Here is a 141,337-nt window from a genome sequence, read left to right on the forward strand (position 1 = left end):
TTCCAAAATCCGCTATGTAAAAAAACACAACTTTTCAGGAGAAGGAAAAAACCAATTTACTCAGCTATGCCTCACATTTTTTACAAAGTAAATAAACTGAAAATTAGATCCTTACGCCGGATACAGTATAAATGATATTTTATAATAAAATATTGAATACTTTAGTCGTAATAATTTTTTTTTGTGGGTAAATGGCACATAGCTGGTTTTATGTGGGTCTTTAAATCCGCTTTGTGGTAGAGGCAGCACAAGGCGGATTTTAATTAACGTGTATTTTAGACATAGCGGATTTTGCACCGGGTTAGAAATGATAATTACATAATTAAATGATATTAACTTTATGCGTAAAACATCTTTAACCAAGCCAATTATATATTTCGAACAAATCTTTATCTTCCCAGCCAAAATTTTACACATAAATAAGTAATTATCGAGTGAAGGGGAAATAAAAATATGCGGAGTAGGATGGATAAATCATTTTAAACAAATTTAGTATACGTGACATTTTATTTATCGAAACAAGAAAAATATAGTAACTAGTAGTACAAGCCAAATATTATTCTTAAGCAACAGATACCTACTTAATAATACAATAATAATCATCTCATCAAATCAATATAATTTTTTATCGTGAATATTTTACAAAAATTATCTCGTAATAAATTATACTAATGGTTTTATAAATGCGTTTAAAAATTAATAAATGTAAAAAATCTTAACACCACTGCACAGTTATGTACCGAAATATGACCTTATTCTAAAACATTAGAGGGAGAGGTTTAAAAGAATACTATTTTATGTAACAAAAATACTTTATGCAGTCATAAAATGTTTAAAATAACTATAAAGGATAATTAGGCTTCAAAATTATATAAATAGATTATCTACAACGTTTAAGGAGTGTCCAGGATCATTGTGTGAAAATACAATAAAAACTCAATTTTGACCTTCGACGAGCATGTCCCCCCCCTTAAGTAAACATAAATAATTATGTAGAAATAACTATAAAGGATAATAAGGCTTCAAAATTATATAAATAGATTATCTACAACGTTTAAGGAGTGTCCAGGATCATGGTTTGAAAATACAATAAAAACTCAATTTTGATCTTCGACGAGCATGTCCCCCCCCTTAAGTAAACATAAATAATTATGTAGTGTAATGTCATTTCAGGCTGTTTTTAGAGCTTAAATATTATTTTTCGACCAGTAAAATGCACGTTCTGAAGCAGGACTCAGTGCAAACTCCTGTGTGTGTCGCAATAGTAAGTTTTTTCCTTAAATTCAAAATGCAATATGTGAACGGACCTTCACATAAAGTATTTTGCAAGCCATTTTTTTAATGAAAATACATACTTGTTTTGAATTTTTATAAACCAGCTTTGATATTAGAAAACGGGTTTTACAGGCCCATTCGCCATGTCTTATTCTACCACATAGCGTAAAATATCGATTTTCGCAAAAAAAGTTTAGCGGATTTTGCAGGCGCAAAGACGATATGGTTGTTTGTTGATACACTGAACACCATTTGAAAAACGCTACCTTAGAGTCAAACAGATTTTAACCTTAGTGATAGGTCGAGGGCCTGCCAAAGATCCTGGACCGGGGGCCGGTTTCAAGATGTGGCAGCCATGGAAATCACTATATACTTTTATTCAAATACATGTTTTTACAATTTTATTTTCTACTTCAGTTTATTTGCTTTGTTAAGGTTTTTTGTAAAACCTGATCGAGATATGGTATTTTCATTGTAAAAACTGTAAATATACTATTATTGAAGTGTAAAACACTTTTCACAGACGCAGTGTTTACACACTACCATATGCGCACGAAAACAAGACGTGTGCTTCTGCTCAGGTTTTCAAGTTGTTTAGCTAGTGTTTTTCTTGCCAGATCCATCATTTTTTATGGTATTGCTTACAACAGCTTTAAATGTGTTGAAAAAAGATCAAGATTATTTAGTTTATTTTCATGCGCATCAAATTTCCGACAATCAGATACTTGATGCTGGGTAGGTAGGTTTAGTGAGAAATAAAACACAAAGAAATAATTTCATGTATTGTTTTTGTATATTAGGTACTATGAATTTTTGCTACATAAAATATTTATTTAACAATTATTATTCACCTAAAAGTAAAAGGTAAGAATGTTCTTTAATTCTATTTGTCCTACAAGCTCTTTGTCTTCATACATGAAACGAAACTTGACTGCCACGACACAATTCAATTGAATATAGGTAAGTATTTGTTAATTTTGAAATATTATTGTCAAAATGTGGTAAATTTTTTTCGATGCAGGAAAGCAAAGGAGACTTCACTTTTCCACGCCAAATAGCTTGCTTTCATACCCCATCCGGCATATTTTTGTCAACCAGTTGGCAACTGTTCCCAGATCCAGATTGCGTTTTCTTCAAACTAGCCACGCCCATATGTCCGAAATAATATTTATTTTTATCACTAATGACATAAAATTATCTTTCCAATAATGCCAATATCATGGCTATTACGATTTGTTTAATTTCATTTTAAAGTTCTATACCTCTAATTTATTCATATTCTCTTATATTAGATTTTTACATGGGGATATAAAAATGACAATATTGAGAAATGACATCTTGCAGAATCTAGTGACATCAGCCAGGAGTAAGGATTACTTGATGAAAATATGGTTTTGCTTTGTGAATTTCATCCTTTTTCTATATGAATACCAACCATCAGTAAGCCTAGTAGGTTTACTTAAATAAAAAGAGTTTTTATACTTTTGTTATGTTTTATTTATTAGTTAATGTTAACTGAAAACTAATTTCCGAATGTTTGAATATTTTTTGTTGGCGTGAATTATTAATGTCCATCTTGGCCAGGACTGGACACCATAGACTATATTCTCAATGAGAACTTACAAAGAGATGTTTCGACTCGAGGCAGTTGTTTTAGCACAGGTGACAACTAATACAATAGTGTATTAATTGTAATTACTTAATTGAGGATGTATTATTGCAACCTGTGGTAACCCATATACCAAAGTCTCATCAGGCAGGTTAGATTACCTGCGACATCTGTCGCGACTAGACCCATTTCCCCCCAACAAGCAAAAGGGAATGCCAGAGACCGGACGACTGACGGCCACCACCCAAAACCGTAGTTTGCAAGGTGAACGGAGGTTTTTATAGCGAGCAATATCAAGCTATGAAAAAATCAACAACGTTTCGACTCTTACAAGTCTCATCAGGCGGGTTCGAGTACCAGCGACGTTGTTTGAATACAACCAAATTTTACCAGACAACAGTCAATTTTACTCTACAAATTCTGCAGAAATCTACTTCTTAATTTAGTTTCCTCAGAATTTAGTACAGGTGGGCAAACAAATGTAAAATTAAGCCACAAATTACTATCTTGACCCTTTGTGTAGTTTTTCTGTGAGGCTAAAAAATGCAATGCTGACATAACCTAATCATTGAAAAACGACTCAATTGGTCACCAAAATTTAAATCCAAATAAAACCATGTTGTAATAGAATCAAATGGATATTCAAAGAGAATGCATGGCAAGAGACACCCTCTTGATTTAGGATACAATTAGATCATGGGACCATAAGAAATGATGCATCCAATAATCATCAATTGAACAAATGTTACGCAATAATCCGCAGAATCAGAAGCAAGAAAACGCAAAAATTGTAAACGCAAGTTTAAAAAAAATTGAAGCCTCAGACCTATCATGTAATATCAGATATGTATCATAAAAACATTTTTTTGGCTCTAAATGTTATCATCACTGGCTCCATTTTTTTTTGAATGAGAAAAAAAAACTAGATTTTAAAAGTTTTGTTTATTGAATGAAAAATATACAAACCATGAAATACTTACACTGTCAAACCAACCTTTTATTTACTTACATTGGCCTACGCAACAATTAAATTTAAAAAATTCACGCAATAACTTACGCACAGCATATTACAAATAGATTCTAGTGAACATGTAAAATCTGGAAACTATTCATTGACATTTAAAATTAATATTGTTGTATTGTAGTTCTGCTGAGTGCAATTTTCAACTAGAAGCAAAGGAAAATTTTCAGATTTTAACGTTCAAACCTTAAATACTTCAAAGGGGAAAATAAAGTTAAAATAAATAACAGTATGTTGACATCTAATCGAACACCGTAAACGCAAAACATCTCATTGATAACAAACTGCGTACATTTTAGACACCAAATTGAAAGAATACGAAATTCTCAAAATTTGGCAATATTAATAAATGCAGATATTCAAAAAACGAGAGAGAATTTGCTAGGCATACAAAAATACATCAACATTTTCAAATGCACTGAAGGGTTACCATTATTTAGAGATAATTTTCAAGTCATCTTTAATTCTTCTTCGCCTGTATTATTTCAGCCACATTGCATTTTCGGGTGCGCCATTTTGAAATCATTCCCTGTAACAAATTAACACAATATTGAAGACAGAAAACTTAACTCGGGGCAGGAATGAAGAACTAGGAAACGTTCAGACCGCTGTAGTAATATTTTGTCTACATGGAGCTTCAGAGCTAACCATAAGAATACTTTTTCATCATTTTGCAACGTAAATAATAATCAATTTAAAAATGGCGTCTGAAAAAACGACGCGACGAGAAAATTTAATTTACACGAACTTCATCGATCGTTAGGAATCGAAATAGCTTTACGGCAAATAATTAAGAAAAAATAACGCGGCCATGAAAACAAGAGTCGTCCGATAAGCGGGGCGAGCCCATTTTGTCTGAAAAGAAAAAAAATGTCGAACGCAAATTAGTCACATAAGCTTGTAGAATTACAATGAGTGAATTCAACTTTAGTGCATAGTACAATAAACGGCAGTATTACAAAAAGATACTAGAAGGGATGTAGAAGTCCACAGCCTTGTAAATCAAAAGTGAACTTTGGACGAAGCCACTGCGGCAAGTGGAAGGCTGGTTTAAATCAAACTTCTTGTTAAAGCATTCAAGTGTTTAATCATGATCAAATATTACGTTTCGAAACGCCTACAATAATTAAAGACACCCGCGTACGCAGAATGGAAAAAATTGACCAAGCCCTCCATTGTCTAAAAATGAAATAGGCAAAACCATTAATACGTACTCATACAACAAAATACAACGATTTTGTAGAACATACCGGCAAAAGGAACTCAATAATAACACAGGATATTCATTAAACAATGCGATTGAAGAAATATGAACAGATTATAAATTTTAAAATGGCCTACCTTTCAGCTGCAGGAACATGACGGCGATATCGGAGAGAACGACGTGCAGCTCTGGAGACATCTTGAAATCGAATGAAATAAAACGGAAAAATATTCAGTGACGAAGATTTAACAAATTGCCAGTTATTTAAAATATGTTCCCTATAACCGTGATAAATAAATCAACGGTATAAAAAGTACGAAACGAAACGGTACGAAAAGATATAACTCTACTAACGAAGTTCTAATGTGTAAAATGATTTTTCAAATAAAAATATATCCTGCGTTATTATTAAACCAAAAAGAGAAAATTGTTTATTTTTATTTTTTACATGTGGATCACTTCAAACCCGCGTTACGGCAAAACTAATCTTGAAATTGGCTAGCTAAAATAATGCCATCCACAGACCAACGCGATTATTCGCAGCAATTTTCGGAATTATTATTCGCGACGCACAGATTTTGGAAGGGAATTAAGTTATTAACTTACAAAGTTCAATATGGAGCGCTGCGATTGTTTGACGTTTTGGTACCGAGCATTCAAATAGGTATATCAATAATTTTATATTATTATCATTGATGCAATTTGTCTCCAACACTGCCATCCATTCGCATTTACCCCGTCAAAATATCCCGAAAAAAGCACCCGCATCGGTATGGATGGTCCGGTCAAAAGAGTCTCAAAAATAGCCAAACATACAAATTGACGGCTTTTGATGTATCGTTAGATCTCCTGCGTGCATGAATGTTTCGTTTGTTCATTAACAACATGTAGGTAGGGAGCATTACAGCGGCGTTGGCTTTTTTTGAGACTCTTTTGACGGGACCTTCCATACCGTATATTTTTTCGGGATATTTGAACGGGGTACTTAGTGAAAATACAAAAATGCAAATTTTCACGTAATTTCAATGGAAAAACCATAAAAAATACATGAAAAAAATGCAATAAAATTACTCAATGGTATGCATTTAAAAAATGTTTTGTGTAAAAACTTGACGGCCGCTCAAAATCAAATTTCTGATGTATTTAGTCTATGCTACCATGCTATGCTACCACCTTATGTGCTCGGACGTGGTGGCTTGGCGGGCGCGGGGCGGCGGCGGTGCGAGCAACTGAAACTTATGAACACGTCTCGACATGTCCGTGGACAATGCGCGAGGACGGGTGTTCGCGCGTGTTGTTTTGGCGCCGTGTAGCTTGGCGCAAACAAGATCGTACATGCGGCGGGCTCTTCCAATACTGCGCGCATAGAGATGTCCGCAAAGAATGGACAGCGCCAATGCGGGAAACAAGCGAGCAGCGGGTGTCTCAAACCATCATGAGCTTACCGCGCGCGTCAGGTGCATTTGTGGTATTATCTTCGCAAAGCATAGATAGTGCGAAGTGGGCTCTATGTTACGACCGTACTCCCTGGATAAACGTCAGATTTCTATAATCAATACTTGAAAGCATCTAAGCGTCACTTTTTGAGCAAAGACAATCATCGGAAAAATTGCTATTATATGGCTTAGGCGCTATTATAAGCGTAGACAATAATAACAAATATAAAAATCTTTTACAACGAATAAAATTCAAAAAATTTCAATTACCTAATAAAATTCGCCGTTTTCAAAAATCAGTATAGTATATTAGAGTTCGCCAATGCATTTCATAAAATTTTAATAATTATAAAGTAATCTTTGACACAAAGCACTCGTGCTTAAACCTTCGTCTAAAAACGCTCTGAAAAGGTAGGTAAAGCCTCAATTACATTGAGCTTCTTTACGAGGTGTTTATTGGCGAATTTACAGGCAGATTATAAATTCGCCAACAAACAGCTCGTAAAGAAGCTCAATGTAATTGAGGCTTAAGTATGCGAAAATAAGGAACATTTTTCAAAATAACGTTATAGATAACAATATTTTTTGTATAAAAATTTTCCGTGTTACATAACTAAACGATATTGTTATTATTTCAGATAATTTAGACTCAAATTTAATCAATAAAATGAAAGGAGTTTTACCTACCAATAAAACTCTTATTATTCATGTTGACTTTGAAGTCCTTGAGATAGGGTTTGCTCTTTCTTCTTCGCGTGAGGTTATATTCTACTAATTTATTTTCCTTTTTCTTTTCGTTGGTCATTCTCCCCTTTTTATTTACTGGTCATACCCGCTTGCCTTTTTTATGTAGGGAGTTTGGCATTCCTTTGTTTTCACTATGATATGGCTCAAGGAACCAGGTAGAAGTTACCTGGACTTCAAAGTCAACATGAATAATAAGAGTTTTATTGGTAGGTAAAACTCCTTTCATTATTCGAATTTGACTTTGAAGTCCTTGAGATATCTGTTTGTTATCACCGTCCTGGTGTTGGGTATGCCAAATTCCTGTATGTGACAATGATTCATTGACGAGGTATAGACCATCGTGACTTTCAATGTATATAGTTTAATAGAGAAGTTAATGGGTTCTTTTCCCCTTCTGATAGTGGTGTGTCCATCGTTCTCTGGTAGTTGTCGTGAAATGTCGACACTACGCCAGTTACCTCTCTTTAAGATATCATCTATTGGGTATATTTACTGTTTAAGGAAGCCACCACTGAGCGGACACTGCCTGGTGGTTCTTGTACACCTGCTTCCAACAGTAATGACCTTATTCAATTCCCTATAACTGTCCTGGTGGCTAGTTTTGGTGGTTCTTTTGAAGATATAAATAATTCCGAAATATCCTTCCTCTCTCCTTGGGTTTGACATGCAGACGTGTTTCCGTAACCAGAATACTGGGTCGATGTTTTGACACGTGGGAGCGCTTAGCTTCCATTCCGATTGACGATGCTTGGCGGTATCTGTCTTTGCGCAAAACATTGGCCATACAATTATGTGATCACATAGTGTGAGGTCATGAACCCTTCGTCCCGATGCGAGAAGCAGCCGAGTAGGTAGCTGTCCTACGAGACATTTCGAAAAGGTTGTACTCCACCGGTGTTGTTTTCCTAAGATGATCTACCACTCGTCCTGGATCCCAAACCGGTGGTTTAACAGGTTTCGTTTTGTGTACCGAAATTGCTTGTAACATATTGTGTTGTACTAGGTACCTCGTTGATGGTGATATCTACAATGATAATCGGTTTGCAAAATGTGGCTATGGCTGACTTATGCACCAGGATGGTGTTGTACGACAAACCCTCCATGTTGTGCAAGTAGCCTAGGTATCTGGCCAATTCCATTGGTTGAGGGCTATTATGATCCATTAGGTTCATGTTAAACCATGTTATTGTCTTCCATTTGATCCAAGCTGGTTGTAAGTTGTTAGAGTCGAAGGCCGCCATTTGGAAGCAAGGAGTGCCCTTTCTTCCACCATTCAATTTGATGTTATTTCCCCCTACCCGAAATTTACCATAGTTAAAGGGACAGGTCCTGGGTCCTTGGAGGTGGACGGTTGGTCTCCATACCTACTAGTGTCGTATGTAGGTGAGGCATTGTATAAGGAGGTACTGTCACCCTTTTTCGTAAGTCCACTTCCCAAAAGCATTGTTTCCAGCTCGGTGCCTCTAGTAAGTACTTCCCTTTTGCTGAGTTCAGGTGCGCTAGGACTCGTGAAAGTAAGTTTGGTGGGGGGAATATCCACGCAAGTCCTATACTCGGCTGAAGGCGTCGTGAAACAGCGCACCACTGTCTGTAACGTCTCGTGACACATACGTTGCAACGACATGTGCTGTTTCGCTTGCGAATAAATCCACCTCGGAAACACCCCATCTTTGAAACAGGGGGATGGTTGCGGTGTTGATGAGGTGCCACTCGGGAATGAGTTGTCTGCGGGAGAGATGATCTGCCACACAGTTGTAATTTCTGCGGAAGTATTGTGCAGTAAACGTGATGTTAGCTCGACTGGTAAATACTAGTATCTGTCGGCATAGGTTTAGGAGGTGACAGATTTTGTGCCGGCCTCGTTGTTGATGTATGCCACCACTGTTTTGTTGTCTGTCTGCAGAAGCAGATCTGATCCTATGATTGATTGTACCCGAGATTGAATTGCAAACATTTCCTTCATGTTGGAATGCCATGCCATGCTAACTGGTCTTGTTCCCACGTACCTGATAGGTGGTGTTCTTTCAGTTGGGCTCCTTAGCCTGTGTCGGCTGCGTCTGTCGTCAGGAAGTGATTGAATGTCATTCTGTGTGTCAACTATGAGGAGCCTATCACCTGGAGCCACCACATGATGTCCTGTTAGGCCTGTGGTGGGATTGTCGCCTATTGGCGAGAATTTCACCTCGACAATATTGATGACTGGAGCTTTGTAGCCGTCGGCAATGCAACCTTCCTCGTGGAGGTAGGATGCGAAGTTAAGTCGCCCCCAGAAGGGATTGAACATGTGCTTGCCTGAGGGACCAACTGCCTTTTTGTACCTGCGTTGTGTCAAATCTGAGGATCCTATCGCCTAGGGCCACCACATGATGCCCTGTTGGGCCTGTGGTGGGATTGTCATCAATTGGCGAGGATGGGACTTCGGCCATATTGATGACTGGAGCGTTGTAGCCATCGGCAATACAACCTTCCTCGTGGAGGTAGGGTGTGAAGTTGAGTCGCCCCAGAAGGGATTGGATATGTGTCTGTCTGAGGGACCAACTGCCTTTTTGTACCTGCGTTGTCAACTCTGAGGATCCTATCGCCTAGAGCCACCACATGATGTCCTGTTGGGCCTGTGGTTGGATTGTCATCAATTGGCGAGGATGGGACCTCGGCCATATTTATGACTGGAGCGTTGTAGCCGTCGGCAATGCAACCTTCCTCGTGGAGGTAGGATGTGAAGTTGAGTCGCCTCAGAAGGGATTGGATATGTGCCTGTCTGAGGGACCAACTGCCTTTTTGTACCTGCATTAGCAGATGGTGACGGAGTGCTACACACTTCTCCGGCGACAGAAACCTCCGCTTGTGTGTGTCCCACGTGATGTCCAGGAACCCTCATTGGCTTGGCCTTAGACAGGGTCTTTTAATATTAATTAACCACCCTAAAGACTGTAGGAAGGTTATCCTGTATTCCACCTGAACCGAGACTGTTTCTCGGATTGGTTGGCCACTAAGAAGTCGTCTGGTAAGTGAATATTCTCAGCCATTCTTTCGTAGGAATTCGGCGACCCAATTGGTCAGGGATGCAAACATAATCGGAGTGGCTGACAGCACGAACGGGAGACACATGAATTGTAGGAGCTCCTCTTGGTAGGCTAGTCAAACGAATCGACGATGTTGAGAAGCCATGGGTACCTGGAGGTATGCCTGGCTTAGATCTATGATTACTAGCCAGTCTTCTGTTTGTAAGACGGCTGGAACCTCGTAATGGTGAATTAGTTTGAATGGCTTTGGCTGTAGGAACGCATTCAAACGCTTTTGGTTGAAAACAGGGCATAGGGTCCCGTTTTGTTTCTTGATCAGAAACAGGGTTGAGAGAAAACTGGGGGTTGGACCCGCTTCTTCTAGAACCCCTGAGTTCTTTAAGTCCTCAATCTCGAGAGTGACCTCTGCTGATTGTTGCGTTTGAAATTCTTTCCGTAAAAGTAAGGAAGGACTTACCAATGGTGGTGTCCGCACAAAAGGTGTCGGGCTACGGCTATTATTTTTTTTACCAATGTTGGGGGGGGGGGGGGTACACTACGCCATCCAGCTCCCCGAAAGTCTCCTAGGCGGCCCCCAATGTTGTTGGTCGTCCAGATGCGGTCACCTCCGCTTAGAGTACGAATCCCTGGTAGAGCCCGTACCTCCGATGGAGAACTCCCTTCCCACAGGACGTGCCTCCCGAGTGAAGGTATCCTTTCGGTAAGAATCTGAGTCATGTTCTCGCAAATTTTATTATTCTTTGTCCCCAAAACCCTCTTCGATTTTTTGGTACAGGCCCATCGCTGTTATGATGTTTTGAGGAATGGTTGCCCAATCCACTAACCCTTGCATACCCTTACAGAAGCTGTCCCGTTGGGAAAACATCGTATTCTGGAGGGCCGCGATGGTCCTCTCCGTCAGATGGTTTGCTGATGACGAGTGGTCGCACCGACGCAACTTGTCATATAGACCAACTCTACGACCGTAGGGGCCGCCAATAATTATTTTTTGGGCGTTGTGCCTCTCCTTGCCGGTCCCCCTGCTGAAATAAGGTACGTAACGAGGATACCTCAAACATCAGCATCTTAATCGACGCTCGTACGTTGAACTTTTCCTCCTGTAGCAGTCCTGCTTCGCCGTCTAATGTCCATTGCTTTTAGAATATCCTCCTCACTTCAGATGTTGCGCCACAATCACTGATCACTTAACGTTCACTTAACTATCACTTAACGTTCGTTCAAGATATTTTTTTTTAATAGTTAGAATGAACTGTTTGTTTTTTGGGCGTTGTGCCTCTCCTTGCCGGTCCCCCTGCTGAAATAAGGTACGTAACGAGGATACCTCAAACATCAGCATCTTAATCGACGCTCGTACGTTGAACTTTTCCTCCTGTAGCAGTCCTGCTTCGCCGTCTGATGTCCATTGCTTTTAGAATATCCTCCTCACTTCAGATGTTGCGCCACAATCACTGATCACTTAACGTTCACTTAACTATCACTTAACGTTCGTTCAAGATATTTTTTTTTAATAGTTAGAATGAACTGTCAGCGCAACATGTAAACTATAAGAAAGCCAAATCCATAATGAAAACAAAGGAATGCCAAACTCCCTACATAAAAAAGGCAAGCGGGTATGACCAGTAAATAAAAAGGGGAGAATGACCAACGAAAAGAAAAAGGAAAATAAATTAGTAGAATATAACCTCACGCGAAGAAGAAAGAGCAAACCCTATCTCAAGGACTTCAAAGTCAAATTCGAATAATAAGAAATACGAGTGAAAATGGCTTGAATTATTCTTATTTACACTTTGATTAGTGATTGTTTTTATAAGATAATAATATTTATCCATAGTCAGTATTCCGTATTTAATTTATATTCATTTAATTAAATGTGTAATAAATAAAACAGGCTCCAGTTTATGATATTTAATATTTCGCTTCCACAAACAAATGGCCCGGTCAAATAGCCTCGATAAAACGGCTCACACTGATTGAAATTAAGCGTCACTGGTTTTCATTAAAATGCCACTTTTCCTACTTAAAACTTACCTTTCGGCATAATATACATATCATAAATATGCATGAAGCGTGTTATCTTTCATATTAAATATTATACCAAACTAACCTCGTATTTTTTTTAATCTTAATTTTCTCGGTAATGCGTTAATACGGAATACTGATTATGGATATAAATATTACAATCTTATAAGAACAATCACTAATCAAAGAGTAAATAAAAGCCATTGAAGAAATTATAACAATGTCGTTTAGTTAACACGGCTCAATTTTATATATCAAATATTGTTTTCTATAACGTTATTTTGAAAAATGTTCCTTATTTTCGCATACCTACTTATCTATTTAGAGCGTTTTTATGTAAAGGTTAAGGCTCGCACAAACCAACGCGAATATTCACCAAGTACCCCGTCAAAATATCCCAAAAAAAGCACCCGCCATCGGTACGGAAGGTCCGGTCAAAAGAGTCTCAAAAAAAGCCTATGCCGCTGTAATGCTCTCTACTTACCTGTTGTTAATGAACACACGTGACATTTATTCACGCAGGGGATCAAAAGATATAATGAAAGCCATCAATTTGTCATATATTTGGCTATTTTTTGAGACTCTTTTGACCGGACCTTCCATATCGATGCGGGTGTTTTTTTCGGGTTATTTTGACGTGGTAAATGCGAATGGATGGCAGTGTCGGAGCAAATAATTGTATCAATGATAATATAAAATTATTGATATATTATTTGAATGCTCGATACCGAAACGTCAAACAATCGCAGCGCTCCATATTGAACTTTGTAAGATAATAACTTAATTCCCTTCCGAAATCTGAACGTCGCGTGCTCTTTCCCGTAAGCCAATACGAGCTTGATTGGCGAATAATTCGCTTTGGTGTGTGCACGAATGTTTTAGGTTACTTTATAATTATTTAAATTTTATGAAATGCATTGGCGAACTCTATTATGCTATACTGGTTTTGAAAACGGCGAATTTTGTTAATTTAAAATGTTTGAATTTTATACTTACATTGTAAATTATTTTTATATTTTTACTTATTGTCTACGCTTATAATAGCGTTTTCGCCATATAATAGCGACTTTTTCGATGATTGTCTATGCTCAAAAAATCTCGCTTAGATGCTTTCAAGTATTGACTATAAAAATTTGACGTTTATCCAGGGAGTACGGTCGTAACATAGAGCCCTTTTTCTAGTCTATTTTATACATTTTCATAATAAAAAAATATAAACATAATAAAAATGAAATATATTAAGTAGGTACGTCATTTCCATCCTAGAGCCGGGGTGCAAAGCTATGAAGCGTATACTTTACACCTACATTTACACCATATTAACCGAAAAGTCATTTTAAACTTAGTTTCCTTATATATTATCCAAAATATATTATCGACCAAGGGTACTTGATGGAATTTAAATTTAAATTAATAAATATAAATTTACCAAATAAACAGGAATTAACTGTATTAGATGACAGTGTGTATTCACCATTGGTGGTGTTTGAAGATGCCGAAAGGCTATACTCGGATCGCAAAAAATGACTCAAAAAGAATAGTAAAACCTTAAATCAATTAGAATATACTTAATCAAATATTTGCGCATGTTACTCTAATTCGAAAAATTTGTCTGGTTGTTCCCTCAGTTTCTTGTATAAGTTATAAAATTCTCCTGTTAAAGCGCTTTCCATATTGATTTCATGGTCCCCATATTTTTCTGCAAAGTTTTGCCATTTCAAATAGGAGTTTTCCAGCAAAAACTTTTCTGTGTTTATGGTTTCCTATCCCTGATTTGACGCTGGACACGACCGGACGCGCGCGGGCTACTACGGACACTCTGCCCGTGCCCATCCCCGCGCCTATTCCGCGTCGTACACGCACCATGACTACGGCCAAGCGCTAAGTGCTCGGCCATAGTGATTTGGCGGGCGCAGCGCGGCGCGGCGTCTTGCGAAACTCAAACGTATAACCGTGTGTATTATGTCCCAAAAAAGACGCTGTCCACAAACATTTCACACACGGTAATACGTTTGAGTTGCGCAAGACGCCGCCGCGCCGCCCCCGCGCGACCACTACGTCCTTGCACTAATACACTTTACGCGAATTGGGTAAAAGTTGTTGCAATTCTGAAAGCGCTATAGTGTACGTGTATTTTTCATATTTAATTCATAAAAATTATAGAATATTTGGCGTAAAATATTAATAGTATTTACAATTGTAAATCTGGCGCGGAAATAAAATTATTTATTCTATAGTATGTCTGCGTCGCTGTCGCATTGGCGTGATGCCAAACACGAAATTCGCATCAAATGTTAGCGGTAGCGATAGCGATAGCGAGTGCGTTGCGAATGTTCGCGTTGGTTTGTGCGATCCTTGATGCCAGCGCTCCTCCATTGGCGAGCCAAAAGTCCGAGGACAATAAATCTGTCTGATTTGTATATGCCCTGCTACTGACCAACGAACGAATAAAAAACTCGAGCTGTAAAGGGCTTGCGCAGACAGAGCGCGGTCAGGCGGTCTGCGTTCCGCGTTCGGAGTTCGGAGTTCGGCGTTCTTTGTACTAGAGCCATACAAAAATTATACCCGCTGATCAGCCTATAGTACCATGTACAGCTCATAGATGGCTGTATGACGGCCGTAAATTAACAAAAAATCGTTCGCCCATCTCTAATTTCGCCCATCCCTATGATTTGCTAGTACGATACTCAGATTAGTGAAAGCCAATCAAATTAACGGATTTGATTAGTATGAAGTCTTTGCAAATACCATACTCTAGCAACTGAAGTTATTTAAAAATAACTGTCAAACGTCAAACTGTCATTTCACTCAAAGATATACGTTTTCACTATTTCAGCTCTAAAAAATCTTATGATATCTACATATTACTTATCAATACAATCAATTAAATTGTGTTATTATAGTTATCTGTGATTATAGTATTCGACTGCCCTGAATTAATATTATATCGGTATGTATTTTGGCATTGTGTTTATTATACTTACATGACAAACCATTTGGCATACTGACTATTGTAATAATTTTACGAATATAAACCAATAGACTTCCAGACTGATATTCTATTCTTACAAATACGAAACATCGTCTTATATGCATTAATTTTATCCTGATATAAAAACGATAGCCAGTAACTGTTATCTTAATATTAAGAATTCAATCAAGCATTAGAGTCATTAGAGTTCACTAAACCAAAAAAATCCATTGAGTTATCACACGTAACTGTCGTTTAAAGCATGTTAATAAATTATGTAATCATTCTCTTTTATTCGTTATGTTATTTCATAAAAAAATAGTCCATGAAAAGTGTACTTCAAACCAATTATAGGTTACCTACATGATGATCCTATTGTCATTCCAAAAATTTCAGATGCCTCGAAGTTGTTGGGTGCCTGGCTGTGAGGTGAAGGGTGTGCCTTGTTACATCCTACCGAAGGCAGATCATGAACGAGGGCAATGGATCCGTTTAATCGCGAATAGAAAACTTAAACTCTTAGGCAAACCACCGTCAACGGTCAACACTAAGCTGTGGAATTTCAAAAACATTAAGATAAGTAAAGATGGCCTTTTTTATAATGTCTACGTTTTAGCGATAGAATTATTAATTTGTACATTTTATTTAATGTAACACCCACGGTGGCTGCGCGGCTTAACCGTTGGACTATAACGCCATGGGTCCCAGGTTCGAATCCTGGGTCTGGCAAGTACACATATTGTTTTTCAATTTGTGTGTGTGTCAGGGTATGGACCTAATAGGTTGAGCAAATGGCTGACATCCATTTCTCGTAATCTGTCAATACAAACATCCACTCTGTGGAGGCCAATATGATCCTATTAGGATCGGACGTGGTCGAAAAGAAAAGAAAAAAGAATTTAATGTAATACGTACGTACTGGCGATTAGTATTTACGTATTCTTTAATCGTTTAGTACTTGCGTTTTCAAGTCTCGCTTTTTCTTCTCTTAGTATTTACCATGATCAACTTTCTTACGAAGTGAGTTATTATTATTTGTTTACATATTTTTCTAGTAACAAGGAGTTCAAGAAAATGGTCCGGGCAGCCTTTAGTCAGATCCAATTCAGAGGGGCGGCATTGGCCGGTTTTGGCCACTAAGCTGTGGAATTTCAAAAACATTAAGATAGGTAAAGATGGCCTTTTTTATAATGTCTACGGTTTAGCGATTGCATCATTAATTTGTGCATTTTATTTTATGTAATACGTACGTACCGGCGAATAGTTTTTACGTATTCTTTTATCGTTTAGTACTTGCGTTTTCAAGTCTCGCTTTTTCTTCTCTTAGTATTTACCATGATCACCTTTCTTACGAAGTGAGTTATTATTATTTGTTTACATTTTTTTCTAGTAACAAGGAGTTCAAGAATGCGGCCGTTCATGCATCTTCTCATCACATCCAAATGGACCTGACTCGACTACGCGCCAGCTGATGCATCAAAAGAGTTACAAGCTGTTTGCCTGTTCAACCCGACATAAATACTATCCATATTATTTGTATAATACCTACATAATATTATGAATATGTTTTCAATAGGTTTGTGTCTGAGATGTTCCAATTTATGTATGTGAAGAATATAATATATGAAGTAATTTAAATAATCGTCTTTTATTATTTTCACTGCTATTATTTACTTGAAGACTTTGAATTATAAAATAACATACACTTAATTATTATGTAATTATATATTTTAATTTTTCTTACTTATTTCCACAATTATATTTAATATCGGGTTTGTCTTTATGACATACTCACTTTAAATATGACTGTAGAAATAAGTACGAAAAATAAAAATATATAACTTCGATAATAATTGAGTGTATGTTATTTTATAATCCAATTTTTAATTAAAATATATTTTCAAAATTGGCGGGCTTTTTCGATCGTAGTTCAGGTACAGCTCAGAGATGGCGCTGTTTAGCGGGAATAATTTTGTTCGACTCTTGCGAATCTATAAGTATCCTATCTATAAATGAATCTTAATTTTGAAATGTAATGGGCTAGTGTCTTGCCCTAGCGGTGAAAAATTGTATTACCTATACCATAGAAGTGAACTATGGTTCAAGTATTACTTAAAATCGCAAGTAAAAATTATTTATGGTGCCTCCACGTACGTTGATATCTGGACGCAAGAGGATACGTAAATTTGACAGTTAAATCGTGATGGCGTTTAATGATACCGACGTTTTGTGTTTTTTGGGTTATTGGGTGGCAGGTAATCTAATAACGAAGCAAAGGGTACACAAATACTGGGTGAAACATTGGATAAGGAAACGAACAACATTATCCCACACAAATTTAACAAGAGAATTGCGTTTGCAACCGAGCGATTTCCGCAATTATTTGCGAATGTCGGAGGATGTATAAACGGAACTCCATAATTTGGTCTCCCCATTCATTAAAAAAGTGCTTCTACGCCTGTAAGGGTCTAGTGAGTTCGAAAATCCTAAGCAAGAATAGCAAACTGCTTATCTACAAAACAGTTATTCGACCAGTAGCTACCTATGGCTGTGAGACATGGTGCCTCATTCAAAGGGAAGAACATAAACTGGCCATATTCGAAAGAAAGATCCTCAGGAGAATTTTTGGGCCCACATTGGAAAATGGAAGTTACAGGATAAAAATGAACCACGAGTTAGAAGAGTTAATAAAACATGAAACGGTGGTGAAATTCTGTCGATCTCAAAGACTAAGGTGAGCTGGACACGTTGAGAGAATGCCTGAGCACAGGACGCCAAAAATCATGACCAAGTGGATCCCACAGTGGAAACGGTCTAGGGGCAGACCAAAGAAGAGGTGGGCTGACTGTATCGAAGAGGACTGGAGAAAGATGGGGGGGTCTGGAGACTGGAGAGGAGCAGCCAGGGAAAGGAGCGTGTGGAGGACAATTGTAGAGGAGGCCATATCCCGCCCCGGGATGTAGTGCCGAGAAAGAAGAATTCATTAAAAAAAAAAAAACTATTATGAGGGAAGCTATTTCTCTTCACGATAGATTATGTGCAACCCTGCGATTTTTGGCTGCCGGCGGAACGTTCACTGACTTACAATATAGAACTGCGATTGGAAGACAAACTCTGGGTAAGATAATTCCTGAAACTTGCCAAGTCATCATTGACGTTTTGAAAGAAGAATATTTCAAGGTGTGTATTATATTATACGTCATCTAATAAAGTTGGGGAAATTTACAAATATATTATTAACAAGTAGACATCGGTTTGTCTTATAAAGTGAACGTTTAGTGGATTGTTTTACCTATATAAATCATGGACGGCAACGGCATAAGAATGACAGACAAGATGCATTTGAGATAGGTATATATATATTGAGTCACAAATAAGGCCATCGTTGACATGCTAAATATTCAATAGACCCTCAGAATTCTGTACTTAGCCAGGACTCTCCATATAGGCTGTAAGCAAGCTACTTAATTATTCCTGTTGGATGTATTGTAATACTAGTCATATTCTTCGAAAAGCAAGCATGGGATTTGATTTCTAGATGAGGCCACATAATAATATAGGTATGCTTACATAGCTCAAATACTTACCATTTGTTGTATTGCTTAAGCCTTAAGGTTTATAGGCATTAAAAACAAACAAAAAAACAAATATTTTTACAAGATATTTATTCACACAAAAAACATTAATTTATTATACCGGCTTTTGTACATGTTTGCTTAATATACGATAAACTGGTTGAGTATGAACAGTAGTTGCTGGCGTTATTTTGTCAATATGTCCCATAAAGGCAACTTAATGCATCAGCTTCTCGGCCAGCAATCTTTGTCCCTGTGACATCGTTCGTAGTTTCATGGCCATCATTGAACATCAAAAACATCAAATTCATCTTCAGTCTTGCTTAGTTTGTCGGTGATTAATTCTAACATTTTGTGGGCGCTATCATTCATTTTTTTTCGTTTGAACGATGGGGGTTCTGGTGCTCTATTGAGATTCGACCTTGGAGTAGTCGACAACGTGGATGTTGAAGGCGAATATTCTATCTGTAAATAAAATATTGATTATTTTTTGTTGCAGTTCCCTGATACGCACGAAGAAATGGAGACGATTGCAGAAGAATTTAATAATAAATGGCAATTTCCAAATTGCCTGGGCGCAGTTGATGGGAAACACATTGCAATCGTGCCACCTGCAGGCGCCGGCTCCCACTTTTATAATTACAAACATTTCCACAGCATTGTTTTGATGGCGATTGCAAATGCTAATTATGAATTTATTTATGTTGATGTTGGAACAAATGGACGTATTTCTGATGGAGGCGTACTGAGAAAATCTTATTTCTTCAAACGTTTAGACGAAGGCAGATTAAAAATACCTGCACCAAAAAAACCTACTGCTAATTCTGATGCACTGCCATTTGTTTATATTGGCGATGAAGCCTTTGCATTACAGTAAATCACAGTAAAAGAATATATAATTATCGGACGTGCAGAGCCAGGCGGATTATAGAAAATGTTTTTGGTATTTTAGCTGCTAGATTCCGCATTTTTCAAGCTCCAATAAACATGAAAATTGAAAATATCAATACAGTTGTATTAGCTTACTGTGTGCTGCACAACTTTCCTCGTCGCAAATCAACACATACTTCTACTCCTTCTCATGACCTTGATAGGGAAAATCCTGAGACAGGTTTAATAGAGCTCGGACTGAGGTCACAGGACACCTTAGCGCCTTTGTAAGCAACGACTAATCGGAACTCGACTGCCAACGCTAAGAAAGCGCGAGGAGATTTCGAAAAATATTTTAATACTACCGGTGCTGTCACAATATGGCAAGAAAGTATGACAAGCAATAGATAAATTAAACCAATGTAACAATTTAGTTAAAATGTTTTACTTCAATACAATCTTCGTTGTTTAACAAGTTGGAATAACTCTCATCAGGAGACATGTTTTCCAAATCGTCCGCCATGCTGGATATTGAGGTCGATTCTGTAAAACAAAATGTAAATTGTTAAAATACAACATAATACTCAAACTTGGTTTTTATTATTTCTCCCCTAAGTACCCATTCCTTCATAAGGTTAATATTGATGATTATTTATATTGGTATAATTGGTGTAATCCAGTATATCGGGTATTTTCAAAATGTGTTTTCCGCTGTATTCCTCATAACCAAACTGTACCATTAATTTTGATTGATAATTGACGATTTATTGATTGTCTCCGAGGGAACCTAACTCGAGCGATTTTTGATTTCATGATTATTTTTTTTCTTCTTCTTTCGACCATGTCCGATCCTAATAGGATCATAATATGGACCTCCACAGAGTGGAGGTTTGTATTGACAGATTTTTTTTTACGAGAAATGGATGTCAGCCACTTGCTCAACCTATTAGGTCCATACTCTGACTCATACACAAATTTAAATTCAATATGTGTACTTGTCAGACCCAGGATTCGAACCTGGGACCCGACCACGACTCAATAGGCAAACGCTTAAGCCGCGCTTCCATCGCCATGATCGTACCTATATATTAATATTTATTACCTACCTCAGCAAAGAATAAGTAATTTTATTGTGACTTGAAATGATTCATAGCTGCTAATCTAATGCGATGTCACTTTCGATTACGAAATTGTCGTAGCTCGGTGCTCCACGCGAAAAAAACGCGTAAATCGTCTGACTTGCGTGCCAATGGAGCGCCGGCATTACTCTGAGGAAAAATCGTCCGTTGATCAGTAGCAGAGTATCGACAAATCGGACGATTTTGCCGGCGCTCCATTGGCACGTAATGGCACGTAATGGCACGTAAAAAAAGTCGATATTTCAATTCAGATAGGTACACTTTATTGCAATGATAATCATATTGACAAATTATGAGTAACAATATAAATTTATGAGGACATAATTATGTAATAATAATAATAGTAATGCACTCTGACATATCCTCAGGGTCTTTCATGTGGTTTAGCTCAGTCGGCGACCCCCAGGTGTCAAAGATTTTATTAAGTAAGTATAACTATTTGTAGATTTTTATATATTTTTTTTTTTTTAGACTCGGGACTGTAATGTGATAAAGGGACACGGGGAAAACAACACAATTTTTCTTTTAAAGCTTCACTTTTTTTATGTTTATTTTTTTTTTACGAGTACATTATTTTAATTTAACTTCCCGACAGTCAGCCTTTATCGGTTGGCCCTTGGACGCTAACTGATTGCGACGGGGTTCACAATGCAATCTCAAGCTCAAAACATATCGGAAGCGCGATGGGGTTCTTCTTTACTAATAACGCGACACACAATAATTTCACAATGGATGGTGTTGCCATTTTAATATTATTGCGTATTTAGAATTTAGATTTTACTATTAAAAACGATTCTACTGAATTTAAATTACATTCACCCATCGCGCTGTACAATTTATGTTACCTTATTAAACATTATTAAACATTATTAAAACATTAATTTATAACTTAACTAGAATATATTGACGGGTTATCAAGGAGCTTGGTTGCATGTTTTGTTAAGCCGACGATTTTTGAGATTAGGTAACATGTTTCAGCCTTTTCTGAAGTTACAGTGTAGGCACTAGCAATAGGCTAATGTGAGAGTGTATCAACTCCCACCATGGAAATTATTTGTCAGCACTTCCTGTCAGATTGATGACTTCATTAATTATTTCATATATTGTATTTCTTTATAAATTTTCATCGCTTGACGATCAACAACATATTGATGTAGATTCTGATATAATATTAAAAATAATTTTAAAATCTACTTAATCTCAAAATATAAAATGACAATGGTCGCCATTTACACTTTTGTAAGAATGCGCAAATATAATATAGACATTTTATATAGGTAGGTACGTAATTTACTCAAACATAATCTTCTTTATATACCTACCTATTTTTTATGTTTGCCTTGGTAGATTTGCAAACGTGAAAATTACAATAGGAAGGTACTATCATTATTTCTATACCACGACTGCAAAGAAATTTCAAGGGGCATAGAATTGTATATACCTATAAACATAATATAATAAAAGTAGACTTACCCATTAACTTATTTTATCAGCTATCGGATTGCAAAACCTTTTATCAATATGGTTTAAAAACGCCGAACAGCAATATTATTCTGACACTTGACACTTGGACGACTGCTTTTGTTTTGAAAATATCATGTAGAATTGACATGATATTTGAAAAGACTGATCGAAAGCTCGAATGTTGATTGGCTGGACCATGGGTGAGCTCTGATTGGTCATTGAAATGGCCTTGTATCATGCGACTTCGTGTGTGACCGTGCTACTATCTATTCTGAAAACTGAGTATTAGGTGGTCACGTTCGCTGTATGGAACTTTCATCCCCCTGCTTGAGAGCCCGCGCATGACACGTCGTAGTCGGCCGAGAGTGCACTCACACAAGCATGCACAAGTGACACGGTCGTATGGAGCGCACGCATACATCGAACCGTTACGAGATCCACATTTTTTGACAGTTCATCGAAGGGTACCTATTGGCTTTGCATGCGCGTACTAGTCCCATGTTTTCAGTTTTTTTCTTTATAAATTAATAATATATACACCCACGTTTTAAAACAGTTTGATAATCTATACAAAATCTCTATATATAATATCAGCTCTACAAAATCCATTTTGACGTTTCTTATCATATCGCGCCATTTTTCGGTGCGGACGCATATCTTCAGTGCGCGCGCATTGCCTCCGATGTATATCACGCCTTGCGCGCTCAAACATACTGGCCGGTAATAAATTGGATCATGCGCGAGCAAACCAACGATTGTCCGAATGCTACGAATGATAAGTAATCGTCCATGCGCGGTAGGCCTTACAGTTTTGGACTTTTTTTTCGCGTGGAGCACCCCAGATCTGCGGACTTTTTGGATTTTCCAGGCTTGTTGGATTTCAAACATGTTTGATATTTTACTCTCCGAGTTGCCAGACTTCGTCCGTCGATCAATTCTATTTGACATTAATCATTCGGACCGAAAAAAATATGTAGGTAATTGTTTTAAACATTTTCATTAATTTGTTAATTTACACATTAGAAAATTAGAGATTTATTATTTATTTTTTTATTTGTATTGATGAAATTCATAAAATAAAACGTAAAACTTGTGTTGTTTTCAATGCTATATTATTTTATGCAAGTCTACATAATATAAATAACACAAAATTACAGGATTATCGGAATACATTACGATAATCGCAACTTTTGATAAATACAAACATGGTTTTTAATACAAAATTGAAAGTCTCTTTTCTTACAAATCATAGTCCATAAATAGGTACATACTTACAGCAGAATACCTTCCAATTTAGTAGCCGCCCTGTCTGTTACGCGGTGCATGCGTACTTACATTGAATAGAAATCGATATCAAAAATATAAAAGTAAGTACCTAGATAAGGGGCACATTTTTTTTGCTTAGTTTACTATTCGTATCCTACTTAATTAACCTATTTTTGATTCTAATCCAGATCCATTAGAGCCCTTATGCAAGGATTTTGTTATGCTCTGGGCAATACCTATTTTCCATGTCTCAGTTTGTACGAAATATGCATCTTTTTTCAAATTTCAATTTAATTTATGAGAGTTGTAGGTTTTAACTTACTCTTCGGAGGCCCACGTTTAAATTTTCTCACGAATCGGTTGGGTTCGGGAGACGAGCCTGTGGTCAGTGAACACGAAATACATGGGAACTGGGTTACTGGGTGTGGTAGTTTTTAAAAACTAACAGGCTATGGATCTACGGAGTGTGGAAATATATGGGATATATTATTATTATTAAATAATTATTAAACATTTTTTGCTAAAGACTGCCTAGGTATTATGTTTTTTTTCAATAGTTGCGTTTGTATCATAATAATTGAAATGCACGAAAGTTTGTCCCCTTAAGGGGACGCTCTACAGAATTGCCCTTGAGAATTGAAAATATGATTTTTTACATGTGGTCCGGAATTATTGCTCTACTGGTAATATTCAAAGGTCGCCGATAATGCTTTGGTCTAAAGTAAATAATGATCTCTTAATTATATTTAAATCATAACACTGCCAAAGTGTATAAAATATGGGGTGACCAAAAAATGATATCTTCTAATATACGTAAATGTTACTAAATTCAATTTGTTAATTAGCTGTTTGGTGGGAAATATTGCAACCAATATGATGGATAGCCACGATATAAACTTAATAATAATATATTAATAACGTTTTAACCTGAAATTGTCCAAGAGCTAAACATACGAAGGATGTTGAAATACATATCTACCAAATTTTTATTTCATGTGCTATCCAAAAAACATTATTAATGAATAGTATTTATTTTGAATGTGTAAGACCTATTACATAATTATTAAAAAAAATAGGTACATATTGTTTAATTCTAATGCATATTTAAAAAAAAAGTGGAATATAGTGATGTCTGTTTATTATAAAAAGAAAGTGACTTTTTATTAAAAGAAATGAAAATATAATTAAATATATTTTCATTTCTTTTAAAATGGAATTCTACCAAGTAAATGCTAACTCAATTAATGACTTTTTATTACTTACCCGATTAGTTTAATAAATTTAGTCTGACACTTTTACAAACAAGTAACGCAATTTTACTTTTAGTTGGTAGGTACAATAATTATTGTATTTTGTTGGTTAGTAAAGCCAATGCAAGAAATAATTTATACTTATAAAAACCGATTATTAACGTGGAGCCACCCACAGATTTTTTTTATTCAAAGCTAGCGGATCGCTGAGAACAAGACAAAAGGTGCCGACAGTATCGAATCACCCAGTGCTGTCGAAGACGTCTTACTTGTTTTTATGATAAATTGTTTTTAATTGTGTGCAATTTGGCGGAAAAATATAATATATACAGTTGCTTACCATTCGGTTATCCAATGAGCTGGGTTTTGTTTACTCTTCTGCCGACATCCTACAGTTTTATTTTTTTATCTTTATATATATTATAGAAGTCACACAGTACAACAGTGTTTAAATCTAATATGTAATTGCACAATTGCACAAATTAACATTTTAATGATTTACAGATTTTCCTATGTTATATCAACTTAATAGCAATTTTAATGATACAAGATACATATTACGATATACCCAAAATACACATCATCAGATAATATGTGAAATATTTTGATAAGCAAAAAAAAAGAACAATACAAAAATATCATAACATAATCAGCTAGTCTTTTCATACTTATTTTAAATGAATGTTGTATGCCGTTTGACGCTTGAAAATATGTAATTATTCTATCTGTACTACTGTACAGATGGAATAATAAGAAAATAGCTTACTAGCAATTTTTAACTTTAAATTTGTAACTCTTTAAAACGTTCCATTAGATTGATATTATTTTAACAGCCCTGTATTACTCCTGCTGGCATCAGGTTACGTCGCATACATGTTATGTTTGAAGATAATAATACTAATAATAATAATGATTATTCATTCGACTGAGAATTGTAATTAATAATTATTGCGTTTCTTAAAATAAATCCCCGATGGTTAGAGGTTTTTGAGGTTAGACTGAATTAAAATGACGCCCTTTCAAAGCTGAGGTTAATTTCTGACTGAACTATGAATGATCTTATCCTGTTCAGCTCAGTCTTAATGTAGCATACTGTACATACCCATATATTTGTATTTAGGTCCATTTACCTGGATCACCCACCATGTTAAAATTTTAACTTCTTTTGTAGTTTGTGCACGATTTTTTTCGTGTGTGCACCTATAATAACCGAAAAAATCCAATTACAAATTAGGTACCTATCTATTCCAGCTAACCGTTGGATCACCCAAACTTTATCTTCTCAAACTTTATTATCAACTTTTTTTGAGATCGTTTGTTTGTGTATCGTTAGTGAACGTTAGTGCACTATTTTATTTTTGCTTTTTCACCTACATTCAGCGCTCTATTTGATTTCAAGTGTGTATGCAAAACCTGACTGTGTGGTTGATTTTTTTTATTGAAGTCTCTTGTTGCATAGGTAGCTATATTGAGTGAGATATTTGACATAAATAATTATTTGATAAACGTAAAGGTGAACCACCCAACAAACTTTTTTTAACTTTTTATAAGGTCTTTGTGAATTGGACCTTTTTTTAAATTTTACTTGTCTATCATCATCAGCCGGGGTCAATCCACTGCTGGATGAAGGCCTCCCCAAGCTTTCTCCAACTCTCGGTCCTGTGTCGTTCGCTGCCACGTATTTCCGCTGAACTTTACCAGTTCGTCAATCCAGCGGCTTTTAGGGCGACCCTGTGGCCGTTTCGTACCCCTTGGGTACCATTGGATGACGGGATTTGTCCAGCGGCCGTACTTCCGGCGAGCAATGTGCAACGCCCATCTCCATTTCAGCTGTTTCGCAACGTCTATTACATCGCGTACTCTTGTCTGCTTCCTAACCCATTCGTTTCTCTTACGGTCCTTTCGCGTGATGCCCAACATGCACCTCTCCATGCCTCGCTGTGTGACTCTTAGCCTTTGGACATCTCTCGTGTTGAGGGTCCACGTCTCGCAGCCATACGTGAGCACGGGTAGCACACATTGGTTGAACACCCTACGCTTAAGACATAATGGTAGGTCACTCTTGAAGATACTATTTAGACTTGTCTAATTGTTTATAGTATATCATATATTGTCTATGCATTCTATATTTCAGTGTTGACTGTTGGCCAACTTGTTGAAAAATATCTGACATCTCGGACATCTCGAAGTTCATGTCAATCTGGCTAATAATATTTTTGACACTGCGGGACTTTTCACAATATTTATTTGCAAGCTATTTTAACTATATATTGCAAGTTAATACCAAATAAATAGGTTTCAAAATGCAAGATCCGTCAAGGACTGGTTTCGAAAGTTTCGCTCGTGCTGTTTACCGTATGATCGATTCGCCAGTAACATGGATTCGTGGTATGATTTTTTTGATTGTCAACTATTTTGAAATAATTGCTATAGAAGTAGTTATTTAAGCAATATATATTTACACCGAGATTTGTTAATTCGTTAATCGATTGCTTGCTGCTCTACATATCTTCATATTTTAAAGTTACATATAAATCAGTTATGTAATCTTTGTTTAGGTTATGTTATTATTTCGAGTTCTTACCTTTATTGGTCTCATTTTGATGGCCTGCTTCTAGCTTTTCGGGAATATTTGTACATTGAACGTGTGTTACTGCATTAAATACATATAAACAGATTAAGACATATTTTGCTCACTGTTTCCTGTCATACACACATTTCGGTTCTGTGATGGCAAACCGTTATAACTGCTGTTTACACAATTTTACAGGATAGCAAAAACAAAATTTCGAAATCAGTCTGACAAGAGTTAGTTTATAAGATATTTTGAAGTATTTTATATCAAAATAGGCATAATTAGCATCCCAACACAAACCTCAAATAAGAAGATATATGTACTATCTTTTTGCCGTATCAACTTTTTTTCACATTTGGTCAGATGCAGATATCTTTTAACGTTACTTTGTAACCAATAAAGTTGCAGCTCTAATATTTTGCCGCACCAAAGAATGTACAATTTGGAACATATTATGGAAGAAAATTAGAAAAGTGAAAAAACAGCAGTTATAACCGTCTGCCATCAAAGTACCGATTTTAACAGGTCATATTATATTGTAAACTTTTACCATTTTTTATAAAATTCAGTGACAATATTAAGAAAACAATAGAAATATATTAACAGTAAATTTACAGTGTATCTTTTCATTAAAAAACTTGAAAAACGGCCCCAAATTTTTAAATGTATAAATCAAAATGAACATAGGTATGTCAGACAAATCTAAACAGTGTAATACCTATTATTCAAAATTATTAATAGGTATGAATTGTATTTCATGAATAATAAAAATGATATGTAACAGATTTTATTTAATACCATATCCTTTTGATGACTGTCTTTTGAGAACTAAATGCCTTTCCATGCATTGTATTGGTGAGTTGTCAAATGTTTCCAACGTCTTATAAGCCTGATGCGAAGAAAACGTAGGAATATAAAAATGAAACATTCTCAAAATGCACTACAATCTACATCAGGGTTTGACAAACCGAAGAAGCCGAATCCGCCCCCTAGTTTTATTGTTAATTTGACACTTTAAATGGGATATTTCATCACAACAAAATTTCTTTACAAAAATAAATAGCTTGTTTGTTTGCCAAGGAAGGAAAGCAGTTTACTGATTAATTAGAGTTAATTAAGTGATGTCGAAGAAATGTGTCCAGAAAAATCTGTCAGCGAGAAAAGTTGAGGTCGTTGGAACCAAAATTAATAGCCAATTAAACAAAGTAAGTAAATAATTTCGATTGGTATCTTTGACTCTCGATGAGTCGACAGACATTACTACTTCCAGCAGGCCTATTTTAACATATCACTTATCATCCAAAAAGAGCCAAGTGTAATAAATATATCACATTTATCACTTTACGTATTTTGGCAGTTAATTATGTAAAAAAAGGTAAAAAAGTTAACCGTCCGAACTGTCAAAAGGTGATATCTTGTAACAGCCCCTCTAACTTCGAGAACGAGACAGAGTATGTCAATTTTACATATTGAGAATTGAGATGCAAGATTCGACTGTCATACTGCAATCGCAATGACATATAAAATTGTAGGTTATGTTGATATTATGTCTGACGTGTTACTAGATTGCGCTGGTTCGGCTTTATTCGCTTGGGTTCAGCAGCACGAACATATCCGAATTTGACCGACATGTCTACCAACCCAACCTAAATTTTCGCCGTATTATGAATTAGAGATAGCTGTTATGTTTATAGAATCCCTTCCGTGTTAATTATTTGGACCAATGAAAATAACGGAAACATGCTAAAGTGATAACTGTTAAGAATAGACCTGTAGTTGCTGCTGTTTATTCGAGTATTCAATGCTGAGTTTGAAGTGATGAATAATTAGCCGGCTATATTCAGGCCGTGACACTGAATTGCGAATTACGATGGTAGTGTTAGTTATTGATTATTTTCAAATGCAATGCGGTAACCTGTCACCTACCCACGGTGGCCGCGCGGCTAAAGCGTTGGACTATCACGCCGTGGGTCTCAGGTTCGAATCCTGGGTCTGGCAAGTACACATATTGTTTTTCAATTTGTGTGTGAGTCAGGGTATGGACCTAATAGGTTGAGCAAGTGGCTGACATCCATTTCTCGTAAAAAAACAAAATCTGTTAATACAAACCTCTACTCTGTGGAGGCCCATATTATCCTATTAGGATCGGACATGGTCGAAAAAAAAAAAAAAACCTGTCACTACAATAAATGAAAATTTTTGATTGCATGTTTCGTTCAGTTTTCCATATTACATTCGAAGTATGAGCAATAACTAGCACTACCATCAAAAGTTTACAGTTTCATGTCATGGCCTGATTATAATAGTGGGCCTTGTAATAAATATTCTGCGTGAAATAGCTACAGGCTAGCATTTAAAATAAATTTTGACGATTTTGGCGAAATGTGATATTAATAAAAAGCAGTTAGATTATTCTCATTAGTAGAGCTATATTTCAAACAATTTGTAGTTTATCTATTGTTATTATTAAATTAAATTTTGTTCAATAAGTTAGTGAAAGTTTAGTTTTTCTTGTTACTTAAGTAGGTCTACTACGTAAATATCCTCAAGTTTGCTTCTTGACCCGCAGAGCGTTAAACGTTTATTATTTGGCCCTTCACATGATTTACATGATTGTTTCCAGAAAAATATTCCAGAATTTTACCGAGATATAGATGTAATGATTGTTTTTCTGGAGTATTAAAATAACGATAATTCATTTTTTATGAATGTCTTTTTTTGTTTTTAGAAAAAGTTGTGGTGCCTAATCGCCAGCAGTACCCGTGGTATCATCAGCAATTTCGTCGTGTACCGACCATTGACGAATGCTACACTGATGATGCAGTGTGCGACTTCGAAGCCAACGTGCAGTTCAAACGTGACAGGTAAAAACATCAAGGAATCATTAATTTATTTATTAAGATATTTAAATAGGGATTATCCAAAGATGTTGAATCTTCTAGCAGATATGCCTAGTCTTCTGTGATTTCCGTATTAAAATCGAAGAAGGTAATTTCAGTTTGACGTGAGTGCCAATTTTGCATACAGAATTAATCAAACCTGTATTTCTTATGAGTTTGTATGAAAATAAGCTGTCCAGTGGAGACTATTCCAACATAAAATCACCTAACACCCAAAAAATGATAAATACCTATATCACATTTATCACTTTATGTATTCAGGCAGTTAATTATCATAAGAAGTTAACTGTCAAAAGTGCTATTTTTTAGCACCCCCTCTGTTGGCTGTATTAACTTTTAGAGTGAGATGGAGTACTTCAACTACATTAATTTTTTTTATGCCTCACGATTATACTATGGCAGTATCTGAGAGGCCGCAGATTTTTAACGACGCACGTCGAATGTAGAGCGAAGCTCTTACTAAAATTGCTGTAATATCGATAATTTGTGGCTTAGTATTTCATAATTATTCAAACAGATGTCACTTTGTATTTAATTTTTTAGATTATGCAAATCAATTGACAGTAGTTAGTAATTTGGGTTTAAAGTCAGACGAGATAACTCATGAAATTTGTATGTGCGGCCCTAGGGGCGGCAGGTTATATGAAAGTATGGTGAAGCAGGCTAGTATAGCAAAAAAGTATGGTGGAGCGGGCTGGTAATCAATTTTTGGTAAAATTTGAACGTTAACATTATATTATATGGGTACGATATAATAACCAAAGTAAATCCTCTGTGATGCCCTGAATTTTTTTTATCGTGTCGCTATTTCTTGTAAGTTATCGCCTATTGTTGGCCTGCTTCATTCAGCTGTAAGAGAAAGCTGATTCCTTGCCCCTCTTTTAATTTAATACCTCTATGGTGCGGCCTGTCGATCACGGCCTCATAGAACGAGAAAACTCTGTTGGTTATGTTATGTTGATATGTTCAGTTCTTGTTTTGGTGTTTCAATACAAAATTTCGGGATGCGGGCGGAAAGACTACAGATACTCCTTCACGATCATACCCGAATTTGACCGAGCTTCGCAAATAAGAGACATATTTCACACGACGGGCATACAACTTAAATTTTCGCCATGTTTCGCCAAATTACCATCTGTTGTAGATAACCGCCTTGTGCATGGAATTGCTTCTGTGTTAATTTGGACCAATAAAAATAACGGAATAGTGTTACAGTGTCAACAGTTAAGAATAGCTCTATACGTTCAGGCTTTATCTCTTAACATAGAGGTTTTCTCTTACATCTTCAATATTAGCCAATAAAATTATGAGGAAACAGCATTTTGTGTATGGGTATTCCTTGACTTGCGATATTTCGCGCTTGCGAATGATAAAAAAACAATATTTTTTGTCTAAGTGTATTGTTCTTGATTGCTTTTTGCATATAAATGTATGGACAAAAAGTTAATTTTAATATTTTGTATAACTTAAAACTGTGTCATGTATTGCTATATGATAATAGTCAGAAAATTATTATCATATTGTGTTCATCGAGCCCACTCACATGGGACACTAATGTAGAAAGCTAGCTAGCTTCTCAGCAATTAAAACTTTCCAAGTTCCATTCCATTTTCTTTCAAAATTTTTTGCACTTGGCCGAGGGGTGTAGGGTTACGACATGGGAGATTTTGATGCATCAGCTAGTTTTCTCTTCAGGGATGTGTCTTGACCAGCAATGCGGCTGTTATATCTCACAACGGCGCGAGGGTAAGCCAGGGGTTATGCTCCGAAGATTCGGAATTCATCACATGTTGTTCATACTGTGTGTTTGCTAGAGTGCGAAAATTATAAGTTGAAGTGTCATGGCCGCCGTCGTGGCCCTGCGATATATTATAAAAGTATTGTCATTATTATAGTTCTCGAAACAGCCACGTTTCACGTTAAGCTTGCCGCAGTCTACTTGGCTCCGTTGTTCACACGAGTTTATGGACTATCATAACGAGTGGTAGTACAAATTGGACTAACTGTTTATTTTTTGTTAAATAGGGCTGTGGATTCTGAAATCTTGACCATCTTGAGGCAACGCTTTGAGGACTGCATACATTATGAAGCTCCCGATGTATCTAGGTGCTCTACAATCTTTAAAACATACCAAGACGCTGAAGAAAACTGGTTTATTAAATGTAAGTAAGGTGTATTAATTAAACTGGTGTTTATTTGGTAGAACCGTCATTATAATGGTTTAGAAACAAAGTTATTTTTTGTTAATTCTACTTTGTCTTGAGTCATTTTCGTTGATAGCTGTTTTGGGTTATAAACCCAACAGCTGAATATTGTAAGTAAAGTGAAAAGCGTAAAAACTGTCACAAAAGTATTTTTTTTCATCGGAGATTAAAAACATGATAGCTCGGCTTGATTATCTTTGCATTAGAAAATGGGTATCGATTTCTTTTTATTATATCCAATAGGTACGAGATTTACTAGATCGTTTGCTATACATGTGAATGCTTCCATTTTGCTGGGGTCATTCCCACCCAGACAATGAAAGATATAAGTTTGAATCCGACCGTGTGTAATTTTTTTCCCTAAATTTTGCCATAGGTACATAATGTTTGAGGTTTTGATGATTGTGTAGTCACTAGTTCAGCACTATAAATGCATATTTTTGCTTTTATTTAAAATATGTATTTCCTACATATGAATTTAAAAAAGGGTTTGTGAGGGTGAATGTTGCATATAATATAATATGTACTGTTCAGCTTTTATATATTGAGATCTACGTCATGACACTGTTTGCTATTTAAGTATTACGGCTGGCGCTTTTTCCATACTGGCGGTATTGCAACGGTTTTAGTTCTAAAAACAGCCGCAGTGACGTGTACATCTCGGTACAGAAGTCGAAATCTATCTACTAACCTGTCAATATATTCTATGTACTGTGGTGGTTTATAAATAAATTTTTGATCTTCAGATGGTGATCTGGGAGGTTACGCGGACGTCCAGAAGGCGTACATGAAGCAGAAGCATCGCATGCTGTGGGAGCGTCGTCACGGGCCCGTCGGCGGCGGAATGAAAACCGAAGCAGCAAACTAATGCCTTTAATTATCACTGCATAGACCACTAAATCAATTTACATTTTTCTTTGCTGCAAACTGGTGTCATTTGTAAAACAAACATGTTATTTAATGTATATAAATAGATTATCATAAATGAATATTTCAAGTTTTTTTTATTGAATTTCAATTTTCCATATCTTGATGATATAACTCATAGCTACTGGAGTCATACAGGTTTGACCCCCTCTTTAAGATGATTTAATCTCTCAGTGAGGACAAGTTTGTTAAGTTCGATTGGTAGTCATTAATTTAGTCTTGGATTCATTAATAATAAGATTTCACGCCCGCTACGAAGGCCAGCCACTGCAACACGTCACAGAGGCTGGTAGGTACATAACCACACGCAGTTAGCGTACAGTATATCATCGATGGTTTGTAAAAAGGGCGAATCAACCATTTTGGCGAAATCGAGATTTTAATGAAAATACAATATGTACCCCACTAGCTTTGTTGTGTAAAAACTGCGAATTTGTATCTCCACAGGAAAGTACTTGAAAACGATAATCGACTAAAATTAAATTAATTAAAATTACGAAATAAAAAGCAAATGTGACATATTAGGCCTTTTAAAATATTATATAATAATACCTATTATAATGACTGTATTCTTTCTAAGCTTTATTATAAACTTGTTAGATATTTATAATCATGTACAGGTAATAAACAAATAAATATCAAAAGTTAAAAATCCTCCTGTAAAATAGCATTTTGGTTAATTCGCCCTTTTTATAAAACACCGACGATATTATACTGTATAGACCAGGGATGGCGAACCTATGGCACGCGAGATGATTTTACATGGCACGCCAAAACATTGGAAGATGTTGAAGAGAAAAAAAATATTAAAAAATTGTATCTATACAGTAATTTAGAAAATATTTTTTTTTCAAAAAAGTTTTACAAATTAATATTATATGATATTAAAAAATAATGATGACATAACCATTAATGATTTCTTCGGTTTTCAATAATATTTACCAATCGATGCACAAACGTAATCGACGAAATTCATGCATAAATGACAGAAGATAAGCATTATGTTTAATTTAAGCTGTGCCACAAACCTCTCATTTTGATCGATTTACAATCATTTTACAATGATTGAGACCACTGTAGTGAGAAAATGCCTCGTCTGATTGGAGCAATTCTGGAGTCAATTTGTGCGTAAAGAACCAACCTAAGTAATACAGAAATACTGAATTTCTCGATATTTATATTTTTTGAACATTTTAATAGAATTGTTACAACTATTTTTTCCCTATGAAAAACTGCTCAGCATGGTAGTCAAAAAATAATATTTGGGAAATTTTGGCACACGTACGTAAAAGGTTCGCCATCCCTGGTATAGACAATATATTATACTGTCTTGAGTATGAAGAGAGAGGAAGTGTAATAATGTGGGGGTACCGCTGCCGAAGTAGTATGGTCAGGTAAGATGTGTATGAGGTTGTACAGGATTAAGGGGAGATCACTGTGCATCAATAATATCTGATGGTGTTCACTGCAATGTCGTATTGAGCGCGAGTTATAAGTCGAAATTTGGTGCTTGTTTTATTATTCCGCCCAAGGAGATTGCATATATTTTTTTCATTAGGTGTGATTCATGTAGTATCATTGGTAGGTATAAGGAAGGTTTGAGGTTTATTGCCTCCAATTGCGAATGTCCAAAAACGCCATGGGTGTCTCACCAAGATATGGAAAACTACTAAAGATATATTCATCAAAACATTGATATTTTCAATCTTCCTGTATGGTGTGTGTTGAAACATTTAGTCTAAAAGAATTGAAGCTTTGCATTCCATGGACACCAGCAGATCGAAGAGCGCAGTATCATATCAATCTACCCGCAAGAGGTGTGTTCTTAAACTTATCGAGGGGTGTCCTGGGTAACAGGCGCAAATTTCAGTTGTACTGTCCCAGGATAGAGGGGGGAGGAGGCTAGAACCTGCCCTGTAGATATATTATTCCAATATAAATAACCCATTAGACCAAAATTATTAAAAATCAGGATAAATATGCTATGATGTATGTATTCCAAGTGTTATAAGTATTTCGAGATGTTAAGCATCAGAAACATCATTCATTAGTACCGTCTCTGGCGATCGCGAGCTGTCATTTTACACAAAATATTTTCAATGAATTAGAATGGCAATGTACCTCGCCGTGTACCTAAATACTGAATATTTTCATGACAAGTGTTAACTTTTGAATTAGATAACTCTCTTTCTATGTGAATACAATATAATATTATATACATTAACACAAAGTTGTTATGTAGGTGGAATAGATCTGCTGGAATGTTAACCCTTAGACTGCGTATGGCATGTAAACATGCCATAGACTTTATCTCGTATTTTTGACCAAACTAGAAGAGACACTTGTGGATAATATGCTTTAAAAATTAGTTCAAACCTTTAGGTAGACATATCAGGCAACAGATCATAAAAATGTCAAGTAAAACACAAGGAAATATATTTTTGAAAAGAACACTCGTTATTCAGTTGTTTGAATCGCGCGCCATTGCGAAGACGGGTGTACTAAATGCGTCACCAGGGTTATCAAAACAAAACATTGGTCATGCATCGATAATATTTTTATTTACCTTTTAATTAATTATTATGATTACGTTAGTGTTATGTATTTTTTCTTAGTGATTTGTGATCTCGAAAGAAACATATTGAAGATTTGTTTTTAGTATTTTTTGTCATTATAAATATATGTGAAATAATTATTTCACCCGCCAAAATGTCACTACCACATAATATTATCGAAGAAATAATGCTGGAAAATATTTTATCGATGCACAGCTCTCCAGTTGTTTGGCTTTGTTCATTGTTCCATGTTTGATATTTACATTATTATAATGGGTAATAATTTATATTTTTTATGTGCCACGAAACTGTGCTAGCTCTGTTCATATGCCTGGCGATTATTCGACAGGCCCTTTGTACAATTAAAAAGCCGATGGCGCCTCATAAATTATATTATAATAGTATTTTAGCAGTGTGGTAATTATTTTTAGTGTTTTATTCTCCAAAACATCCTAATGAATAAGTGGATGACAACATTATTTTATGGTGATGAAAATAAATATAGGTTCAGAATTTGAAACGGTAATAAAATTTGAGTTTACGACTTACTAAATGCGATAAGCGATAACCCACTGATTATTCCACAAGTGATTTAGTAATATATCTGTCATAGACCGTAACCAACTACATGGCAGCATGTATTCAACACAGCCCTGTGTATAACAAATACAAACGCGTCGAATTGCTCGGTAGTATGTGTAGAAACCATGTATGTGAAGACTGGACGGCCGCCATTTTGAACGCGCGGTCAAAGCTTGGATAATTTTTAGCGTCTTCACTTTCTTCGATTTATTTTAGTGAGAATGTAACGAATATAGTTTATTTCTTGGTGCATTTGGAATAACTGATATATAGTTCATCTAGTAATCTATTTTTTAATTTTGGAATCGATCTGTTTTAGCTGTAGTGACCGTTTTAACAGATCAGTTGACTGAAAATAAATTCCCGCGAAAATGGCTCGCAGCGAAAGGGTTAAACCACCGATGGTGGTGAGTTTGTTAATTTTTTGTACCTATTTGAGTAAAATATGGTTAAGGTATTTCAGGTGAGTAAATAAAAAAAAAACCATTTTATTAAAACCCATTTATTTTATTGACCAAAATAAAACTGCACAATGCATGCGAGTTTTACAAAAAACTGTAATATTCTTGTAGTTTGATAGATAAAACTTTCAATTAAATAAAATAAAACCATAAATAATCCGAAATTAAAACTTAAAAGGGGGGGACATGCAACACATAACATTCAAATATTTTCTTTTCACTTATCATTAAGAACATTTAGATAAAAATAATCAAAGTTGTAAAATGCATTAATTAATATTTAGGACCCCCTTCTATGATCCTCATACGCATACGCGCCTATCATGTCAATTAATTAGGCCAGCACACACTACTTTTGGCTGCAGATACATATCTCAATATTTAATTATTAATACTGATAAAAAAAACACTCTTTTAGTGAATTGTGTAAAATGACAACTATCGTAATTTATAAGAAACGACCTGAAAGAAAGGTAATTTGTTAATACCAATAGTGATATCACTGCCTCAACATTACAAGGTTTTATACCAATAACATTTTCATGTTTTTTTAGGGTGCCGATATTATATATTGTATAGATACTGAAGAATATTACCACTTTTCTACAAAACATTTCTGAAATTTTACTTTATATTTCCTTTGAAAGTTTTTGAACTTTCGTATTAATAATTCCTAAACACAGAACAGATTATTAAAATAGAAATGTGAAAGCCAATCGCCGCCAATGATTTCAATCCGGATTCAGTCTATTATTAACACATATTGACTGCTGGATTAGATAATTACTTTTTAATTACCACATAACATATATAACATAATATCAAATGGCCACCTAATTGTTACGCGCTAGGCGCGTCTTTAGCGTCCAATGTATTAATAATGGTCAGGCTGTATAATGCAAGAAATACAGCGTGCTGAATGTCCTCTAATATCACTAAATTGAATGCGTGTTTCATTTACGTCACAAACTTTAATTCATATCATGATTGAAACGTGACTATTGAAAATAACATTTTCTTAAACACATGTTCTTTAAATTTATCCCATATTTCTCCACACTCGAGATTTAAACCTTCTTATAGCTTATTATAAATTTAATATCAGTGATGAACATTTTATGTTAATCGATTATAAATAATGTTAATATGAGAATTTTAACTCAATGATTTGAACTGATTTATTGTTCCGCCTGTAAGTAATACAACGTGAAAAATCTATGAAATTATTGAGTCTGTAATCTCATCTAATATTTGTATGAAAATACCTAGCACTGCACTTTGGAGAAATATAGAAGATTCAAATGTTTTTTACACAAAGTTTTAAAATGAATTTAACATATTGCCACATTACTCGGCATTTACAATATTAATTTCTTCTCATTGGTTACAGTCATTTACATCCGTTCAGCAGGCAATCACCACTAAATAGAAACATACAACCTTGTAATATTGCAATTTCTTTGCAGTCGTTTCTTTAAAAAAAAAACGGTCCAGTTATTATTAATTTTAAAACATACAATAATCTATTTCACCAGGAATGTGATCATTTTTAAATACTGAAACTATCGACAATTAAAATGAGTCTTAAAATATAGACTCCATATGCGATTGGTGATGCTACTATAATACAATACAACAAATAAGTCATTGGTATAATCGCATCGACCCAAAATAGGTATTGCAAGTTTATTTTTGGCTTGGTTATAGTAAATTAAAAAAAAAAAACAATTGAACACTTTGCTTACGATTATTGCAACAAGACAGTATTCATTCAACACACAGTGTATGAAAGAGTAATGAAATGCCATAAATTCTGCTTCACTGAATTACTAATTCTTTATCATTTTATTTATCAAGGAAACATAATTTTATTTATATTATAACAGTTTGCTATTTGATTTAAAAAATAGTAACCCTTAAAAGTATAAGCCTTGGTCAGGTTTACAATTGTTTTAGTATTTTTATGCGTAAGTGACATTGTTTGTACAATTTTTACAAATCCCATCTTCGAATGACAGACTTTCAAGATTGCAGATACATTATCAAAAGAATATATTACAAAATATAATATTATCTTACGATATACAATATATGTCTTCAAAAATCTGTGTTAAAATTATTTATCGACAACCAACATTTTCATTATTATAATATTATGAATAAAAATATTTTTGTGAGACAATTGATTTTTAAAATTCAACGAATTTCTGTTATTTTTAATAATCAATAGCAATGTAAACAGAGCATTGTTCAAAAGATCCTTATTTTATTATTACACATAATGAACACGAAATTATGGTAGCTAAACCACGGAAATGCCATAAAATTATAATTGACTACTTATCATAAACTCTACAGGTACGTACATTTTTATTACAACATCAAAGACCGTAATAGTCTATTCCACACATCGAGAGTTCAGTGAAGTAATCTTAAAAACAATGTCTAAATTGAAATACGTAATGCGAAAAGTATAACACAACCGATAAATAGTTGTAAACTGTTTCCTAATTTTCGATTTCTTCATCGGGAGCCATGTTCGGTGTGTTCTGATGTGGCACTACAACAACATACTCGGGAAGACTTGTACACTTTAACTTCCATCAGAAGTTCCTTAAACACTAAATATCTACTTCTGTAGAGTAAAATAGATTTAACGTAATAATAATTGTCTCGAGAATTGATCAGTTGTATTGTTAAAAATTATATAAACAATAAATACATTTGAAAATGATTATTAAATTATTGATGCAAAATTGCTGTTAGGGTGTCAAATGCTGGCATTGTTTTATTCCATTAGTAACTGTAATTTAATTTGAATATGATTCAAAAACGTGCATTTGTCTTAAAAGTAATCGTTCCACGCGTTGTAATAATAGTAAAACTGATTATAACATGATGAAATCACAGAAAGGTATAGTGGAATATTTAATTAAGATGTAATTTGTAATTTGTAATTCGTTAAAAGGTGGCTCATAGCCTGGAATGGTTACAGAGTAATCCTTCCGAATTTTTCTTACAGCGAATGCTTACGGCGACTAAGGAGTGGGCTCCGAGGCCTCAATTACGACAATTCCACATTTTCATACACAGTAGGAATAGTAAAACCACATATCATTATATTTTAATATTATTGTTTATCATGCAGAAACATATTATAGCACGACAGATAGTTTTTTGTACATTATACGTATATAAATAATTTAATAACAATATATATGAGACGGTCGACAATACAATTATCTCTTCATCGTAAACAACTCTGAAGTCGTACAAAAAGCTATCTTTCATATCATCAGGTTACCTTTCAAACCGTCCAAGACACATTGTTTGACCAAAACTGTATTAGTAATCAAATTCTACCATTACGATTATATTTGGTCAGATTGAAGACTAACTATTTGGCAAAAATTATTTGACATTATCGCATCAAATCCAAAAACCGAGCATAACATCAAACAGCCTCCCAGGTGATAATAATATCTTTTAAGTACAAAGATATAAGTAAATTATGTACGATTTTTGCATATCTATAGATTATATTAACAGACATACATATTTAGAATAAGAATGGTTTTAACCATTCCACCGACAGATTGGTTCCTCACTCTGGATTAAGCACCCGCAACCGTGGCTTCAGAGACGGGCGCTCTACCGACCACTCCACCGTGGGACGTCAAAATATAATCAATATTATTATTATACCGTCCTGAAAGGCGGGGTAATTTGTAATTTGGACTTGGAAGGTTTGCAAAGTAAGCTGACCATATCATTATTTTATAATCTAACTTACACATATAAGGGGTTTTCGAACAACAGACACTTTTACATATTATAAACGTATGACAATTTTATAATTTAAACAAAATCGACTAGCTTAATGGTTTGTAGCATGTATCCAGTTGGTTCGAAATATACGTTCATATACCGTTTAAGGTTTTTTAAAAATATACTAAGTTATCATTAAATGTTACCGGATAATCTTAGTTTTATAATAGATCACAAAGACTATCTAATCAGACTTGTCTCTTTGTAAAGCTCAAAAAAATTGTGAATTTGAGATCATATTTTCTAAGTAAGATCAGGCCGGAGAGTTGAATTGTGCTGCCAAACGTATCTTTCCTGTAAAAAAATAAACATTATTTCATCATCAGACTGCACTCACTATATCATTGAGCGATATAATATTATCACACCTTTTAGGAATGAAGTGAAAATCTATGTCCATTCAAAGATTCATAAAAAAAGCCCATGTGGTTAATTTATATACACGCCAATATTGACCATGTTTTTTGAACAGGATCTATGCACAGAACTTCGATTATTCGGACCAAATGAGGATTAAGATGGGTAAAGCACTAATCCGCCCCTTAAGGTTCAAATACATTATGATCACGTTATTTGCTGTCACAGTAAGCTGCCGCTACGGAAAAAAGTGTGTAATGTCATTTTTCTTGGTATTTAAAATGTTTTCAGACTATTTAAATGCTCCCGTCCCGTATCAAATTTTGAACCTTTAATTATGAACATTGTCAGTTAGCAAAATCTGCCGAAATCACCAGAACAACAATGAGGTCACCTTATTTTCGACAAATGTCAAAATCGCATTTATGGAGATATTGATCATTCAAAATATTCTGCGGAATGACGAAACCATAGACTAAATTTGTCGCCGTACTTGCATGCGACATGATCATAATGTAATTGCAGCTTCAAGGTCAAGAAACAAATCTCTTTTTACTCCATTTTACAGGAGACCTCAAAACTCAAGTAAATTTACATTTCACTGACATTAACAAGAAAGCGTTTTCAGGAGATACGTATCACCTATCGTAATAATATGTTATTTTATGTTCAATACCATACGTAACTTAAAATCGTTAGAAATTAAGATAAGTTTTTTTGATCGTAAGGGGATTCTGTCAAAATTATCAATAATTGATGATTTTCAATAAAATTTTAGTTGCAACGTACTGTTAACTTGGTGGTACTTTTGCCTGAACATAATCATTATGCATGTGCAATGGAACTCTATGAGATGATGGCATGATCCGAGTAAAAGTTAGAAAACGGGAGGGGGGGAGAGATGAGGATTCTTGAGGCGTCCGCATTGTCTTTCATAAGATGCACTCGGGGGAAAATGAAAGAAGAAAACTACATTACTTACGTTTGGTATTGGAAAAGAGATGTGCAGCAGGCAGTGGCAGCATGCAGGGCGCGGGTGACGTGGGCGGAGTCTGCCAGGGACCACGCGGGATGGCCGGCGGGGTGTTCCACACACTGCTTGACTGAAAACAATAAAACACAGTTTAAGCCGGTGTACAACAACTCTTACCTGGAAATATAGTAAACTGATTAATGTTAGAATTTCCTATTCATTGATATTATTTCCCATTGTGATATATGTATTTTCTGTCTGAGATAGTATATCTTTAAAAAAAAATTAGAGAGTCCAATTAGTGTGCTCATCGTCATACTATGTCCACATTCATTGGGAAAGAAGAAATGAATGAAATTTTATTAACCAGATTTTCAATGCAACGATTATACTGTATTCGTTGAATAACCTCGTGTGCACTCAATAACAACCAAATAAATATGTAGAGAAACGACAGCATAAGTGCTTTTATTTGAGCATACACAATATGATGTAGGTAATTAGGGATTTTGTTAGTGTTTCCACGCAATCACTCCACGAAGAAATTCACCTATTCCTTCTTTGATCAGCTGAGCTTTGTCTATCTTTGTTTTCGTTGTCTGCCAGGACCTTAAATCCTTAAACATTTGGATGACATCAAGTAGCGAGCTCCCACATCCTCAACCCAATAAGCGGTCGTATTATTTCACGATTATTTAGTTCTTTTTTTTACCAATGGTAATATAAAATGTAAGATAAGATAACAATAATTGTTGAAATACTAATTTTTGTGGTTACCTTTTGACCAGGTGGTGTTGTAGGTAGTAGATCCACATGAGGTTTGGGTTCCGGCGAAAGCATTGCCATGAGCGTTGGCTTAACTCGCACGTGACCGTTTTGCCACTCCCATATCTCGCCGCAGTGGCTAATCAGAGAACTCACGGAGTCAAAACCTAAAAGAATAAATTAACATTCTGGTTTAATTTGTAATATTCACCTATTTTAAAAAAGAACATTTAACAATACAGGAGGACCTCGACTTTCGCACATAATTGGTTCCTGAAAAGGTGTGCGAATGTTGAATGTTCGAAAGTAGAGGGAAGTAAAAAAAAATTAAATTGTGGGTACCTATTTTGAAATATTTATTTATCAAGTAAATATAAGATGTTTAAGAGACATGTTTAAGTGGGGTTTGCGGGTGTTTCCATTAAAAAGTTATCAAGAGTTAACTCTTTGCCACTCTTCTTTTTCTTATTTTAAATAAAATATTTTAAATGGTAAATCATTAACTTTACAATATTGCTTAACTGCTGGCACGAAATGTAAAGTGAACCAATCTTTTAATATTAATGCAGTAAACCCAGGCTTTTTTTATTTGATTACTGGAAGCAATTCTTTATCCTTCCCTTTCAATGCTCGGGGATTTTCTGGTTGATAAATTAACATTGGCATCAATTTTAAATCACCAGCCAAGTTTCCACCAAGAAGCAATGTCAATCGGTTTTTAGAAGGTTTATGCCCAGGGGCAACTGATTCTTCTTTTGATAAGAATGTACGACTAGGCATTATTTCCAAAATAAACCTGTGTCATCTACATTAAATATTTGGCTAGAGGAATATTCTCCATCTTCAATAATTTTGGATAATGAGGAAATAAATTCTTTTGCAGCATCTTTATCCGCATCAGCCGATTTTCCAGTGAATTTAATATAAACCAACCGTTACTTGCTTGAAAAATCGTGTTAGAATCTTCTTTTTCTAGCCTTCCAATCTTTGTAGAAACTAAGAGCCTTCGCTTGAATAATTGAATTATTCAGAGGGACATCTTTTTGATGTTGGTCGTCGATCCATGATGACAAATATTTTTCCATTTCATCCATAACTATGCCGTGTCCTTTGGAAACAACCTTTAAAGATAATACCACAATTTTGAACGTAAATTAACAATCCTTAATTTTATTTTTATTTTTCAAAATTGAACATATCGTAGTAGACCTGTTTGTATCATACGAACGTCCGATTGAAGCAAAAGATTCACCGCAATCAGAACGTCATGTGAATTTTATAAGTCCTTGATTTCTTTTTGTTCGTATCAACACTGCAGTTTTTCCGTTTCTCACTCATGTTTATAAATTTTTAGGGTGAAATATTTCAAATGAAGAAAATTAGCAAAACGCACAACATCACACGCCCGCACGCGCTCCTGTGCAAGACTAAACCTATCCTAGCTAGCTCACAAGCAGTGACGGGTGCGAGCAGGATGCAAGTGACGCAACAAATGCACTTGCCTGTGAGCGACCGAGAAGGGGATATCTTAACCCCACGGCCAGCGCGACGTTTAAAACAAAACGATTTTTTTCGAAAATTGAAATGTGCGAAAGTCGAACGTTCGTAAGTCGAGGTCCGCCTGTATGGTTAACCCGTTAGAGATAATCGACGCAAATGTAGGACCACTGTGAAAGGTTTATAGTAAATGGCGAAAATCAAATAAGTATGTATTTCCTTAACCTGGCACTCGCGGGCTATTGTAGTATGACGAATTCACTCTCCGCGGTGACGGTTTTTGTTTAATTTAACTTCTGTGTTTCATAATAAAAATGGCAATAAAAAATGAGTTTTATGGCTCTTTAGGCGCCTAGACATGTTCAGATTATTTTACAACATTAAAAAACCGTAATAAATCAGTCATAATGTCAAAAATATCCGAAGAAATTAATTCTATACAAAGACTCACCATTTATAAGATTTCCGCCATTTTGTTTTATGTATATGGAGCACTGCAAGGCTTGCATTTTGTTATTCGTCACGCTCGTGCTTGACGCGAGTATAGAAACACTTCACAAATGGTAATAAAATCACACATAATGTTTTTTCCCTGAGTAGGGTCGTAAAAATAGCACAATAATTTTAGACTAAACAAACTTTTAGGCAGACACTTAAACAGCTATTAAATATTATTACTGAGTTACATATTTATTTTTACTTTACACATTTAAAATTGTTTTGAAGAGTGGTAGATTTTATAACACGGACTGAGACATAAAGCCACATTGCAAATACAACACATATATCTAGATAGAGATGTTTTTTTTTTATTAATTTTTGAATTTCCGCACACATGACAGCGTCTTCTGGGCTTTTTATTATTTGCCGTGGGCGGAATGTGTTGCGGCAAATGATCTGTTAAAGTTCTAGGCAACAACCTCAATGGATTTTCACTAGTCGATGGTCTGGGTTGTGGAGTTTTCGTGATTTTCACAGCGTACTTAGCAACTAATTGTTTTATCACGACTAACTGAAATTCTCCTAAAGTTTTTTTACTACCAGTAACAGATTTATACATATAGAACGCATTTAATAAATAGAGGTCAATCATGTGAAATGCTACTTTTTTGTACCATTTCACAGATTTCCTCATGCACGACAAGCTGCTGAGCATCATGTCGGCCTTGTCGACAGTCCCCATATTTTTATTATACTCTAAGATGCACTTTGGCTTCATAATGGGTTCTCCGGTTCTAAAATTAATTTTACCGGTTGGACCGAAGGAGTCATCGTGCATGGTTGTAAGCATGTGGACATCTCTTCTGTCACACCATTTGAGAGCCAACAATGGGCTGTTTGACTTTACCTCTGTCTCCCCCTTTTTCAGCTTTTTGAAGCATGGCATTTCTTTGCGATTCTTACGTACAGTCCCACAAGCATTGGTTTTATTTTCATGGAGGTGTTTGAATAACTGTGGACCGGTGTACCAGTTATCGCACCACAACGAATGCCCTTTGCCCAGATACTCGGTCAGCAGCGTTGTCACGACAGCTCCGGAAATTCCAAAGTTTTGGCTATCCACTATGTCTGTCCCGTCACCACAATAAATAATAAAATCTAAAATATAGCCCGTCATAACGTCACACAGCACGAACATTTTGATACCGAAACGATGACGCTTCGATGGAATGAATTGTTTAAAAATAAGTCTCCCTTTAAAAACAATAATGCTCTCATCGATACAGAGATTTTGATGCGGAATCATCGTGTCTTTGAAAATTTTGCGTGTATGCTCTAAAAGTAACCTAATTTTATTTAGTCTATCTGAGGTAACACTTGTTGGATCGGAAAAATGGAGCATTTGGAGCAATAACTCATATCGGTCTCTAGGCATCGTCTGACCGAAAATGGGTGCACTTAAAAAACAATCCGTACTCCAGTGTTCTTCTAGTGACAAATGTTTGTTTCGTGTCATGAGCATTGACACCGCAAAAAATGCATATAATTCTGATACAGTTGTATCGATCCAATTATGAGAACGTGATTTTGGTCCAAGTTCTAGAGTGTTATACTGGTAGTGGAAAAAAATGTTTGTTTGTTGGACTACCTTCAACATTATATCACGGTTTAAAAAATGTTCAAAAAAAAGACACTCAGGCGAAGTCTCAGTCAAATCGCTGTTTGCTATGCCGGATTGAAAATCATCAAACTCATATACGATCGGAACATGGGGTCCAGATGTCCATGTTCTCAAGTGTTCAATTGGCTCTTCTGATATATCTACATCACTGAGGTCAGATGGTTCCAATTCTTCTTCAGACATTTCGTAATCGGAGTCCAATTCCTCACTTAAACCAGCCATATTGAAGTTTGAAAAAAGTTCTCAACCAAACACTCACACGATAACAAAGGTAAAATAGTCCAAAAAAATATAGTCAAAACACTTTATAAGAGTTTAATACACATGAATGGTATAGTTAAAAACACATAAACAATAACACAGACAAAATATTATAATAAAATTCACACAATACAATAGATCGCGTAAAATACGTAATATTTTTTACGGAAAAACGACAAGAGCGATTCCTTGCACAGTCCTCTCACAACAGTGATATTACGCATACTGCGCAAACGCAGTAAAGTGGCACGATGTTTCAAACCAAAATTAAATGAGCGTAGATTGACGGCCTGTCGAAGGCATGTCAAACATCTTAGTTTTAGTATTGTAACACAATTTATTTGACAATATTACATATATGTCACCGTTGGTAATGAAATAAGGCAAATTATGGTAGAGATTTCAAAATCATGCGTCATGTATATTCTACATAATCGACCGGCGCATTTTTGCGTACAACATTGGCGACAGAAGCGCTGTAGCCCCGTAGTTTTGCGAAATTTCGCGTACTACACTCGTGACAGAAGCGGGCGCCGGGTTAAAGATATTTAAAAAAAATTCTCTTTATAAAACGATTCTAACTGTATTTTGTATTTTTTGTCACTCTTTACCACTGTTAAGAACATGATGATGAAACAAACACAAAAAAATCGCACATAATATAATGGCAGCTTCACACAAAAGGTTATAGATGCCAATGCACCAACATACAGAACAATAATGGCTACCAACTCAACCACGCCAAAAATATTGTGGCATTTCCATCAAGTGATGTAGTACCAAAAGTTCATATATTTAGTAATCTTCTTTGAATTGGTGGCATCTCGCTTGGTAAAAAAAAACTAATATATTATTAATGATGGTATGGTACCTAAACCCTCGACGGGGAGTTGGTGATGATACTGGCATTGGTAGGCGTGTGCCAGGGCAACCGGTGTGAGCAGCTGGTCTCCTTGTTGAGTCACCATTCGGCCAACGCATCGCCACAGAAGTGTCAACACCACTCGGTCGTTTGCAATCTGAAAATAACATTTATCATCAGCTGTACAAACACTTCTAAACTCTTAAATTAATTCCCCCATATGGCAGGTGGTAAGTACCCCTCTCGCCAATGTGGTGTACTGTAAGTAAGTTACAAACTATTACGAACCGCACGGGCCACAGTGTTGTTCATATTGCTTTAGATAGGATTGAAAAGACCAATAAAATTTTATTTCAGAAAACTGTGAAAGATTGTTTATTTATATTTCCTGTGGGTGTCAATGGATGATTTCCAGCTAAGAGCCAATTGCTGTAATGTTTTCATAAATGGTTTATTGATGATAAAGAAAAATTTAATAAAAAAATATTTTTTTACATTATATTCAGGACGATATGTACAAGTTAAAGAAACTGGTCGATGAGAAATTATACTGGGTCGATGTTAATCGATTTTGGATAATGCTGTTCTATATCATTCTCAAGATTATTGACAAATTGAAGTCTAAAACAGATTTTTAAGTCCATTGAAAAAGTCCTGATAGCTTTAGAATAAAATTGCTATTGAATGGACCTTCAACATTACCCGTATAACGTTGGATCCACATACCTTGATGCAATCATTCCTTGTGAGGACATTGAGGGGTGGATCTAGGCCGGACAACACCCTGAACTCCCTGCAGAAGTGTTCGATTCTGGAGCCGCCGTTGGACACGCACAGGTCAGACACCAGCACGCGGTACGCCACAAGCCCTGCTGCACCCCAACCACTGGACGTCTCCACACTGTTCACAGCTTCATTGGCTGTTTCTTTGGTTTGGAAGGATTGTTGTTGAGGGGGTGGTCGCGGGACGGATGTGTCAGCCGGAGCTATTATGGCGCCACCCTCGCCGAATCCTTCGATCAGCTGTTCATTAACAAGAAGAAAAATGGGATCAATAATTAATAAATGATTTCAATGTACAGATATAATATGGTTGTAGTTTTAAATTCAAACAGAGTATGTAATAGATTATGCATGTGCCAACCGCCATGAATATCTCAGTCACTATTATAATGAGTTCAGAATGAAAATAAACGTAATATACTAGAAAAATAATACTATCGATTAAAACTATTAATACTGGATGGAATTAGAATTTATAATACACTATTTGTTGGCGAAGAATTAAAGACCTTTATTCATTTTTGGCGACGGAGATGTTATTTTTCAAAATATGGCAGCACTGGGGTGTAGCGTAGACTTCCCTCTCCAGAACGAGTGGTGAGCCTGTTTTCTGAGCTTTCGAGCTGTTTCAGTATGACCTTTGCGTCCGTTTGCGATGGACGCTCCGCTGTCGAATCCCGCCGCCTGCAAGGTGTGTTCAATCATTTGGTTTCTCAACTAGGATGGAATCCACTCTGTTGATATCCATCGTCGTCTCACATCTAATTATGGTAATGTGATGAACCATCGGAATGTCAGAAAGTGGTGTGTACTGAGTTTTCAAGTGTTCATGATGAGGAGGTGGGACGAAGGAGGTCCTCAATTGGTGATGTTTTGTTGAAGAAAATCAATGATAAAGTTCGCGAAGTTCGCCATCTGATAGTACGTGAGTTCGTAATTTTGATCCCAGACGTCAGTAAGTCTACCATACAAACGATTTTAAGGGAAAAATTGTGGTATCCAAAGGTGTGCTCGTTGGGTGCCCAAAATGCTGACAGAAGCTCACAAACAAAATCGTGTGAAAAGCGCTTAGGTCTCTTTGAACCTTTCGTACTTATTAAAATGGGATGTCCTCCGTCATCCTTCTCATAGCCTTGACCTGGCGCCGAGATATTTCCATCTTTTTCTTCATATGAAGCAACATTTGGTTGGAAAACGCTTCGAGACTGACGAGGATGTGGAGGAAGAGGTGAGAACATTTTTGAGGACGCCAGCGGCAGACTTCTACGACAAGGGAATCAAGGACCCAGTGCAACGACTCACCAAGTGCATAGATCATAATGGGGACTATGTCGAAAAATAGTGAAGATATGTACCTAAAGTTTCATAAGCTTTTTTTATAAAAACCAAATTTTCCTAATTTTTTAAATAATAAAGGTCTTTAATTCTTGGACAACCCTCGTACTAAAATTTTAATGAGTTTTAATCTACCCATTCTCCAACATATATTTTTGAATACCAGATAAAGATATCCTAGCTGCTAAGGTTTGGAGAAACTCAAACATCTGACATAATCAACGATAAGGAATATTTCCATGTTACAGTAAATTGCAACAAATAATGCATCAGGTGGAGGGAGCTGTTGGAGGAGACCAAGACCCACACCGGGTTGTCGCGTCCCTGAAGATGATGATGAACGCGTCAGTTATTTAACTAACTGGATTTTACATGGTAGAACTCAATTATAATGGTTTGAAAACAAAGTTTTTCTCAATTTTATAACAATTGACATATATATTGACAGCTGTTTCAGGCAACAAACTCATTGTGACGATTCCATCGATCTGAATAAAACTAATCCTAAAAATTCAGTAAACATAGACGATCCGCAAATGATGTCAGAAAGAGAGGGTGTACTCAGTACTGTGATAAACTTATCTGATTCGCCCCATGCACACAACAGTGGCGTAGTTTTAATTTATTTAATTTTTATATTATTTATTACACTAGAAAGATTTGTTTCCACAGACTTAAAATATCTTAAAGTATTAAAGCAGTTTTTCAAGAGGATTATTAAACAGGTTGAAATCAACATTAATATTTCGGAGATCATCTCTGGAGTTTGTTGCATGTGTTGGATCTACAATATGGCAAAGTGAATCGAAACACGAAATAGTTTCACAGATGGTTCAATATTATTACAAAGTAGTGGGTATTAATAAAAGTATGATTTCTGCCTTCATTTCTTCGATATTTCATTAAACATTCTTGGTATTGTTATAATCCCAAAGTACATGTTTCCTACACAAAACCATCTCCTGACATACCCAATGACGAAGATGGATGAAGTCCAGCAATCAATACTCGAGTATCTCCATTACTGGTAAAATGATGATTACCGCATCGAATTGCAGTCAGCCACAGTTGCAGTTGTACTGTTCAACAAATGACAAGGGAAATAAAGGAATGACCACAGTTTGTAGAAATTATTGCTCTCACCTGTATATTGGGCAGACACCTGAGGAGCGTGATGAGATCCTGACACCCATAAGCCTCGGGCAATAGCTCGCCTCCGTGAACCGAGAAGTATGCATCGGGAAGGCTGGCGAGTGATACGGGAAGTGGCAAAGCGGCAATCTGAGGTCCAACAACCTTTCGAGCCGCTTCATAATGGAGACCAATCACTCTTTCTCCTTCTTCATTTGTCCACATCTGTAAATATTCAATATGACATACATGACCTTTTATGCACATAGCATTTATGTACATACATAGTTTTCTTTAGAATTTTGACATAACATGTGGCCTAATCAGTTTTTGCTATTAAGGTGATGTCTCTAGGTAAAGTTGTTATCGAAAAATAGCTAGAAAAGTTTATTAATCGGTAGATATCGTCACCGTTCAGGCAAAAGTCACCAACCCTAAAAACATAGTTTTGAGATATCGCAATTTGAAAGTTTGAAAATGCAGGAAAAATCAGATTTTAATGTTTTGAAGGTTTTATCTACATCAAATTATTTTCTCATGTCTTCTTAATAATTTATTTAAGGTACTTTTACTTTTTGATGCTAATTAAAACATCTGGAAGGTTTTAAAGGAGGCAAGGTAGCTCAAATTATGGTTTGGTGACTTTTGCTTGTTAATAATCTGAACAATGTTAGCCAAAAGAAGTATCAGTAAAACTCACCATCTATAGTATAGTGACTTTTGCTTGTATATTTATAACGAAGGATTTTTTTTTTATAGAGTCAATAATGTCTATTCACCTATAATGACTTTTGCTTGTTAAGATTTTATCGAAAGTCATTTAGTGAAAAACAAATAATTCGGATTTAAGCAAAATTTTACTAACTAATGTACCGAGTTGAGTTTTGCATCTTAAAGAACATAATTTTACGCTTCCGGTGACATACTCAACTCAAAACTGCCATTTTCAGGGTTGGTGACTTTTGCCTGAACGGTGACGATATATATTCAAAAGTAATGAGAAAAATAAAATAAAAAATTAAGATGTATCGTGGAGTTCTATATACCAAAAATACGTGTCAAATTCGGTACATTTCTATCGGGTGGTAAGAATGAATGACATAAGATTTATTATCAAAATTACGATAAAAATATACCTAAATCTATTACCTAGCGAAACGCTAAACGTAAATTGGAATTTATTATATCCTTATATCTTTTTTTTTAAATTTAAAAAACATCGATTTAGAGGTTAGAAAGCATGCAATTAAAATCGAAATATCTCGGTTTAGACGCAATTTATCGCAAAAAACGATTAGCGTTTCTATTAAAAATATTATTTATTAATTTTTACGGCAGTTATTTAAATTTAATCTTGTATTTTTGTATATTAACGAATCGATAGAAATCGAAACCATAATAATTGCTCGAATTGGCAACATGCTGACAACACTTAGCCGACGCTTGGCCGTATAGTGCTGCCGTCGTGGAATTATTTGGAAACAAAATATCTTCATACAAAATACACACACAACCATAACATGACGTTGAAAATGAAACTCACACATAGACAAGACAAAATAAAATTTCTCTGCATTTTGACAAAAATCAGTTTATCAGTTTGAGGCGAAATTGCCATATGAATAAAAATAACTTAATAATTGAAATTACAATATTAACTTAATTTACGTAGAAACCTGCCTATATTCAAAATTTGAAACTGCGAATTATTTGCAATTAGTATTTGCTTAAATTACAACTGTTTTTTATCATTATTTATGATAAAAATAATCAACAAAATAAACAAATCTCGCATTTTAACATATGGTAGCATTCGTGCTCTCGATCGAAGATCGAATATCGGGTTTATGACAATTCTTCTTTATTTGGCCATTATTAGGTATATTGTTTGAAAACAGGAAGGAATCGACTCATCAGTAACATTTTTGTCAAGTAAGTAAACTTTTCAGTGTATAATAAATAATATTATTATCGTACATCAAAATGACAAACTATGTCACGCAGTTTTGATTGTCAAACAAACATTCAAAAATTATTGAAAAGAGTTACATATACTGTATTTTCAATCACCATCATGCATTTATCATCAATATATATTATTTTAGGCGTAGACTCATCGTTTTCGTAGAATTATAAATACTTTACGTTAGTTTGAGGTTATGTTTATGACAAATGTCATCGAGCCCATCTTGTACGTTTTGTAAATTATCTAATAGATAGTGAATTTCTTTCATTCGCATAATATGATTGTAGAACCGAATTTAATAAAATAAAATTTTAATTTCATTCAAAATTACTGAAACTTGTCTCGAAAATGTATCTCATAATCATCATTATAATTATTCACAATGCTTATACAATGTAACCAATGATTGATTGTAATCAAATATTTTATGTGCTTTCAAACACGTGTCCGTGTTTTTAATACAACATAATCGTAAATTGAAAACGTTATCTACAGTGATAAACTGATAAGTTTGACACGAGTATATGAATGTAATTAGGTTATGTTTTTTTGTTTACATATGGATAAATCTTTTAATACTGATGAACTCGACGAAATATTGGACGACAGACTGCGAAGTCGGCGACGGTTACGAGTCCGACAACAGCGACGACATTTACAACCTTCGACATCACAATCCAGGGTTCTTCCCTGGCTCACAAAATGGTAGGTTTACAATTTTCTTAATAATATATTTATTGGTTTTATAGACCATCCGGTCATACACTAGATTCATTTTCATTACATGCTTTGGCATAAAAACAAGAATTCATTACATCTTGTACACATGATGTAGCGATTGTCTCGAATGAGGAGTTGACATATTATTGCCCATCATTATTTGTATTTTTACTGCTAAATACTTGAATTAATGAGGAAATATGGATAATGTAATAATATTTTTTTCCTATTGTTTCAGTATGCCGAATGCTGGTCCGGAATTGGAGGAAGATTTGTTGGTGAGAGGGCATGTTGCTGACAATGTCCTCAGCTCCTTTTTCGAATACTTCAACCTCACTCTCTTCGAAAAAATAGCTGAGCAGACAAATTTATATTCAGCACAAAAAAGGGACTTGTGGTCGGTGAATACGAATTCGAAATTCGTATTCACCGGCATCAAAATTATGATGGGTACATTAAGGTTTCCGCAGACTCGAATGTACTGGTGTTATGATCTAAGCATTCCAATCATTAATCAAGCAATGCCCAGAGACGGGTACTTCGAACTGCGGAATCACTTTCATTTTGCAGATAACACTGCTGACCGCACGGGCTGCACAGATAAACTTTGGAAGATTAGTCCCTTTTTAAGTGAGGTTCTAAAAAAATGCCATACTTTGCCCAGACCTGCTCATAACTCCATCGATGAGCAAATGATGCCGTTCACTGGCCGCTGTAGACACAGGCAATTTGTGCTTAACAAGCCAAATCCTGTAGGCCTTAAAAATTTTGTTCTCGCGGCCAGAGATGGATTAGTGATAGATTTTCACATATATGTAGGGAAGGGAACGGTATCAGATGGAGATATGAAGCAGTTCGGTCTGGGCGCAAGTGTGGTCAAGTTACTCTGCCGGACTCTCCCCAATCCTCCTGCATTGTCTATACTGATCGTTTTTTCACTAGTTTGAAGCTCGCCGATTCGTTACTTCACGACAAAATGTTCTTAACTGGAACTGTCAGAAGTAATAGACTCGGCGATGTGATTAAGAAATTAAAAAAACGATAAGGCAATGCAGAGGGGAGATTGGGATGAGAAGGTTCGGTAGGATGACAAAGTCTGTGTAGTCAAGTGGAAAGAAAATAAATCCGTGTTATTATTTTCCACTGCGGTCGGCAGTACTCCTGTTGGTACCTGCATGCGATGGTCGAAGGAAGTAAAGAGGAAGATCAGTGCCACTCAGCCGGCCATTGTAAAGCACTACAATATGTCGATGGGTGGCATTGATCTTTGCGATCGGATAATTACTTATTACAGGACTGCGATGAAGACATGCAAATGGCCTGTGAGGGTTTTTAACCACTTTGTGGACTTGGCGGTGGTAAACTGTTGGCTAATGTATATGCGGAATTGTAAACTAGAAAATGTACCCCGAAAGGATATTATGGGACTGTTGTCGTACTGAATCAGATTAGCGAAAGCTATTATTCGGTATGAAGATCGGGTAGCCAACATTTTAACACTGCCAGCACGAGGTCGGCCAAGAAACATGTCGACATCGCAGGTAGACACAGAGCCACCAGCTCGCAGGAGAACGGTTGTCCCCCAACCGATCGCTGAGGTATGTTTGGACAGCGTTGGCCACCATTCAGCATCCGTGTGCAGATACCCTGGATGCAAGTCCCGCACCAGGTATATTTGCATAAAATGCAATATATACGTGTGCACAAAATTTTGCTTTGAGCTGTATCACACAGTATAGGATGCAGCTCAAAGCAATTTTAAAGTACATATTTAGGGTTTTATTTCATAATTTTAACTAATTTTAAGTGTAAATATATTTAATTATCCTATTTATAAGGTTTTTGTATTATTTTTATTGTGTAATGTTCTATTAAAATAGACCACTCCTATGAACAAGTTGTTTTCTTTACCTTCCCTAAGTTTATAGAGTAGGTAATATTCATCTGCAGTGTGACCTGGTATGTGCATATAGTATATTTTACTTTATAAAATAAAAATAAAAAATTTGTCAATAGACTAATACTTCTCTTCCATATTTTCATTCCTTTGGCCCTATATTGGCCTTTTGTATTCTAAATTTCTATTCAAAATGAAAAAAGAAGTTGGCAAGTATAAATTGATTTAAAACTTTTCTTTTAAATCATAAAAATGTCAATACGATATAATAAAATATTGTACTTATTTAAAAAAAAATATAATTATTTGAATAGGTATATATATATAATAATATTATAGTAGAATATATTACTATATTCTTATAATATGTAAATGAATTTTTGTCTAGCGATTTTTTTCATCTGGCAATTTAATAATACTTGCAACTTATTATGGTAACTTACTGCCATCTGGTTAGAATTGACCAAAGTTTTTAGTAACAGATTTTTAGAAATTCATGGTAGATGCCTTTAAATATAAAAAGATGGCGTAAAAGTCACATTATATGTGTTATTTAGGCCAAAGACATCGCCTTAAATGCCTCATATATTCTATTAAAATTTGGGGGCGGTTTGGTACTCCAAACCTGAGAACCCCATAAAACATTCTTCCAAGAAAACCTTTATATTAATGATGCGATTGATCTGAAACCATTGAAAATAGCTTCCATATGGTAGGTTTCCAAAGAGGAATGTAAAAAAATACATGGGTGTTGTCAATTTAGTTTATGAAATAATTGCATTTAAATATGCCTTTGTTGGTCGCCGCTTTTGCGTTATCGTCAAACAACTATTTATCTAGAATCAGATATATTTTGAAGTAAACATAATACAAGGTACCTAAAGTTTTACCTACATACCCAAGTATTATATTTTAAGGGTAAGTTTATTATGATATAAAATGGACACGTAGAATATTAAATAAAAACAAATTATCAAAACACAAATCATATATTATGTAAGTGGACTGATATGTCAGAAAATAGGGAGATGTTGAACTAAGAGTAACCGTTGCTCATTGAATCAATAGGCAGGATTATGATCACAGTATATATTGAAGAGAGATTAGGATACATTTAGAATGATAACCCATCGCGCCGCATCCTTTTCAATGTGTGATTGAATCCAGAGCATGGACCTAATGGGTTGAGCAAGTGGCTAACATCCATTTCTCATAAAAAATAATATCCAGAAACCTCTTCGTGAGGCGGCCAAGATTGGATTGTAGAGCCAATTAATAATTTAATCCATCATAAATATGTCATCGTCATAGATGAGGGCAGTTCATCGTAATATTATGATAGTTTTAAGGTCATCGATTATTTCCTTACCTCAATAGTATCTGGTATGGCGTAGAATAGATCTTGAACTTTCGGCAGACCATAGTAGGCGACTCTCAACTGACGTCCAAAGTGCGTGTGGTATGCAGGTACAAACTTTGATAGTTCCAGCCGACAGTTAGGGGCATGTCGAAGCAACTCGATAGCCTGAAAATTCGAAACATCTCAATGGTACATTTAAACCATCAACAGATTTAGCCGCGGTACATGCTTTTGTCAAGTATAAGATTCTTTCAGTTCTTCGATCACATTATCTGTCAATACAAAAAGCTTCGTAAAGGAAATCGTCATTGATAAAATAGTATGTCGGTTAAAAGTACGGAGGTCCAACAGCTGTGGGTGGATACTTGGTATTTGGATGAAGGAAACTCGGAATTGGCAACAAATTCAGATCAATTGGGGAGGTGAATTCCAAAAAGACTATTCTGAGTCAGTGTCAAACATTGAGATAAGATGATTTTTACCAGCGTAACCCGATACCTTAAAAATAATAAATTGTACAGAGACGAAACCAGTTTAGCATATTATTGTAATGCTTATAATTCTAAATGTGATTTTGAAAAAAAAATGTTATTTAACACATCTTTAGTTTTGCACCTGTAATAGTAATGCAAGACCGTTTTGCAGCAGTGGGATGTTTGCTACAAATGAATCCGCAATACGAAATGACTTACAGTTAATTTATTATTAACCATAATAATCCATTTTCAGCTTCACTTTCCTACTCTCATGCTCTGTCTATATAGAAGAAGGTTTTCTTTAAGATGTTATGCATTTTCATGGTCCATTGCGTAAGGCATTGGAATCATATATGGGGACTACATGTTCGAGTCACAATACATATCTATGTAGTTTTCTCAAAGTCTGAGTGTTTTTGTGATTGTTTGACAGCTACTACTCCACTACTGTAATTGGGCCTCATGATCTGTTGTAGTATTAAATAAAAATCTTGGATGAACACAATATAATAATTATGGTGAGTGACTCGGTAATCAATTTATGTTTTATTAATGAAATATCTGTAAGCATATAATTAATAGAAGCAAATTAAATCAAACCTGTAAAGCAAATTGTCGTATACGAGACTCCTCCTTGGGTGTCTGCCTGTGCCTAGGCAAGCTGATGCGACCTTCCTCTGGACCTAAAGCCACGCAATTCTTGGCGACGCCTCCCACTAGATCCTCAGCTCGACACGCTCCGTATTCCACGGCATCAAATTCGCGGGCTGGAAACGGACCGATTATGAAACTATATTCACAGTGAGTAACATATCATGACCACACAGTGAAAGCTTTGATTGCCTATGAATTCATCCGTGTGAAATACAGAAGGGAAAAAAATGACAGATACACAATGAAGAAATAAGACTGATTAGACTGCAAAATCTTTAACGTGAGACCTGGCGGCGGCGCTCGTGTCGTATCCTGTCTATGGTTTTCGATTTCAAAGTATTGTAAGTACTGAAACGCGAGAGGAGGGGATCTAGTTCTCCAAGCCTATCACCGTAAAGATTTCACATTAAAGTTTTTGTAATTTACTGATTTCTAAGAGCACACTTTTCTGCCCACGCTACACCTCATTATTAAGTGTGTTAATTTTGAGAATCGCGATGAGTCTATTAACCTATTCCTCGCGCGCGTCATGTAGAGATGCCGGTGATCGCCGTATACGTGAGCCGCGAGCGTCGCCTAGAGGTGACAGTAAGTTTCTACTGCTGTATTTTCGTTATTTGGTAAGCAACAGAGACGAAATTTGTTTTACGAACATGCTTCATTATTATTCTACTGACATCTGTTGATTTCTGTCATCCAAACATTATGAAATAGTTCGTAATATAGCAAAGACTCGACCCATATCGACTTCCTTCAAAATACAAATAATCAGTTTTGTCGATTCAAATATCTCCGCTAGTTGGTTGCGTAATATGCGCAGGCGCGTGATATCATTTCCGACTCCGGCTTTGTTTGGAATAGTGCGGTGATACTATTTCAACAGTGTGTGTCTGGTTTCGTACGGTTATCGATACCATTCAGTTTCGGCTTTTATAAAATTACTTTGAATACGCGATTCTGTGATTAAGTGTAATTATTTTAATCATAATATTGGAGATTTCATGCATTTTACCCATTGAAATTAGTGTAAAATGTGATTAAGTAGTATTTTAAATTTCAATAATATAATTTCGAGTTCACAGATTCTTCATATATATTTTTATATACATTTGTAATAGTGACAATAAGTTCGTGTAGGTACATTGTGTAGTGAAATATTTAAAGTTAATTTTTGTACATTGCGATCAAAATGTCTGCGCGTGATAGTGTATCCGATGAGGAAGCCCAAGAATCCATTGAATACTTGGATTCCGATTATGAAATGGAAACTGATGATGAAGGAGAAACAGGGCTGGCAGAACCACACAATATTGACGACCCTTCTGATGTTGACCATAATGTGGGAGAGGCTTCCACTTCAACCTCTGGACATGAAGCACCAGAGGCTCCACGTCAACCGTGGACCGCGGGACCATTTGTGCCAATTGTGTATGACTTTGACAGTTTTAACACTGGTGTTAATCCAAGTGTCGGCTTGAATGGGAATTCAAGTGAAATGGAGTTTTTCACACACTTTTTAAATGAAGATATAATGGGTAAAATAGTGAACTTTACCAACGGCTATCACGATCATCTGACCAACACACAAGTCCACACACCTAACGCCCGAATTCATAACTGGTATGATACTTCCATAAGCGAATTGTACATATTTTACGCTGTTACCTTATTGATGACGAGAAACCGCCGTCTTACAATAGAGGAACACTGGAGTACCGACCCTTTGTTAAATGCAAAAATTTTTAGCCAAACGATGGTCAGAGATCGTTATGAGCTAATTTTGCAAATGCTTCACTACTCTGACAGTGAAACCCCTGCCGGTGATAGACTTTACAAAATTAGAACACTTCTCGACCACTGCAGAAATTTGTTCAAAGACTCGATGTTGCCGAATGAAAACCTCTGTATAGATGATGAAAGTATTATAGTATTTAAAGGACGATTTATATTTAAGCAGTTTATACCTTCAAAAAGACATAGGTTTGGGATTAAGTTATTTGTGATTTGTGATGTTGAAACTGGATATATTTTAGATTTTATAATTTATTGTGGCGACGGAACGGAAATTACCGATAGTGAAAAGTTGGGTGTGTCTGGGGCTGTTGTGACCACATTGATGAGGGACTATTTTGGCAAAGGCCATAAACTTTTTTGCGACAATTGGTACAGCAGCCCAGAATTATTTGAACATTTGTTTAAACAAAAAACAAATGCGTGCGGGACAGTTCGCAGCAATCGGAAGCAAATGCCGAAAATTCAAAAATTAAAAAAGGGTGAAATAAAATCTTTAAACCGACACCCTTTGCTTGTGTTGAAATGGCATGACAAAAGGGAGGTACATATGATAACTACCATGCACGACGACTCAATGGTGCCCACACATAAAACCAATAGAGCCACAGGACTACCCATTATAAAACCGAAGTGCGTTGTTGATTACAACAAAAACATGGGCTCTGTCGATAAAGTTGACATGATGTTGAGTAGTCTGTCGTGCATGCGAAAAACAATTAAGTGGTACAAAAAAGTTGGTTTCCACATCATTGATTTATTTTTATTAAATGCTAGTATTATTTACACAGTCATAACGGGTAAAAAAACTTCTTTGGCCGATTTTCAGATTAAAGTAATTCGTCAATTAATAGAAAAATATAGTAGTGCCTCAAAACCTTCAACATCATTAAATATACCTTCTTCCAGTAATAATCCAAAAAGAATGTTAAAAACCGAACTTTTAAAACATTTGCCACGTCAAGTTCCCCCAACTGAGAAAAAAGTCAAAGCATTTAGGCGGTGTCGGGTATGTTCCCAATCTACCATTAAAAATACAAAAAGAAAAATGACAAATATTATGTGTCGAGAATGTGATGTAGCTTTGTGCCCTCAGCCCTGTTTTTACGATTACCATGAAACTATTAAATTTTAAATTCTTGTCCGATAAAATTTTATGTTAAGTGTTTTGAAATAACCCCTCAATAATAAATAAAGTGATTTCGTAATATTTTTTATGTGCTCTGTAAAATATTAATGTGTTCTGTGTTTGAAGTGGGGTTCCCACGTATCGTGCCCTAATAAACTTGTCATCGGCGCAAGTGTCCATGCCACTTGAAGTACGACAGTGGCCGCCTGGTATGTACATATGCATGGTTTTTTTACTATGGGACATGTTTGTTCAAGCTCTATCGCCTCATTTAAGTCGTATTTGTTTATTTTTAGATGTCGTAAAATTATTAGGAATGTATATTTATCGGTTCTACTGCTTCTCGGATTTTTAATGACAGTTTTTAACGAGTTATGATATGATTTATGATTCGTAAAAATCACGCTGCCGACAAATGATATTCATTGGGGCGACCATTGGCGCGACGAAAAGGTTAAAAGTCTACTAATAAGGTAGGTACCTACTAACAATATCGTATTTTTATCGTGTCCGGAAATTTGTATGTATGCAGTTCGCCGTATCACACTTCATCGTGAAATGCTGTATCGGAAATATTAGGTCATATATTAAAGATCGTCCAACTTCTTTGGGTCGTACAGTATGTACTGAGATAAAATTCATGTCTAAAACATAGTTCTTGTTGGTTTACAGGAAGCCAGTGGCAAACAAATTTTGAAAATAGCCGATGAAATAGCTCGGGTTCTAGTGAGATTTTTTAAAATGCTAAATTACTTAGGTACAGCTAATTTAGTTATTAATCTTGGTAGACATTTGTCAGCATCACTTTCATATATTTAAATTTCATGTATTCCGTTAGAAGGTTTTAGTTTGGTTACAATATTCTCACAAAACATGGTTAATTAAGATGTAATAACAAAAGCATGGATATTTAAATGTAAAATTTTCGATTCATAGTTACTGTCAACTAAAGAAGTTATGAGTGAGTTTCATGGGACGAAATGGGTAATTGAATATGGACGCACCGAGAGTACGGCGATATAACTCGGGCAGTTGATGAAGCATGAGCGTCTTATCAGGTTGAGCGCGCAACACTTTCAGCAAGTCCAGAGTGAATCTCCGGATCTGAGCGGAACGACTCAATGTTATGACGCGGCCCAGGCCTTCGCCCATTACCTGCAACCAATACAATAAATTTATATCATTCATAGAGAAAGTTTCACTGAAATACGTAAAATCGCATTGATTTAAAGACACATTTTTGCATAGCAGACGTATAATGAATAAAATGATTCTTTTTTCAATGATCAAGCTTCAAAAAAACTGTCGTAACTAGTGGAGAGCTTTAAACTTGTTTAGTCAGTAAAATTGTAGAAGGCCATGTATTTATAAACATCTCTACAGCTCTACTTCTTTCACTGGTGAGGTTTGGCCTGCTCCACTGATTCTTACTCCTGCTTGTCTTTTTCTCAGACAATCTCACAATTAACAAAGCAAATGTTTTGGACTCTTGTCTTGCTGTCATGCATATCATCATCTGTCTTTTGCAGATTCATCATCGGCGTTGTCAGTTACTACAATGGCTTTTAATCAACATAACTGAAAATAAACTGATCCACGTGGTCGATAGAAAACGATCAGAGGTAAACAAGGCTTACTTGAATGGTGTGACTTAAAGAATCCAGAAGATCAGCCAATTTTGTGAATCCGTAATCGGCAACACGACACTGCTTTCCGAAATGTAAATGGTAACTTGGAATTAGCCTGAAAATAAATGAATGAACATAAACAATTACATAAAAAATTAAATCATAAAATGCGTAAAATCCTGATTTAAATACATGTTATAATGCATTAGTGAGGTACCTACAATTATGATCGTAAATTAATTTAACAAAAGACAATCATATATTTTGTTCAATTTGCATTTTGCACTGTTTTGTATTCGATAATAGTTTCATAAAATCCCCATAGATGTCTTGTCGAAAAAGTAAAGAGTCTTTTAACACAGGAACAACCCTGATAAATGAGTAATAATAAATTGTATTAGAAATATAATTTAGTATGTAAAATCTTTCCACCATTGTTTTGGGGGGTGAGGAGAGACTGGTTTACTCTGTACTTTAAATTAATGTGTCATATTTACTGTGTTATTGATTAAATAATCAAATCGCTGTGAAGATAAATATACTTGGCAGGGTACCTACCAACCATGTGTACTTTGTTATTTAAATTTATGAATTACAATCACGCATGGTAACTCTCTGCCCTGTGGAACGTAATCGGAAGGGAGGAGTCGCCATGTATAGTATCTTTTCAGATTTCATAATATAGCAAAGAGTTCTATTTCTTCCTGCACAGAGGTAGATTGTGAATGTGAGCATACCTGGTGAATGGCATTTGGCAGCGTGGCGCCTTACGCAGAAGATCGAGAAGTTCTCTTGCGAGGAGTGCTCGCAGAGACGCCAACGAACCGGGAACCTCCTCATCCGTACTCGCTGAACCAAAACCAGAACTTACACCTACAATAATAAAGGTCACTATTAAATCCTATGATTACTATGGAAACTGATATGAACAGACAAATAAGAAATGCAAGACCCAGTCGCCATAGACCAAGATTGATGGCAGGTTAATTTTATGACTTAATGAGAGGCTACCTATTAAACGGAAGAAATACAGAGGACCTTGAATGTCCTCAAATACTACCAATATTGAATGCGCATTGCATTTATGTGACAAATTTTAATGCATATTATGATACATCAATATTGAAAATAACATATTATTCTTTAACACGTGTTGAAGTTTAACCCTATTTCACCACACCCGAGAATTGTAATGTAAGTAGATTTCATTTTTCAACCACACAATATACTGTATATGTTGTATGTGGTATTATTTAAGAGGGCACGTCCAGACACGGTAGCAAAATAAAAAAAACAATATTGTAGAGATACAAACACGAATTTGAAATAAGCATCCTTATTGCACCCACGTTCATCTGTATAGGAAAGAATGAAATTTGTTCAAGCAGTCTCTAGATGTCTTATGGCTCACGAGGGTCCTTTTATTCTTCAAATGCTGCGTCCACTAATAAGTCGATGTTTATGACTAAAGCTAATAATGTGAATCTCACCATCGGTGGGCACAGGCGGGGGGGCGACGGTAGGCGGTGCCAGGACAACAAGCTTTCTCGAGTGAGGAGGCGGCTGAGCTCGCAGCGCCAAGCCGCTGACGCACGACACAACATGTTCCAGAGCCACTCCGCCGACTGGGTCTATCAGGAGAGGTTCACCAAACTGCGCTTGGTAACACTGCGGCAGACTGCAAGGTAAATGAACACAATTTCATGAAATGGAAGCTAACAGATGAGAAGCAATTAGTTTCAAAGTCAGTTTGTACTAAAAATTAAATGCTGTGGCAAACAATGTTTTTGTTTTTCAAACATAAATGATTAAAGTCAGTTTATTTTTTCAATGTCCAGTACACTCTGAGTAATCCGCCGTTTGATTATCCGACAACTACTATAATCTGCCGTTATTTTTACTATGCCGTTGAAAGCATAAAATCAAGCTCTATAATTCGCCGGTATTCGATTGTCAAATTTAGTAGTCCGCCGCGTACAAGTATACAGCGCAAATGAGATGGGTTTATTTTGGAAACTTCTCCTTCGTAAAACGTACGTTCATCGCAAAGAAAGTAATGTACCAGGGAGGAAAGTGCCCAAGGACCACATCACAATTATGCCGTGCTCCAATGCAACAGAGACACGCAAAATGAAGCTTTTGGTCATAGGGAAAGCCAGGAATCCTAAGCCATTCAAAAATATATGCCTTACTGAACAACTGGTTATGTCAAGTGATTTACTGTTTAATATTTAGTTAATAAACTTAGTTTATAAATATGTATAATTTAGTAAATACTTGTTTATAAATAAAACCGTAAATTTTGCTAGTACAAATTTCTCAAAAAAACTATTTTTACGAAATACCTGTTTTAATTTTTACCATATTTTGTATGTATGCACTATAATCCGCCGCTTTCACTAATTGGACACTTGTTTGGTTTTTGGGGTGGCGGATTACCGAGAGAGTACTTTAATATTAATGTTAACTCACCTATTAACGAGTAGAATACCCCCATGCTCAGACAGCATGGCGTGCAATCGCTGAGAGAATACAGTCAGATCAACGAAGATGGGAAGTATTCCCACACCGCCAGAGCTTCCCTCTGTGCTTTCTTCGCCTCCGTGTAGTGCACACACGCCAGTTTCACCCCACCACTGTAACAATTCGAAGATAGTATACATGTATTCTACAACCAACATGTCGTGGCGAGCTCTGTATGTAGTGTAAGGAACATAAGCAGGGGTTGGAGGAATAGATAAGTGATAGGCCGTTCGGCTGAAAGGGAGAGTTTAGTCATGTTATCTGTGATTTGAAATCCCAGTGCAATATCTGCAGTAAAGGAAAAGTAGTATGAGTTGAAACCTCTTAGAAAACAGCCACCAAAGCATATGATTCCCAGAGTACTTAGGTGAACACTTTCTAGGGATCAAAGGGTCCTCAAACAACTTTCTTTGTCTAACCATAGCGGCTGTTCTCTAATTGTGTAAGGTAAATAAATGGAAGTCATTGATATTCAATAAAGCCTGCATAAAGTGTTGTTTTTTTTTTTATCAAAGCGAAGCTAGCGGCACCTATGCAAATTCAAGAGAAATTTTTTCCATACTTGCGAAAAATATGAAATTTACAAAATCAAATAGGACATGTTTGTCACATTAAATTCTGAACATAATACTACATCTGTCACATGCTTAACCGATGCATTATTATGTTGGTAAGTGTATGCATACCTGATGATCGTGTGGGTTGGGTGGAGGAACCCTGAGTAGTCTGACGGAGCGTCCTCTGGGACTGTCCACAAGGGCGCAGGTGTCTCGGAGGCGTGACACTTCAGCAGTTGGCAGCGCGCGGCCATGGCGCAGGGCAAACATCTCTCGCAGACGGAACAGCGGCAGTTGCTGGTCCGGTGCACTCTGACAACAGATGATTTCACAAATATTACGTGGATTGTAAAAAAATCTTTGAATCAATTTTATAATATAAATATTACATACTCCTTCTATTACAATGACATACAACCTCTTTATCAAAAAGGTTAATCTATGCTTTTTTCTAAGTGTTGATGGGTTGGGCCTCATAGGATAGGTTACCAATAGTATGTGTGGTGACTCGTTTTTTTTAGACTCTCGTGATGTGATGACAATCTGGCATTAACGTCAGCGCTATTGAAATTGCTGACACTGTGTGCTAACATTAATACTTTCCTTTCATCATTAATTAAGGGACATTAAAATTAATAGCCCCACTAAACCACAACCGCCCCGTACCAAACCGACCTGTACCACACCCAGTCTTAATCGTGGTAGAGGGAGAACACGGAGAACAGACAAAAGATAAATAATAATAAAAATTGAGGAAGATTTTGACTTCTTTTTAAAATTTAGAAGTCAGATCTTTTCCAACGATTTCCTGATTAATAAGAGGCCATCCATGGACGGAATCCATATGTGGTTTTGTACAGTGTACCATACTTAACTTATGATTTCCGTTCATAGAAATATAAGTACATATATAAGCGTCTGACTGTTTCAGTTTATATATTGTATACATACTACAGTAAAACCTCGTTAGTAAGAACACTGATAATTCGAAATTCGCCGTAAAAAAAGTCCCTTGAACATTATTTTCATATAAAACCATACCTTTAATCCGAATTTCGTAATTCAAAATGATTTCAGTCCTGGCATATAAAAATATTCAATAAATCGTATTAAAGTACACTATTTCATGAGCCAGTCATTGAAAATTCTGACATTTTATGACCTATTGACACACACAGCGGTATGTCATCAGAGGCACAACTGCACTCCACTCAAAGGAAAAACAGTGACTCACATGTTTCAGGGCCATATGTATTTAATTGTTGATTGTTTATTGGATTTTCACATAGTTTTACTAGAGAACCAATGCCAAATAATTGTGTTGACAAATTGGAAAAATAAAATATATTTTTTATTTTTCTATAATTCTAGCTACTTGGTAACTTCAATTTATGGATTTTATTCAATTGATGGTATTTTCAGATTTTAATTTGAAAGAATTGTATCAGAAATTTGGTAGGCACATCTATGATCGGAAACGAAATTAATGAAAATCCAAAAATTTTTTTTTTCAAAATTTTAATATTTCCCCCCATACATTTCGTAATTCGTAATTCGATTTTCGGTCCCATGGAATTCGTATTAATGAGGTTCTACTGTAATATACTTAGTGAAAATATATTATTTCCATGAACATAAATCAAACATTTAGGATTGCCCACGGTTCAAACCCATATGCGGTTTCAATCCATGGATTGCCTCTAATCCAGTGATATGCAATAAGTGTGCTGTCGAAGTCAATGCCACGTCTGGCTAATTCCCATGTTTTCAATGTCTGTTTGAATCAGAGCATAGAGCTAATAGGTTGAGCAACTGACTGACATCTATTTTCAGTACAAAATAATGGAATTAAAGAGCCAATATTTGTGCAATAATACCTGTAACAGTGAAGCAACCTGTCTTCTTAAGAGCGGCAAAGGGGTCGCAGGTGGAGGAGGGGTGAGTGAGAGGACTAATCTGCGGCCAGCGACTCGGCGTCTGTGCAGGCTGGCCACCGCCAGTTGAGCGGCACCTACGCCTCGGACACGCACCCGTGCTGCCAAAGAATCTGCTGTACCTCGAACACTCACTTCTACTACCTGCAGATTGATACATAATTCAATCTCTCTAACTGTTGTATGCATAGCAAATGTTTGAATTGTAACATTTCTTTTAAGAGAGCTGATGCCTGTGGCCCAGGAGCCTGAAAAATCTAAATCCAGACCTAAGTGTGGCGGTCCTAAAATGCTACTATGTCGGAGGCCTCATATTTGACTGCATGATGTTGAGAAATGTAATTTATTATTATTATTATTGGATAATTTTCTCACCGGCACATGCACACTGAAGATTCGATGTAGCATATTTCTGACAGCTGTGGGATCAGCCGAATGTTCTAGGTTGGTCACGGTGATATCCACATACGGCGGAGATCCCGGAGGCGACCCCGATCGGCCGTCGCTGTTGAAAATAACATTTCATTTAAATTTAAATATTACAAAATGAAAATAGATTTACCAAAGATTTCGAACAACTACTCTGGATTCATATGAACTTTTTATACTGTTTTCAGTGTGGTAAAAATTAATATTCTGCATATCGGTGCATTGAAAAATGGCGGCCTTTTTGGTATTCGATCACTAAAATAAATACGATTCATTGGTGGATGAAGGTCTCCCCTAGCTCCCTCGATTATTCTCAGTCCCTAGTTTTTCACTGTCATATACATTCAGGGAACTATATGAATTTGTATATCCTGCGGGTTTTATGACGTCCCTGTGGTCGTTTACTGCCCCTTGGGTACCACTGTATGACAGCATTTGTCCAGCGGTATATAACATAAATGCAAGACATTTTTATCTCAGTACAGCCCTGACAAAGAAATCTCAAAAAACACTGTGATGTTTGCTACAAGTGATCTTAAATAAAAGAGGTTTTACACAAGATCTATAATTAACACTGTAGAGTAGTGGCGGATTGCCAGTCCCACATCATCCAGAGCATCGACCTAATTGGTTGGTGTTCGATAGGTGGATGATAGTATCACCCGAAATAAATACCTGTGATCACTGGAGCTGCGTTCGGAGGTATTCCAGAGGGCGGGGTCCATCATAGTGGGGCTAGGGGAGGGGGAAGGCGTGACAGAGTTGTGTGATTGAGGGGAGTGGGACGGTACAGGAGAGGGGGACTGGGAATGTGAGGGGGGAAACGAACATCCGATTTGGCTGTGGTGCATTGTGTTACCTGATGGATAAAATAAAAATAGTAAACCTTATTATGATAAAGATTATTACAACATTGGGAATCACTTGACTAACTGAATAGTATTATCTAAAGCGCCTTTAAATTAAAGTTACTTCATTATTTTTCATACAAACGCATACTTTAAAGAAAAAGTTATGGTTATCGATCCAACCCTGACTATATTTGGACATAGTTATGCAGAAAGTAGCCAGTCCACAAAAAAATAAAAAATGAGATATGATATAGATCAGATGCGAGAAAGTTTTCTCTATGTTCTGCTGAAAATAGCCAAGCCGCAAAAAAAATTATTCTTGAAATAAAATACTATTTACAATTTTACATTTTGCATTTTACATACATTTTTAATCATCATGTTGTTGATAAAGTGCCATTATCTCAGCTCGACATTATTGTGGACTGGCTACATTCTGCATAACTACGTTCATTTTAGGATGTGGCATTGAATTACGAAGGTAGTGCTGGTTATTGACTATCTTCGAATGAAAAGCGGTAACCTGTTCGGAATACATGAAGATTTTTGAATGCATGTTCAAATTAATTGTATTCCAAGTATGACCAATAACTAGCACTGCCATCGAAGCTTACAGCTTCGTGTCACTGCCTGACTATAGTGGGCCTTGTTACGAACCATTTGCCCAACCCAACTCTCGATCAAATATGCATTGAAAAGAAAAACAAAACGTATGGCCTCCACACGCAACAGAAAATAAAGAAGTAAACTATTATAGTCAGTTCAGCGCGCATGCATTGATATAGATTTCAAAATGGCCGATTTTATAAATGAAATATATAATAATGACCATTAAAGTGCAAATTAGCCATTTGTAAAGTGTTAAAATATAAAGATACCAATAAATCAATGACATTTGATTTTTTTTACTATGCTCATAGTGACGGTTTTATAAACGAAAATCGTACAGAGTCCATCTTCACCTACATCGTAGCAATATAAAATCACATTGGGTGAATGCCACCTAGTACAAATAGTTTAATCAATGAATGGCCCCCGTTGCCTTACGAATACGAATTGTCAGAAATTGTCTACACTTCAAACTTGTTCGAATCTTATATGGTAAATCAACGCAATAAACCAGATTAATTTCATACAAATCTTAAAACAATTCTTTTGTTTTCTATAGAATTAGGAAAGCGTCTTCTACACATTTATTCTTGATCTGACAGTGATATTCTTGACTCTACTCTTAAACTCTCCATAATAAAACTAAAAGTGATATCTTTTAAATTGTTCAGAAGATTTAGAAATTATTAAACACCAAGCTGCCTGAATAATTACAGGCTGTCAGAATATTCCCGCAGAATGTTCTAGCTTTGGCACTTTGTGATTTCAATCATTGAAGAGTAACACTGTGTGTAAAACATCAGTCACTGTCAAGTTTGTGACTTCAATCACCAACCGGTGACGTTTCTTTGAGTATGTTGTTGAGTAAATGAAAATGAATGATGACACAGTGACCCAACTACTCTGATACACACTGGAAGAAGGCGATTATAAAATGATAGCTACTTACGAGAATAATTGTGACGTTCTCCGTGTGTTCCCCTGATGCTACGGTAGCCCATAGGCGTCCGTTCGGATAGATTCCTGTGTGATGATCCTATATCGTCAGGAAAGCCGTGAACCCATCTGACACCACTGCCATTCTCCATTGGCTGGAATAGACATCCACAAACCACAAAGTAAACATTTATATTCCACTAACAAGATTATATTAAATAGTCGGTGTTTATGTATCAGAAGAATCGCTTAGGACTTATCTTCAGAGAGTCGGTGTGGGCACTTAAGCCGCGCCACTTCCCTACGTCTCGGCCTAATTTCATCATGTTACTTTAAATATCCTTATGAATAATTACTTTTTGGTTTTGGCGCTACATAGAATTACTTGTGAAAGAGTGTAATACATTAATTCTTGACCTTTTTTATATGGGGAAACACTTGGAAGTATTTTTTGTGACTGGTAATTATAGGGAATACCATAATTCTGTAATAAATAACATAAAAATTTGCCGTTTCAACAAAATCTATTCCCAAAAGTTGTATAATGGTCTGAATGCATTACCATCATGCCACGTGCTGCCCAGGGGCGGCTCTAGGTTAAGGGTTCGTAGGGACTACCTTACATCATTATAATATCAAAAATACACGTACGATATTTCTATCATTGTCATAAGATACCTACTTAATTACATGATTAAATGAACTATTCAATTTATTTTACCCATCTAAACCCGTCACAATTTTATGGAGATATTTATTATTACTAGCTGAGCCAGCTGGCGGTCGCCAGTCTGTCTCGCTAGGTCTTGCAGACGGCTTGGCGGTGTTGGATATTAATATAATTGTGAAGTATGCTATAGTTTTCCCTTCGGGATGGATTTTCATTCACCTCAGACAGTTTGACATTTTGCCGATTTGTCAGTTTTACGATTTGCAAGTCGTCACTGCCAATATAAATTTGGGGTCATATGCGTAGTCTATTCTGGAGTCTGGCCTTCACAATATAGTCTGACACCACTTCAGACTGATAGGCCTAGCAGAACAGCTGGCAATCGGCGACTGCTACCACTGACATTTTAATAGAATATATAATGTTTATATATTGCACTTTTTCATTCATTCTTATTTGTTTTCGTTGAACTAAGAACATACATTATACGTCATGTTATTGGTTAGTTTTTTATAATTCATTAAATCCTACCTAAACCAAACAATAGTAGTTAAAATATTATTCTATCTATTAAATATCCAACAACATGATGTATGATTTAATAGCATGATTTTAAATATTTTATGGACAGATATGTATTATGGCTTGGTTTTCCCAGGGTTAATTTGAATTTTAAAAACTAACCAACACCATCTGTAAATTGTAGTCTTAGTTCAATGTAAACAAATACGTATAGCTGACAAAGTTTAGTCTGTACTATCTATGGTGGATCCACCCTACCTCCACCCATCGCCACTACAGGATAGTCTAATTTTTCATACATTTAGATTATTGCGTTATAATACGTTTTATTTATTCAATGGGGGAAGATTCCATTAGATTGAAAAAATGTAAAAACTATTTCTCATAATGTCTTTTAAGATACTCGTAATTACCACCCTGAAGCGGTGTATCCATATGCTTTGTTTAGGAACAAAAATGGTATTTTATTTTAAAATTCTTTAAAGTACTTGATATACTAATGAATAAATTCCAACATGCTAAATTTATTATTTAACAAATTATCAAGGTGGGGAAATAAAAAAAGTATTATTTTTATCATGTACAAAAGTGGAAAAAGTAGCAGGTATCTACTTACATATTGTACCTAATTGTGTAATAAAAATGTCATAATTGACTATATTTCACTATAAGTATAATATATTTCACTTATAAGTGATGAATGATAAAATAGCAAACATGCATAATAAGAAGCATTATAAGAATGTTATTTTTATTGAGTAGGTATTAATAGTTACTAATGGTAGAAAAGAAGAAGAAAGGTTACTGCAATCTTATATACAATAATTATTATTATAACATATATAAAATTTTTAATTACCTACTTGTATTAAACGTCACATCAATTTCATTTACCTGTCTAAATGTAAAAATAATACAATTATTACTGAATCACGATAACTACCAACCTATTTTATATGAAAGTATGTGATACTTCGACGTTCATCTGACAATATTATCTATCTGATATTTATAGTCAATTTTCAGGGGGTTCAAAAAACTGTTTTTGTCGGTATCAGTATTATTTTTATTTTTCAAGTGAAATGATTTAATATTAGTACTAAAACAGTAATTTAAAGATGTATGGAAATTGCAATGTCATAATAAAATAAATCAAGCAGATAGATAATATTTCTTTTTAGTTTCTAGACACTTCGATGCAGATAGACACCATTTTCCACGTCAAATTTGAGCATTTTAGGATTTTTTCGTAGAACAATAATATTTCCATTCGATCCGTCACCATTTTGTTCAAAATACACCAATAACCTAGAATTCGCCAAAACTGCAGATAGATACTATTGTCAGATCACTGTCGACTTACTATAATATTGAGAAGAGCGTAATATGTTCCTATATAATGTAGTTTCTTATTTATTAAGTCTGAAATTATTCAATTTATTGATAGAAGTATTAAAATTATGTTCATCTTACAATAAATGTCTTGATTGAAATTGATTATTTATGGGTGCTAATAGAAATGTCACATTTTTTCGATTATTCCTGCAAATTCTAAATTTGAATTCTGACACGTCAAATGAACTTGTTTTAGGTGGCTCGCGAAAGAAAACAAAAGACAATTATTAGTCTATTAGTTTGACAGATAAAAAGCAGTGACATGGTTTTAGATTATATTTTCGTATTAATTAGTGAGGAAATATTCATTTATTTCTTGTCAAAACTGGTAGAACGCCAATGTCCCGCTTACAGATTTGAATAGTTTTGTGGAATATTAATTTAGATTTCTGAAATTTCGATTATATAGAAAGAATTAACCGACATTATAATCGATTTGCGGTAGACGAAAGGCAAGATGCGAAAATGTATGGTGACGGATATAAAACGCGATTTAAAAATGATATTATCTGTGATTGTGTCGAGTTTTATCAGATTGTGCCGGATTCAAATTGAAGTAGATTCGGGACTCCAAAAATTGAAGTGAATTCATTTAATAATCAACAAAATGGTATTTAAATAAAAAATATGGTGCGTTTTCCAAAATCTCTTAGGATAATAATATATAGGAGATTATATTAATAAATAAAGCAATGATTGTAAATTATGTAATAACATAATGATGATTACACGGTATTAAAATAACTAATTAAATTAAATACGCCCTATTTCGTGGTGACACCTATGTACAAATTAAGAAATCTATGGTGTCGATTTTTCCCTGACGGGGATGACTCAGTTCCATCCTGTTCAAATCTCGTTCTAAAAAAGATGCGAATGCAGTAGCGTTAGATTACGCATACTGGGGAGCGAATCAAATAACCCCTATGTGAGTAAAAACGCTCGCTGTACGTCGTTGTTCAAAACTAAAAAGTCTATAATAATTATTAATTATGTTAATATTTTTAAGCAGGCTTTTTAGACGTTATTAAGTAACGACTCAAATAATCATATTATTTATTCTGAAAAATTACTCATTTCCTCAATAATAAAATCATATTATTATAAGTATCTTGGTACATAATGTATATGAGAAAGTAGGTAGGTATGTATATTTAATAATTAATGGCTAAACCCCACCACCTAGAAAGTCATTATTATATATCATCTTATTCGGGAGATTGCAAGAAATGAAATCAATTTCGGATCGAAGTGATTCGGGCGCATTTAAATGATGGGTGACACGCCAAATGAATATACTTACGCCGTAACGTCAATATCAAGTCGGAAAAGTCAATATTCTTGGCATTTTAGTGAAAATCAGTGACGGAAATTTCAAAAAGGACACCATTCGCGCGACGCGAGGCCAAAAAAACTTCAAAAAACATTGTTTGTCATGAGACAATAACAGCGGTGACGTGCCTAATCGAATCGTCGATAATTAATGCCCCAATTCCTATCGATGAATACAATATTGCATAGGATACTCGTTATATTTATGTGGTTTCGTAAATTTTTGTATGCTTTACTATTACGAGGGTGGGTCAATAATTCCTTAGAAAAAAGCATTAAAACAGTTTTTATTTTTGTATTTTTTTTTTATTTCTCAACATAATCTCCTCGGAGCTCAATACACTTGGTTAGACGTTTCTCAATTTTTTTTAACCGTCAGAAAAATAAGTTTTCGGAAGGTCCTCAAAATAAGCATTTGTCCGATCGATGACTTCTTCATTTGAAAAAAAACGTTGTCCACTTAGCCATTTTTTTAAGTTTGGGAAAAGGAAAAAGTCACTGGGGGCTAAATCTGGCGAATACGGTGGGTGGTCGACCAATTCGAACTTCAATTCTTCAATTTTAGCCATTGATCGTAAACATGTGTGAACACGGGCATTGTCCTGATGAAAGAGGATTTTTTTCCTGTTTAAATGAGGCCGTTTTTCTTCAATTTTGTTTTTTAGCTGGTCCAATAAAGATGCATAATAATCCCCTGTTATTGTTTTTCCTTTTTCCAAATAGTCAACGAAAATAATTCCACGTGCATCCCAAAATACAGTAGCCATAACCTTACCAGCTGATTTTACGGTTTTCGCCTTCTTTGGACATGGTTCGCCTTTCGCAATCCACTGCTTTGACTGTTCTTTCGTCTCGGGAGTATAGTGATGTATCCATGTTTCATCTACAGTCACAAAGCGACGAAAAAATTCATCCGGATTGCGTTGCATGAGCGACAACAGGGCTTTAGAGGCCACCACCCTATTGCGTTTATTGTCGACTGTGAGCAAACGCGGCACCCATCTTGCAGAAATTTTTTTCATGCCCAATTTGTCATGTAAAATAGAAATGACGCTACCTTTTGAGATCCCTGTAACCTCAATTATCTCACTCAACTTTAATCTTCGGTCACTTAACACCATATCATGGATTTTATTGATCATTTCTGGTGTAGTCACCTCTACAGGACGTCCTGAGCGTGGTTCATCCTTTGTTGATGTACGACCACGTTTAAATTCATTTAACCAGTTATAAATAGTTGCAAGTGAAGGAGCAGATATGCCGTGAACTAAATCCAACTCATTTTTTATTTCCTTTGCTGTTAACCCTTTTATATTAAAATGTTTAACTCTTTTACTCCCAGCTGATTTAGCCTAGCATATGCGAAAACTTCCAAGCGTTTTTTGACAAAAAATCGTCGATTTAGTTTTTTTTAAATAACTAATTCTACACATGTTTTAAAAATTTTAAACTTTTTTTGTGTGTTTTCAATGGTGTATAAAGCAATAATAAGTAATAATATTGATAGTTTACATCAATAAAACAAAAGAAAAAAATAATGTATCAATATTTATTTAGAAATGAACGGATAAAACTATGTTTGAACAACAAAACAAGTGTGACAACATTTTTTTATTTATAATTGATTTATCAAATTTTATAATATAATCTATCCTTATGTAGTAACAGAAAAAAAAAAAACAAATTATTATTTATCTATGAAATAGAATTTTTATAAAGTAATCATAAAAAAAATCGTATAGTGTCCAAGGTATTCAAGAATATTATTCAATTCACGAAATCGCAAGAGAATTCGATACAGTATCGATGACTAACTGATATGAATGAAGTAATTTCAAAAAATAAGTCTCAAAGCACTAAATCATTTATAATAATATTTATATTCATGTATTTTTTCACCATCTTACCAAAAGTACAGTGGCATCCATTGTTAGTTCAAAAATTACAAACTTCATTTTGTAATGTGATATATGAATCATAAAACAACTAAAAGAAATATCAGAATTTAAAATGTCTCATAAAAATAATGTTTTATTATTTTTATGACCCTCTTTGGTCTCAAGTTTGACAGCAGAGCAATTATGACTTGTGAGTTAATAGGGTGTGACATAATTATAAATAAAGCCGACACTAAAATAAATGTTACTCACACTCAACACACAGTGAATATAATGATTCGTCTACACGAGACGAAATATGACAGGAAAAAATTTGGAATAAATCGTAAATTTGGTTCCAAACTTTCGGCCGATGGATCGGCCCAGATGGAGTTTTCGCATAGGTATGGTGGGCCGAAATATCGGCCCCGTGGGAGTAAAAGGGTTAATAACAGCTCTAAACTCAATTTTCTCCATTTTTGTAAACAAGCAAATTTTTTTTTTAAATGTACGAGAAACACACAACAACCCGACCAATCTGATTGAAACTTCGCAGCATACTGAATCGGTAGTGCCGCTGCATGAAAACAAACCGCTTACAGTACTAGTCGCGCCACCTGTCGGCTTTTCTAAGGACTTATTGACCCACCCTCGTATCTTAGCTGTTTAGGTAGGCACCTACCCGCCTAACCTATCTAGTAATAAAAATAAATACCTAGGTACTTTATGCTCCGTTCGCCTTATGTCCGTCTACGTATTCAATAAATTAATATAATTTATAGGTAATTATACTTATGACCGCTAGGATGATGTATAAATATTGCTATGTTTCAACGTATTTGATGGGTACCTACACAACATGACATAGGTAATATTATCATCCTTGTTACTGACTACAAAATAAACGGAATGATAAATAAATATACTTAACTACATTATGATAATTATTATAGTATAATGTCGTAAATGAGTACGGATACGAAATACTGACTATAGATATATCTTATAAAAACAATCACCAATCAAAGAGTAAATAAAAGCCATTCAAGCCATTTTCACTCGTATTTATTATTTTATTGATTAAATTTGAGTCGGAATATTATCTGAAATAATAACAATATCTAGTTAACACGGAAAATTTTTATATAAATATTGTTAACGTTATTTTGAACTATTTTCCTTATTTTCGCATGTTTGAGCGTTTTTATACGAAGGATTAAGCACGAGTGTCTTCGTGTCAAAGGTTACATTATATTTATTTTAATTTTATGAAATGCATTGACAAACTCTATTATGCTATACTGATTTTTGAAAACGGCGATTTTGTTAATTTAAAATGTTTGAATTTTATTCATTGTAAATGATTTTTATATTTGTACTTATTGTCTACGCTTATAATAGCGGTTTAGCCATGATTGTCTGTTCAAAAAGTGTCGTTTAGATGCTTTCAATTATTGAAAAAAGAAATCTGATGTTTATCCTGGGTAATATAGAGCCAACAAACCATGTAGCCTATGGTCAAATCCAAGGTCAAAATGTATTTCTGTGTACTCATACCTTTTGATGAAAACAATGTATCGACTGTCTGACCATGTAATATGAAAGAGCTGAGTTCCTTACCCCTTGATTGTAGTGATCTATGTGATGAGATTGCAGAGGGAAAGCAGGCATGGGCAGCGCGTGGGGGTTGCCGTGTTGGGGTGCCTGCTTGTGAGCGGAGGCTTGAGCGGGTGGGGGTGCAGGGGGGGCGCTCAGCGGTCTGCTCCCTCCACCTCCTGATTGGTAGGCGTCATTTCCTGATGATTGCACTACACCTGCACACGTCCAGAGTATATTAACTTTTTTTTCGAGTCATTGGTTTAACCACACTTGATTAGTTTTTTTATAATATTTGGAATTACAAAACGATTTTAGCATGACTGAATAGGTTGCTATAGGAAAAGTACAATTCCATGTGTTGGCAGTTGTTTTGCATTGTTTGAAAATAAACAAGATAGCGAACGGCCTATTTTTGAATTATGGTTTGCTTACTTGCTTTCGTATTATTTGCGATTTTTTGTGATTGTTCATCTAAATATTCAAAATAGCAAAAATTTTGAACAAGTAGTAAAAATAATTAATGCAATGCTAATTTTATATCAGTGCAGCCCTGTGTTGAGATCTTCCTACGAATGAAACTGCAATGTGAAATGACCTGAAGCTAGATATATGCATAGATAAGGGACTTTCAATTATCTCAGTTTCCCTAAAACATCCCATGCTGTAAATTTGTCAGTCATTTCATATTCGTCATAATAATTAAAATGTCTTACTATTATATTGTGTTTTGACGGACGGCAGAACTCTTATTTTGTGGCCAAAGACATCTTCGCCGTCCATACGCTTCAGGGCCCTGTAAATAATCAAACACATTCATAAGGTACCCGTACATAATCAGTATTACTGTCAGTACCATAAATTATTGACAGTAATATTGATCATGTAACGGGCGGGATGATGGAATGAACCGATAAATATTCAAATATTTAGTACTGGTACTTCACAATGGAAGTCAGACAAATATTGGCGCCCTTTGATACATGTTGAAATATCGAGACTGTGTCGATAGACAGCAAATGTTTGCTGGCCAATGTGTATGTCTTCACAATGGTGAATACCAAGTGACCACAAACATTTGCTTGACTTGGGCAGTTGTGAAGAGCCAGCATACGACATTTGATCATTAGTAGTGGCAGTATGCAAGGCCCACTTTTTTTTTTTTTTTGATTTCCATTAATTTTGTTTCTGATCACAGATGTGTTTACTGTGCGAATTGGGTCATAAAATGTCAGGATTATTTTTATTACCATCATAAAATAAGTCATTTTTGATGTTTTAAGGAAAGTCTGTCACAATTTTCAATGACTGGCTCATGAAATAGTGTACTTTATTACGATTTATTTTTATATGCCAGGGACTCTGAAATCATTTCGAATTAAAGGTATGGTTTTATATGAAAATTATGTTCAAGGGACTGTTTTTTCGGGAAAATTTCGAATTACGGCGAATTTCGAATTATCAGTGTTCTTACTAATGAGGTTTTACTGTATGCAACTGAAAATCTTCATTTACTGCAAATGGGTTACCACATTGCGTAACTGGTACTATCATCAGAACTCGCCATTTAGTACCCACGGCCTGACTATAGACCAGTGATTTCCGCGCGAAAAGTTTAACACAATAATTAATGTAGCCACAGGTTTGCAGTTTGAAAATGCGTAGTTTATAAAACTGCCGCTAGTTATAAACTACATAAAAAAAAAAATCCTATAAAAGGTTGTTTGCAAACCTGTCTGAAGATATGGAGACTAATTTTATAATACCTCACTTCTATACTATTGTGAAGTGCAATGGCTATCGTGTGAAAAAATTAAATAAAAGGGTCAATTCATAATATTGAAATTTGAGGCAAATTTGTTTAGAAACGATAATTTTTGTAGTTAAACTTGTCTATTTGGTTGAAATTTAAAAAAAATAGTGAATAAATCAATGCAAGGACCACTAATGCATTCACTGTTTTTAAAAGACAAGTGAAAGCATTCATAAAATGGAAAAAGTGGACTTTGGAAATCAAAATTACAAAAAAATAAGTTCGCCGTGTTTCCACTTTTAAATAATGATTTCTGCGCCAGATATATTGAATCAAACAAAAATCTATTTGTCTATCTATCTGGTCTTGGATAGTTTGCTAATGCACTTTTCACATTATTTTATTAATAGTAAAGAAAAGTTTCCTGCGGGCGCTACTTCATTTCAGGGCAATTAAATATTTTAAATATGTGGTTGTGCGTTGCAATTTGATGTGTTACCTATATGATGATTGCTATACTTAATATCGATCCCGTTTAGGAGAAAAAGAGTTCTTTGTGCTAATAAACAAGCACATTCATCGCATGAAAAACAAATTAATTTAAGAATGAATATAATAAAACAACTTGTTTATTTTTATATTTTTTTTTCATTTTTGTATTAATACATTTTTCACTATTTAAAAAGGTGTTTTTTCATCCAATTTTTATGATTGATTAGTCCGTGTGTGTACAGTTTGCTATAGACAACACTGTCACAAAGTCATGAATACTATAAGTATTAGAAGTATGCCCAACACTAAGTAACCTTAATTTGAAAATGACTTGCAGTCATGTTTTTATAATGTTTTGAAATTGGCAGATAAAAATAAATTCTAGGAAATAAATGCAGGTGACCTTTAGAAATTAATTACAATATAGATTCTCAATAAAATTAATGATTTGTTTATTGTTACAATTTATCTTTATAATAGATAAAAAAATTGGTAACTAACTAACTAACTATTGAAGTCATTCATTTAGAAGATGAAAATTATTATGACTTCAATATTGTAATAGATTTTTGGCTTGTCACTGAGTGTTTTTCCTCATTCTTTTTTCTACACTTCGGACTCGTTGCAGAGGCCATTCTCAAGATATAATATTGTATTAAAAGTACTGTTAGGTGTATAAATGCAAACGCTGTTTTAAGTGTGACCAAACAGGGTCTATTCAGTCGAGAGCAAACGTCCCTAAACGTAAAAACGGGGGTTATAGTGTACTGTGTCAATTGTGACTTACATAAATACTAGATCAAATATTGGATTTTGGTAAAAATGGCGGAAACCATGACATTTTCAAACGTAACCCACCATTCCCATTAATTCCTGTTCCTGTGAATTTTGCTAAGCAGGAAAAATATCCCTTATATCAGCTCAATATTTTGGTCTCAAAGTCAAATCTGTGGCCTGCGTCCACCGAGTAGACCCCTTTTCGACACACTTAGAGAGATCACATTCATACAGCCAGCAGTGCACTTCAATACATTATCTCTTGAGAATGGCATCAGTACAAATCCAAAATTTTAAGAAAAAAGGAGGAAGAACACGTGAACGAACGACCATAAACATTATATCGTCACCGTTCAGGCAAAAGTCACCAACCCTAAAAACATAGTTTTGAGATATCGCAATTTGAAAGTTTGAAAATGCAGGAAAAATCAGATTTTAATGTTTTTAAGGTTTTATCTACATTCAATTATTTTCTCACGTCTTCTTAATAATTTCTTTAAGGTACTTTTACTTTTTGATGCTAATTAAAACATCTGGAAGGTTTTAAAGGAGGCAAGGTAGCTCAAATTATGGTTTGGTGACTTTTGCTTGTTAATAATCTGAACAATGTTAGCCAAAAGAAGCATCAGTAAAACTCACCATCCATAGTATAGTGACTTTTGCTTGTATATTTATAACGAAGGATTTTTTTTTATAGAGTCAATAATGTCTATTCACCTATAATGACTTTTGCTTGTTAAGATTTTATCGAAAGTCATTTAGTGAAAAACAAATAATTCGGATTTAAGCAAAATTTTACTAACTAATGTACCGAGGTGAGTTTTGCATCTTAAAGAACATAATTTTACGCTTCGGGTGACATACTTAACTCAAAACTGCCATTTTCAGGGTTGGTGACTTTTGCCTGAACGGTGACGATATGACAAATAAGTTTATTGAATCATCCTACCAAATATATTGCTATAATAATAGGTATTCCCTGGTTAATGAGCATAAAGTTAGTTTTCAGTTTGATTATTCAGGTTTTCCTTTCCGGAGAGTAGAGGCGAACTGATAAAAATCACAATGTTTTACTAATCGACCGCAGAGGTCAACCAATCCAACGAATAATTTGCAAAAAGAAGAAAAGGAGAATGAATAGAGAATGATGTAATATGTACACTTTGTAGATATACGGATAGGGGTACCATGAAGAAAGTAAAAGACTCTCGAGTGCTGGATAAATACATATTTAGTGTGGCATTGATGATAGTGTACCGAAATAAATGGGAAAAAAACCAAAATATAACCTCTACATTTTGAATACCATGTTAATTTTAACTATGGAAATTAGCACTTGGTTTATAGAAATCTATATTTAACAGTCCAATCATATTTTATGAAACATTTGTGTGTATCTATTGTTATTTCGTAGAAGTGCAACACTTTGCCATTTATTTTACGATCAGCTGATTGTAATGTTTTCATTGGACTGTGATAAAATACCGCATGCTGCGCGGCAAACTGCAAATGTTACAATATATCGAAATATGGTGGGAAAAATACCTGTCCTTGAAGTAATTATATTGTAGCATTGTCTCGGATAATTATTCTCGTGCTGTGGCGTGTGTGAAAACGAACCTAGCTGTACGGGTCTTGTGTTAAAAATTATAATAAAGACAGTTTCAAATTTGTAAAAAAACCACATTACACAGATATTCTTCAAGGACTGTAAAAATAATTAAATTAATTTTGTCACACACTTGCTGCAATGCTGTTTGAAACTGGCCAGGGGGAAAAATAACACCGGAGGTTATTGACCTAAATAAATATTCTTTGATCTCTTTCATTGGGCGACACGCAAATGACAACCAATGACGCCAACTTGATGTCATTAATTATTCAATTTGCACCAATTGTATAATAGAAGGTAGAAATACTAATTATTCCTTCCAGCACCACTGCTCAGTGGATATAATTGGCTATTTAATTTGGTTATTTTTTTTATAAAATCAATCAAATATCAACTAATAATTTATTCTTTAGAAGATGGTTTGGTTTTGTGATAATGAAATTCATTTAAGACATAGTTTTGGCTCTCAAAATAAGCTACATCGTTTTTATCTAAAAGTTACATATTGTCAAAATGAATCCGATATTGTTACAGTGATTTGACAACTGGTGTTAAAAATTTGTATGTGTTTGAAAGGACTACCTACAATTATTATTGGAAATGAAGTTTGAATGATAATTACATTCTAATAAGAAATTCTATTGTGCTATCTTTTCTATTAATTCTTACAGTGAGATATGGGTATGTTATTATCGACAAGATCGGATTGAGTGAAATGAAAAAAGTTTAGAAAATATTTTTAATTTACTGTGGAAACTTCAGTTAATCCCAAAAGGTTGTTCTGAGACACTCTTTCGCATAACGAATGTCTAAGAATGAAACAAAATATTAATCTTATGGAAAATACATATTGAGGGTTAAGAAACACCACCTCGTAAGTGACATTTTGTTCAAAATATGTTTTTTGCATTAAGTAGTATTGGCTTCTACCAATGAAAGCTGAAAATTTTTAAAAAATATTTAGCTCCTAAAAACGATATTTCGTATCTACTATGTGAACTATTCAACTAATAATAACTTGTAACTGCTTCATTTTGTTTGCCGCCAGCTACCTGTCATGTGAATGTAAGTAATTCTCATACATACGAGGGTGGGTCAATAATTCCTTAGAAAAAAGCATTAAAACAGGTTTTATTTTTGTATTTTTTTTTTATTTCTCAACATAATTTCCTTGGAGCTCAATACACTTGGTTAGACGTTTCTCAATTTTTTTTAAACCGTCAGAAAAATAAGTTTTCGGAAGGTCCTCAAAATAAGCATTTGTCCGATCGATGACTTCTTCATTTGAAAAAAAACGTTGTCCACTTAGCCATTTTTTAAGTTTGGGAAAAGGAAAAAGTCACTGGGGGCTAAATCTGGCGAATACGGTGGGTGGTCGACCAATTCGAACTTCAATTCTTCAATTTTAGCCATTGATCGTAAACATGTGTGAACACGGGCATTGTCCTGATGAAAGAGGATTTTTTTCCTGTTTAAATGAGGCCGTTTTTCTTCAATTTTGTTTTTTAGCTGGTCCAATAAAGATGCATAATAATCCCCTGTTATTGTTTTTCCTTTTTCCAAATAGTCAACGAAAATAATTTCACGTGCATCCCAAAATACAGTAGCCATAACCTTACCAGCTGATTTTACGGTTTTCGCCTTCTTTGGACATGGTTTGCCTTCGTAATCCACTGCTTTGACTGTTCTTTCGTCTCGGGAGTATAGTGGTGTATCCATGTTTCATCTATAGTCACAAAGTGACGAAAAAATTCATCCGGATTGCGTTGCATGAGCGACAACAGGGCTTTAGAGGCCACCACCCTACTGCGTTTATTGTCGACTGTGAGCAAACGCGGCACCCATCTTGCAGAAATATTTTTCATGCCCAATTTGTCATGTAAAATAGAAATGACGCTACCTTTTGAGATCCCTGTAACCTCAATTATCTCACTCAACTTTAATCTTCGGTCACTTAACACCATATCGTGGATTTTATTGATCATTTCTGGTGTAGTCACCTCTACAGGACGTCCTGAGCGTGGTTCATCCTTTGTTGATGTACGACCACGTTTAAATTCATTTAACCAGTTATAAATAGTTGCAAGTGAAGGAGCAGATATGCCGTGAACTAAATCCAACTCATTTTTTATTTCCTTTGCTGTTAACCCTTTTATATTAAAATGTTTAATAACAACTCTAAACTCAATTTTCTCCATTTTCCATTTTTCCATTTTCCACATGTACGAGAAACACACAACAACCCGACCAATCTGATTGAAACTTCGCAGCATACTGAATCGGTAGTGCCGCTGCATGAAAACAAACCGCTTGCAGTACTAGTCGCGCCACCTGTCGGCTTTTCTAAGGACTTATTGACCCACCCTCGTACATTCACTATAGATGACAAAAACATTGATTTGTAATATCAAATATCAAACACACAGTGTGCAGGCGAATTTTTTCCCTCTCCTGTAATGTTGTTATTTTGTCACTTACGAGGTGTCGTTTCATAACCCTCGATATGTTCAATAAAGAATGTTACATTCTAAACCATTGTGAATTATTCAATGAACAAAAAAAAATTTACATGTTATATTAATATTATGTTTCTGTGATTAGTAACTAAATATATTTTCAATTCTTCATTTAGTTATCAAATGTTCAGAGATTTTTAAAAACCATGTCAAACAAAATACCAATAGTTTGAATCGAAATATTGATATTATTTGTCTACGCCATTTTCTCCTTCACGGGATTATTGTAAACAATTGGGTCATGCTTGCTAAAGTGGCAACGCATCTGTCTGTGACAAATGAGTTTATTTGTTATCAAAAACTTTATGTTTCCACAGTTGTCCATGTATGATAAAAAAAGGTAGTTTAGATTTAGTATACCAAAAATGATTATTTGAGATTATTATAATGATTTTATAAATTCTTAAATTAATACATTTGGGTCAGCATTTCAAGACTAGTGGATGGTTTTAACCTGTATTATCTTCGCATTGCTTTTCTAGTACTTTCTGATGAAGCAATCACCACATCTAGTTCATGGAAAACTGTAACTGAACAGGGCTGAACTAATGTGAGCAACTAATACAAACCTGTGCGCTTGATGAAAGCTTTGGTATGCCAGCGTAGCAAAGGGAGGGTCAAGGAAGAGGACTTTCCCGCCGAGGTTGTCTGCCAAGCGGTGCAGGCGCTGCGTGATCTGCTGGATACCACGGCGACCGAACACAGGCGGTATTCCATCTACATCCACTAGGTAAGTGCGTGAAGGCTCTTCCTGCAATCAACAAGACTTTTTGAATTCTTGACTTCAATACTCGATAAAATAATAAGAAGGATTAAGTTAGGTACAGTGGCTTCACATTATAGGTACATTTGCAGAGAACTTCATACTACTGCTATCATATTTATTTGCCAATTTGCAGGGTGTATAAAAGACAATCTGTCACAATGAGCAATAAGCAGTGAATAATATGTATTTACAACACTTTGGCAATATTATTTTGTTAAAAAAATCTTGTAAAATTAGTGTAAAACTGTTAATAACTGCAATCGAGTAAATAATCACAATGAACAAAAAAAATGACTGCCATTGCGTATGTAAGAAAATTGGAATGGCAACTGAGTGATCTTAATATCTGTGGAGTTTACTAACTTAAGCATGCTTCATGCGCTTGCAAAATAATTTCAAATATCATAACAGAAATAACGAATGGCATGATGATATCATTGAAAATACTAAATAAGCAATCATATTTTCATATATTACATATTTTCAATAACGCAAAAATTACACAAGCAGAATTGCCAATCCAATAACTCCCCACATCCGTTAAGCTTGATCATGAAATGACAGTTTTAATCGTTTTGTAGTCATGGTTGAATTGTGAGAATAGGATAATTTCTATTTTGATTCATATGAAATAATTTATAATATATCTTATTACTTATGATTCATGACAATGGAAATAATTATATATATATGTTACGCCGATTGTGCGAAATTGAATATTAAATGAAATGGGCAAAATTTTGCCTAAATCATGAAAAATGCAAGCCCGTTACCTTATTCATGAATTAGACAAAATATCTGGAGAGTGCGTGAATTCGGCAGTAATTTTTCTGTCTAGTTCATGTCTTGGACAAATTAGATAGTAGCGCTACGGTGGTATTTTTTGCAACTAAACTAAATGTATCAAAATGCTCGTGCATTGGTCAAAATGTACATATATTATCTATGGTCAAAATAGATGATCGCGCTCCGGTGGTATTTTTTGCAACTAATCAAACTAAACAAATGTCATTGATTATAATATAAAAATATACCAATCAATATGTAACTGCAATGACTTTCATATCTATTTACTATGCGCAAAGAAATCTAGAACTATAATATGATAACGGAAGAATTTTATTGAAAAGTATTTTCGTGATTTGATTCGTGCTTGGTCGATTGAATGTTTGTGATAGTTTGTTGACACTTGATAGCTAACCTCAAAATGGACATTCAGTTGAATACTTTAATTCAGAATTACAAAACCAAACCTAACCTAACCTAATAATAATAATATTATATTATGTCCAATTATAACTAATAAAACCATCCGTATTAAATTTACTTTTTCTTCTGTCATATTGACAGTTCAAGAATTCCATACCCTGGCGAATTCATGTACCCAGCAGAAAATTTACCTAATTCATGAATAAGGCAACAGGCTTGACTGTTACATGAATTAGCCAAAATTTTGGCCATTTCATGTAATAGTCAATTTCGCACATTCAGTGTAACATATATAATAATTATTATATATGGTGTAATGGAAATAATTATATAAAAATTTATCTGCAATTACGCGGGATTAAAAACTCTGTCAGGGATTACCACTCCTATTTTAGACTTTTAACTAAAGATAGTGTTATTTTTCACAAACCCTTTCGTCCCGAGGCAGATCAGCCGTGAGTGCGGTGTAGCAATGGTTAACAGATGCGCACGCTATCAGAGCTTGTGTGGTATTGACCTTATGCACCAGTATAACGTGCATCTTTTTCCTAGAAACAAAAAAAAATTAATCTATAAACGATGCTTGCATACATCACCATTTATTTTACAGTCGTATATAAATAGTGATTTTATAATTTGGTATCACGGCTGCGATATCTCAGCACTGTGTGTAGTGTAATAGCGCCTGTACACGTGCATGGAATTACTGTCGGCACCAATAGTGTGTAAATTAAACTCTCGCGATAATAACTGTTTACACGTTAAAGTGCTGACTGTCTTGCCAATCTCATTCTTCAAGCGTAAGCGAGAAGTGTTGTTATCATTGTATGGTGCTATTTGACAGGATGTGAAAACCACTATCGTTCTACTGCGCAGGCGCAGATATCGCACAATATTCAACTGTCGCGTCAAAATTCAGAAGCTGCTGAACTTTTTTGATCCATGCATGCAATCTTGCAACTTACACGATAATACGTGTTTACAGTTGAATTTTATTGTTATGACCGCAGTAGTATTATATACTCTCAGCAGTAAATCCATGCATGTGATATAAAGAACGGAAATACAAGTCACAGTTTAGATATGTATGTAAAAAACGGGGGTATTTGTAGCTTCACAGATCGCCGCTAAAATGCCCGCTGGTTGGTCTATAAACAATTATTTAATCTTAACCTTGCAAAGTAGTTTTCACTTAGGTGCAGGCATTTAACATAATAATATATATATATATATTGTAAATTGATTATTAATTGTAATATGGATGTGTCCATTTTAAATTGATAACCAGCGATATAATAAATAATACGTCACTAATCGAACAGGTTCCCAAAACGACTAAAATGCGTCTAATAAGATCTTTTGTCGTCCAGATTTGTATATGCCTCTGAGACTTGGACGATAAAGGCAAAATAAAGGCAGAGTCTAGGAGCTTGTACTTAGATAAGCGAAGATCTTACAGAATACCCATTATAATAGCAGTATGGCGAAAGGAACAAAAAATTTTTAAAATATTACTTGAGCACCATCTATGAATCACTTGTCAAACTAAAACTTTTTTTAAAAAATACTTTCACTATATCGTAAGATTTAGAATTCGTTGACCTTTATGCGTCAGGTACAAAAGTAATATCGTATAATTATCTATTTATGTCCCATAAAGATGGGATATCCATTGTTTACCTCCCTCCAACGGGCACCCTTTGCCATTGATCTATCAGCTATTTATTAAAAGATCTTCACAAATGTTTTACTTCAGACAAAACGATGTAATCCCTGGCGACCGTCAGACAATGGTGATAATGGTCAGACAATGTCATACAAATGTCATAAGAGTGTCAACTTGGAGAGGTGTTCATCAAGCAGTGGATTGATCTAGGTGGATGATCATAATTGAGGTTATAGAATTTGTATTATTACTGTTTATATAATTTGGAATCACTTTGACGGGATCATTTATTGATATAATCAACAAACCTGTATCTAAAGTCACTGAGATCGGATGCAAAGTTGACATCGCCGGAAATGAGTACCAGAGCAGGGGCTAACTTCTGGCGTCTGGGGGAGGCAGGCGTACCCGCGTGCAGTTCTGCGTAGCGCCGCATGCACTGACGCAGCTTGTCGTCCGCCGCATTCTTCTGGATGCCGCACACGTGGAGCAGATTTACCTGAAAGAATGCCAGCGTTTACTTACTTGTTCTGTAATTCGTACCAAAGAAAATCGGCTGAAACCACCAAGCCACTTCACAAATGGTAGAACGCTTCAAGCGGTAATTTGTAAGAATTAAAAAACTAAAAAACATTTATTTGAGGTACAGTGTAGTATTGAGAAATTCATAAGTTTGGCAAAGAATTCTTGGTGATGGACAGGCCTTCATCCAGTACCGGATTAATTTAGGCAGGTAATATGTAATTTTTGCTATATTTACAGGTTAATCCGAGATGACCGCAATAATATTGAAGTAAAAGTTAAATTCTGAGGTTTATATATACTATATAATGATATCAGGATGACAGGGATATCATAAACCTAGTATCATAAAAGCAGGGTAAAATTTTGATGCAATACCTGAGAATCGTTGAGTTCTTTCAATAGAATGGGTCGTTCTTTGCGTGCGTCGCACACCACCGTGAATTCGGCTTCTCTCCGGCCTGGTAGGAAGGCTTCTCTGATGGCTGCCACAACGGATATGGCGGAGCATTTCTTTGGAACCTTAAAACAATTAAAATATTATATAACGGTGAGTCTTTAAATACTGGCTGTGATCTTCATTAATTGCCACTACCGTAAAGCGACAACATTAGAATGCAACTGTCGCATAGGCAGTATAGTACAGTTTGAGATAGCATTTATTTGGTAGAATTTCATTTCACAACAGTACCATTGAGGGGTTGAGGATTAAAAGTATCTAAATGTATATGCGGCCGAGCGGCTCACGCGTCGGCTTAAAATGTTGTAGGTCCCAGGTCCGAATCCTGCGTCTGGCAAATACACTTATTGTATTTCAATTTGTGTTTGGAGTCAGAGTATGCACCTAATATGTTGAGCAAGTACCTAACCAGTGCTTCAAACCGGAACTGAACCGAACTAATAAATTGCTATTAACATTCCTATTACATAAAAAATATTCTATGCTACCAGTAAATAAAATTAAATGGGGTTGAACAATTGCCTTATTGTGAGTTAGTATCAGGAATATTAACATTATTCAATTTATTATTGTTATTTTATTGTAAGTGTGTCAAATTCAAGGTGGAAAGAAATCATTTGTCTGACAGCTGTCCATATCTCGACATAATTCTAATGATTTATGTTATTTTAAAAATTTATGGCTTTGGCTGGTGGAGTATAACCATTGGTTTCGGAGCGTGGTGCCGGGCTAGCATACAACTACCATAAAATGGTCTAAATTATTATGGTAGAAAATATTTTTTAAACACAAATAAAAACATTTAAAAATGAATCACACAGAGTTGAACTGAAAACCGGAACCGAACCGATATATATATGTTTTTGCTTGAACCGGAACGAAAACCGAAAAAAAAAACAGTTTGAAGCCCTGTGCAACATCAATTTCTTGTAAAAACAAAAATCTGTTAATACAAACCTCCACTCTTTAGAGGCTCACAACATGGTCAAAAGAAAAAAGAAATGTATAGGTAGAGAAAATTAACTTGAAGTTTAATAATATTCCATTGACATCCCTTCCTCCATAGTCACACCCCCTCCCCTATCTAAATTATTACATATTCTTTAACCTCCCCCATTTGTTAAAATTTTTTCAATGAAATCAGTTGTGGGTGATGTGACATCACATCCCTCTCTGACGATGATCCCCTAAAAATATTTGTAATAGTTACCATGAACTTCAGGTTGACTTGAATATGGATACTGACTGAACAAACCGCTGTGAAAGATTTATGCTTACGTGACAGTTTTCAATGTCCCAGAAGAATCCAATGGGCGGTAGTTCATCGGTATTGGCGGCGTGGTACGAGGAGAGCTTGGACAGTGGCAGTTTGCTTCTCCGTTGCGGTCTCTGCTGTCTTCCATGCTGCTGATGCGAGGCTTCCTCCCCGGAAGTGTTCCACTCATCGTCACTGCAGCTCGATGCTGACCTGCCTGAAAGTGTGAGAATACCAAAAACTATTAATTATTTTGTATAGCTAAGACTTGCTATTTCATGAATATTTCTGGCACAGAATTCCACGTCTACGTATATTGTCATCTAATTGAGAATATTTCAATACTAATACAAATTAAACGTGCTTTACAGGTTAGATTGATTTAAAATTCAAAATGATTGGAAAAATTATATGCTTCCAAATGACCATAAAGTGATTTGTCCAATTTGATTTATTCAATTTAAATGCTCTATCCAGATGGGTTCCAGCAAAGCTATTCTATACACAAGTCGGCTATCGACGGTAGTTTATGTTTATGTATTGAGGCGCTTAACGCTTTCGCTGCTGAAGAGATAATCAGATTTTAATTACCCCCTTTAAAATGCACGTTAATTACATCGATCGGCCGCCTGGTCATTACGCACCGTGTGCGTCTTCCGCGTCCAAAGTATTAATTGATACAATAAGTTAACTGTCAAAAAGTGCTATGTTTTAACAACCCCTCTCTTGGCTGTGTTAACTTTTAGAGTGAGATACGACAGTTTTGACGGCAATAATATAATATTTATCTCTTTCGCCGTCAATAACCACCTTATATATAGAATAGACCCATTGAGATTGATATATGTTCCAAAAATATTTTCTTTTATAATTATTGAAACACTATATGATTTGAAAGTTTTGTTTTTTAAAAAAATGTTTATGAATCTAATTAAAACTGTGTGCAAAAAAAAAGGTAAATAAGTCTAAAAGAAATAGTTAAATATGTCAATTAAAGGCGAAAAGGGAATCGAATCGACACCACTGAATTAGTAAATTTCATACAGAACTTTCCATAAAACAGCTGGAATATTTTTATCTCACAGGCTTTTTATAGCACTCACCGTTTTATAATTGGCAGGCACTCTTTACCATTGATTTATTATATGGGATAGTAATTCTACTTATACATGTAATTCTACAAAATTATAATACAGAAAAAATGGCTTTGAATCACTTGTGTAATTATGTGTAAAAAAGCAAAATGAAATAAGCGAATAATGTAAAACCTTGTAAGCAAAATTTCGGCAGAGGAGGAAATTTGAAATCATGTGTGGCAAATTCATTTGTTTCAGGAACTAAGCCTTCTATGGAAGCAGAACTTTCCGAGTCAAACATAGCATGAATTAAAGATACGCCTAAAAAAGAAAGAAAAGTATACATTATTATGGGTGAAATAAAAACCAGGTATTATAAATTGCTACCCGGAACCAGTGTATTGCATGTCCTGAGAGAACACTTTCAGGAAAATGTAATTAAACATTTTTTAGCCGCTTGATTTCTATTAACTTGGCATTTTGTATTTAGGATGTTTCTGTTATGATTAGGACTCAAAAGATAAAATGACTGAAATATAAAAATAAGATACCAAGGCTGGAGTTATATAATATATATATATATAGGCCGCATCCGCTGCTGCCATTTTGCTTTTTTGCTGAATTATATACTCACCAAGACTGAAATAATTATAGCAGTTACTTAAAAATACGAATAAGTCCATAACACACCAACGGCCGCGGACAAGTCACAGCTCAGCAGACAATCCGCTGTTATGTTTTGAGCAATGCAAAGTGATTGATATTGGCAATGTAGCGGATGCGCCGCTTGATATAACTCCAGCCTAAGGTATAAAGTCTGTATATATGTGATTATTTTTTTGCAAAACACATACATATGACACACTGGTTCTGAGGTACAAAAATATTATTTTGGTATGGAAATAAATTAAATCAATTGCATTTGGGTACACAACAGATTACTGTTATAAATCTATATTTTTAACGAGTTGTTTTTGATATAGACAAAAAAGGTCTCTTCTCAAGAAGCCTTGAATACATTAATTAATTCAGAATAGTTGACTCTTGATTTACCAGGTCATATAAACTAGGAGGTAGATTCACTATTATGAAGAAAAAACTGTTTTTACAATTGAACGATTAAATGTGCAGTAGGTATATAGAAAAAAAAACTTTTTACGCATTTAAATTTTGATTGCGGTTGACTGTATTAGACGTACTAGAAAGTGCTAGGAAATCCTCTATTATTTTTACATTTTTCAGGATGTCTAACTTCTTTCAGCGCAATTAGTGAACGTTCAACACATGCAATGTAATTGAGTAAGAATATTATATGGTGTGAAATTTTGTAGCTACTGCATAAGAAAATACCCATAGTCACAACACAGCACCCACTGTCCAGTGTTGCCAATTGTCATTGACAAAAACAAGCCAGACGGGGTACAAAACAAGCTATTTGGCAGGAAAACATACGATAAAAAACTGATGTCACATACCTAAGCACATATTAAATTATAAGATACCATTTCACTATATGGCCACGAATGCTCCTGTTTCAAAGTGTTAAATTACATTGTTTTATTTCTTACGCTACTAAAATAGGTACCTACCTGCAATAAGTATGTATCTGAAACTGTATAAAAGACCGTGACCACAAAAACGATAGGTACATAGTACCTATTCTTATCTTCACCTAAACATATTGAGTATACGAAACATGGCAGGTTGCGCAAGAAAGAAGCAACTATAAAATCTGTAAATACCTATATTTTTGTACCGATGAACAACATAAAAAAATACATTTGTAATGATGTTACTTACTTAAATAAATGTTTAATTACCGTCTTTAAAATTATTATATTGATATCAATCCTTCATAACATCAAAATCCTTTCATTATGCAACATTTTTTTTTTTATAATTCTGTAAGGTTTAGGCACGATTATACTATATAGAATAAAACACAAATTACCTAAGCATCATAATATATAGGTAGGTAAAAAGTTTTCTTTATAATGCATTGAAAGAGCAAAATGTTTAATAATTTGGAAAGGAATGAGAAAAGACAGTGAATGATATAATAAAAAGATGCATTAATATTTCTGGAATACCTGCATAAGCTATGGAGAATTCTAAAAATATAAAGAATTCAAGTATAAATCTGATTTCTATAATAGTATAAGACCTTGTACCTACTTTTGTTTCTACTGCTATATTAAAAAAAAAAACAAAAAAACATACCATCCATGTCTGATGTAAAAAAAATTGTGTAGCGTGCTTAATTATTGAAAAGCGATCCTCTTATTACACATAACAAAATACGTGTTTGATTCGCGACCGTCATACGACTCTTTGTTATGTTGTTTTCTCCAGTCAACGAAAATAGGTTAACTCGAAAGATGCTTACCAGTCTTTAATTTTGTTATCAATAAGCTCAAATATAAGCAAATAATATTGCATAGTATTATATTATAAAATATAATGTATTATATTCACATTTATAGGCGAATTGTAAACAATACTTGGGAGTAAGTGTAGATTATTATCTTTCGTCGTCGACAAAATACATGGCTGTCATTTTTAATTTCTAGTTGAAACGAATTTCTTTTTGATAATCAATGTTGCCATACTTTTGTCATAAATACAAAATATTAAAAAATGCTTAAAAAAATTGTCAAAAACCGTATAAGAAGAAAGTCCAAACTCTTTGGTAAAAATAAAAGTCTTTTCCAGTATACCTACCTATACTTATATAGTTTTTTAACATTCACACTTACTTAACTTAACTAACACCACTTAATATTTTTTGATGGTCATAATAATATATCGTATATTTTTCATATGAAATAGATTTTTATCACAATACAATAAATAATATTATTTAAGGAAATCGCTGATAAAAAATATCGGACCACAAAATGAATCTTGAAAACGAAATTACTTGCAGCTGACTTAATCCGGCTTAACTCCACTTTCATATATTATATTACTTTAAAGTCGTCTTATAAAAGACTTTTTTAAATTCTTTACATTTATGCCAGTTTAGTAAAAACGCTGCTTAAACTATAAAAATATGCCAACACCATTGTAATGCCCACCATAACTTCATTGAATTACCGCAAGACTTTTGTTACACACTACACGTATCACTGCTGACCTGTTAATTCATTTTTAATTACCTACCACATTTAAATTAAATAAGGTGAGTCGGTGTAAGTGTAACTTTGGGGTAAGTGTAGCTACTAAGATATCTCAGTATCTACTACAAATTGGATGATGCCATCACTATGGAAAGGTGATAGCAAAGTCACCGATATATAAAAATAATCTGATATGGTGTCGATACCATGTTTTTTTATGTGACTACATGGATTCAGTGTTGCCAACCGTACTATAATTATAGTATTTGTACTATAATTTTGGTCCGCGTACTATGTACGACATAAAATAGGTATAGTACGCCTAAAATACTATAATTTTGAATATCGTACTATAATTTAATATAAAAGTACAATAATTTCGCAATCGAGTCAAAACAATCAATTTGGAAATCTGCGGCCCGTGGCGAAATATTTCTCCTAAAAAAAACGAGCCGACCATGAAAAATTGGGAACCTGCGGCCCGCGGCGAAATATTTTCTCTAAAAAAAAAACGAGCTGACTATGAAAAATTGGGAACCTGCGGCCCGCGGTGAAATATTTACACATTCTACTAAATTCTTCGTTTTTTTTTTTCTGAGAAACAAAAAACCTATACATTTTCAACAGATGATAACGCGTACTATATTTTATCCCCAAATACTATAATTTTGGAAGCTCTGTACTATAATTCCACTTTCAAAATATGGCAACACTGCATGGATTATTCTCCAGACGATATTTTGAAGTCGACGAGTGAGATGGTAGCTGTTACTAAAATATATTTTTAAACACGGAAATCTGCACATTGTGGTTGTAAAAATTGGTGAGTATATGTGTTTTGATACGCTGCTTCACGTGGTGTTATCGTTTTACTGAATTATAAGCATTTAAACCTTTAATCAAGTAGACACACTTCTCACACGAAAGTAAACACGTGGGGTAAGTGTGCCTTTATATTGTGTCACACTTCCCCCATATATTTTCTATGAATTTGCAAAGTCAATATTTTAACTAGTGATGAGACATGACGCATTATTTATATCGATCGAAGTATCGAAGATCGAAAATGTTCGTAATTGTAATATAATGTTTATATGTAAGAATTTGTATACCAGTATAACCTAGATAATTCTAAATCCAAGGGACTCTGAAAATCTGATTTCGAATTCGCGAAAATCGCTATAAATCGAATTTTCTGAAGAAGAAAAAAAATCGTCAATTTGTATGGGGACTGTTCGACTCAAAAATGTTCTTCTAAGCTTATAATTCTGGATTGCAAAGTTGTTCAGTTACCGAAAGTTTAATAGAAATGCAACTGTTACAAAAGTTTCCTGCAGAAAACATAGAAACTATTTGAAACACTTTTGCTGAATTCTATCAGTAGTAAGGCGCATATAAAAAATAAGAGAAAAATGGTTGCCTCAGGAGCAGAAGTGATTACATGTTATGATATTATAGAGCGAATGAAAAATAATGTCCCAATAGAAAAGAAAATAAAGCCATTGCAAGACAAAACTAACATGCAGAAGAAGGTATTGAAACCGATAAAAGTACACCAAAACAAAAAAAACACGAACCCGGAAGGAGATTTGTCATGAACATCAAGTGACGAAAGCGAAGATAATATATGCAAGACTATATTAATGATTTGCTCGGCGATGAGGAAAACGATCCATCAATTAATATGCTTAATATAGGTATCAATGTTTGATCAGTTTGATGATACTGCAGTTGCATCTAATTCAGAAATGTTAGAGATTGGAAAATGGATCGTAGTACAATTTGCTACAAAAAAAAACTGTGAAACATTTTGTCGGAGTTATAATAAAACTTGAGCAAGATGACAAAATTCTGACAAAGTTTGCTCGAAAACTTAAGAAGATTAAAAAAGAAAACGAAACTATATTGTTTTCATTTCCAAGAGTAGAAGACATTTACGAAGTGAAAGAAGAGGATGTCATCTGCATATTGCCTCAACCATCAACTGGACGAAGAGGCGAAATAATTTTCAAAACAAAAATCTCTGGTTACAATATTCAGTAGGTACCTAACGATAGGGTGTTCATCCAAAATTTTCGAATGCGATTTTACGCCAGATATATAATACGCCCGTATAATTGCGTTCATCCAAATTTAGTACATAAGCATCTCGCCGAACCCGAACACCTAATGCCCCTCTACCATAAGTTTAGCGAACCGATTGCTAAATTCGGCAGAGTCCATTTTTGACAGATCGCAACTGACAGCCCGCGTTTGTTGATAATTGTCATAGGTACTTGTTTTCTTCCGTATTTCATTATGATTCAGTGTATTATTTTGATTATTGTCTAATGGTACTATCTATTTTACAATTGATTCTATAATTGGTGCTTCATTTTATTCAATCATGAATGCTTTATTTATAGGTAGTAAACTTTGCTTTCGTAGATAAAGCTAATCTACAATGCCGCAAATTTCGTAAAAGCGGCGACGCTTTCAAATTTAAGAGTCTCGTTAGTAAATACACATCAGACGCAGATTCATGAAATCAAATAAATACAAGTAATATAATATTTTGAACAACTCAATTCACATGATTATGCTGGAATCGATTTATGCATAATAATTATATGGTAGGTAGGTATACTACCACGATAACCATTTACTTTCATTTGTTTATATTGTAATGATTATTTATTCAATAACGTTTATTCGGCATTCGGATTATCCAGCCATAATGTAGTATTAATCGAAAAATAAAAGAAATAATATGAAAGTAAATGTAATAGCGAGTTCAAAATATATGGACCACTAGGGATATCTAGCGGCAAAATGTGAGAAATTGTCATTTATTTGACAGCTAAGTGCCCATAGACATCAAAAACTGACCATAGAGAAAAAATATTTTTCTGTTTTAATATAAGGAATACTTGTTTCAAATAGACGCGCATGTACAAACACCGTTATTTGAATGGAGCATAATGGAACACGGTGGCGCCCGTATATACAAATCCGAAGATAAGTGGGTGAACACTCGACAAGTTTTATTACGGCAATAAACGGTTTCGGCGTAAGGTGAGACCGTCATAAACCATTCGGTTCGGCTTATTTCCATGGAAACCCTAACTCTATTTGTATCCACATTTTATTTTTGCTGATTGTTATTTAATTTTGTAATAATACGAAAATAATCATGTTAGGTATAAATAATGTTTTACCCTGTTAATTCTTGGTGAAGCTATTATAACATTTCAAATTTAACTCACTCTTTCGTACACTTATTCTCACGCCGCACACAATCGACAAACCTCTTTAACGTTTTGATTTTACTGTAAGTGCTTACGTATTTATCATGTAAGTACTGACTATTTTTAGGCTTACTCTGCATTCCTGTATTGTATTTGTGCTCTTGCGAGACGAATAAAATTATAAGTTAATCTTCAAAAGCCTTTGATTGATTTACCTACCACTCCTGTTGCTGAAATAACCACATTAAATAATTAAGTACCTACCTACCTAATAAAAAACGTCATTTTTGTTTCGGGACATCACTAGCTCTACATACATTAGTATGACACACTTACCGCAAAAAAAATTATTGTGATCATTTTTGTTGAAAATCTATACAAAAGTTTTAATTTAAGAATCAATATCCATTAAATGATATATTACCTTTCTATGCATGTCATATGCTATGGTTTTGAAGAACTTTTGGAATAATGGTGAATTTAGTTACACTTACCCCAATATTGGGGTAAGTGTAACAAACTGACTAGTAATTAAAAAATATTCCAATTTCGTATTATAGTAAAATATACAGTGGGTTCCTTCTGTACATATTAATTGTAATGATATTGTAGATCATATGGTAAAGTTTTCAACTGTTTAAAACATACCTATTCATCATGAACCAGGTTGAAATTCATCTCATTAAATTCTATGTCACACTTACCCCGACTCACCTTATCATGTTAATTATATCTAATGGCCAAGTAACGCAAATGCAAGTTAGCACTAAATGAGTTATCAAAAATAAAAGTACAAAGTCACATTCAGAATCTTTCTTCACGCCTGCTTGTCCCGTGGTTTATCCAGTTTGATAGCCTATCATGTGATGTCAACTCTATTATTCAAATATTTAATATGCATCTTTATTTTCTAAAGATCATTAGAGTTATCCATAAATGACTACATGATTTCGCGTACCTATACTCACAAATAGGTAAATAATTACAGTATTATTGAACCTTCATCTCCTTTCACGAAATATTTTATTCTCCAAAAAAAATGAGTTTATATTTTGTTGGTTTTGTGATCTCATATTTTCTATAACCCCTTCACCATGACTGCAATGTTATATATTATTATTATGTATAGAGGGTTGATCGGGGGGGATAGATTTTGTAAATGGCCTCGATAACCAAAATTAATTCATGATCAACTCGGAATTTCAAAACAAATACAAGTAGAAATATGAAAACACTTTATTAATAATAACGAAATAAACGCTGTACATAAAATAAAAGAACTATAACTTTGCAATTAACTGAAAAAATAACATTTATTTCATTCCGTATTTTAAAAAAAATCTACATTGTTTACCCTGTCTGTACTTATTATGTAAAATTTGTCGATAATAATTGTCAAATAATCTGATCATACGCGTGTGATTCCACTCATGATGATTTCTGGAATGCGGCACATGTCAAAATAAGTGAGGGACAAAAAAATAATATTAAAAATCGATCGCGATATAACAAATTCGAACTCACCGGAGTCGCGATGAATGAGGGTTACCTGTATATGGACATATTAAGTAAAAAAAAAAAAAACAACGAATAGTTTGTAAAGGTTTATAATTTTTTTATTTTCAATGTCTACTCATTATAAAATCGATTCAATGGGTCACAGTGAATAAAAATGAGTATGGTATATGAATATTGTTAATCAAGAACATATTATTAAAATTCTTGATGAATACGACTGTCCTTAGGTTTGGTAAGAACAAACCAAAATATTTTTCTATGCTTACATACTATATTATTTCAAATTCATAGAAAATTACAATATAACCATTAACGATTTTATTACTAACTATAAAAATATTCATTCACTTGCATCAAACAGCTGTTGTAGCATTATTTAGCAGAATCACTATATTATAATCCGTGGACATTTATTTTCTCTAAAAGAAAAGTTTGCTTGCTCCATGGATTTTAATATTATTATTATAATATATTCAATTTTATTATTACATTAAAAGCCACAAGCTAGGACTACTACAAATTGATATTCGGTACCTATACACAATCAATTTTATATTACGCAAAGGTACATAATAAAACCTGCAAATTAATACAGGTGGTATAGAAGAATTCACCGAAGACATAATGATACAAATAAATTAATTTCAGAAAATATACACCATCTATAATAATATATACATTATGATATAAACGAAAACAATTACATTTTTTTTATCCAATACTGAATATAAACGCAAAATGTAACAATAACTTAGAACAATCTTAAAAACATACCATTTAAAAAAAACTTGGACTGAGTTAGATTTGAACACACAACAGTCGTTCGCTGGGGGCATTCTTTACCGATTAAACTAAGTTCTCCTGGCACGCGAAAATTATATGTTCGACTCGACTTTGAAGAATTTATCTAATAGTTCTGGGGCGGTTCCACTTTATGTATATTCAAAAATATTGAATTTATATAGGTATAATCAATTTATTAGTTAGTTAACATTAGAAAATACAATATTACGAGTAGGTATGTAGGTATTTTGTCAACAAAAATAAATTAAGACACCATGTTATAGAAATTAGTGTGTTCACTATATCCAGTAGGCTTATTTCTGTTAGACACAATCAATATTATGAGGAAAGAGAATATTGAATAGGTATTGTAGAAAAAAATATATCTTATATTTTAGGCAGTGGAGTGCATGTTTATTTTATTTTATTTTATAATAATTTAGTGTTGTAGAGTAGAAAAAAAAGGGTTTTAAACAAAATGTAAATAAACTTGCAACTATTAAAACACATTTAGTGAAACACTGAGGTGCCGGGGATCAAAAGAGTACAAGTTTGGGTTGTCACTGTGTGTTCTTACTCCTTTCCTTAACATTTCTGCCTCTGCAACGAGCCCAAAGCATAGAGAAAAGAAGGAGGAAAAAGATGCTTTGACGACCTAAAAATCTATTACGATGACGAGCAACCGTGAAAGCGTCGACCATAATATAATTAAAAAAATAATTAGGACCAGTTTTCATATTGCAACATATTTATATGTGAAACAGGGTCAAACACGTAACTGCATTGTCTGAAAAGATAATATAAACTATATTTTATCTCATGGACATGGTGTATATTTTATACACCATATTTTATTATTATTAAAATTTTCATAGTAACTCCAATTTACATTTTTATCATAATTTTTTACAATTTTAGATAGAGGAAAAATGTAGAGAATTGAAATTCGTGTGAAATGAATTAATTAAATTGTTTTTTTATTAGAAAATCATATAGATGAAATGGGTTTGGTTTATATTTTTGGCATGTTTATATCGGCCCCTTAGAGTCAAAGACACGTATCATAATTTTTAACGATTTTGAGTTACGTATGGTACTGGACAATAACATGTTACGTTAAGTGACGAAGAAACATATCAAAAAATTCAATAGATAAAAGATAGGTCAATACATATCTCCGTAGAGAAAAATGAAATACGTTTCTTTGACACTAAGGGGCTGATATCAAACTCTTTCAATATTATGAGTTGATTTGAAGATTTCATCTCGTACATCATCAATGCTAAAAATAATAACACAAAAAAACAAATAAAATGTAAAAGACAAGAACAAAACATGTCAGTAACATGCCAGTGATGTCCCGTGGGGGTAGGCAGACCATGCGCCACGTAGGGGCAGCAAATTCAAGAAAGAACGAATTGCCAAATAATAAATTCAGCTTACTGCTGTTAACGATCTGTGGACAACTTAATGTTGACAGACATCCAAAATCCTTAGGTAACACATATATTTAGTAATAAATTGACAGAAATATATTACAGCTATGCAAAGGACTCAACAATATCTAGATGTCAGTCTGACTGTATTGAAAGACTGATTAGGATCGGTTTAGTAAAAAAAGGGAGTGGCAGAAATGTTAGTTTATCTAACTCAAGGCGGCACTCTGCCAAGGGACATTGTTGATTTGAACCAATAGAGAATAACACAATAATTACTCTGGCTAAGGTAATCAATCGCACTGTGTAAACTTGGCCTTGGATACTGTAAGTGTCTATAAAAAGAACTGCTTCATTATGCATCTGCACCTTAATATTCATTTCAATGATTGTCCTGCATTTATGTAATTGAACATTTTTAATATGTGTTTCAGATGTAAATTGTGGGAAATAAAAATGTAAATTCAGGTATTAAATAATATATTAAAAAAGTATTAGATCAAAACGTTTCCAGTCGCTAAAAAGCAACATAATAAAGTGTTGTGTGTGCATTAATTTTAAAAACACAGTAGACATATTATTATAATTGTAAGTGTACAAAAGTATTACTTACGATGCATATTTTTCAAGTTTGTGTTGAATGTGAGATTAAATATACTTAATAGCAGTAGGTAGTATGTACATTTAGCGACACATACAACCTTCTACCACAAATATTTATATCTTTTCCAATTTTAGATTGGAAAGCAAATTAAGGTATTATTATATAAAATAAGCAAGGCCCATTAAAGTCGTCTAGGTATTGCTTATACCTGAAAGCAATATGGTATAACTGTTTGTGGAAAATAATGATTGTTGTATTATTGAAATAAATGATTTCATTTATTGTAAACAGGTGGTTACCGCATTGTATTCGAGGATAATCAACAACTAGCATTACCATCGTAATTCGCAATTCAGTGCGACGACTTGTATATAGTCGGCCTTTCAAAATAAGGTGAATAACATTTTTTTTAGCATTCAACAGTCAATTTGAAATTTCAGTACATTTGTTATAATTTCTATTGTTCAAACTAAATAAATATTATATTTACAATAGTGTTGAATGTAAAAATACTTTAAGAAGTGGAATTGGAATCTTTCAAGTCATTTATCTTAGAATACGCTAAAAATATGCAGATAAGCGGATGAGTACAAACATCAGTACCTCAAATTTTACAGCAGAAACATATAATAAACAAACGAATTTAGTAGCTGTTAGTCGTCACTCATCCTCTTAATTCACGTGTAACTTTCCACATGTATAGAATTGCCTAAAAGAGGATATATACGGTTCACTGCGGTTTTAACAATTTGGAAACAACAACGCAACCAAAGTGAACACTATTTCCACCTTAAGGGACACACAACGCTTTACCAGTCCAGACATAAGTGTTAAATTGTGCACTAACAGTAAATTAACCTGCTAGAATAAGCCTGCAGGTGTTATATTAAAGGACAATTCAAAGAACAAACAGAAAAGAAATTCATAAATTGTATAGCTCGCTAAGACCAAGCGGTCTTAAAAGTGTACATTGATTGAGCGTTATGTATAAAAAGGCTATTGTTACGCACATTATTTCTATTGATTTAACTAAATTATTTAGAATTAGAGACTGAATATACACGAGATAAGAATGTAGCATCCTTTTTATTAAATGTTGATAATTTAAAAATGCCTCAGAAACGTACATTGGACCGAATGGTACGCCAACACGTTGCGAAAGATGTCTGTCTGAAACCCACTCAGTTCAAGATTATTTCTAGAATTTTTCTAATAGCTATGTTTCCGAGGTTCTTTAAATAATCTATATCATTATTTATACAATTAATACTAATCAACTACCAAAAGCAGTCATTTTTGGCATTCAAGCCCTTGTTATAAATTGCTTCACATTAAATGTACACAAAAGATATTGATTATAATATATTTAGGTATTAATATTGGGCCACTGTGCATTAGCGTAAATTCCATATATGTACCTACCAGTGGCGTGCGATTCATAGATGCTGTGAATGCATTACATCCCTAAAACATTCCATGATATTCACATAAAATATCAAAATAAAAAAAAATAACAATAATTTAGTAAGAACCGTGGCTATGAGCAGATTATTATAATAATGTCAGTTTGTATATGAACATTAAAAGAAAAAATATTATAGAGGCGGTGGTCGCCTTTCGTACAATCTACTTTTGTACAATTCGCTATTTCATACATTTATTCAAATTTCAATCGCTCCCCGAAATATTTTGCCCTCATAAATTTATAAACATAACTGAGAATCGGAGAAACTGCAGTGTTGATACCGATAAAAAGAAATTAAGGACTCTCTTCATACGATCGAGACAAATATAGAAATAATTAGACATTCTGAAATCAAAGAATGCGGAAGAAGAGTCTAACATGGAATTTCAAGCAAGTAAAGGCTGGTTAGACAAATTCAAACTGAGGTACATATTCTTTACATAATATTAAATTCATTGGAGAAGTTGCCACTGCAAATAAAGATGCTTCAATATTTCCTCATTATGCAAAATATTTTAAAATACACTTTTTGATGTTAATTTTTACATTGCTCTACTTTCGTACACATTTTCATTATGTACAAAAGTCAAGGACCGCCTGTCAGTGGCGAAGGGTGGAGATAAGCTGTTCAGATTCAACATAAATAGTGCACACTAAGCTTTATCAGTCATACGTATTTGTTTTCATTGAACTATGCCTACAACTTTAAAATTTACTGAGCCCTTTTTAAAGAGGCACCTAGCAGAAAAATACAAAGCTTGCAATTTGAGACATTTTTTTGATAATTTACAATTTCAACCGTATTAATTAATACTTTGGACGCGGAAGACGCACACGGTGCGTAATGACCAGGCGGCCGATCGATGTAATTAACGTGCATTTTAAAGGGGGCAATTAAAATCTCATTATCTCTTCAGCAGCTTAAGCGTTAATAAATATGTATCTGAAAACATTACAATGATTATTTTTTTTTTATTTCAAGTCAAAGATAAACCTACAATTTAAGAAAAATGTTATAAAATGTGAATTTTGGTTACGTCCCCATCCTATTATATCTTTATAATATTATAATTATGGTCATATTTATTATAAAAATTCAGTTTATAAAGTTTTCAATTTTTCTTCGGAGAGATTTTTGACTAATTCATAGTTTTAATATAAATTTAAAAAAACATTGATTTTTATAAAAATATAAATGTAAGTATAACTTGAAATTCTTTTTATTTATATCAAACCGAGCTTCAATATTGTGACCATACCTAAATAAGATTTGTTTTGTCTGTTATAAGGAGCATCTTCATAAATTTGAAATCATATGCAAAATATTACTTCGGCAACTTCGGTTATTAATATTTTGTAAATGATTTTAGAATCCACAGAGCATTCACCATGAAATACTACATTTCATAATATTTCGTCACCATCTGTTATATTAAAATTATCGACTGAAGGTACTTGATGGAATTATAATTTACCATCTGTAATGTTAAAATTAGTTAAAACCGTAAGTACATAATACATGTATGGCAAATAACTTACTAGTAGGTATTTATATATTAATATGTATTTTTTAAACACCATCACTACAAGCAAAAGTCACCGCACACACTACTGGGGTACAGATATGGACAGATAACCCTCATTCATCCCACCCCGGCGGGTGCGAATTAGTTAGATCGCAATCAATTTTGAATAATATTTTTTTTATCCCACACATATTTTGACATAAACGTCAGAAACGTGTGTACGATCAGATTATTTGAGAGTTATTATCGAATATTAAATAATATGTGTACACATGTCAAATTTCATTTTAAATAATCATTATGTAAGTATCTAAAAACATTAAAAAGATTTGTTAATTAGAAAATAAACTAACAATTAAAAATCAAAAACATTTAAGTAAAATATGCATTCATTGAAGTCCGTTGTTTATTGGTAGATTGTATTTTATGGATATTTTTACCATTTAAAAGTAGGTTGATAAGTTCTTCAGAAGGTATCAGGAAGATTTTTGAATAATTCACATAAAGTATTTCCTTTTTAAATTTAAAAAACATCCATTTTTCTAGGAAATATAAATGGGTATAATTTGAATTTTTTTTTTCGTTTTTCATTTATATCTATTTGAGCTTTGATATTGTGACTGCATCACAGCTCATATATAAAATATAAATCATATAAATAAAAAAAAAAGTTATACACATTAATATTTCCTCAAAATCAATGTTTTCAGATAGGTAAGTACGTATTGATTATTTAAAATTAAAGTTATCAGTAAAATGTATTCAATTGCATTTTTTGCTTAAAACATTACTCTCACCAAAGAGTGAGAAGGATAAGGGTGTAGAAGACAATTTTACATTAATTTTTCACCGGATTACAGAGCGGGCACGTATGATGATATTCCTTTAGTGGAGATATACACTTTGAATGAAAAGTGTGCCTGCAATTATATACGACCATGGTTGTGGCACGCGACAAGTCTTTCAGTATAATCTTCTCGTGGCACCCGCTACATTGATATTCGTCAGATATGCACAAACCCTTTTGGTGACTTCTAATGAGTTTTTCGTGCAGATCGAAATAGTTTCGTACTGTGATTGCTTTGCACGCTTCCTGAACCGACATCTGAAGATTATAATCGCCCATCATCTTACCTAAGGAATTTTTCAGATCAGTTATCTCGCAACCCGGTTTGATTCCTCGAATGAGAACCCTGGGGTCCACATAGTTTCCGATTCTCTTCAAAAGAAGCGTAATGGAGTCCGGTTTATCAAGCGATTGGTTTATCAGATTTTGCCATAGCTCTTTATCATTGTGCTCTTGGCAAAAATTAATAGCCTGATTGATGTCCTTGAGTTTTTGAATAATTATATTTAAAGCTTCGTTGGTACTGCCTATTCTTCCCAGCAGATACACCATCTCTTCAAAGTAGTCCTTCTTTTTGCAAATGTCTAAGGCCTCTTCAATCGAGTAGTTAGCGCTGCGTTTCAGAAACGGCAACAGCTGGTCTTTCTGATATCCAGCGTACAGCATGACGAGTCTTCCGTGATATTTTGAATCCATATCCCCTTTGCTCATCTCATGAAGGTAACTCAATAAATAGAAATCATTTTTTTCTAATTGTTTTTCAACAACGTCGATGGGAACAACAATAGGTTTATCTGTGAGCAAGGAGATAGCTTTTTTAAAATCGAGTTCCATCAGGTTCAAAATTTTGTCATGAATGAAATTGTATAGGTTGTGTTTTTTAATAAAATCGAAAACAGCGGGATGTTTCAATTTGAGATAAAGAGATAACGCCTTGTCATACTGTTTATGGTGGGAATTCAATATGGCCAAGGTTTCCACGTAACAATTTTGATATTCATCTGTTAAAATCACCTGTGCCATCACAGCATCGATTACTGCGGTTATTTTGTATAATTTCGGATTTAGCTCCTTGGCCAAGACCAAGAGCCCTGGGGGATCAAATTTTAAGTATTCATAGAGAACCATTTCGTAGACGAACGAGGTCAATTTTCTTTCGAGCGTCTGCGGTATACAGCGGCTGATTGACCGCAATTGGTTCAGATTCGAAAATTTGTTGATTTGTTCTTCCCATAGAGACCTGTCAGCGGAGCAGACTTTGGAACAGAGCCTCGCGGCTTCTTCGAAATTGTTGTCGGCTAGCAGTTGGTCCATGTGGAGGATACCAACGGAGGACACCGAGTATTTGGAAGTCCTCCCTCCTGCTTTTTCTAAGACACTCATGGCTCTCTCGTAAAAATCGTGTTCCACGAGCCATTGCACCCGGTCGTCGATATCGTACTGGCAGGCAATCAATATCTCTTTTGGAGAGATTATAAAGAATCGATTCTCTTCAATGACCGACAACAGGTGATATTCATTACAAGTGTATTTTTCATAACCTAAAATATTGAGACAGTCTGAAGAGATTTCTGTAAGTTCGCATTCTTTATAATCTAAAATACACAAATTCGGGCGTTGCGATTTTTTGGTACTGGGGTGAAGTTCTTTGGGAAAGCCTAGAATAACTATATGATTGTCCAGCGGAGCCAATCCGCAAATATAATATTCCGTAGGAAACGTGTACACGGGATCGACTACGTAGTCGGGAAATGGTCTCGCCTGCAATTCTGCAGAATCTTTTTTTCTGATGACGCAGATTCTGACGGTGTCTACCCATCCGATCATCAGAGTCCTTTCCGCGGACCATAGGAGATTGCACCGAAATTTTTGCTCGGAAGCAGTCTTATTTAACTCCCACTTGATGTATCCAAGGGAGCACCTGGCAGTCAGGTCATAGACCCGGACCCCAGTGTCACTAGCCCACGCCACGAACCTGTCTTGCCAGGCGATCGCTCGGACGTATCCCTCGCATTCGCTTAGCACGGTGCTCTTGGTCCGATTGAGGAAGCTCTTCTCGTAGAGTGTCAGTTTGTTATCGCCGATCAGAAACCTGCGACCAGAACCGGGCCTGTGGTAACTCGGATCGAGAGCAATCGATTTAATCACTCCTTCCAACTTAAGGTTGTGATTGTTTTCGGTGAGCGATGAGTACAATCCTCGGACGATAACCTTGCCGTCATCTGAGCACGATGCGACGTAATCGCCGTTCGAATCGACCGATATGTGATTGACGGCGATCGAGTGAGAGTATAGATCTTTTGGTTTTTCCTTTTCTTTGGCTGTTTCTTTGGTCGCGTTCGACGCGATATTCCCATCATGGTCTAGCAAGTACACCTTGCCCCACTGAGAACCCAAGCAGATGAATTTCGGGTGCACCGATATGCAGCTCACCGCGTCTATCGTCAGGATATTTTTGACATCGTTTTTCAGTCGATCATATTTCAACTTGGGCTCCTCTTCTGAAACCGGACTGTCACAGTTATCGATATTCCCATCTTCCATTTTTGGGTAGGTTTCTTAACATTCTACAGATTACACATTTTGGATTATGACGCATTTACAATAAATAGCGAATGTTGATAAAATGATGATTAACTTATTTTTCAACACAATAACTGACTGATTCACTGATGCACTTCCACTAAACGTCAAAACGGTGACAGCTGGAAAATAATGTTGCTAGTTGCTAGAATTTGATAGTTGCGTTTCAAAAAAACAGATACCCACTGCATTTATTTGCCCGCATTTATTTTCAGAATCAAAAGGAATGTTCTTGAGCAGAATGAATAAATTAAAATGGAAGCAGAATTTAACAAATTATTCTAAAGAATTGTATGATTAAGTATAAATGATGCTCTTGTATTAAATTATTGTAATTTTGTCGATAATGGCAATTCCATCTTGTTTGTCAAATTTGAAAATGCCAAAAAATTGACAATTGACAATTAAAAAAACAAAATACTGCAATGTACATAATATTATGTCATATCGAAAATAGCAAATAATGTTTGGATAAAACTAACCTTTCTTTGCAATTTATGCATAAGTTTTTCTTCGTTTCGATAAAACGCTGAAAAAGCAATGGCAGACGAGGTTGATTATGATTCTCAATTAGCAGCGATTGATGGAGAGTTAGCTCAAGTGGAAACAAAACTGCGACAACTCAGAAGACGACAGCAAGAATTAACTGAGAAACGAGATCAAATTAAAGATATTAGAGATGTACAAAAATCCAAAGAGCTCGGCAACGAAAATTGGGATCACTCCGATTTCGAATGGTCCGTGCGGCTATTCGATGCATTGAAAAACTTATTCGGCGTGGACTCTTTCAGGCCACAGCAGCGGAGCGCTATAAATGCGACGTTGAGCAAGAAACATGCAATCGTCGTCATGCCCACGGGAGCCGGTAAGAGTCTGTGCTACCAGTTACCTGCGCTTATTAACGATGGAATAACGATTGTCATATCTCCTCTCATATCTTTAATGGAGGATCAAGTGATGGGCCTTACCAAGAGACACATCTGCTCTAAATTAATGAGCAGTTCGAGCTCGAGAGAAGAAACGAATGTAGCTCTGCATGCACTCATAGACAAAAGCTCACCTGTTAAATTGTTATATGTCACGCCGGAACGGTTGGCAAAAAGTAAACGATTCATGTCGAAGCTGCAAATGAGCTTCACCAAAGGTAGGCTTCAAAGAATCGCGATAGACGAGGTGCACTGTTGTTCTCAGTGGGGTCACGATTTTCGTCCGGACTACAAATTTCTCGGAATACTATCTTCCATGTTCCCCGATATACCGATTCTCGGATTGACCGCGACTGCTACTTCGCGAGTATTAATTGACGTCCAGAAGATGCTGGATATTAGAGGCTGCCTAGTCATAAAGTCTTCATTTAATAGACCAAACTTATTCTATCAGATAATCGACAAACCATCCTCCGCTGTCGACTGCATCGATATATTCGAAAGCATGCTTAAATTTCGGTACAAAGGTCAATCTGGAATCATCTATGCGACCAGTATAAAAGAGTGTGAAGAGTTAACTGAAGGTTTACGATCGAGAGGTCTCAAAGTGGCATGCTACCACGCTAGTCTGGAACCATCCAAGAGGTCGATTATTCACACCAAGTGGGTGAGCAAACATTACCAAGTCATAATTGCTACTGTCGCTTTTGGATTAGGCATCGACAGACCTGACGTTAGATTTGTTCTGCATCATTCTCTAAGCAAGTCGATGGAAAGTTACTATCAAGAGAGCGGCCGAGCTGGGAGAGACGGAAAAAGAGCCGAATGTATTATGATGTACCGAATGCAGGACATCTTCAAGCTGAGTACAATGGTCTTTTCAGCAGCCGGAAGCTTGGATCATCTCTACGGAATGATCAAATATTGTTTGAATCCGACCGATTGTAGAAGAAAAATAATTGCTCAACATTTCGACGAAGACTGGGGTTCGGCTGATTGTGACAAAATGTGTGATAGATGCTGCCAGAATACCTCTCCACCAACTGAAAAATATATTGAAGATTATTGTAGGGATTTGTATCAAATTATACGGCATGCTGCACAAATGGACATCAAGCTTACAGCGCAAAAACTCCTAGACTCATGGTTTTGCAAAGGACTCGTCAGTTTGAGAGTAACATCATTAAGGACGCACAGAATGACGAGAACGCAAGGCGAAGATATCGTTGCTTTCTTGATAGTCGAAGGATATTTAAAAGAAGATTTTCACTTTACCGCCTATAACACCATCAGCTATATTAAAATTGGTCCCCGTTCTATCTTACTAAATGATGATGGACATAAAATAAAAATGATGTTTAAAAGATATCTCGGCATTCTCGATCTGAAGAATGCGTCTGCCAGCACTGCAGAAACAGGGAATGATGATAATTTGAAAATAGTTTCAAAAAAACGACCCGAGGTTAAAAACCTTTCAAATACTGATTCCAAACCAGATATATTGAAAGTCTCACCAGAGAAACCAAAAAATGAATCGACAAGTAAAAGATCTTTCAGTCTTATTAATACTAACTCAAAATCAGCCGATACAGGGAATGATAATAATTTTAAAATTGTTTTAAAAAAACAACCCGTTGAAGTTAAAAAGTCTTCAAATAATGATTCCAACCCGGACGTAGTGAGAGTCGTCTCACAAGAGAAGTCAAAAATAGAATCGACAAAGAGAAAGTCTACGAGTCACGTGAATACCAGCTTAGAATCAGTAAGCAAGAAAAGAAAGGTTGAGTCTGGGAATGCCACTCTAAGTAAATCTAATGAAATTGTTGTTATAGATTAAGCATTATTCATTCTTTATCCTTTTACTCGATAGGTGGAACATAATCATAATATGCGGCATCTCCAAAAATCCATCTCTGCTCAAAATTTTCAAGTCACTCCAGCACCCGTAGCTTCGCCTAATACAACCTCTAAAATCCCTTCTTGGTCTTTGCACAACTCGGCCTGGTCAGGTATACAACCTCGCATCTTCACTTTAGATGTGATGGGTGGCCGCATGGTATATTTATCCTTATTTTTGACAAAGTTATACCACTGTACATCCAATATCTGTCAAGCTACTGAGCTTGAGCTGTGTACTGACAGGTTCTGAATAATTTGGACAGACATCATTGTATACGTCATATATTATTTGTTTCTTGTTGATTTTCAGGCCTATGCGTGACTAATTTCACTTAAACAATTAAAAATTTAATGTCCCTGATATTTATCAAATATGGCATTATCAGTCTGTTTAGGATCAAAAGGACATATCTCATTTTTGTCTACTTTACAGGAGATACATACTATCTTTTATCTGTTGAATTTTCTGTATGTATGTCCAGTACCTTTATGTAACTCAAAATTGTGAAGAACTGAGATACATTTCTTCGACCCTAAGAGGCCGCAGTATACTTTAGCTTGTAGAACTTCACAGTGGGGCTGACAGATATCCCTCTGTCGAGTAATTTTGACTTCTGTAGCCTCTCATTGCATTGAGAGTGAAGAAGCGACATTGGATCTGGTACGGTCACGTGCTACAGATGCCTTATGAGAATTCCGACCTGGCCTGCATATTCTTCCAGCGTCCTGGAAAGCCACTAAATACCATCCTCCGGGTGTAAACGGCGGAGTTACAGGATGGTGGTATGACTTGGATAGATGTAAGAAGACTGATAAGCAACAGAGATTCTTAGAGGTGCCGTGTGATATTCATATTATGCTCTAACTGATAGGCAGACGTGGTTAAAGAATAAAGTGGGATAAGGAAAAAAAATTAAACACTTTTTTTTACTTCCGTCAAAATCCCAAACCATTCACTGACAATTTCACCAATTGTGATGGAGAATTCGTTAATCTTGCGCAGGTATTTGATGATAGGGTGTTTTGGATGTTTTGGATAGGGACCTTGAAGCGTAGTAATCCAGCCTTTGTATTATTGATGATGTGCATTATTGACTCCTGTGATCTTATCAAGATTGCGCGAGATCATTATTTCATCGCTCAAGAGGGTCATCTTTTTTGTTACGTGAAGACGTATTATTTATAATTGTTCTGTTAATCGCTGAGCTATCTTTCCAAATAAAGTATTTCATACATTTACATTAACCCATGTTCATTTTATTTTGGTCTTTTATGCCGTCAAAGTATGAGGTGAGTAAATTAATTAACTTCAACACAAAAAGATAGTTGAAATTTCAAAGTTGGGTAGTCCAAGTAAATGGACCTAATGAAAGACTCCCTTTTCCATGCATAAGTAGGTACCTATTTAATATTATGAATACTGCCCCTACCTCATATTTTATATGTATAGCAGTACTCCGCGACCGGTGTGCCGCGAGACAATGCTAGGTGTGCCGCTGTGCATTGCTCCCAAAAAAACAAATAATTTTGTATATTATGCAATACATACTTAATAGCCAAATTTGTGTACATGGCTGGTAAGATATTTGAGCACCTGCATGAACTTAATAAAACAATGCAAGGTCAGAATGAAAATATATTGACTTACAAAAAATCGCTAAACATACAATCGATACCATTAATTTTACCTAGAACACCATTTGGAAAACGTTATTTTAGACTATCACACTGTCTTTAACCATAGCGATAGGTTGAGGAGCCCACCAAAGATCCTGGCCTGGGGACCCCCTTCAGGATGTGGGGTCCATGTTTTGGTGTAGGTATACCTGAATCTTTTGACGTGTGGTATGCCTCAGAATTCTGGGAAGACCTTTGGTGTGCCGTGGGCGAGAAAAGGTTGCGGAGCACTGATGTATAGTACCTACCTACTATGGTACCTTTTTCATCTTCAACACCTTGAGTATTCAAGATTTAAAAATTGTTAAAACACATTAAAATTTTAACAATGTGATCATTAATTAAGTGCTATGCTATCTGCCATTGAAATAGCCAACAATAATTATTGATAATCCCACAAACACACATTTTGCATTAAAAATTTAAGAAGTAGACATCTATCTGTAGTGTCTATAAATAATAGTCTATAAGTATCATAGTTTCTTAACCGGTGGTCCGCGAAGATTTTTGGGTGGGCCGCAAAAATTTTCTGCAGTTCAATAATAGTTACCCTAGAAAACCAACATTTGAAGTGGGTTGTATTCAGCGGCGGCTCCTCTAATACCATGCAAGTGCTACGCACCGCCTGCATTTTTGAAGACATCGCTCAACTTTTCATTGTTATTCATATGTGTATCACTCACTTCGCGAAGTAGAACATGTAGCAATATTATGAACAATACTTCGTTCATGGGCGCAAAGCGATTGTGATCCAAATAGATTTTCAGTTTGCACAGGATTACAATGAGGTCATTGTATACTTCTTAAACCGTGGTTCAATGTCCTGTAGTAGCGTTTTGTGTAGCATTTTTTGAACACATTATGATCGGCGCACGAAATTAGGACTCTAGAAACAAAAACGCCAGTTTCTGTTTTATAACAATGTTGACGAGTTAATTTTTAACATTTTTACATATAAGATTTAATGAATCGCCAACATTTTACGAAAATACGAACCGCCGCATTTATTTCTAAACCACCCAAATAAGGTGAGTCGGGGTAAGTGTGACATAGAATTTAATGAGATGAATTTCAACCTGGTTCATGATGAATAGGTATGTTTTAAACAGTTGAAAACTTTACCATATGATCTACAATATCATTATTATTAATATGTACAGAAGGCACCCACTGTATATCTTACTATAATACGACATTTTAATATTTTTTGATTACAAGTCAGTTTGTTACACATACCCCAATATTGGGGTAAGTGTAACTAAATTCACCATTATTCCAAAAGTTTTTCAAAACCATAACGTATTACATGCATATAAAGGTAATATATCATTTAATGGATATTGATTCTTAAATTAAAACTTTTGTATAGATTTTCAACAAAAATGATCTCTATCATTTTTTTTGGGGTAAGTGTGTCATACTAATGTATGTAGAGCTAGTGATGTCCCGAAACAAAAATGACGTTTTTTATTAGGTAGGTACTAAATTATTTAATGTGGTTATCTCAGCAACAGGAGTGGTAGGTAAATCAATCAAAGGCTTTTGAAGATTAACTTATAATTTCACACAAGTTTATTCTCCATACATAATTTACATGTTATTATTACCACCAATTTACAGTAACGATTAGGGAACATTTGAATGATACCTACTCGAAATTTTGCAATAGAGGGAAATACGTTGTTACATACAGAAAGCTTCGATTAATCTTCGATCAACAGCTTGTTGAAGAAGAGATGTCAGGGAGAGTTGTAGCTTTCGAGATGTGGCTGTATAGACGCAATCTCAAAATTCCTTAGACTGACCGGGTGACATATTTTTAAGTTCTCAATCGAATGGGAAAGGACCAAGAAGTTCTGCATAGTATCAAAACCAGGAAACTACAGTACCTAGGCCACTTTATGAGAAAAAAGTACAGCATTCCCCAGCTTGTCATTCAAGGAAGAACAATGGTAAGCGTAGTAGAGGATGACACCGCATTTCATGGCTTAAGAACCTCCGTGATTGGTACGAGTGCAGCTCCACTGAACTGTTCCGGGTAGCAGCCGACAAAGCTATGATCGCCTTGATGGTGGCTGACCTCCGCTTGGGCATGGTATAAAAAAAAGAAGATAGCCTTTGCAAAACATACAAGACTAAGCAAGTAATCATCGATATTGTCATACCCCACACCCATTAATAATAAAAAGTATAATGATATTGTAATGTCCTATTCGACAAATCAATCGAGGACATTCAGGAGACAATCGACATGTTGCATGACAACTCGTCTCGCATTGGTTTGAAAATCAACGCGACGAAAACCAACATTTTATGCAACAGCACCTGTCCTGATCCAGATTTCCCTCTGATTAGCGAGTGGCAAAATATTGAGAGCGTCGACAGCTTTAAAGACCTGGGGGGTACACATCACGGGAGATGGCATTTTGGAGAGAGAGCTCGCTATACGAATGGGAATGGCTGGAGCAACATTCAAACTCGATGCGGAATGTCTGGGACTCACGATTGTAGTCGGTCAAAACCCAACGCCGCCTATTCGATGCTTACATTCTGACAGTGCTGTTTTACGGTAGCGAATCATGGCACCTTACGAAGGCAACTGTATACTGAGCTTCGAAAACAGATGTTTGCGACGGATACTGGGTGTGCGGTAGTATGACTTTAGGAGCAACGAGGAGATAAGAGAGCGCACCAAGCAGCCTCTCATTACGCTGAGAGTGAAGAGGCGGCGTTGGACCTGGCTCGGCCACGTGCTGCAGATGCCAGAAGAGAATTTCAACCTGGCTTGCCTGTTCTTCAAGCCAACCGATTTCCGGCGTCCTGGAAGGCCGCTAAATACCATCTATAGAGTGTATATGGCGGAGCTACGGGATGCTGGTTTGACCTGGAACGATGCAAAACGACTGGCGAGTGACAGATATTCTTGGAGGCGCCACGTGGTGTCCATATGCTCCAGCTAAGGGGCGGATATGGCCGAAGAAAAAGACTTTCTTGCCTTCATATTGTCATGATTTTTATAAAAAATTAAAACATGGGGCCAATTCTCATAATTATCCTGATGACAACGAATCATATTAACTCTTTGGTGGAATATTGTAAATCATTTTTTTTATTTCAGAAGTACAATAAAATTATATTTTGTTTACTATTGTTACCGCCTAAACCATGGCATCCTCAGAGGATCCAAGGCCATGAGGCCTGAATCATCATTGGGCTGATTCATGCAAACATGAGCAGATCGACTTATCGACAAATTTCTAGCCCGTAAGCTTAGATATATGAAAATTTTATAGTCACCCTTTAGAAACTTAGCCAACAATGTCTAAACTAAATAAGTATTATTAATTCATAAATACGTAGGTATTAAGAATAATTACTTTCTCAGCATTAATAATTTTATCAGAAGCCTTGCCATTAAATTCGTCCCTAGCATAAAAAAAATCATTGACCTAGTGTAAAAAAAGAGCATCCAAAAAGCACTTACCTACTTATATTAAAGTCATGCATAATAATAATTAAATACCTATAAATTCATTCATTCCAAGCCATTCAATGTCTAATGTATTTAGTTTAAAATTATGTATATTAAAATTTTATTTATAAGAATAATATGTCTGTGGTCATTTTGTAGGTAAGATATTTCAAAATAATCAAGCAAAGAAATGCAGTAATGATAATCCCAGCAAATCGTCGACCCCTTGAAAAACCGTTGTAAGTCTGAAAATAGCGTTTTAGGTTTTATTCGCTTTTTATATTAAGGTCAGTCGGGGTTAGATCGTCAAATCGTAAAATATCTCGATAATCCAATGCCCAAATCAACTGATTTTTGGTATGTACTTAATTTGCTTATACCTCTTTCTATTTTAGCTTTTATTTTTTATTTTTACATGTGCCTTCAATTATTTTTGACTGCTGACGGACTAACCCCACTAGCTTGGTCAACAGCAGATAAGTTCGTCAGATGCATGACGATCTATACCCGTATTTTTTTAATATGGGGTTAGTTTGTATGAGTATACCTACATAGATGAAATATATTTATTTTTACCAATAAAAACTCAGTTTTTAAAACCTAATAACAATGTTACAGTTAAAAAAGCCGTGATTATGCCTCGAACCTACAAAAGAAAGTCTAACAGAGCCACGTCTTCCATAAAAAAGCAATTGAATCATGCTATTGATGAAGTGTTATCAAAAATAATGGGTGGATATCAAGCATCCAAACTATTTAAAATTCCACGAATGACACTCATGGACCACGTCAATGGAACACTCAATGGGCAAACCAACTGCTTTATCCCTTGATCTAGAACGGAATTTGGCAGAAAATCTACACGTAATGTAGCGAAATGGTTTTGGATTATCGAGGAAGGAAGTTATGGAGTAAGTTGGGCATTATGTTCAAATAAATAAAATAAAAACTCCATTTAAAAATGGCATTCCAAAGAGTGATTGGTTTACAGCCTTTGCCAAGCGAAAAACTATATTCAACGTCAAGCTCTGAAGATGACGAATACTTCACTTCAGCATCATCTGATACTGGAAACATATCTGACTTGTTGCCAGACACCGATGAAGAGAATTTTAATGACCCTTTAGAAATAGAGGATGCAATTGTAGTTGTAAATGATCCTCAAGAAAAAAAATATTGAAGACTGGATTTTAGCCAAGTTTGAAACCAAAAAGACCATCAAACACTTTGTTGGTGAAATTTTGAGTTTCAACAAGACAAACCCGTGGTTAAGTTTACCAGGAGAAAGATTTTATTAAAATATATGGTCTCGAAAAAACAAACAGTTTTTATATTTCCAGTTATTGACGACATTTCTGTTGTTCTCAATGAAGACATAATTTGTACTCTTCCGCAACCTTTTATTTTAAGAAGAGGTGAAATTATGTTTAATTTTAATCTTCAACAATTCAATATTCAATAAAAATTCCATTTACTTATTCATTTATCGAAAATAATATTTTCATATGTATGTACTTTGCTTTCTCAATTAATTTTCTACGTAGTATATGATGAGAATAATAAACATTATATTTTAAACAATCTTTTAATACTAGATCCGTTTACTATGCCTAAACATTTGTGATGGGGTTACATCGGCATACATTTAATATGCCGAAGTAACCCCATGGTTGTGAAATATGATCATAAATGATATTTTATTCCGTGTACTTATATTTTTGGTGTGATACTTTTCTCTACCAATAACCATATTTTGACGATCTAAACCCGTGTGGTTCTCAAGCGTATTATAATGAAAATAATTCCTCCTGACGAACTAGCCCCTGGTGAAGGGGTAAGATCGTAATAAGGGTCATTTTTACGTTTTTTGTCAAAATAATGCCATTTAAGCCATACGATACTTTTGAAACAAACACTACTTTAATTAAATAGTATGTTTTATTCAACAAATCTAAAATATATTAAAAATCTCAATTACTAATTCCGTAAAATTAATTTAAAGTCACACTCTTCAATTTGTATGCCGATCTTGCCCCGACTGACCTTAACATATTTTTTATGCATGTTTAGTGAAAATTTCTGGTCTCTAGCATAAAAATTGACAAAGTTAGGTTTTCGACGATTGTGCAATATATCAACATATTGCGTCGACTAAATTTGTGTTCACAGAAATTTCCGAAAAGTATAGTCATATCTAAATAAGCAACGTGTCGTGCGCTTTTTCTTTCGAATAAGAAGCTCATAATACTTGCTATTACGCTCTTTCACGGATATCTGAATAGACACCATGGCTTATATTGATGTATCACATAAGACTCGTAATTTGTTTTGGTATATCTTCGAAAAAGATTGATATTTTCAGAATGTATACGCATTATTAATTAAAAACTGGTCAGTAGTATATTATATCCGAATGTGAAAATAATATATTACTTAATATAAAATAAATTCCTCGTAGAAAACAAATTATTTTGCATTAAAATTTGTGAAATTATATTATTTCATCACCTGTTTCTATTCACTGTGGTAAAGGCCTCCTCACGCTTTCTCCACTCTGTTTGGTTAATTATTTTTTACAGGCACGTGATTTTATCGAACTTAAATATCTTGTGAATATAGCATATTATTATAATTCTAATTATCTTACGTTCCTCTAAAACTACTGGATTATTGCATTTATTCAGCGGTCGTTTCATCTGCGATATATTATGTCCGACCCATCTCAATTTAAGGGTTGGACATACCTAGTTACGTCGCAGACTCTTGATTGCTCATTTATTCATTCGATCCTTTTTCTGTATTTGTGTGTGTTCGTCAATTACGTAGAGTAAGTGTACGTCTCATTATTGTGACAGATTGTAAGAATCTTAATTTTTCGGGTTTTCTGTTAATTAACAAGACATAAAAATTTGAACGCTTACATTGGGAACTGAAAACACACGTTGACTAAACACCCTGCTATTTAAACTCAACAACAGGTTCAGTTCAAACGTTTTATGCACTCTGCCGATAATTTCGATACGTATTATACCACCATGTATCCTAGTAGGAAAACATAATACTAATAAAATAAATTGCTCTTGAAGTTATTACAAATTCCTACAAAAATAGTCGGTAATGTTATTTCTAAATTTGACAATTTTTATTATTTAATAGAAAACAAATACCTAGTAAAGATACTTAATTTTATTATTTGTGTAATGGAATACATAGTAATTTCGGACTAATGTTTATGACACAAACAAGCTAAATAGGTAATCCTTTTTATGACACTTCGAAATAGTGAGATTTTACAAAAGACCGATAAAATTTCGTGGGAATATTACCTTTTTATATTAATATTATATGACTTCGGCTAAGATCAAAATAAATTCAAACATAAAATTATTGAATGTGGGCCTAAGTACAGCACATGTACATAATATTTTTGCAAATATGACAATGTAGCCAGTATTGTTATTGTATTATCACTTGAAATATGTCTCGTAGACAAAATCATTAAATTTACTCACTTCTAAGTATCCTGGGAAAATAATTTTATATGGCGGGATGGCCTAAAAGGATAAGACGGGCTTTTACAGAGACTCATTTATTGGCCGCAATAAAACATTAACAAAAATATACAAAATTCAGTCAAAGACGCATTTATTGGTTTCTACATAAATATTGAAGAATTCTTTTTAATTTTAAATTTTTGGGCTTGGTGCCTTATATTATACCTATATATTATAATAGAAATTTAGGAAGGGATAAAACAAACAAAACGTCGTGTAAATGGTGAAATGTACACAGAATATTTTTTTCGTTTAACTTTCCCATTGATTAGCGACTGAGAATTTTTATCATTACTTACAAATAAGTATTACCTATTGTGTTTGTGACTAGTGACCTAATTGGTATTAATTTATATTATTTTATGATCAACGGTTTATAATTATTATCGTTATTTTGTTTAACATTTAATCAATACTTATAACATGTCTGATCGCGCAAAACATATATTGCATTTAGCATCGGGTGGACTTCAAAATAAAATGTCAATTAATTTTGAAAAATCTAGTAGTGGTGAGAGTGGTAAGTACATACCTCCATTTACATACTTTTTACTTATTGATTATGATTGTTTTATTATTATGAAAGTTAATAGCTATTTAATCCTAGTAAAATTGGACAGAGTTTACATTTTGTATGACTACCTAAATAAAAAAGAATTAGATATGAATGAAAATTGATATTAAGCCCTGTTTCTTTGAAAGTTTATAATGAAACGCTTGGATAATGATATCCACTATTTAAAGAAAATACTACTTGATAACCAATTAGCTCATGTTTATATTAAGTTGATTAATTTATCAATTTAATGCATAACGCAATGATTGCTGGTTTGCGCCAACCCTCTAAAATAATTTAATTTTGTGCATTTCTTCATTGTAATTCATACTTATCTGTATTTTTATATACCTAACTACTTTACTATTTAAATGAGATATTTTATGAATATCTACCAAATCATGGTATCTAATGTGCTTGTGTATTGATTTACAGATTATACTTGTATATTGGATGAAGCAAGTGACGTATTCCGCAATGTGAAAAACATGCTAAATGAAGAATCCCTTGACAACGATGAAGTCATAGGTAAGCATAATATGATATAACCACTATAACAACGTAAGACTATTACAATATTATTCGATTCTTGGTGAAGAGACTGTGTGTGTATTAACCACTTATGTAATATTATTTGACATAATTTCACAACAAATATGACCGTTTTTTTATGCTTCAATAGAAAATTTTATTTTTTTAAAGATTTTGTGTTGGTTTATAAGTTTTATAACACTATCCAATCAAAGTAGGAGAAACTAACCTTCATAGGTAGTAAATTATGGGGAATAAGTATTTGAATTATATTGCGTTTTATATTGATAAAACCTATTTTTTTGTTATCAAAAATAACTAAATGATTTTAGTTGTAGCAGACGATCTATGTATTTTCTGAATATCACGAAATATTGAGATGTTAGAAAAGATTTAAGTTTTAATATTTCTGAAAAATAAGCAATTCTATAAGGTTAGGTACTGCAAACTCATCTTTAGGAATGTTTTTTACTGGTATCACTCTGTTATCTACTTTTTAAATCATAGGGTATATACATTGGAGTATTAAATTATAATTTTGTTTTTACAGATTCTGACGATACGACAGATAAGGATTACAATTCTAGCTATTCAGAATACTGTCCCAGTATAATTTCGTTTACATCAAGTGCTCCAGATATTGATGAATATTTTAAATGCGCATCTCCTGAAGTTTTGGATTACTTAATGGATGACATATCTAAACCGCAAACTGATTTAAGACAAACATACCGCAATGATTATCAAGATATTGCGATTCCGTCCACTTCAATGCATTCTAATGACACAATCGCCATTCCAGAAATCATAATGGACAATGATACCTTGACAAATGAAGAACCAAATAATGCCAATTCGACTACACATGATGAAAATGATGTACGATCAACGTATTCTCCATCTAAAGGTGCAAAGAGAAGACGACAAGAAATTAATTGGAAAAAAATATTTTGAAAACATCAATCAATACTGGCTCCACATATATTTCGAAGGCAGGAAAAATAATTCAAGAAAAAAAAATTAAGCCGCCTTGCAAAGAAATGTGCAGGAATAAATGTTTCGAAAAAATAACGGAAAGCGAGAGATTATATGTTTTTCATGTTTTTTGGAAAATATTTGGTCAGCATGATAAACAATGGGAGTACTTATCGAGGTACATTGAAATAGTGAACAAAAAGACAACGAAGGTCTCACCGCGCAAAAAAAGCAGGAATATACAAATCAAGTACAGTTTACCTGATGTAAATACTCGTAACGTCGTAGTTTGTAAAACGATGTTCATAAATACATTTTCAGTATCGTCGCGTTGGATTCAAACAGTGGTTGAGAAAATTCAAATTGGAAATTTAAGAGATTTCAGAGGAAACTACAGATAAATATTACTCATAGATTTCTTGAAAAAGGGCATACACAAAATGAAGGCGATAGCATGCATTCTGTGATTGAATGGGCAAAAGAAAATTGCACAGTGTATACTCCGGATGGTATGGTATCAAAAAATTAATGCAAAAAAAAAGAATCCATATGTCGTAAAAATAATGCAGCAAACTGATTTTTTCGACATGAAAAGACTGGTCGTGAAAAAAATTGGTCATTCGATGAAACAAAAAAAAAAGTCAGTTGGATTAGGATAAAAGAAGTGGCATTAAAGGCAGCCGTTAAAGGTAAACTGTTTTTCAAATATGAATGGGAAGAAGATCATAGAGTCTTATGCACTAAATCAGTCCGAAAAACGCCTCGTGGGAGTAATAGGTCCATTTACCTGGATCACCCAATGTTAAAACTCCAATTTTTTTTGGGTGCATTTGTTTGTGCATCGTTAGTGCACGTTTGTGCACGATTTTTTTTCGTTTGTGCGCCTATAATAACCGAAAAATTCCAATTTCAAATTGGGTGTTCCAGCTAAACGTTGGGTCACCCAATGTTGAAATTTCAACTTTTTTTGAGTGCATTCGTTTGTGCATGCGTTTTTTTCGTTTATGCACGCACATTAAGGGGGTTATTCGCATTTTAATTTGGGTGACCCAGCTAAATGCTGGATACTTGTGTCACTAAACTTAGATTATTTTAAAAATTTAAATTGTAAACTCTAGTGCGTCAGTAGTAAACGTTTGTGCACGATTGCATACTATGTACGATATAAAACAGGTATAGTACGCCCAAAATACTATAATTTTGAGAAATCGGAAAAAAAGTTGCCAATAGAAGAAAAACAACGCCAAAATAATCCGTAAGAAGCAAAAAAAAAATCCCCATGTATAAAAAAAGGTGACGTTAATTACCTAACACAGCGATTTCCAAACTGGGAGGCGGGGAGTGTTGCAAAAGGAGGGGCGAAAAGTTCAACACAATTAATGTAGCCACAGGTTTGCAGTTTGCAAATGCATAGTTTATAAAACGGCCGCTTGTTATAAACTACACAAAAAACAGTTCTATAAAAGGTTGTTTGCAAACCTTTCTGCAAATATGGAGACTAACTTATTTTATAATCCCTCACTTCTATACTATTGTGCGCAATGGCTATCTCGTAAAAAATGAAATAAAAGGGTCAAATTAATCATAATGTTGAAATTTGACGCAAATTTGTTTAGGAACGATAATTTTGTTGTTAAACTGGTCTATTTGGTTGAAATTAAAAAAAAAATGAGTGAATAAATCAATCCAAGGATCACTAATGCATTCACTGATTTTAAACGACAAAGTGAAGGCATTCATAAAAAATTGGAGCTTAGGAAATCAAAATGACAAAAAAAAATTCGCCATGTCTCCACTTTTAAATGATTTCTACGCCAGATATATTGAAGCAACCAAAAATCTATTTACTGAGTTCTTCGTTAGTTTGCTAATGCACTTTTCACATTATTTTATTAAAGAGGGTCCGCTTCGGGATGTGGGGTCCATGATAGAATCCATTTGTCAATGAACGAAGATGAATTTGGATTGACTACTATTGAAAATGATTGTGTTAATAAACAAGCACATTCGTCAAAAATTAATGTAATGTAAGTAGGTAAATCTTGTTTATTTTTTTTTCATTTTTGTATTCGTAAGTAGGTACATTGTTGACTATTTAAAAAGGTGTCTGTATTATTTAATGAAATAAGGGGGGGGGGAGGCGGCTAGATTAGATTTTTTTTAAAGGGAGGCGTAGTAACATACAGTTTGGAAACCACTGACTTAAGATTTGAATTTTGTCTAAAAAAACGAGACGTTAATTACCCTTCATGGATATTTTGTCTAAAAAAACAAGACGTTAATAACCCCATCACTCAAAGCGTACTATATTTTTTGCCGAAATACTATAATTTTGAAGGCACTGTACTATAATTCCACTTTCAAAATATGGCAACACTGGTTGTCTTGGTCTATTCAGTGTTGCCATATATACTGAAATTTCAGTAGATTTACTGATATTTTTTGCCAATTAAACTGAATTTTTGATTTTTTTTCGAAATTCAAGAAATCTACTGATATTTGTGTTTCTCCATAATTGTAAGTTTACTGATGATTATTTTAATAATAAACTTGAAATGATTTACGCACGATCTTTTTTAATGTGTTACACTTCTAAATTGACGAAGAAAGCATTGCAACTCTACCCAAGAGCGCCATTTTACCCATTAATATCATCATTGTTTACAATAAATTAATATTATTAGTTATTTTTATCCTTATTAGTCTTAAATTATATCTAATACGTATACTACATTTTCCAAAATCTACTGATATTTTATGAAATCTACTGAATTTTTTGTCAAAATCTACTGAAATTTAAAATTTTGACTTGGCAACACTGGTCTATGTAAATACTAGCTAACGTCAAAATCATCTGTCAGTTGTCACCGCCAAAAATAATAAAAATATTAAAATTTTCTTTTGTAGTCAAAAGTGGAACTGGATTTTTCCATATATTTACCACATCCCTGATGAAGCAACTAAAGTGGATAATTGCCCTCCCTAGGATTTTCCCAGCACCTAGGCACATAGGTAACCGTACAAAGAGATTGAAGACAACTGTATGAAACTAATGTCACGATAACGTAGGTAATTTTTTGTTCATATCTTCATACACCACATCATTTTCCATACACCCTATGTCGATGGATGTGCCATAATCCACCAGCAGTGGCGTACCCAGGATTTAATATTGGGGGGGGGGGCAAGGAGGAGAATGTAAATTAGTCCCATAGACTCTTTTTCTTCTTCACATCTTAATTTCTCGTTTATCGGTCTTTTGTCTATTGCACTCGATGCACTTATACCATGGTCCCCACATCCTGAAACGGGCCCTCAGGCTAGGATATTTGGCGGGCCCCCTACCTAACGCTAAAGTTAAATGTAGTGTGAAACACTACATTAACGTTTTTCAAATTGTGTTTTAGTTCAAATTAAGGGTACTTATACAGTGAATTATTGGCGATTTTTAATACATCTACTTTAATAATGGAGCTGTCGAGTATCGACACATAATAATCAAAAAATATATTGCACAATTATATAAGTAATTGAAAATGTTCATGGCCACGAAATGTAATAGCGCCGCAGGCGACTTTCTTACTAATAAAGCTAATTTATGATGTGTGTATATCTCACTTATCTGGTCAACCCGACACGCCGGGACCCCAGGCTAGAGCCCTGTCAGCCCTCCCCGGCCATGACCTACACCACTCCGGAATTCGGGTGGACACCGAGAATTTTTTGACAGTTCCCTTAGGTATTGGGTTTCTAAAACACCTGACATTAGTGTTTCGAAATTTTTGTGTTAAAAATTAAAATCTAAGAATTTTTTCTAAAAAGGGTGCTGGAGAATTATTACAAATCATTTTTTTGCCCTGTTTTATTGGCTTTCGATGTCAATGTTTAAAATCATTCTGATAATTTTCATGTTTGGGGGGTGCCAGTGCCCCTTGCCCCCCCCCCCCCCCCTGGGTGCGCCACTGGTGTACACCACTCCGGAATTCGGGTGGACACCGAGAAGACTATTAGAGATTGAGTTTTAAAAAAACCCGACATTAGTGTTTCGAAATTTTTGTGTTAGAAATTAAAATCTAAGAAATTTTTCTAAAGATGGTGCTGGAGAATTTCAAATAATTTTTTTGTCGTGTTTTTATTTGTCTAATCTATTGGTTGTCAATTTCAATGTTTTTGGGGGGGGGCAAGGCCCCCCCCCTGGGTGCGTTACTGTCCACCAGGACCTGTGCCACGTGCGCTCCACGAAGATAACTTGGTTGAACTTGGAGTATCTTACGATATGATAACACCGACATAAGACTTGGGGCTCTGCATTCAGCTGATGAACTTAAAAACTGCAACATGTACCTATTGTTTTTTTTTATTGTATTTAAATTCTATTAATAAAAGTATTGCAAGCCAGCCAGTGTAAAACAATATTTTATTTATACCTATGCTAAGAGAATGCGTGACAGGACATGACAATACTCACCATAACATACCTACTTACATTATTTGAAAACACCTCAGAGACATTGGTGCTTGAAAAAATATGACGCCAGACAGGTTCGAACCTGTATACACTGGATTCCGGCTGATGTGCTTTACCAATTTAGTCACCTATCTAATTAGGGTGTAATTAACTATCCAAAATTCATCTGAAGCATTTTACAAGATTCACTAATATTGGTCATTGGCCTCCGCAGCTTGGCCAAAATACAGCTTCAAGTCCTGTCCGGTGCAATATTAATCCAACTGGTGTGTTTCGAAGGTGTTTTAAAATTATTTATGTTCAATAGAAAATGTCATCTTCACAAATATTGTGAAATAGTATATTGTATAAGAGCACGGTGGATTCCTTGCACACAGATATATGCCAAAAAGTGTAATAATTAGTAATATCGCCCATCCAGAACAAAACAACCATAAGTGCTAAAATTGTGATTTCCTGTTTTAAATGCAAAAATTTCCGTCGGATTCACAAAATTGTAGTGTAAAAACATCACTACTGCAAGTCACTCCTATTCAATTTTGATGCTTGATATATTTAACAAATTTGAAATATTTACAATAAAAAAACAACACATGTCGCGATATGTTCTTTTTTCACTCAAGTCAATGGGTAATGTTGAGTGCAAATGAACCAGAAGTGCAGTTGCGTTGTTTTTGATCTACGAAGTAACTGCTACGCGCGAAAAATCACGCACAATATCTGAATTGTTAGTTGGTTAGCACACGGAACTGTATAATTCATTTACATTTATATTGCAATATCATCGTAATTATCAGAGAAAAATGATGTACAGAGGACGATATATGGTAGAGCTTGTAATTGTATGCTATAATTGTAAACTAAAGTGTAAAACTAAGTTATCACATCAATGTCAAGTTGTTATCAACACAAAATTTTGGGAAATGGGAGAATATGTTAGACAACGTACTTTTATCGTGACCCATACTTCTGAAGTCTTAAGTCAAAATATAGACGCATAAAGGAAGGTGTGCCCAACCGAAAACCAAATTTGTCATACCAATTGACATGGGACGGTAACATGATAAAGGTATGCAAGACATTCTTTTTTTGTATTTTTTTTGTAATGTTAATTGGTTATTTACATTAATAATATAAAAAAAAATATTACATAAATTAACATATTTTTTGTATTAGCATTTAAGTAATTCCAATGTATATATTTTTTTAAAAATAAACACAACCTTTCATTGTAAATATTTTTCATTGCAACACAAATGCATAAAATTGTAGGTCATTACCAAAATATCTAGTGTAAAAAGACCACAAGTGCTAAAATAAGGCTTTAAAAACATATTTTCAGATTTTTTTGCTGAAAGTAGTTTGAAGCACATTATTTTACTGTGGAAACAAAAAAAAAATATCTTCATACCTGAGATAATTGATATGAAAAGAGTATTTTAAGTGGTTGAAAAACTTCAAATGCGATTTACTCAAAACTATGAATTTGCAGATATGGTTGTTTTGTTCTGGATGGGCGATATGCTCTCTCATATTATAAAATCATTGTATAACTTGATAACTGATGCAGATAGACTTAAAATTATCAAAGGAAAAGAAGGGAAAACTGAAATTCAACCAGCGCTCGGAATGGAGCGGAACGCCCCGGAGCGCCGTTCCTGTTTGTGGGATTTCCAAGGATGGCGTTCCTGTTCGTTAAAATCTCGAAAATGATCTACCGGTTCGTAAAATATCCGACGGAAAGCGAGTCGTCTATCAAAATCCTCAAGCGTCATACTTAATATTATTACGTTCCGGGTTAGATTTAAAATTTACGAAAATGAATTGATAGGTACAAAGGTACAAAAACAATATTTTTTTTTATTAAAAAATAATTTTACTGGTTTAGAACCACTGAATTTTCTATGACCCGTACATAATGTACTTAAGTTTTTTGAAATAGTGATAGAGTAAGTGTAAGACAACGTATTTGAGAACTAACCTTTTTCAAGACAATACTGTTTTCAACGAATTTGGCCTTGAATGCACCAATAAATAGACAGACCCTTTTGCGTCAATGGTGATAAAACAATAAAATTGTATACAAAGAAATACACAGGGGCATGAATAAGATTTATTGCATTGTCGCATGTATGGGACAATAATGTATTTTGAAAAAAAAAAGGTTTTTATGATTGTAAGGAAAGGTTGGTAGCTATTTTACATTGGAATGTAGATTTACTGTAGTATTAATTTATAAAACGAGACACTTATTTTTTGCAAGTTCATACAAATTATTTTAATACAGTTAAGGTTAAGGTACATGCCTAAATATAGTGAGTTAATAACGTAATAATTATAATGCACACTGTAACTTTTAAATTTTTAAATGAAACACATTAAATACATAATTATCTTTACTGTATAAATGACTTAATTAATTTGTTAAATATTGCACAAAAATAACATAGTAAAAATAGTGTGAATAAAACTACGTGCCCTACCTAAGTATCTACCGAGATAGGTATACTATATCTGTCCTACCGAGGGTTGAAATTCTTAAGCATGTTTATGATCATTACGGCAGTGGTAGGCAATTGTTTTTTGTAATGAAACTTTCAATTTTGTATCGAGACAACCATAATTGACCGAATTGTCCATTTATCATATTATTATGTTAGCGAAATTTACATAGGTTTGACGCGTTCATAGTTTTTGTATTTCATAATGCAATCGGGGTCGTTCATTGGTCGTTTATCAATATTAAGTTGTATGCAGCCAATGATAAGCATTTTCATCAGAGGAAGCGACAAAATTAGACTCCTCATTTTTTCAAATTTAATCATTTTAAGTTGTGTTTTTTTGGTTTCCCATTACCTAACCCCCATGCTTTGCTGCTTTACACTAATTTTTTTTTTTATATTTCTTACATTATTGATGAATTGATGAAATTCAGCGGAAATACTTTGCAGTGAAAAACTAAGTAGGTACCGAGAGAGATGGAATAAAATAAGGGAGGCCTTCGTCCAGCACTGGATCGACCAAGGTTGATGGATTGGGTTCTAAATAATCATTATTGCATACATGAAAAAACCTAACAATTGCAGCTGCTTTGCTAAATTTTTAATTTTCCGAAAAACTTGTGCTCTGACATCGTTTAAAAACTCTTTGTAGGTACTTAATAGCTTAAATTGTTGTTTAATAATTTCTAAGGGGATCAAATATTTCATATTAAATAGTAAATACAGTCATGCTTTTCCCTGTGACCAGAACTTACGTATTTGCTGTTTTACCTACCTACTCAACGTTACGGAATCGCCATATAATAATTATTTATCCTAATCTATTATAATATTTTACATTGAGTGACAAAAAAAAAAAATATCATTTCCTTTATTGTTTTAATTTTATATGGATATTTTTCGGGTTGAATGAACTGTGTTTTTGATGGTTAAACTTATATAATAATACATTTAATAACTTCAATCAAATAATTCCATAATTAATATAGATACATATTCGTGAACATCGTATGCATGTAAAATTTTTTGTATTGTTTAAGGTACAATACGAAATAAAAATATTTAAATAAATCAATCAGAATCCAATGGGATGAATATATGCAAAATTTCCCTGTATATAACAATTTCTATAACATTGGAAACCTATTAGAATAAATTATGCTACATGTCCACATGATGTAAATATTTTTTTCTAATAATATTTACCTAGGACTTCTGAGGTTGTTTAAAATGATTCATATTTAATAAAGAATGCTACATTTGTAAATCTTGCGTATTACATACTTTTTTAATTAATTTATTAAAAACCATGCCCTTGCTTTTTCGTATACGATGGATTTTAATTTGATTAAAAATAGTTTACCATAATCAAAATATTTAGAATTTATGAAAAATCAGAGCTTTGAAAAAAGCGGCATGTATTTTGTTTAAACCGAAGTATCTTCACTCATATTTCTATCCACTCTTAGTTGCATATTTTTATTCAAACTACTAACGAAACCAATGGGAAATTGTGATAAGATTGTCTATTATTTCATGTATTTTAATAATGTTTCCCACTCCAATTAGATTCATATACGTTTAGTTATTTATATATGTATAATTATTAATGTATTTTTCAGAAACGATTTCGTAAACTGAAATGACTATATTTGTACCACTAATTCTGTACGTTAGAGGATGAACCACGGAAGTCCAGTTTTTACCGTTTTTGAGTTAAATATGCAGAAAATTTTATTTTATTTCATTACACAAATGAATGAAACACTGAAGTCCATAAGTAGCAAATTAACCGATATAGCTAATTAAAAAAACCACTGAAGTCCAATTCACTTTAGTGGATAAACAACGGAAGTCCTTTTTACGATGTTTATGCTCTAAGAAAAATTTAATAAACCATTATAATAATTCCATAAACACGGAAGTCCAACAAACGTTAGGTAGGTACATATTATTATCTGTACTATAATTTTCGTTTTTCTTTGTACAAATCCACACATGGAGTCGGATTTCCACAAAATTTGGACAGTAGACGGATACCAATAAGCCGCAGTGCGTGATTGGGGTTCGAATTTCAGATTTAACCCGCTGCACCCCGGGGACAGTTTTACGGTTTTTGCGGAAAAAATGTCGCCACGTACAAGGCCTTGAAACGCGGAAGTTAATGCTGCAACCCCCATTTTTTATTGAAAATGTCACTAGAATGTGTACATTTAAAAAATATTGGCGTTTATTTGAGCTTGATCGGAGGTCAAATGGCAAAGTTAGATGCAAATGACGTGTTACGCGTAGATCGGAATACTTCACTCACGGACAATAATTGTATGTAGTGGCATCAAAGCCGGAGTGCGTGGTCGGGGTCCCAAATTTCAGTTTTAACCCGTTGCACCCCGGGGAGGCAACAGAGCCGGTGTGAGTGGTCGGGGTCTCGATTTTCAGTTTTAACCCGTTGCACCCCTGGGACAGTTTTACAATAATAAATTGAATTTGTACTACTTTTTAAGATAGTTAATGCAATAAATGTACAAAAAAATAAAAATCTAAAATATTATACTTTTTTACTTTTTTAAATTCAATCCGTTGCACTCTACGTAACTCCCGGGCAGCGCCGGGTGATACAGCTAGTTATACATAAATAAGTATTCTAAAAAGGTTTGATTTATTCTTCAAAGGATATAACCACATGAATGAACCCAAAATTGTGGCTCTATCGCCATATACATATTCAAATGGATTTTCGATTAAATAAAATAAAAATTTAATTCGGGTTTCATTTGCCAAGTAATGATACCTGTGACGCCTGCCATAGCCCTAAGATGAGTCTTAAAAATGTTAATATTAATTCTATTGAAGAAAAGAAATTCAAAGACACCTTTTGGAATATCACATGCAGGAAGCAACTGCAATTAAATAAGATTGATAAAACTCTTGCAAAACAAAAATTAACAGTATGAAAGTAATAATGGTTGACTTGGAAAAGTGTTTACCTACTCCATATAGTTTCCATCTGAGAAAATTGTGGACTCTGAATTTTACAATTTACGATTATGCAAGTGGTGAGACACAACACTGATGTGAATGAAATAAAAAGTGGAAGGGGTGGCAATAAGATCGGTTGCTGCTTGATGAAATGGGCATTTAGCAATGTTTTAGCAAATATTGAAGAGCTGAAGATTTGGTTTGATAATTAATTGCCCTGGCCAAAATAGGAATATCATGATTGTTTTTTCATATACCTGGTTTCTGAAAACCATTCCTTAGCTGAAAATCATAAATCACAAATTCCTATTACGAGGCCATACACACATGGAGATCGATACTGACCACTCTATAACTGAACGTCAAAAAAGATGCTGAACGGTATGTAGATAATTGTTACTCCATGAGATTGGGCTCAGTTTGTAGAGGCATGTAAAAGAAACAAGCCTTTTAAAGTTATTAAAGTTAAATTAGTTAAATTGATATAAACGATTATTGCTCTTTGCATGCATCTTCAGCTCCTTTTGTGGCTCGAAAAAAAATATTGATGGCACACCTTTTTTATTTCTTTTTTATTTATATCTTAAGATAGCGCTGGTTATCTACGTTATAAGGCGAAGTTCTCCGATGAAGATTTCCAAACTGAGGACCTCCGTAGAAAAACAAGGTAGCAAAATATTTTGTTTCTCATTGGCATTCCACATGTTCAAAACTTCTAATTAGCACGGCCAAATTACAAAGATCTGTAAACTTTCTTTTCCATCCACGTTTCTATACCCGTTATGCAGGCGTATACCGTGCCGTAACGAACGTTAGGCGCTCTCAAAATTTTGAGCCGAAAGTGTCCCAGGAGCAACTTATAGCGTATTGGGCGAAGATGATGATGAAAAAAGTACATCATGTAAAACTAAAAGATATTTTTATGTTACAGATATTATTATATATAATATCACACATTTTTGGAAAATTGTCGAGCGTTCCTGTTCGTGAAATTTTCCATTTCGAGCACTGAATTCAACATTCATCGTGAAAACATATATTTATTGAAATAGTTAAAACTAGGTACCTACCTATATCTATTAACAATAATTATTAATTCCAGTGGTACTTATGTAACTAGGTAGTCGTCTTAAAAAAAATCATGAAATATACGATATAAAATTAAATCAATTTTCTGTTGGCACATAGGTGAAGGGAAGGGTAAGCGAAAAGAATAATCATTGTCACATTAATTCAGTTTTGAGATTAAGTGAAAAAACTTAAACTGGTTATATGTATATTATCTGCTAAACTTGAATTAAAAGTTATCTTACATGTTAAATTAATATTAATTAAATTCACAATAATTCTCTCTAATTAAATAGTTTTGAAAAAAAAATAATTGCATATTATATACTTACTATAATATTTTCCTAGTCAAATGTTTGTGATAATGATCTGATACCTCCACGTTTCTAAGTGTATGGAGGACCCCTTAAGGGCAAAGTACGAGCGAAGCTATGGATGCCACATTAATGTTTTTTATAGTCCGCCAAGCCAAATGTCCTTCCATCGCCGCTCGATGATAAAATGCTCTGTATTTATTAACTAAAAATGTAAAAAAAATACTAGATGATTGAGATAAAGGTTGGTCACGTAGGATTAATATTTATAGTCGTTTTCGAATATTTCAAAGACCATACCTAATATTGTTCCTTTTGAGCCCAATTCTCCGAATTCATGTAACACGGCTACCTGGCGGAAATTCTAGCCAAAAAAAATCCACGGCGGGTAAAGGACGAAGGTGCCCGCCGCGGGCGAGAGTGATACAGAGGGGTTAGGTTCAGGGGTGGATTGAGAGGGACAGCAATAAGGCTGAAACGGGGAGATAGCCAGTGGTGATGACGGCCAGGTCATTAAGCGGAAGCCTCCGATACGCGACGGACTTCGTGTCCCGCTTAGAGTCGACTTTGTGAAAAATATAATTTGTGCCGTTTACCTACTTTCTTTTAAAACGATTTCTGTATCGACAGGAATCTATCCGGTTAGTCAACACGTGTTTACTACGTACCGACTTCTTGTAGCGGTTAAGTGACGCGAATCGCGATTTGCTAGGCGACACAAGGCGCCCGGAGGTGTCTAGATAATTTAAAAATCGAGAAATTAACTTAGATAACTCTTCCATAAATAATAGTGTAGCCGTGCGATCACTGTGAAAAAAAATATAAATGAATCGACTCGTGAAAATTTAATTAATATTCAGCAATCTTTGACCAACCTTTAATCTCAAATGTGCCTGTAACTTTATAAACTGTGTAAACTTAATAATTGTGTCCTGTGTGTTGTGTATGTACCTTTTTTTTGTGAAATATAATTAATAATAAAAGCAGTTGACCTTTGCGTCGATTAATTGGTGCGTTCATCATTTTTATCATCCCGGCATCCTATATTTACCCAACTGTCAAGACCTAACCTTACACTGAACGTGCTCTACCCAAACACAAAACCCAGCTTCTATTGACCGCCCTAAACAATTTACATCACTGAGCTAGTCGAAGGGTGGAAGCTGGTCGCGTGACTCACACGTATCGACCGAAGGCGCGCTACCAGAGCATCATTGACGCCCGGTCGACCGGAGAGTTGAGCGCGGAGGTCGGATCGGGCTGTGCGGCCCCGACTCCCCTCCCTACCCGGACTTCCGGGGTGTCAGATCTATCTTTTGAATATCATATCACATCAATATTTTCTTTCCGAGGTCAGTCTTTGGACAATGATTTTTATTATTTACTTCTAATTATGTCATCAAATGCCGTGTCCACACTGGCAACCTCATTAAATTTTATGATAATTATCAAAATTTGTTTGACCAAAAATTATTTTAATCGAAATTTAATGAGGTTGCCAGCAACTTGTTGCCAATGTGGACGGTCTCTAATAGCTTACAAAGTTCTCCACTAAATGCCATCATTATTTATTTTTTGCGGACAGTGGTCTTTCCGTCTGCATACCCTTCAAGTAGTATTGAAAAAGTAATATAAACTTTATGTAGTTACCAAAAGAAGTCAATATTAAAAGTCATAACTCTAAAAGATATTTCTCTCCCATCTCCGATTAAAGTGGTATCAAACAACCACCAAAAGTGATCATATAACATAATAAATCTGATCTTTTACATAACCAGAATGTATTTTACATCATTACACTTTAAAATACAAATGTATTAGGTAGTGAAGAAGTAGAACCTAAGTTATCTGTGGGTCTATTCTATACTTATCGAACACTAAATTGATAAATAGTATCAAACTTAGGGTAGGTTTGTATCAAAATATTAGCACTTATTGTAACAATTACACGAAGCCGGTATTTATTGTTGCAATAAGTGCGATATTTTAACAGCAGCAAGATAGGTGCTGTTAAAATATAGCACTTATTGCAACAATAAAAACCGGCTTCGTGTAATTGTTACAATAAGTGCTAATATTTTGATACAAACCTACCCTAAGTTTGATAATATTTTTCACTTTATCACTTTAGCGGTCGATAAGCATAGAATAGACCCACTGGAATAGGTGGGGATGAATATAGAGGCCGCATGTCAGAAAACATAATGAAAACTCCATTTTTCTTCCGGAATAAACATTTTCCAAAGCATTTCTTTCATTTCATAACTTTTTCATAATCATACAAAACTGACAACGTTCAATTGTAATAATTATAAATTCAATCTGAGACCTCAACACATAATCATCAGATATAATTTTGCCAATAAAATACAACAATGTCATCATTTATGAGTAAGCATTAGCCCTAGGGTGGTGTCACGACCTCGGACTTCGGGTCTTATACCTAGAGTACCTTTTAGGGGTGTAGAGTGGCCTGAACACGCCCTTGGCCTCGTAGTCAAATAAACTGCACCGAGCCGCACCCTTGACCACCCAGAGGGACGTTTCTTTCCAGAAATAAGTCCCACGGCCCGTGTCTTTGAGGCTGAGGACACGGTTCGTGGAAGACCAGGTGTGAACAAATAAGATAGTATGCGAGACGACGAATGAAATTGGGCTTCACCCCTTAAACAGTATAAAAAGTGACCAACTGTCGCTAACAATAATGTATGAAACATGTCAGTAGAATGTGTAGACAAAACGCCAATAAATTGCAATACCATGTATAAAGAATGAATGGGAAAAATAACTTGTATTGTAATTGAGAGAGAGGAATGTTAGATAGTGCAAGGAGAAGAAAAAGAGTTGTTAGAAAATAATATGCTGAATGGCAACAATGCCATAATTTGACCGTTGGAGATATTGCAACGTCGCCTTGAAAAAAAACCGTTGAAAGCGATTTTCAAGATGGCGTCAGTGTCGGAAAACAGTCAAGCAATGAACTCACGAAATTTTGTCCTCCGTAAAACAAATTATAAAACAATGTAATAATTATATAACATCCACGTAAATATACCCTGCCGTTATAAAACTAATTCCGGTGCGTTATTTTGCCCAGCCCAAATCCTAAAAAAAAAAACCATACTAAAGATAAAAAAAGGACAGTTTACCAGTTACTAACTAAAAATTGTGATACCAGGGTTCGAATTGAACTTTGTCTGAGCTAGACCGGAACCCTGGATTTATCATGTGGCGCCCCACGTTGGGCGCCACTTATCACTCCCCTCCATTTTGGTATGAGAATTTCTCAACTGTCACTTTTATTTTTAGTTTCTGGTTTATCGTCTGCGTTTTAGGATTTGGAGGTAGATAATTGACACACCGGAATTGTGATGGAAGCGGCGAGTTTATTTACGTTTATTATACTATATGGTTACATTTTTTAATAATTTAATTCTACGGAGGGCGAAATGTACGCGTTCGCGATTTTGCTGCTTGTCGCGATCTCCGCGCCATCTTGTAATTTTTTTTCAACGAAAGCCATCGTCGAAAAAAAAATTACAAGATGGCGCGGAGATCGCGACAAGCAGCAAAATCGCAAACGCGTACATTTCGCCCTCCGTAGAATTAAATTATTAAAAAATGTAACCATATAGTATAATAAACGTAAATAAACTCGCCGCTTCCATCACAATTCCGGTGTGTCAATTATCTACCTCCAAATCCTAAAACGCAGACGATAAACCAGAAACTAAAAATAAAAGTGACAGTTGAGAAATTCTCATACCAAAATGGAGGGGAGTGATAGTGGGTATGTTAGAGCTTGCGAGTCGTGTGGTCGAAAACTGTGCGGTATGACAAGTTAGTATCGCCCGTTTCATACCGTATACGATAATACCTATTTTTGAAGCCACTCGCTACGGACTATTATAACTCACGAGTGACCAGTTGGCAACATCGCCAAAACAGAGAAAATCGATGTCTATGGTACGAGATGAAACGTCAAAAATGAAATGTCAAACGAAATCATTATTTTTGTTGGTTATGTTTGTGTATAATTCCTATAATATTCGATTGATTTAGTATAATATGATATATATATATGTACGTAGATATAACCTTACATAAATGCGAAACCATATAATATTATTACACTGTAAAACAAGATTTAACAAAATAAACACAGTGTCTTCAATAACATTTATTTGTATGTAGGTATTTATTCATTACAAACCATTATAAAACATTAATATAATTAAATGAACTCAAGATAACAGAGTATTAAGTAACAGTGTGAATAATATAATAATTTGGCATCTTTATTGTTTATAAATTGGTAATTGCCGTGTTCTTTCCGTGAGCGAAGGAACTCCTTCATTTTGAAGTTTTGATTTTCAAGGTCACTGTCACATACGAAAAGAAATATCAAAATAAACATGGAAATCGGGAAGTAGGTACATGAATTCACGTCATTCGTCGTGCAAACGTAGCAAAAAAAAAGAAGAGGTTTCAATTAAGTGAACTTAATTGAAATCAGGTAAGGTTATGTCCGTCTCAACATTATACCTACCTACGACTTTTTAATTTTCCATGGATATAATATTATAAACGTCATAATGTGTCAAAATATAACATACATCTTCTATGTCTTTGATCAATTTTAAGCTATACAACCATATTCATTTTTTCGCATTGTAAACTCTTCACGCTTGTAGATAGTAACATTAAACTTACGATAATATACCTATATGGCGTGAGAATTTGTAAAATATATCTCACAAGCTCTTTGTTTAACCGGAAATTACGTATAAATAGTGCATCACTGAGTGAAAAAGCATTTTGACATAAGTTAGCATAGGTAATTATTTGATCTGTTTCGCGGATGATTACGTGATCCTAGTGCAGCAAAAGTAACTATTTATGGGATCGCCATATTTTACAATAATTGGGTGAACGATACAAATATATAGCAATGCTTTGGCGAAATATAAAATAATAATATGTAGGTAATTATTCTCGCGAGCCCAATAATAAAATACTATCTTTTCGCAGCCTAGCCTTTCACTTTTATTTGACAGTTCAAAACTAAACTACGTTATCGGCGCGAGACATCAGTGCGCATGCTCACATACTCAAGTCGTATGAGCGACTATGGTCACGAGTGCTCTTTGGTATGGGCAATAATGTCGACATGGATTATGACTAATTCATTGGGTCTATTCTATACTTATCGAACACTTAATTGATAAATAGTATCAAACTTAGGGTAGGTTTGTATCAAAATATTAGCACTTATTGTAACAATTACACGAAGCCGGTTTTTATTGTTGCAATAAGTGCGATATTTTAACAGCAGCAAGATAGGTGCTGTTAAAATATAGCACTTATTGCAACAATAAAAACCGGCTTCGTGTAATTGTTACAGTAAGTGCTAATATTTTGATACAAACCTACCCTAAGTTTGATAATATTTTTCACTTTATCACTTTAGCGGTCGATAAGCATAGAATAGACCCACAGGTAGTGATAAGTTTCGACATGCCATATTTCGATAACCTACGTCACGTTCGCGAATAACTACGATGTTTCACACGATTCGCAAGTTCTAACATAAGGCCCGGCATCATAAGTCCATACCTTCCTACGATCGGTGGGTAGGTACCCACGACTTACATCGAAATCTACCAAGAAATCAAGCACAGTGTTAACATCATCACACAATTTATATTTAAAATATAGTATTGTTGTTTAATTTAATAAAACGCAGAAATTAAAATGTAGTACTTAAATTTAGGCATAACTTAAAAAAAACTAATGACATACATAGCCGACAATTAATCTGAAAAAAGCAGTATTAATAAATAAATTTGTGGTACAAAGCGGTAGACCTTACAATTACATTAATATCGACTGTGTTTAGGAAAAAGGGTGTAACCCTCCATTTTTCGAAAAGTGCTTTATTAGATATTAATAATGTATACAACTAAATACACGTTCTATAAAAAGGAAGTAAGCCGCAAATGCCGAATTATTATCTAAATTCAGGTTTTAATTGAGATTAATTAATTTTTAAATTATGGAAAAAAGCATTTATCCTCAATTTTAATGATTTTTCTGTAATAACTTCTTTAATTATTATTAGATCGAAAATATATTACCTCAAATCATCAATCATTATGCACCCAATGTCTGTGCCTATTTTTTTTTTAATATTAAACTAAAATCTCTCAAAAAACGTTTTTTGCCTCTTCTGTAAAATTTGTTCTGTGAGGGTTAAGCCCTTTTTCCTAAACACGGTCGATATCCAATACCGCCAAGCCGTCTGCAAGACCTAGCTAGACAGACTGGCGACCGCCAGCTGGCTCTGCTAGTATTATAAAATATACAATAGAACCCCGATATTTAATGCCAGCGCTCCATTGGCGAGCCAATAGTCCGAGGACAATGCTCTGCTACTGATCAACGAACGAATAAAAAAGTCGAGCTGTCAAAAGTGAAAAGTTACGCTTCTCGTAATGTCTTCCGATAATCCTATAATTTTGTGTTATTTATATGTAGATGTGCATAAAATAATATAGCAGTGAAAACAACACAAGTCTTAGGATTTATTTTATGAATTTCATAAATACAAATAAAAAAATAATTGGTAAATCTCTCATTTTTTAATGTGTAAATTAACAAATTAATCAATGAAAATGTTTAAAACAATTACAGATTTTTTTTCGGTCCGAATGATTGCGATTGTCAAATCGAATTTGCATAATGATCGACTGACGAAGTCTGGCAAAAATATCAAACATGTTTGAAATCCAACGACTGCGGATTAATGCCGGCGCTCCATTGGCACGCAAGTCAGACGATTTACAGTCTTCGCCTTTTTTTTCGCGTGGAGCACCCTCTGCGGAATTTTTAATCCGCAGACCAGGCTCGTTGGATTTCAAACATGTTTGATTTACCTCCGAGTTGCCAGACTTCGTCCGTCGATCGCAATGCAAATTTGATTTGACATTAATACGCAATCATTCGGACTGCAAAAAAATCTGTAATTGTTTTAAACATTTTCATTGATTTATTTGTTAATTTACACATTATAAAATGAGAGATTTACCAATTATTTTTTTATTTGTATTTATGAAATTCATCAAAGAAAACGTAAATCTTGTGTTGTTTTCACTGCTATATTATTTTACGCAAGTCTACATATAAATAACACAAAATTATAGGGTTATCAGAAGACATTACGATAATCGCAATTTTTGACTTTTGACAGCTCGACTTTTTTATTCGTTCATTGATCAGTAGCAGGGCATAGACAAATCGGACGATTTATTGTCCTCGGACTTTTGGCTCGCCAATGGAGCGCTGGCATAAAAAGTCCGCAGGTCTG

At 34.7% G+C, this 141,337-nt stretch overlaps 4 protein-coding genes and 1 long non-coding RNA gene across 5 annotated transcripts; 2 read left to right on the top strand and 3 right to left on the bottom strand.

Annotated features, from left to right (window-relative positions):
* Positions 1-3,807: 3,807 nt before the first annotated feature.
* LOC147070122 (uncharacterized) lies at positions 3,808-5,320 on the bottom strand. Its single transcript, XR_015070942.1, has 2 exons — positions 5,247-5,320; positions 3,808-4,434 (listed from the first exon to the last, which is right to left on the bottom strand). It is a non-coding gene; the product is annotated as an uncharacterized LOC147070122 (long non-coding RNA).
* A 21,746-nt stretch (positions 5,321-27,066) lies between these two features.
* ND-PDSW (NADH dehydrogenase (ubiquinone) PDSW subunit) lies at positions 27,067-33,537 on the top strand. The gene is made up of 4 exons (XM_085950040.1): positions 27,067-27,257; positions 30,173-30,308; positions 32,370-32,506; positions 33,295-33,537. The coding sequence occupies exons 1-4, from the start codon at positions 27,173-27,175 to the stop codon at positions 33,414-33,416; spliced, it is 480 nt and encodes a 159-aa protein (XP_085806166.1). The 5' UTR covers positions 27,067-27,172; the 3' UTR covers positions 33,417-33,537.
* Positions 33,538-36,025: 2,488 nt separating this feature from the next.
* Positions 36,026-94,494, bottom strand: Marf1 (meiosis regulator and mRNA stability factor 1-like protein). Its single transcript, XM_085950054.1, has 27 exons — positions 94,330-94,494; positions 92,136-92,264; positions 90,891-91,084; positions 89,531-89,674; positions 88,939-89,129; positions 87,395-87,512; positions 85,559-85,740; positions 78,556-78,635; positions 77,864-78,057; positions 70,461-70,602; positions 68,727-68,910; positions 67,998-68,127; positions 67,566-67,766; positions 65,818-66,000; positions 65,081-65,244; positions 64,099-64,286; positions 63,346-63,481; positions 62,618-62,723; positions 61,985-62,135; positions 58,007-58,173; positions 56,940-57,095; positions 51,000-51,212; positions 48,465-48,761; positions 47,748-47,895; positions 43,009-43,163; positions 42,241-42,361; positions 36,026-41,195 (listed from the first exon to the last, which is right to left on the bottom strand). Exons 2-27 carry the CDS (start codon positions 92,242-92,244, stop codon positions 41,155-41,157), a joined length of 4,095 nt encoding a protein of 1,364 aa, XP_085806180.1. The 5' UTR covers positions 92,245-92,264; positions 94,330-94,494; the 3' UTR covers positions 36,026-41,154.
* Positions 94,495-95,786: 1,292 nt separating this feature from the next.
* lt (vacuolar protein sorting-associated protein light) lies at positions 95,787-109,162 on the bottom strand. Its single transcript, XM_085950055.1, has one exon. It carries the CDS (start codon positions 109,010-109,012, stop codon positions 106,460-106,462), a length of 2,553 nt encoding a protein of 850 aa, XP_085806181.1. The 5' UTR covers positions 109,013-109,162; the 3' UTR covers positions 95,787-106,459.
* A 243-nt stretch (positions 109,163-109,405) lies between these two features.
* LOC147070126 (ATP-dependent DNA helicase Q1-like) lies at positions 109,406-113,121 on the top strand. The gene has a single exon (XM_085950056.1). The coding sequence runs from the start codon at positions 109,592-109,594 to the stop codon at positions 111,812-111,814; it is 2,223 nt and encodes a 740-aa protein (XP_085806182.1). The 5' UTR covers positions 109,406-109,591; the 3' UTR covers positions 111,815-113,121.
* The last annotated feature ends 28,216 nt before the right edge of the window (positions 113,122-141,337 follow it).

The sequence above is a fragment of the Rhyacophila brunnea genome, unplaced genomic scaffold (genome assembly GCF_057557595.1).
Source record: "Rhyacophila brunnea isolate RB1 unplaced genomic scaffold, BYU_Rbru_1.0 scaffold_22, whole genome shotgun sequence".
Lineage (NCBI taxonomy): Eukaryota > Metazoa > Arthropoda > Insecta > Trichoptera > Rhyacophilidae > Rhyacophila > Rhyacophila brunnea.

Coding starts and splice junctions, on each gene's coding strand:
- Marf1 (XM_085950054.1), bottom strand. CDS start 92,244: ATGTTTGACTCGGAAAGTTCTGCTTCCATAGAAGGCTTAGTTCCTGAA. Junction 91,085..92,135: donor GCCGAAATTTTGCTTACAAG/GTTTTACATTAT, acceptor TCACACTTTCAG/GCAGGTCAGCATCGAGCTGC. Junction 51,213..56,939: donor CCATACCAGATACTATTGAG/GTAAGGAAATAA, acceptor GAATATTTACAG/ATGTGGACAAATGAAGAAGG.
- lt (XM_085950055.1), bottom strand. CDS start 109,012: ATGGAAGATGGGAATATCGATAACTGTGACAGTCCGGTTTCAGAAGAG.
- LOC147070126 (XM_085950056.1), top strand. CDS start 109,592: ATGGCAGACGAGGTTGATTATGATTCTCAATTAGCAGCGATTGATGGA.
- ND-PDSW (XM_085950040.1), top strand. CDS start 27,173: ATGCAAGATCCGTCAAGGACTGGTTTCGAAAGTTTCGCTCGTGCTGTT. Junction 27,258..30,172: donor GCCAGTAACATGGATTCGTG/GTATGATTTTTT, acceptor TTTTGTTTTTAG/AAAAAGTTGTGGTGCCTAAT. Junction 30,309..32,369: donor GTGCAGTTCAAACGTGACAG/GTAAAAACATCA, acceptor TTTGTTAAATAG/GGCTGTGGATTCTGAAATCT.